The following is a 144,179-nucleotide window of genomic DNA, read 5'->3' on the forward strand; positions in this document are numbered from 1 at the left end:
AATATTAGCTGAACTCTACTCATGACTCTTCTTAGCAGAAAAGAGCTGAAAGTGAAAAAAGACAGGCATTTAAAGTGGATCAACTGAGAAATGGGGATTCATCACTTAAATGCCTAACTCTAATTCTGAGTGTCTGCTGGTCCTGAACTAGCTGTGACTTTGGTTTTTCACCCATCAGTATTTATATCTCAGCTCTAAAGGATGTAGTTCTGTGTACAAACCATCATAGACTCAAAATAAGGAGGGAGGAGTAAAAGGAAGAATATTCCAGAACTGATTTTGGGAAAATTTTGTTTGATTCCTGGCCCACACAGGGATTAAGTGGGGATAATAGTATAGGATCCCATCCTACCCACCATCTCTGACCTTGCTTGCCCTTCATTGTGAGCAGCCACATAAGTTTCTATATATACACATAGATGAATGGCCTGAAGTCCTCGACATCATATCTACTGTCCATTTGGAACAGCTGATCATTATTTAATGACCAAATTCTATCATTTAACATCAGGAGAATAGAGCCACTATATAAACTGGAGCAACAAAATGTCAAAATTAAATTAAAAAAAAAAACTTTAAAAAATTTCTGAAGTGTTTAAAATACATCAAGTATAAAATCTTATAATGTTTATAATTTTCCCTTGAAAAGAAAATACTTTGCCTCAACTTTTAATGCAGGTAAAAATATTTAAATTTTACTCATTATAGTCTATGTTGCTAAATAAAGCAAGTGATGACAATTCTATTTAGATATTATATATACTTTTCTTTTTTGCTATTATATTCCTATATCCAGGAGGAGACTGCCTTTTTCACAATACCATTGCTGGTTCCTCTAGTTACTGGTGATGGGGCACAGGACCTACTGAGTATTTTAAAGGGTGCTTTTGAGGCTCCCATAATATTCACAGATTAAATATACAGAAAAATATTTAACATTTCTCACTCTGATAATACCACCTTTTACTTCTATGATACTTTTTGTTTGTGTGTGTGTGTTTTGCATGCACTTTTATTTTATTTTTCACTTGTCTGTGAGGTAGGTCTCATTATACCAATATTAGAAGATACAAAAAGTGAACATGAAAACTCACAGTAAGTAAATTAAAAAGTGAAACTTGAACTCGAGTTTTCTGCCAAGTGGTGACTTTAAAAATAAAGTTCTTGTAAAAACACTGGCCATCCTGAAGCACATCACTGGCCAAGTCCCTCTTTGAGGAATTCCTCTAAGGTAAATATCAAAGTGGCACAGACTCTATTGCTGATCAACCTGGGTTGTCATTATTTTAGACTATGATGAAACTATTTTTTCAATTTTAATATATTCATCACAGCTAGTTTAAGGGCAGCTCCCACACGACTTCTATTTGCCCCACATTGCTTGGCCTAATGTCTTAAAATAATAGGGTTCCAAATATCCTCCTGTGCCTCTACCCTGCAATACAGGGCGCCTGCCTGAAGCAACTTCAGTCTTCCCCAGAGGCTCTTAAACACATCAACAGGGATCAAAGGGAAGCATCTTGCTCTGACTTCTTCACCCCCAACAGGGTCAAAAGGGAGCTCCAGCTACCCCCCTTTGCCAGACTCTAACATTCAAAGTCTCATCACTACTGCCTTGAATCCCCCAGAACAAATCTCATTAAGCCACATTTCTTTGTGCATGTCAATCACCCTGATAAGGCCCAGATTTCCAGGTCACCCAGAGCCTTCCTCACTCTAGCCCCTACATAGCTGTAGCCCCTACACAACCCTGTCTGCTGCTCCCCCCAACCCTTGGAACCCTTCCCACACTGCCCTCTGCAATTCAAAGTCCATCCTTTGTAAAACCCCTATATCCGCAAGCTGTCTCTGAATGTTCTTCTTCTTGCTCTACCTGTAGCCTGGTTCTCCCCTGAGGATGCTGTGTCCTCCGTAGCCTCTTAGCTGAAAGACCCTTTTTCTCTCACAGCCCTTGTATCACTTGGATGTCTCATAGGCATCTCAAGGCTGACATGTGCAAAGCAACTCTGATCTTCCTCCATAAATCTCCTCCACTACAGACTCCCCTAGTTTACTGATGGCAACCCCACCTTTCCAGTTGTTCAGGTCAAAAACCTTGATGTCCTCCTTGATTCCTTTTTCTATCACACCCCACATTCAATCTAGAGAAATCCAGTGGGATCTACTTTCAAAATATATCCAGAATCCAACCTCTTCTAGGCACTCCCAGTGATCTGCCACCATCCCTTGCTTAGATTACTTCAATAGCATCTTTAAAAGTGACCCTTCCTCCCCTCGAGTCTATACCACCTTCCTGGAGTATAGTCTCAACCCAGCAGCCAGAGAAGAAAAATCCTTTAAATATATAAATCAGATCATGCCTCCAGGTGGAAACCTACCAGAGTCTCCCTGTCTAAACCAGAGTAGCGTAAGTCAAGGTCCTTAGAATAGCCTACAAGCCCCTATAGGATTTGGCCTCCTGGCCTGTCGGATCTCTACCCTTCCTGCATTACTCTGTTCATTACTCCCCAAGGCTCCCAGGAGAAACTAGGAAACACTGTCTTAGGGCATTTGAACTATTTTCTGTGCTTGAAATCACTCTTTTCCACATATCCCCACCTCCACCCATCACTCCCAGACCTCTTACCCGGCTCTGTTTTCTCCTAGCTCTCATTCCTTCTGACATCTATATAATTCTTTCTTGTATCACACGTTTGTCTCCCACCCTCCATAAGAATGTAAGGGTAGGGCTGAAGGTTTGCTTGTTTTGTACACTGAGGGGTCCCAAGTGCCCACCTAGAGCACAGGACTGATTCCTGATCATCTCCCACAGTCTGCTTCTCCACAGACCCCTCATCTCAGTGAAGGGCAACTTCATTTCTTTGGTGGCCCAGGTTAAAAACATTGGAGGCATCCTTGACTCTTACCTATTACACCCACAACCAATCAGTCAGGAAGTCTTTTTGGCTCCACCTTCAAAATAATTGCTCACTAATTTCATGTTGAAAGAAGGACTGATTGATCTTTGTGAAATTGGCCAATAACATGACCCAATCCCAATAAAATACCGGGACCTAATCCCAATATATCTAATCCTTTCACACACCCCACACCTTGATATTCCACTATGTACATGCATATGTATGAACAGCCATTCTAAATACTGATTTTGAATTTACTTTTGTCTGGTTCCACTTCTGCTTTGTATAGACTTCATTAACTTCCTACGCGCGGGGACCATGTGCAAGATACTTTACAATCTTCTAGGTCCAGTTCAGTTCTTCTGGCGATGAGGGCAGTGGTGGTAATGAAGGGAGTGATTTCCCAATCGGCAAAGTCAGAACTCAGAGCTCTTGAGAGCCTATTCAAGAGTCAGTCCAATTCGACCGATCTCTATTGCATGACTGTACTTGGAATTCTACTGGATGCTGAAGAGAATACTTAACTCTCAAGACACACATCATCTAATGGAGAACACAGTCATTTAGACAAATCATGTTAATACAGCGTGATACAAGGAATAAGGGTACTCACGCAAGGCGAGAGTGCTGCACCCAGGCAAGCCAGAGAAGGGCCGGGCGAGTCGGGATTCATCAGGAATACAGTGCATGGCGAAGGTGCCCCAAGCAAGGAAACGTGGAATAGGACTCTTGGTTTGTTGCTTAGCTTCTGTTCCCTATTATTAGTGATGTTGCTTTTGTGCCTAACAAGGCAGGTGGGCAGGACGGACTTGATTCTTGGACCAGAACCTATGCATTAGGTAGAAAGTTGGAATTAAACTATCTTCAAAGTCCCTTGCAAAAACTTGATATATGATGACTCAAACGATAAAAAAAAAAAAAAAGTACTTTATTAATTTAGTCAAGTATTGATTCACAGAATGCTTTTGGCAAGGTTTTCATTAATAATTCTATTTCATGGGTCCAATGCCAAAGCTGAAATGTTAATAGAGTGTGTTAAGATTTAAATCTAGTCATAAACTTGTCTCCAAGATAAGATGCAGGATAATTAGGAGAAAAATCATCTGGATCTGTTTCCTTTTGTGAACCATTAGAACTGTGAACAGCTACAATATGTCTTCGAGTTTCTCTTGAAAGTAAAACCACGAAACAACAAAGAACAAAACTGACTGTACCTATACAAGCAGTATAACTCTGCTTTAAGAAATGTTGACTACTTCTTCTGGAAACATTTTCTTCTGAAAACTGTAAATTAATCTAGGCATTTTTTTCAACAGGCACGGGTAAATATGTTCACATCTTTATAAAACTAAAATTAGACAACACATCTTGTCTTTCTTTGGGAATCATACGCTTCTTTTGATATTCTTTAAGCTATTCTTGAAAATGGAACTGGACTTGTGTGCTGACTGTACTACTTAGTAGGCAATTATTTCTGAGAGCCTTTGTTTCCCTACCCTGAAGATAGAAATAGCAAGCCTTGCCTTTCTCTCACAAAGCATTTGTGAGATGCAAATCAGATCTAAAAGCTCATTATAAATACTAAAATATCATCTACAAACACAAAACTTGTATATGAATGCTTACAGCAGCATTATTCATAATAACCAAAACCTGAAAATGACTGACTCACATATCCACCGACTGGTAAATGGATAAACCAAATGTATAATAGCTATACAATGGAATATTACTTGGCCATAAAAAGGGATGAGATACTAACACACGTTACAACCTGGATGAACCTTGAAAGCTTTATACTAGCTATAGAAGCCAACACACAAAAAAGCCACATTTATATGATTCCTTTTATATGAAATGTCTAGAGTAAGCAAATCCACAAAGACAGAAGGTAGATCAGTGGCCCAGGGCTGGGAGGAAAGAAGACGAGAGAGTCACCGCTAATAGGAACAGGTGTGATAAAAATGTCTTGAAATTAAATGACGGTGATGGTTGCACAAGTCTATGAATACACTAGAAACCCCTGAGTTCTAAATTTTAAGAGGGTGAGCTTATGGTATATGAATTATATTTCAATTTTATAAATTATACAATACAAATGCAATATACAAATATCTCATTATTATTGTCATTACTCAGGAGTCTCCATTTCCAGGTTAGGGGTCCTATTGTGGAGCATGCTGTAGTTCCTCCCCTCTTCCTAAAAAATCTGTCTAAGGTACTCAGAGCTGCCCTCCCAAGCTTCTTGACGGCAACTGAGAGCGATGAGTGCTTAAAAGAAAGCAGGGGTTGGGGCAGAAACGGAGCTCAGAAACATGACCACACAGGACAAGTGCCTTAGGGCTGGATGTATTGTGACATCACTTTTTACTCAAAGTCTCAGAGTGCTTATTTTGAGCCAATAATTTCACCTGGGTAGTGTGTGTGTGTGTGTGTGTGTGTGTGTGTGTGTGTGTGTGTGTGTGTGTGTGTGTAAGGGATAAATGTGAAGACCCACACAGTCTGACCAGGGCTCTTGTCTTCCTGCCACCGAAGTTTGCCAAGTTCTTGCCCTTTCCCATGTTTTTGAAGAATTTTTTCTTAACTTCTAGGAATTTTAATTTTAAAAAATTTGTCAGTGGTAGATAAATAAGCAAAAATATAATATTAAAACTTTCAGTAAAATTATATAATATCATCACCCCAAATGTCACATAATATTCATTTTCTATCCCCAAACTACTTTCAAACCTAAGGAGATATAACTTTATTTAGTTTGGTCATTTTGTAAGAACACCAAAAAATATGCTCAGTAAGAATACAGCATGAGTTTCATAGAGGAGTCATTTCTTATTGTGCTGATTATTATTTTTTACCCCCCAAAAAATAATAGCATGGAGCAACAAATGCCAAAAGGATTTTTAAAATTCTTTAGGAGTGTACGTACAGATCCAAGAGGGAAAACATTAAAAAGCGACATAGAAGATGTTCTCGTTTCATTGTTTTTCGTGCAGAACCCTGAACCAGAGAGAACGTGGAAGGCCAGAGCAGCAGCTGTCTGCGCGGTGGATGAGGGGTGGTCCCGTCTGCTCTGTGCTCAGCTGCGTTTTCTGACCTCTCTGTAATAAAGGTGGAATGAAAGAAAATAACTTACTTGTAAATCAAAACACTGCCATTGTCTGAGTTCAGTTTTACCAAAAGATGCTCTCAAAATAGAACCAACTGCTCTATGGTTTCAGGAAGATAGATAAAAATTTCAATTTGAGAATTTTGGTCAAGAGAAACTTGGTCAGGTTAAGCAAGGGACATGCAAAGCAAGTCTCCTTTCAAAGACAGAAACTTTTTTTATTGAATTTACTGGGGTGACATTTGTTCGCAAAACCATACTGGTTTAAAGTGTACAACTCAGTAAAACATCGTCTGCGCACTGCCTCGTGCTCCTGACTCTGCAAGGAGGTCTCCCTCCGCCACCTTCCCCGCCGTGGCCCGCCTCCCCCACTCCCGCCCGCCTTCTCAAGTCATTCATATTGACTGGATTTTTCTTTTTTCAGATTTACGGTGGTCATTAAGGACTCAGCCTAAATTATAGAATATTTAGAGAAATGGTTTTTTCTCGATTTAAACTTGTATCTTAAGAATAATTTGTAATTAGACCTTGTATGCAATGTTTCAATTTTAAACATAGGTTCTTCTTGGTTCTTGAGCCCGCTGGCCTTCAGACTAGACCTACATCATTGGCTCTCCCAGGTCTCCAGCCTGCTGACCACAGACCTTGGGACTTGTCAACCTCCATAATCACTTAAGTCAATTCCTTATTTTTTAGGGGAAAAAAAAAAAAAAAAAATATATATATATATATATATATATATATATACACACACACACACACATATATATAAAATCTCCATCCATCCTTTTGGTGTTGTTTCTTTGGAAACCTCTGACTAATACATACCAGATTCAAAGAAATATGATCCCAGAGAAGCTGAGAAACCCAGATCACGCTATTTCCCAACTCTTAGAAGTGGCCTCTTCTGACAGAAAAGTGTACCAGGGCCAGGAAAATGATTTAGATGTGCACTCTAACACTTTTACTAGAAACATTACTGAGAAATCTACCTATGCTAGCTTCTTTTTTGTTTCACATATTCTTAAATGAACCTCAGATTTGTCATATAGAATGGCAGCTAGTGTTTCTCCGCTTCTTTTCATCCAGTGTATGTGGACAGATAGGAATTGTACACAAAGGTTAGCTTATAAATAGGTAGATTTGCTAAACCATGAGAAGAGGCTGATTTTCTCACACTTATCCTTCTAGCCACAGCAGATAGCTGCAACCACAACAGACAATACATACATTTTTGCAAGTGGCTTATGGATTAAAATACCAGCCAAGCAGTAGTTGAGGTAGATGTGTCAGGACTGAAAATTGTCTTTGCTCAGTTCAGTTGCAACTGACAACAGATAATAAAATCTCAGAATTTATAGACCTTCCCGGCACTGGCGTGAGGGAACATAAGGATAGTATCAAAAGGAGTTTGTCTTATCATTCATGAGGAAAGTCAAAGACGTATGAAATATCTGGTAAACAGGCAATTTTTTGAGGGTGAGATTAAGAGCCGAACTTAAGCTTTCAGCAAGAAGACTGATGTTCTCCTAACAGGATAGAGAGATCCAGGAAACATTTGCAGACAGTGACTACAGTGCAAATAAGTAGACAGTGGAAATTTTAACATAGCCATACTTTCCTATGTCTGGCCTCATTTGACGAGGACATGTCCATGGGGATATGGTAATGGTCCTGTTTTACAAATAAGAAATGTGAGGGTTGGAGGTTTCAGTCATTTGAGAATCTTGGACTCCAATTCCAGGCAACACACAGTCTTCTCATTGCATTCACCACCATCTATGCAGCTCCAGGACAATGCTCACTGAGCTCTTCCCAATAGCAGTGCATTATTATAGAACTCAGGCGGCAGACTTTTTCTCCCTCTGTGTCCCTCTGAGATATTCACAGTCTATGGAAGATTCTTCTGGAGCCCAGTAGCTCACGATGAGGGCTCTGTGTGACTAGGAGGGGAAAAGGGACCTGCCCCCACTCCCTTTTACAGTCACTGCCTCATGTACCTTGCAAGGGACTGCTGGAAGAACTAAGCCAAAGCTTGCAAACAAAACAAATGATGGGCAGAACCATTTGGTAGAAAGGGCATTTTTTCCCCCCAAAAAAATGAATCTGAGGGCACAGAGGTGAGACCCACACTCACCACAACCCCAACTCTCTTACACTTGGATGCCTCTGACATTGGAGCTGCCTCTGTGGCCCCTGAAGACATTTACACCTGAAGGTCCTGCATCAGGTCTTCAGAGCCAGGGCTCTGTACCAAATAGGGAGTGTAGGGAGGTGGAGGTGGGGTTAATCCTGGTGTCCCTCATCTAGAGGCTCAGGTTTCTTAAGCCTCCTTAAGGCTAAGATTTCATGTCTCACTTTCCTAGGCCGGGGACGCCCCATGAGGAAGCTCTCAGAGGGTGCCTTGCCTGGGTCTCCTTTGCTTCCAATCCCTCTCTTCCCCTTTAACCCCTTCCCTTCTAATATCTCATTTCCATCTTTCCCAGGACTTTTCACCCCTCTGTAAAGCATTAACCAAGTAAATGCCACAGTCCCAAGCAGTGAATGCGAGATAACAATAGTAATGAGTTAACATGATGGCTTATACTATGTCCCCAGCACTACGAGTTAAGGGCTTTAGTATTTTATATTATGCTCATGGAACTTATTAGCCCATTTCACATAGGAAGAAACTGAAGACCCAGGCAGAGAATGGCATTCCCAGTGCCACCAGGCTACGGGATTCCAATCCAGGTCGCCTATCCTGGGCTGTGGACCACACTAACTCTCTGTTTCTCCTTCCCCCCCACCACTCCCCACCCAGCATATTCTACTCTGAAGAGGAGAGAGCTGGCCGCTGACTCAAGAAATGGAGGCAAGCAATTTACCAGATACAGAGTTCAAAAAAAAAAAAAAAAAAAAAATGGCTATAAGGATGCTCAAGGAACTTAGTGAGAACTTCAAAATATAAAAATCTGTCCAAGTGAGGGAGAGGACTGGGGTGCACGGTGGAAGAGAGGAAAATGGGAGTCTCTCTTCTGGGCTGCAACAGCCCCCATATACGGCCTTCTCTGCTGAGAGGCAAAACCAACCCACCGCAAATGCAAAGACCCATTTTCCTCTGGGACTTGGTCTGAGGTCTGGAATAGAAATTCCTATTCTTCCCATTAATGTAACTTTGACTTGTTTTCCTTCCAAATTAACATCTTAGTGTTATTAGGCCAGAAAGCATTAGCCCTGACTTTTCCCCAGGTCACACCATGAGGCACCCATGTGAACCGGTGGGGGAATTATACAAAGCCCAAACCACCTTCCCCAAGGGGAAAGCAGGGAAGGGGTCAACGTTTCCTTTGGTGGCGTAATATGTGATCCATTTTGATCAAACTGTGATGCCCTTTGAATATTACGTCTTTAAAACTTGACATAAAAGGAGAAAAAAAGATACCCAGAAATTGCACATGGGCCCTGGGGATCCAAGAACACCCACATATCGCAAACCTGACTCTATCCCTGGGTATCACAAGAGTCTGTTTTTTTTTAAAGGAGGTAAGGGCTCTGTAGGCCAACAGAGAGAGACAGGCCAAGCGACCTGAGCCTCCTGTGACCTGAAAGTCATCCACGTGACAGTAACCACACAGGCTTGTAACAGTTAAATCAATGACTTAAAAAATAAATAGGGCATGCATACATTCGTACATTTGTAATGTGTTCAGGGTAAAAATCCACTCAGAGCTAGTTGCTAAGCAAATTAACAGGCTACCCGAATTGCCCTAAAATTGTTATTTAGTAGGGGTAACATAATACAGTGTGTTAAATATAAACTATCGTTGACCCTAGAGGAACTTTTATTTAAGAAAGGGGAGAAATCATGCTTAGAGCCTTCATTTTTTAAGCTCTTCGCCATCTGTTTGGGTGAAAGGCTGTGTAAATACCGGTAATCAACATGATCACTAATTGTCTGTCACTAGTGATTTTTTTTTAGTTTACCATTAGCATTACATTTGAAGCAAGAAGCAGGCTTATTAAATCCTAGAATAGATTTTTATTCTCTATAGAGATATATCATTTACAAAACACTTTTGATATTCTAATGTGGACTCTAAGTCCAAAATGTAGGATTCAAGCCAACTGAACCTCTGTGCATGGAACTGCTTGTCCGGCCCTGGGACCTGGACGGCTGCATCATCTGGGCTGTTTGGTTCTGGACTAGTTAGGTTCTAGGTGGTTAGCCAGTTCCCGGGGCGACTCTGATAACTGTCAGAGGAGGAGCAGGTAAGTGCTAGAGGAGCTTGCCCCTGGTGTGAATGGCAAAGGCCTCGCAATTTTAAGATTCAGTGATTCTAGTCCCTGAAAGAGAAAAGTCATATAGATTTACTGGATAGTGAGTAAAACTCACTTATCCTGCTCCGTTCACACAAATGCTTAACATAATTTCCGGCCCGTAGAAGAAGCTTGACAAACGTTCATTTTTATTATTGCTGTTGTTTGTAGTTGTAGTGGAACAGATCTTGGCTTCTTGGCTTGATTTTTTAATTAAATGTTTTCTAGTGATCTACTAACTTTATTTTTAAAAGTTGAGATATCAGGTCGTTTTTTTTTTGTTTTGTTTTGTTTTTACTAGCTTACTAAACAAACTCATATTCCAGTTGTCTTATATCTGATAGTTTCATTTCATGGCTTGACTTCTTTCTATACACACTATAAAATCTAAGTAATCTGCTCCTGAACTCTGGAGCCTAGGAGCCAAAAAAATATTTTCTGGAAAAACAGGACAGCTTTCTTCCATGATGTGCCCACAGAGATGACACACACCCTGGAAAGTCTAAATGCCCCAGTCTACTGCTTAAAACCCTTGGCAATCTCATACAATCCACTCACACATTAAATCTGTCTTAGATATGTTTTCAGAGATGAGTCTTACCAAACTCCCTTTCCTGAGAACTGCGGCAGTGCACCGCACCCCACTGGGGCTGCTAGAGGGATGGGTGTGGGTGGCTGTGTGTTTATCATATATTCCCATTCCTGTTCTAAGCTGAATGAATCACGTCAGGTGCAGAGCTGAGCAAAACTGGAACAATGAGATTTTTTCCTGGAAATCTGGAATGAACACCCTGAGTAAAGGTTGGAAGCTATGTAAAACCTCATCTAGGGTCTCTTCTTGAGCTAGCACCATGTCAGCCCAAAGCCATATTTGTGCAAAACAAACTGATGAAGCATCAGGGACCAAGAGTAAGCAAAGAAAGTCAGTTTGTTAAACAGAGGAGAGCACACTTGCAAAAGGATGCACAGAAGGAGAATTATACGGCCACCGAAAGGGAAAGCAACTGTGGTCCTTGGCAGCTCCCCAGTTCGCAGCTCCATTCCCAGCTGTAACTCATGCATATGAGAGCTCTATATCCTAAAAATAAACCTCCTTTTCAATTGGAATTAATTTGAGTGGGTTTCTGTCCCATACAACCATTGAGTTTGCCTTTTAAAAAATACCCCCTCTGAGATGGCAGCTCTTCTAGGATACTTTTCCGAATCACCCCAGCTGGAACAATTCCTGCCTTGCAACGCTACCTCACCATGACCTGCCTGTTCTCACTGCTTTCTGGTCATTGCACCCCTCCTGGAGGCTTAACCCCCACCATGAGCCCTAGGATAGATTTTGCTTTATCATTTGAGAAAAATGGAGAAGCCCTAGTTTAACCGACTAGCCCTGCTCTGATAGGAGTTAGCTTGTTTCTGTGACCAAGCTCCTTTTGATAACTTGGTATATGAGGTCTTCCTAAATGGAATCTGCCTTGCTGTGGCGATTGTTTTCTGAAAGTCCAGCTCTAGGGCAGGGGCTCTTGCCAGGCCTCCCTAACCTTAGGGACCTTTGGTATTAAATCAGTGGTTCTCAACTGGGGATGATTTTGCCCCTGGGGCACATTTGGCAAAGTCAGTTATCACAACCAAATGGGGGGGGTGGTGCTGCTAGGATCTAGTGGGTAGACCAGAGATGCCACTCCAAAATGTGCACTGAAGGTGACAAACCATGCTTCAGTACCAAGTAAATGACATCAAACCAGTTATTTGACAACTCTGTACTTCAGAATTTCCCTATATAAAAATTCGGAGATGTTTCTTGTAGGATTATAGCAGGGCTTAATGCAGTGCCTTTGAAGTCTGTAGTACTTGGTCAATAATTATGTTTGTACAACAAAAAAAATCTTATTAAGTAATTATGCCATTATCTAACTATTTCTCCTTTATTCTATGTGTACTTTGGGGTTGGAAAAATTCTTGGCAGTGATGAATTCCATATTTGCTCATCAAATCTCTCAGGATTCTAAAGGCTTTGATCATGTTCTTCTCTTGATTTTTCTAAGATAAGATGTTTTAATAAAATTTTTTATGGCAGTAAAATACACATAATGTAAAATTTACCATCTCAACCAGTTTTAAGGGTACAATTTGGTGGTATTAACTGCATTCATGTTATTGTGCACCATCACCGCCATCCATCTCCAGAACTCTTTTCATCTTGAAAAATTAAAACTCTGCACCTATGAAATAATAACTCCCAATTTTCTCTTTCCCCTAACCCCTGGCAATCACTGTTTCACTTTCTGTCTCTATGAACTTGAATCCTCATGTAAGTGAAGTCATAGAGTATTTGCCTTTTTGTGTCTGGCTTTTATACTTAGCATAATATCCTCAAGTTCACCCCTGCTGTAGCATGAGTCAGAATGCCCTACCTCTTTTTTCCAATCCTCACCTGAGGGTATGTTTTTATTGATTTTAGAGAGAGAAGAAGGGAGAGAGAGAGAAACATCAATGTGAGAGAGAATCACAGGTTGGTTGGTTGCTTCCCATGCCTGCCCCAAATGGGGATTGAACCCTCAACCTAGGTATGTGCCCTGACTGGGAATTGAACCCACAATCAAAACTTTTAGTGGCTCGGTTTCTCCAACCAGCTGAGCCACCCAACCAGGGAAGGATGCCCTACCTTTTTAAGGCTGAATAATATTATATTATCTGTGTACACTGCATTTTGTTTACCCATTCAGCTGTTGATAAACACTTGGGTTGCTTCCACATTTCAGCCATTGTGAATAATGCTGCTATGAACATAATTGTAAAATACCTCTTCAAGACACTGTGTCAATTCTTTTAAGTATATATCCAGAAGTGGAATTGCTGGATCATACAGAAATTCTATTTTTAATTGTTTTAGGAATTGCCATATTGTTTTCCATGGCATTACACCAGTACACCAGTTTACATTCCCACTGGCAGTGTCCAAGGGTTCCAGTCTCTCCATGCCCTCGCCAACATGGGTGGTTCTTTCATTTATAGCTGCCATCCTAATGGGTGTGAGGTGGTGTCTCATTATAGTGTTGATTTGTATTTACCTAATGATTAGGGATGTTAAGCATCTTTTCATGTGCTTGTTGGTCACTTGCATATATTCTTTGGAGAAATGACTATATGAATCTTTTGCCCATTTTCGAATTGGGTTGTTTGGGGTTTTTGCTGTTGAGTTTCAGGAGTTCTCTATGTATTCTGTGCATTACTATCTCATCAGATATATGATTTGCAATTATTTTCTCCCATTCTGTGGGATGCTTTTTTACTGTTAAGAATGTCTTTTGATGCACAGAAATTTTTATTTTCATGAGATCTAATTTGCTTATTTTTTTATTGCCTGTGTCTTTGGTATCATATCCAAAAAAAATTGCCAAATCTAATGTTGTGAAGCTTTAGTCCTATGTTTTCTTCTAAGAGTTTTGTATTTTATTCAGATTTTCCTCTTGATTTGTTCTTAGAGCTTTATTTTCCCATATAAAGTTTGCAGCCTAAGTGTGTCCTGGGTGAAACACACGAAGATGTATCACTCATCTGCAAAACTTAAAGGTAATTAGCTATCGTGCCTGTGCTTGTGTGTGTGTGTGTGTGCATGTGCACCCAGGTGCTCACATGCATGTGTTAGATTATTACTTGCTGCAAGAAATAGAAAAATTCATTTAATACCAACACAGGAAAGTATGGGATATTATATAGGGTAGACTTATGGCTAAACAAATAAACACAAAAATGTATAGTTATTCAAACAGAAACAGGGTTTTATTTTTATTTTTTGCTTATATAACATCAAAACAAATATTCCCAAATGATGGCAGGCTCTCCTTGAAGTAATGATTCAAACACCCATGCTCCTTCCTTCTTGTGCCATGTTTAACAGACCGCATCCACTTTCATGGCATCAAGCTGATGAACAGGAACAGAGAGTGGAGAAGACACACCTGCGTAACCATCTTGGTTTAAAAGTGACACACGTAGGTGTACTCCCAGGCCTTTGGCAATACTTAACCACCTGGCCTTTCCTAGGTGCAAGGGAGCGGGGAGATGAAGTCCCCGACAGCAAAGCCGTTTCCCAGTACTGCTCCATCCCTGCCCTGTCCAGCATGGCAGCTGCTAGTCACTGGGCCTTGGAAAGTGGTTCATCCAAACTGGATCGTGCCGTGAGTGGAAACTGTTCGCCTGGCTTCAATGACTTAGAGTGAAAATAAGAATGAAAATATCTCGTTGGTAATCTTTATATTGATTACTGATTGAAACGGCAATATTGTGGCTATATTGGGGTCAATAAAAGGTATATATATATTTAATGTATCTTTACTGATTTCAGAGAGAGGAAGGGAGAGGGAGAGGGAGACAGAAACATCAATGAGAGAGTCATCGATCGGCTGCCTCCTGCACTGGGGATCGAGCCCGCAACCCGGGCGTGCGCCCTGACCCGGAATCGAACCGCAATCGCCTGGATCCTAGGTCGACGCTCAACCGCTGAGCCACGCGTGGCTGGGCAAGAAGACATATTATTAAAGTTGATTTTGCCTGTTTCTTTTTACCGTGGCTACTAGAAAATGTCCAGTTATATACGTGGCTTGCACTCTGTTTCGATTGGCCAGCAGCTATGAACATCAGCCTTTGTACACAGATCACCTCCGAGAATCGAGACAAGGAGCACGTCTGGGACACCCGGGGCTCAGAAGGAGCTGGAAGCTTTCTGGAATGAAGGTGTGTGTTGTCTCTTTTGCCTGCTGTGTTCCCCCTCCCGTCTCCACGTGGCCCTGGCCTCTGCGGCCACACCCGCGGCCTTCATTCTCCCTCCCTCGGTGTCCGCAGCTCTCTGTCCTCTGTCCCCGGCCCAGTGGCTGTGGCCGGGAGGGCAGGGCCAGAAGCTTCGCTGGCCAGCCACCAGGGCAACGGAACCGCTTCTCAAGTCGGGCCGCCACAAGGTCAGGCAAGTTGACTGGCGTGTTGGCGCGGCATGCGAATGTGTAAATGTTACCCGGGCTTGGCGGCTGCCCACATTCTCCGGTTTTTACACTTACCAGGCGATCTTTGCTTTGAGGCCTTTTGTAAGAACTCTGTGCTGAATAGGTGACAAATTTAATCTCAGGGTATTACTATTTAACTCGTGTCATCACCAAAGAAAACATGTAACTAATCTTTCTTGCTGGGGCTTGTACAAGTTCCCAGAAACAGTCAACCTCACTGACATGTCTCGAATTTCCAACAGTGCATCTTGGGCTCAATGCTTATTTATAAAACACCAGATTTAGCCCAAAGGGCCAGGCTAATCAAATCATAGGCACAAATTTTATGAAGGTTCTGAGTTAATAAGTGAGAGCTATACCCCCCAAATACAAATCTTCTTTAGGGCCGGAACTTTTAAATTTTAGTCCCGTTATCTGGAGTTTAAGAAATGCCTTAAACTTCTGTTTGTATATATATATACACACATATATATACACATATATATACATATACACAGTACATATATATATAAAATATATGTGCATATACATATATACACTAAATATTATACATACAACATATATATGTATATACTATACATTATATTTACACCATATATTATATATATTATGATGACTTAGCATAAAATAAAAATATAAATATTTCATTGATAATTTTTATATTTTACATTGAAATTGCAACATTGTGGATATATGGGGGCATGTATGTGTGTGTGTGTGTGTGTGTGTGTATGTGTGTGTATATATATATGAAAGATTACTAGATGCTTTTATATTTTCTCAGGAAGCATTTGTATGTCAGATATGATCCTAAATCCATTATCACCATTAACAACAATTAATCAGGAATGGATTTTTCAGATTATCTTTCGCCCAGTCAAAAAAAAAAAAAAAAAATGGAGCACATAAAGAATGGAATACAAGGTAATAACTTTTGTTGAAAGATAAGATTTGGTTAGCTTCCGAGTACGTGCAAGGAAGATGACCTGTAGTGGGCTCTGCAGAGGAACAGCACACAGCCAGGTGTGGCTGAGGACCCTGGGCATCAGACAGGGAGGAGGGGTAAAAGACGGTGCAAGAAGAGGGGCCAGTAGTGTCTCAAATACACATTTGCCTGTTTTATCTTCCTGATGGAACTTGAGCTTTGATAACACTCTTTTTGCTAATCCAATTTCACAGCCCTGCTTTGAGGCTATGAACTTCAAAGTGAGCAGGAGTCTCCCAAGTCTCTGAGGTTCCTTTGGACTCATCTCTGTAAGTGGATGACCTTCCAGAAATGAGCTAACATTTCCTCTGGCATTTTTAGGAAGCTGAGCAGGGCTGGCTGTAAGCTGAGCTGTTGAGGATGCATTCTTTGCCCTTCTCTTGCAAAGCCTGCTCAGAGTCCAGTGGGCATGCAGGTCTGCCAGAAGCTGACCTCCACTCGGCCAGCACGCTGAGCTGGGCCTAGCGTCTCCCACTGGAATGACGACCGAGCTCAGGAGAAGCCTCGCCTTTTCCTGAGGGTAATTCACCGAGTAGAGATGGGGTGATCATGCTTCTGGCAGGTGTAATCTCTCAGCTTGGAATCTAGACAAATGCCAGAGGGGACATGTACTGGGAGTGGGATGAAGTCATGCAAGCAACTTAGGTGTCTTCCACGACTTGTGGGTGGCTTTGAGGTCTACACATACGTCTTGATGAATCACTGGACTTGTGGGTTTCTGTAACGAATAGTACCTTCTCAGGGCATGCTCTTTCTAGTACGTGTTCCTGAAATTAAACATACATCTCATACAGGTCCACCACATTTTATTAGAACTAGACTATTAGCTCTCTGAAGACAGGGAACACTTCTGCCTCACCATCTTGTTTTTCCTTGTGTCCTTGGAGCTGAACAGCGATTGAATAAATGAACAAATGAACAATGAGTGTATTTATCCCCTTGGCATTATGTTGTCTATGTTGATTGTCCATCTTTGCTGTAGTCATTCTTTTAGGGACGAATAAGATGGATTTGGCTCAATAAGACACAGATTCCATGTTTTCATTCTGAAGTTCTACTTGAACACATTATTTTTTTCTTAGAAATCATATATAATAAATCTTTCAAGTTGTGCAAAAGCAAATTCTTAGCTTTCATTAGAAACTCTGGTTGTGCATTACAATCATAGGCTTACAAATTTTAACTCTTAGATTTTTTTAAATGACATTAAAATATGTTCAGTATTATTAATGAAAGTCAAACAGTTTCAAGTCAATGAGAAAGATTGTTATTAAACGATAAAAAAATCTGTTTTGCTCTACAGGAGATAGCTATATCAAGGAACCACTCACTAAAAATTATTTGCTAATAAGCAGTTGGGTAAGAACACCCAGGCATTTTAGTCGTGGAAAATAAATAACCCTTTCCTCTAAAGCACCAACTCCTTTTTTCTACTTGCTATGTGAAAATAGACAATAATGGAGATCACATAGAGATAAAATAGTATCTGCCCAAAACGCTATGATGTGAAAAAGCCACTTTCACCTACATTACTTCATTTTATTCTTAGCACAGTCTTCTCAAAAGTCAAGCCTACATTATAATTTGTAGTTGAGGGAGAGTATCCTCGATGAAACTAGAGGGATGGGGCTCACTAATTATGATGGGGTGCTTACTTTAACTCTGAAATCTGGAAACAGCATTTTGTATAGTGAGTCTCAGGCCACAGAGTTGCAATTGCAGCTAAAACTGTATTTTATGTCTGACTCCTACATTCCCTCAAAACTCAATTCAGATGTTACTTCCTCTAGGAAGCCCTCTATCTACTCACCAGGCTGGGTTGGGTGCCTCTAGCATAGGGCCTGGTAACTTTCATATATGGTACTTGTCACAGTTGTCTCTTATAAGCCTCTGTGTGTGTGTGTGTGTGTGTGTGTGTGTGTGTGTGGCATTATTTAATTACTATCTTGACTCCTTGGCCAGAAAGCATGCTGATATTATGGTATTCCTGAGCTTAGCACACAGTAAGCATTCAATAAATACTATATAGCATTAATGAGTAGAGCAACACCTAAATATTGAATTTTTTAAATGGAGTTTAAAGCCCAAGAAGGCCTTCAAAGAAAAGGTAAGAATAGCAACTCTTTTTTTTCCAAAGGATTTGAATTTATGTTTACATTTTATAAGAATTTAGGAAAAAATGTAAAATTAAAATAAATGTAGCAGAATTTGAATTCAATCAGTTACTATTGAATAACATTATTTTTATCACTACATATAAGCACTAAAAGACTGTTTAAAACGTTTAAAACACTTCTTAGCATCCATAAATCAGTAATACAATTTGAACTTACTTTTTGAAAACTTGGTTTATTTTATTCTTTCTTTATAAAGCATAAGGTAAGTGCTGAATTTCATTACCCTAATAGCCTGAGCATCCTATGTTTAAGATAAAAACATTTGATTCACTTTATCTATAGCAATATGTTTTATTAAACTGAAGCTGAGCAAGAAAGAAAATGGTAAGGAAATATGAAGAAGTAAAAATAATGTCTTAGTACATATGGATTAAATTTATAGGCAACTTAACCCTACCCCTAACTTGAAAAAGTTTTATATGGCAATAAGACATCCAAAAAAAATTTTTTTTTAAAGCTGACTAATGGAAGCAAAGAAAGTTTATAGATATTTTTCAACTCTCCTTGATCCATAATAAAATTAAGTACCATTTAATAGAATATAAATGTAAGATACTTAAATGTGAAAGTAAGTAGCTAAATGCAAATTTGTCTTATTAAAACTGTCAAAGTTTTAATATGAAAGATTTTGGTTACTTTATAAAAATTATAATTTTCTTAACTTCTTTTCATATTCATATGTATACACATGCATGTTGCATTAAGATATCCTTAGACTTAGACAAAGAAGCTTACCTAAATAAGTAACCGCAAAAAATGAAAAGAAAAAAAAAAAGATTTGGGGGAAAATTCTTAAGACAATTTCCTTAATATAAGGATTCAGGAAATATGCAAAAGAGAAAGAGATCTTTAAGTAAGAGATTCAAATGAAGCCAAGTAGCCTGTCTGGGTAGAATAAAAGGGAATGAATGGAGGTCAGAAAAGTTACTAGAACAGGAAATAGGCAACTCCATAGACCTCTGAAGGTTTCCATAAATATGAGTCTCTTCCCTGGTAAGCTGTAATTTTCTACTCGTGTTGTTTAGCTTAATAGTAGAATTTTACCTTAATCAAGATTTAAGTAGGCTTACTAAAATTCTTGAGTGTTTGTTTTAGTGAATTCCATAGTTGCTATGATGCTGATTCACAGGAGTCTGACAAAAATGATACATAATGCTAGAAAACTGAGTTTAAAATACACTTCCCTTTTACATTCTCATTCCAGTAATAGAATAGAAAATTGAGTCTAATGCTTCTATGTTACTGACACTTCAATAAGATTTAATTAGTTTCTCTGACAAAGCAGTAAATCTTTAAATTAAAGAGTTCAGGAGTGCTTAGCCCCATAAATCCTCTAAGGAAATTTAAATAGAAATAATAAGGTTTAAACACATCTTTCTTGGTGCTTCCCATGAGGCAGCCAATGTTGGTCCTCGACAAATGGCGAGCATAAATATACCATTTCAGACATTTAGTAAAATAAAATCTCAGTGTTAAGGAATTAGAAGTCAACCTCCAGAATATCAAAAAAATGATAAAGACAAAGTGTCAACAATCAATCAATGTCATATCTTCTATAACAACAGCCAATATCTACTAAATGCTTAGGAAATGCTATAGCCTCTTTAAGTGTTTTACGTAGACTGAATTTTTCTTTACTCCTATCAACCCTACATGATTGGTGCTATTATTATTCCCATTTTACAGATGAGAAAACAAGGGTCATAAACAGGTCAAATGACTTCCTAAGAATATACTCCTAGAGAATGTCTGTGGCAAAGGCTGTGGGTGTGCCAACTATATTCTTTCGGGCCTTATCAATGTAGTGCACACCTCACTTCCAACTGCCACGGCCCACTGCAGCCAAGTTTGTGCTACACGCAAGACAGGCCAGAAAAGGCAGAGCTAGAACACTGACCCCACTCCCTAGCCCCAATCCTACCAGCAGTGATGAATGGGATTTGGTCTAAAATATCCCATGTTCCTTATCCCTCAGGTCGGATAACTCAGAGTTGCATGTTCTATATTGGCTCCTAAGATTTCCCAAACAGAACAAAACTTTTGCTACTCACATTCATAACTTACTTGGAAATTCATCATTTATTGGTTGCCTTTCCTTCCCTTTCTTATTTCCTCAATTCTTTTCAGTGATTTCTGGGATCACCTCCCAAACATCCTTATCATAGAATCTGTGTCTAGGGGAACCTAAACTAAAAGAGAGCCCTACACAGGATTAGAACCCAGACAGTTTGGTCACAGAGTCTATGTGTTTAATTACTATAATGTACTGCCCATTCTCCCAAAAAGTTGACATATATTTTGTAAAAACTGTCTCAAGACATGAGAGAAGGAAGAATCTGTGTATCCATTTTACACCCAACTTCTCAAGAACTGTGAAAGGTGTGAGATTTTACTCTCTTTGCCAGTAAACAAATTAGCCTGCCACAGTTTGATGAAGGCTGGTAGAAGACATGAGATTCCTGGGTCAGAGACAAGAGACTCTATTACAGACAGCAACAGCAGTAGATAAAGAATCAGCATCTGCACCTGTTTCCTGAGGCTCTTTTCCCACAGGGCAACACAGATGAGCCCAGATAGATAACTCACATACAGTGGATTGTGTTATAGCAGAGAAACCCTGAGGTTATGGTGTGGGGAGCCGGCGGGACTCCCCCCGGGAGGACCCGCCGGGCGAGGTGCTGCCCAGGGAGAAAGACCCGGGAGGCCCGCTTGCCCTAGTGCCATCAAGAGAGAAATCTCTGAGGCATTGACCCGAGTGGTGGGCAGCGGTGCTAGCACTCGCCCTGCTCCCCCCGCTCCCCCTCCATCCGAGGGACAGGGAACGGTTTGCATTCAGTGTCCCAGCTATCAATTTGCAGAGACCCATGCAACGGTATCAGTGGAAAATGCTTCCCCAGGGAGATGTGGATGAGTTAGTGGCCCCAGGCACAGAGGAGCTGCCTGGGTGAGCTGCAGAGGTGCCCTCCTGCTCCCTGACCCAGTCCTTGAGGCACCAAAGCAACACTAAATTCTAGAAAGGCTAATTAGGAAGCTGGCCCCGGCCGGAAGGGTTAAAGGATAGTTAAGCCACATACCAAGCCAAGGACTCTATCCTCCCCAAAAGTTCCCATTAGAAGCCGAGATAAGGATACTTTCCAAGGCCTGAGCTCCTGCAGGAGGCAGGGTGTTTACTCTGAAAAGGCATTCGTAGGACCTTGGAGTAATTACTTAGTATTGGGCTAAGGGAAGAAATGTGGGGCGGGGTGCTATTCAGCACAATCAACAGTGCCTGTATATATTGAGCGGAGAAAATAAACTCGGGGCTGGCAGCTGGCAACAGGAATGAGCTGCAGCCCTCCCGATCCCATCCTGTCTCTTGTCTTTCTTTTCCAATCCTCACCCCCTCAATCAGGTTCCCGTTCGACTGCCGGCAGGCTCCGGCATTATGGGACCCAAATCTTTTATACTGGATAGTAAGCATGCCTGATCTTTGTTCCAGAGAGAGACACTATCTCTGTTCTTTCAAAGATGTTATCTATACAAAAAATTTTGAAAAGATAGTCTGTAATAAAGGTAACCTCACTTGAAAGGTGTGCAAATATGCAAGAGAGCCATGGAGAACTATTTTGTGCATGTGTTCTGAAATCAAGAAAGATGTTCATAGTTTCATTATACAATGAAAACATAATTATGCATTACATAAAATGGCAAAAACAAAAGACAAAATTTTAAAAACTGTGTATTGTGTTGTTCTTGGTTTTTATGTTTTTGTCTTTTTGTTTTCAAAGCATCAATACGTTATCTTTTGATGCCCACAGTAATCCTATCAGGTAAATATGTCACAGCTGCTGGAAAAATAACTCAGAAGATAAAGAGCTTCACTGACATCAAGAGAGGGGTGCAGCCAAAACTTAAACCCAGGACTTCCAACTCCAAAGCTGCAGAACATTTAATGAATATCATTAGAGTAGATGACAACTACCTAGAAGTTAAAACCTAAAAAAGTCAGTGGATCTACTCATTTCTTCAATGCTGCCACATTCCCATGTCAGAATAAAACATGAGCTGGGGTGAGGTGCAAGTGGAAGAAAAGACATATAAACATGTCCTTTTTAGCTTTTTAATGCTCAACTTCCATTTTCTTTGTTAATGCTTTTTAAAGGTGGTTCGCACTGTGTAAATCAGTCACTGCTAAAATAATAATTTTTAAAAATGTCTCAGAAAAGTCACGGGTTTGGAACTGAGCTGTGAAAAAGAATTCCAGAATTATCAGAATTATAGCATTTTCACACAAATAGATGCAATAATATTTATTTCAGAATTTCATGGATTTTTTCCCCCACCAGGGAAATGTGCACAACTTGAGTGCATTCAAAAGCTCAAGCTACTGTTACACGTTTGGACATACTGTTTATAGCACCAGGGTGCCATCATTTATGACACATATTATGCCTGAAAAAAGTATATAGGTCAAATTCTACTATCTCAAATTATTGCTGAAGTGCATTATAGAAATTTGTTACTTAAAGGAACCCTATAGTGAATCCATTTTGTGAAAAACCACTACATTTAAAGAGACATTGTGATTAGCAGCAAAAGCCTTGGCCAAATAGTAGAAATTCTGGGATTCTAGTATTACTGACCCTTCTGTCATTTGTAATAAGGGGTTGGGAAATTGAACAAGACAATATCTAAATGTCTGTAATTCAGATTCCCCTTTCCTGGAGGGCAGTGATTAAGAAAGTTGGTTACAGACTCAGACAGATGTTGTTTGACTCTCAGCCGTGCCGTTTACTGGATGTGTCCCTGCTCCTTCCTGCAAGTACACAACCTTATACCTTTTCCTAACCTGTAAAATTAGGATAATAATACATACTTCAAATAATACTTGTGAGTATTAAATTAAATTAGATGATGCTTATTGTGGACTTTGTACGGTGCCTGGCACATACTCAGCACTCAATAAATTACAATTGATATCATGGTTAATTCTATGTTTTCATGTATCGAGGTCATTTACTGTGAGTCTTTCTATAATACCTGCACAATCCTAGACTCTTCCTTTAAATAAAGTCTCACTATAAGTAATTTAATCCATGCATTCACAGTTTGTTTAATATTCTATTGAAAAATTTCAAACCTATTATTAAGTTGAAAGAACTATGCAGTGAATATCTGCGTTCTCACCCCCTAAAGCCTACAATTAACATTTCACTGGATTTGTGTTATCACATATCTGTCTATTCATTTCTATGTCCATCCAACAAGCCTTCTTTGTTGATGTTCGAAATTCAGTGGAAGACATCAGTATACTTTCCTCCTAAACATATCAGCTGGCATATATTAAATAGAGCCCAGAATTTTTTTGTGGGCCTTTTTTTCCATTTGAGGTAAAACTTAACATACAACAAAATTATGCATTCACTTTTATATTGGGGGTGATTTAAATATACCAAATAGACTTTTTGTAGTGACTTAAATATTCAAAATCAAGTCACTAATTACAATTGCTATAACCTCATAACGCATTGACATGCCTTTAAAATTCTTGTGTCAAAAGGCAATCCTACCTTATAGGTCAGCTAACTCATTTCAAGTTTTTCACTGGTGGTTGTTTTATTTGGACACATGCAATTTGATCCTGATGTTGTACATACAGATCCAACTGTATATCCACACCCATAAAATAATAAACTGTAATAAAAAGACATTCCATCACACACACAAAAATTGTTACAATATGTGGTGATGGATGAAGTGAGCAAAGCCGAGTCGTGAAACAGGGTAGCCCTCCTTTCCTTTGCAAAAGTGTACCCAAGTAAAAATACCTAGAAACTGTACGTTAGATGCTTTCTTACTTTTAAGAAGTTAGTGAATGTTTAAAAAAGGGAATAAATTAAGAATAGATCTGACCTTAAATAGTATCTTCTATTCCCAAGGGAATTTTTCTTGTTACCCCAGCTCTTTACGTCTTTGGGAGATGTACACACCTTCCCTCCTGAATAGTTGAGACAGGGTCAAGAGCTTGAAAGTTTCCAGAATGGTGGACAGACATTTTTGCATCAATCAAGTATAAACATTTCTGAACCAATCATCACAATATAAAATGCTAATTTACCCATTCACTCCCTTGATGAGAGTCTAAAAGGAACCCAAGGTCTTACTTCATTCATTCTGGGGATACATCTTCGTTAATGTCCATTGTAACATGGAGAGGAGCCAGCCTCTTACCAACAAGCAGGCAGCGGAATATTGGAAATCAGGCAAACTGATAAAGTAGCTGTTTTTCCATTTTTGAAGATCCCGCCCATCTAGGGACTTTGCTTGTTTCCTGGTATACTTAGTTTCTATGATGTAATAATGAGCGACAAGGTGTGGGTGGCTTAATATAGTCCTCCCACAGCATTTACTTTGGAAAGGACCTTAGAGCCTAATGCTTTATCCAACAGTGGAGCTGCTGGCTTTTGGGCTCAGAGTGGAATACTAGGAGGTTCAGAGAATGCACAGGGCCTCTCACCCCATGTTCCATATCTACCTTGCTCACCTAAGCAAATAGCTAGTTTGGCCCCTCTGTGTTTTGGGGCATTTGGCTTGCTTTGTTCTGTTTTTAGAGTTTGGAGAGTGAAGGGGCCTCTTAATCAACAAACTGTTCTATGTGGGCAACCAACCACCTTGCCCCATTTGCCTATGGCTACCCGTGTCTATAGATCTCATCAAAGCAGGGTGAGGGGAATAAGGTTTCTTCAGTGCCTCTAGAAGAGAAGCCTGTGATCCCTAAAAGCTGTGTGCGGGTGTCTGTGTAAATGTGCAGGCCCATGGTGCCTTTTTGAAACAAGCTGCGCCTTTCTGTGTGCCCCTGGCTGTGATGTGCTCCTCTTTGATCTCCTTTTCTGTGCTCCAGAGCTATCCTTTCCATGTACTTGACACCTGAGATCATGCCCCCTTCATTAGCCAAACACCCTATTATTACACAACATACACACACATGCACATATGCACACACACACATTTCCCTTTATACTCCCTCAAACTCATTCATCTCCATGTAAAATCTCCTCAGAGATAAATGTGCTCTGTACTAGTAGGTGGTGGTAGTTGACCCACAGATCTATTTTACCCCAATTAGTATAAACGATGTCCATCCCCCCTTGCCCCTGAGAAGGTCAATAGAGACATGAACCTAGTCTTGGCCAATGAACCATGAGAGAGTCTCCTGAGACTGCTTGCGGGAATAGTTTCCTAGCTCATAAAACAGATCCATAAGAAAGAAACAGTCTGTCTCTCTTCTTCCCCTAGTCTAGACTTTGCTGTGTCTGTAAGTGATACCTTTAATGACCGGAGCCACCTTCCCACCAAGCCAAGGCCAGGGCCAAAAGAGTTGCCACGAAGCTGGGCCAGAGCCCTGATGTACCAGGGCCGGAACCCATATTAACTCTGGACTTCTTGTTATGTGAGATAATTGATTTGGTTATTGCTTATGCCAGGTTGAATTGGGTTTGCTGTTACTTGCAGCTAAAAGTAATTTAGCTGATTCAGATGCACTATTTTTACAAAAAACCTTAATTGTTAATGGTCATTTAATTTCATGTATTTCTTGAGTTTCTCATATACTTGATTGCTCTGATACAACCATATGAAAATTGCTAATATTCTTTGAGTTCAAGTTACATGCCAGGTATTGATATAAAGGAGAGTCTGCTGCCTTGTTTTAAAAAGTGATATTACTTACATTCAATTGATTTGTAACTCTTTGTATCACTGGTTAGTGTAATGTCAGGTGGTAGCCATGTAAATTCACCAAGAACTGACAGTGAATGAGTTGATCAAACCAGACCCATACGGCCCATTCCCTTTGCTTCTAAAAGTCTGAACAAAATTATGGAAAGAACTGCTTTCTTATCAGTAGATATGTAAAAAAACTTCAGGTTATATAGCATCATACATTTAATCAAAATTTTAAGGATACATTTAAATTGCCGTGCACTTAACATTGACAGTGAGACTCACCGTTTTCCAGTCACCGTAATGATGTGAGGTCCAGCTTTGCTGCCCTCTTGTGCAGGACGAAAGCGACATGGCAGTGGGGAAAGGAATGCAGGAGCACAAATGGAGCCTTGGACCACGCGTAATTTCCACAGCCCAGGTTTGTAAATTGTGTGTTCTGGAAAGAAAAGAATACACTATAAGAAAGGTCAAGAGAAGTGACAGTTGGGATACGGTGCTTTGTGTGTTTATTTTTAAAAGTCCGTTGTTTAACCTTAAAATAAGTATAATAGATTTAAAGTGTTAATCCTAGGACTGTGGTGAGAACGAATCTTAATCCACGCACAGAGAGGGTGTCTTAGTGATTTAAAGCTTGGGGAAGATTTTGACCCGGTGTGAAAGTTGAAGCAGAGTTCCCATCATTGCTACTTCTTGTCAGCTTTTAGGAGTCTTGCTGCTCCTGGGTCTCCCGAGGAAACAGATAATTTGGGATTTTCCTCCACTGATAAGAGGCAGCTAGAAAAGCAAAGGTTACGAGGAAGATGACTGCTGTTTGGTAAGTGATGTGACTGAGAGGACAGAAGTATAGACACCAGGGAGGCCACCATGTAAGGGGCGATGGGACTGGGCATTCAGAAAGAGATCAAGCAAATAGAATGCTGTGGGGGCTGCATGAACAAAAGTCAAAAATGGTATTAGAAATTAACCATAAAATAGTTGTTAATATTCCTGAAGTTCAAACTACAGGCCAGGTGTGCTCCATACCTCGCTCACATTGTTTCATTTAATTCTCACACTGGCCTTGTGATCTTGCTGCTATTATTAACCTAATTTTATGCATGAGAATAAGTGGGGCTCACTTGACACATCGCAGAGCTCAGATTAGGATTTGGGTTGTCTCGTTCCAGAGCTGGCACTCTTAAGCACAGTGCTATGTTATTTCATCGCCTAAAATATTAGTGTACTGGCAAAGCACAGCCACCCACTGCTCCTCTAGGATGGTTTGAATGCAGCCTCCCACCCAGAGGAATCCAGTCCCGTAGCTTTACAGCTTTGAGGGCAGTTGGAATCTTTGATCAAGGAAACGGGTGCTCCATCCTTCAGCAATTGGCAGCACTCATTGGACACATGATTTAGGTATCAGCCTCCCTTTACCTCCACCTTCCTACAGTGCAAAGACTCTATAATGATGGGGGAGCTTTTAGAAAATAATGTATAAGTATGTGTTGCCTTTATCAGTCAGAAGTCTTGTTCACAAGCACTCTACATGGATATTCCTTGTTTGTCTCTCTAGAACTGTTCTCCACCTTTCACTCTGCTCTGGGTCTCGGAAGGCTGACCTTGATGAGTTCCATCAAAGGGTTCCTTTGCCTCCTGGTTTCCAGTTAGTTTCATCCATAGGGAGACAGCAGCCAGAACAGAAGCCTGAGGGTAGGAGGAAGGATAGTGAGGGCAAGGTATTTTGTTCCCTGGCTGCCTCCATACTAGCCAGTAGCTTGGGCCCTCTCCTGAGACCCCAGCTTGTCAGGCAGCTATTCTCTCCCATAGCTACAGAGAGAATTCACTCTCCAGGTTCTGGTGGCCACTTCTCCTCATGGGCCTTCTAGCCTAGAAGTGCTGCAGGGCTCCCTGCTGCAGCTGGTCCTGAGATCCCTCCCTATCCCTGATCACTCCCTAACTCTGCCCACTCTTCTGTAAATAGTTCCTGCACTAAAGTCGCCCCCAACTCCGTGTTTGAGTGAGCCATCTGTTTCCTGCCAGGACCCTGACTGACACACAGCGGAAACAAACTCTATTTTAAGCAAAAAATGGAATTTGGGGAAGGCATGTTTGGAGGCCAGAAATGAGGGGAGGTGGGAGGACCAGGTTTGGGGAACAAGCAGGAATCAAAGGACTGCTGGAAAGTTGAAGAGCAGGAATGACAGCTACAGTCATTTGGTGGGAAGAGCCTAGGCCACCCACAGCCATTGCCTGCACGCTCACCAACTGTCCTGTGTTCTCCTGCCCAAGAGTTTCCAGGAGAGGGAAACTGACTGCCTGAGTCTACATTATACATCCCCAGGCCGATCATGGGAGTGGGGGGAAAGGATCAGGCCCCTTCGGCTATTGTGATAGGAAATAGACACCACTATCCATCAACACCAACCAACGGGAAAATCAGGGTGCTAATAGGAAGCAACATCCCCCCTCCTGAAGACAAATGTTGCTGTAATAATTAATGAAAGAATGTGAAGCTGCCTTCACAATCCAAGCATCTAAAGCAACTTTTCCCAAAAGATGAAGGTTTATATAGAGGCAGGCACTTCTCAACAAGGATTTCAGTAGCAGAGAAGTACCATTTCTAAAAGTCTCAGAAGTGAAAAATCTTTAAAAGGTTTTTTTAACTGGGATAGATATAAAGTTGCTGGTTTCATCCTAACAGGTGTCCATGCTGTCCCTTTCTTAGAACCGTGCATTTAGTGGGTTTTCTGCCCAATAACCAGCCACTCAAGATCTAGAAGATTCACAAACCAGTAACTACAAATAAACTTATCTCTACGAAATCATTTATTGTATGAATTTGGGGTTAGAAATTGGCTCTCAAAATTTTTTCCTGTTTGTTAGTGTCTTAATGATTATTTTAAATCTCTACCATCAATCCTTTGCTTTACTCAGATTTTGATTTTTTACTAGTTCAAGATATAAGAAGAATACAGTTTTACTGTGAACAAAAGACATATTTTATTGAAGTTTAAAGATAATGTCAAGTTATTACATTTGTTGACTATTGTATTTATAATTTATAATTTACACAATTACTAAATCATTCATAAAATTTAGACTATTTATTTACTTTTATAGCTCTTTGGAACCATGCTATATATCTCAACTCCAAAATTAACTTACTTCACAAAGACAGAGCTGATGACTTATGTCAACATATACTTTCCTCTTCATGAAAGTAATACATTATTTGTAATTGTTCCCTGGAGATTTCTTGATACAGTTACTGTTATTAATAAAGGGAAATTCTTTTATTCTTTTTCTTCAAAATAAAATTACATGGATGTAATAATTTTCAATTGAGGAATTATGTTAAGTTAGGTTATTTGGTTGTATATATTTTTATATCTAAAATATTAATATATTGGAAAAATGGGGAATAGACAGAACATTGTCCAGGCCAACTAGAAAATTTCCGGAGCTGAAAATTTCCAGAGCTGAAAGTGTATTTAACATGACATTGTGATTAAAAATTGAGATGGGTTTTTCATAAAAGACATTTTATGATTTTTCTTTAATTCAAGATGTAACTTGTTTCATATGCTCTCATGTCTTACATACTTCTTGTCTTGATGACATATACATGGGAAATAGTAAGTAGAAAAGAGGCATGGAGAAGACCTACCACCATTTTCAAATATGTACATGTCTTTGGTTATGTTTCACGTCCTCTTATACAGCACATACAAATGCTACTGCTCCATATATGTACAAATCTAATGGCCTACAATACTTGTTAGTTGCCTGGTGGAGACAAGTAAGAAAGTAGAAAATCTAGCCCTTTCACGGAAGTGATAACATCTATGAATCTTCCCCTTCTAATTTGAAAGACATACATCTTTCTCTAACAGTATTTGTCTATTCAAAACCTTTGAACAGGTTCCTTGTAAGTGAGTTGGTAGGCTGTCTGTCAGCTGTTTTAATAACCAGTATCAGCACAATCAAATCCACAGGTCTGATACAGTGATTAAAGTGGCTTGGTATCCTGGATATCTAGAAACTCATGGCCAAGAAGAGGCTATTCTCTTTCACTGGCTTCTCACAGTGCATAATGCCCAGTTCTAGACTGAGATGCAGAACAGGGGCTGGCGCACTCCGCCTCCCAGCTTTGACTGCTTCTGCTCCATACAAATCAATGGAAACAGGGCCACTGTCCTCCCGCGTCAGCACATCGTCAGTGTAAGTGTGAATACCAACTGGTAGGCACGTACCATCTAGTGAGTTCCGGTTCCAACGCTGCTTTCTCTGCTAGATGAGGTGGTGGCTGGCAGAAAAACGAGTAACATGAAAGTTAACTTGATAGTTGCCAGTCAGGGGTATCAGTGGGCATAGGAGAACAGTCTGCTGCTGCTTCAGAGAGGGTTTCACAGGCACTTTGAGGACGCCAGTTTCCTAGGAAGGAAAAAATCTCTGATTTCTGTACTGGAGTGTGTAGGCAGTTGTGGTCAAATCCAACTTGGGTCTGCAGTTTCCAAATTTTGGGATGTGAAAAAGAACTATATGTTTTGTGATGAAAGATCTCGTTTGTCTTGTTCACCTTAGCAGCCATTAAATAAATATTTCTTGAATAAATGAAGAAGTGACTGAACAAATGAATGAGCAGATTTCTTAATGGCAGTGGCAGACAAATTCATTTTATTTATTGTTTATTTATATATTTAAATATGCTTTTATTGATTTCAGAGAGAGGAAGGGAGAGGGAGAGAAAGAGAGAAACATCAATGATGAGAGTCATTGATCGGCTGCCTCCTGCACACCCCCTACTGGGGATCAAGCCCGCAACCCCAGCATGTGCCTTGACTGGGAATCGAACAGAGATCTACTGGATCATAGGTTGATGCTCAACTCTAAGCCATGCTGGCCAGGCCAGACGAATTCATTTTCAAGAGTTTTTCTGGGTCTTTGTGATGAAAAGCCTACCCGAAGACATAGTTGATAGTGATTCTTCTAAATGCAAATTTTGCTTAAACAAAATCAACATCTGAATATCTGCGTTCACAAAACAAATAAATTAAAGGGTAATGATATGCATCACAATTACATGGAAATATGCCTTAATGCAGAGGGTTCCTAATTGTTGGCCCATGATGGTTTCTCAGTTCACAGTGAAATGAGAAGTACCAGCTCAGTGTATTGTTCTTCATAAGGCTAAGTTAATCAATTTAAGAAACTGGCCTTTATTCAAAAATTGACCTTCCCCCATTTATGTGGTTAAAATACTGGGGGGGGGGGGGAGATAATGGACCTAGTTTATGCTAGTTATTCCTTTTCAATGCCCTTGCTTGCCAAAATAAAGTTGGGGAAATCTATATTCGTTCCCCAGGTTTTTGAAAACATTTTATTGGTTTGTGAAATCCAAGTGTTGAACACTGCCTCGGTTTTAAAATAAAATTCAATTTATAAAAGCATATGAGTATTTTTTTAGAAACTTAAATGTTGAATACAGGAAGATAGTACAAGCTTGGCTTTAATTATCCATGATAATAATAGGCAACAGGTGTTGAGCGACTACTCTATGTTGAGGACTGCTCTCAGGCTCTTTGGAATGCACGAAATCATTTAAATTTCACAGCAGCCCAAGAAGGAAGTACTCTTATCCTCATTTTACAGATGAGGAACTCCAGGCCCAAACAATCAAGTCCTTGCTCCAAAAGACATACAATAAAGTGGTAGACCTAAGGAAGCAAACCAATGGCTCCACAATTATATTCTTATATTAAAAGAAACTGGGCCATACGGCAGTACAATCAATATAAAACATTGGTTGTTGCAGTCTAATGGTCATACAAATGGAAGTTCAATCACCATACAGATTATAAACTCCTGTCCAAGACTCATATTATTTTATATTTAAATCAGAGCCCCTCCCATTCTTACCTTATCAACCCAGTTCTTGATGACCTATTTTTAGCTTCAGTGTTTACACAGACATTGCTTCAAGCAACATCCTCATTTCTTAAGCTCATGTTTTGATTAGCTAATAACAAAAACAAAACAAGAAAATATATTTTCAAATGGGGTATTTCAACCAAGTAAGGAATGAAAGCATACACTCAAATTTAGTCATCAGGACTAAGTTAATTTAGGGCAAATTCAACCTTATAGTAAACACATAGAAAAGTATATTTCAGTTTACCTGTTAAAATATATATATATATATATATATATATATATATATAAAACTGTAGCTTCCAAATGCTAATTTAAAGTATTAACCCCTTCTTCCAAATATACACACCCATCCCAAGGGGAGGTTCTTGTTTAAAGTGAGAAGATCACAAACTTTAGTGGGAAATCACATATTTGTCTGCAGCATCAGAAATCCACATATACCATCATTTGGGCAAAGAGGCAAATCAGAAAGTACAAGTCAAGACTGATGAATCAAACCAGACCTTTTGACTACAATGGAAAAAAGAAAGTTCCAAATTTGCAGCAAATGGAATCAAAGAATATTTTTGTCCTTTCAAAACCTACAATACTTTTGGTAGTGATAAAAATGATTGTTAGGTTAAAGAAAGGTTTCTATCGTCCTATCTGCTATTGAACACCATTTACCAAATATTGCACTACATTAAGGGAGCTGTCATTTTATGGTAAGGAACAGAAATTTTCATACTCAGAAGCCCTGGGTCCCTCAGAGAGTATCAGGGATTCAGGAGGCCCCGGAGCTTCTGCAGTTTAAGAAAATTTTGTGTCTCAGTATCTCCACCCCCCAGCCCTGGAGTTGGGGTGCGCACAGCCGATGCGAATGCCTCGTTAAGCACACAGGACCCTAATTTCTGACACTTCGGGTGACTCCTGCACAACTCTGCTTTCAACTTTCTGGCTCCCGCTCAAGTACCCATCCCTAGTCCACATGCCCTAGAAAAACACGGGAACCAGTTCTGGGACGCAGGGACCCACCTCGCCCCGCACGCTCCGCCCCGAGACTGCGCCCCGCCCCGCCCCGCCCCGCCCCGCCCCGGGAGGCCCCGCCCACCACGGGTCGGCTGAGGCGCTCCGAACCGCCCCCGCCCTCGGTCACGTGACCCGCCCCCCGCAACGCGCTCCGCGCTGCACCAATCAGCAACCACCTCCGCCCAGAACTCGGTCCCCGGCGCTCCCCTTTCAAAAAGACAATTTACGCCTCCCGCCTTCGGCCCCGCCCACTTTCCACCTCCCCGCCCCCTGGTCCCTCCCACTTCCCCCTCCCCGTGTCCCTCCTCCCCGCCCGTGGCCCCCGCCCGCCGGCTCCCGGGCTTCGACCCGCCTCACCCGGGGTAGCGCGCTAGCCCTCTTCTCGCGAGATCTGAGCGTCCCCCCCGCGGCGGCCGTGCGCCTCCTCCTCCTGTCCTCCCACCTCCCTTCCCCCAATCTCTCCACTCTCCGGCTCTCCTCCCTCCCTCCTCCCCCCTCCACCCTCTGGGCCGGATCTCGTCTCGCTGAGGCGGAGGAGGAGAAGGAGGAGGAGGAGGACGTTCGGCTTGCGCAGTGAGATGTTTGTCCGTCGCCGCCGCCGCCGCCATCGCGGAGCAGCGCGATAAAGGGAGCTGAGCCGGGCGTGAGGGGGACCCCGCGGAGCCGCCGCGCCAGCGCAGCCCCCCAGCCGAGCCCGAGCCGCCGGAGCCCGAGCCGCCGCCGCCCCCGCCGCGGCCGCCCAGGGGCCGGCCCGCTCCCCAGCCCAGCCCGGGGCCGCGCCGCCGCCCCCAGCGTCGCCCCTCGCCTGCCCGCCCGCCTTAAATGTGACACCGGCGCCTCGGAGTGCGACCCAGAGCCGCCGCCGGGGAGGGGACGAGCACCATGTCGAATCTGAGCAAAGGCACGGGCAGCCGGAAGGACACCAAGATGCGGATCCGGGCCTTTCCGGTGAGTCTCTCCTCGGCGCCCGGGACCCCTGGGCCGGGGGCCCGGCCGAGAGCCGCACGCGAGGCCCCGGCTGAACTCCCCCAACAGGCCGCAGGCCCGGCCTCCCCTCCCCCACGCCGCCGGCCGCGGGGCGCGAGCCTTCCCGGCAACGGGGCGGCGCGGGGCCCCGGCTCGGCCGCCCTCCCGGCCCGTTCCCGGCGCCCGGGCCCGGCGGCGCGCCCCCCGCCCGGAGCTGTGCCTCCAGGCGCCCCGCGGGCGGCGGCTGCGGCCCGGGCCCCTCGGCCGGTCCCGGCACCTCCCCACGTTCCCGGGGTGTAGGCCCAGCCCCTAGCACTCCTCTCCCCGCTCGGTCCCCGCGACTCCCAGACCTGCGGGGATGGGGACTGTCGAAGTGCCTGTCTGCGGCCTGTGTGTAACTTTTCACGTGTGGTTTCGCAAAACAACCCAGTCTAAACGACGGCCAGCCAGACCTTTAGGACGGCGAGGGGGACTGTCCTCTCTCTCTCTCTGTCCCCCTCCTCGGGAAGCCTGAGGCCATCGGCCCACCCTCCACGCAGTGACAGGGTTCCCCGTAGTGCTCGATAGTACTGTACTAGTAACATCAGGTGTATTTATAGCATCTTTCATCCGCAAGCTTTCCAAGCACTTTACAAACTCTCCTGTAGGAATTGCCTCCCCACCCATAGGAGGGAGGGTCGGGAGAAGCAAGCGGGAACTAGTCGGACAACTGGCTCCCCATTTCTTAGACCTGGAAGCCCAAGAGAAGGGATATCGCCCCCCTGGGTTGCTTTACTCTCTGGGTGTTAGTGACTGCAAACCTATTGGGTTTAGAAACTTTTTCTTTTTAGCATTACGTTGAGTCATACGCTTGCGGTGTTTAGAATATAGGGTAAAACTTTGGATGTCATATCTGATTCAGATAGTCAATGGCAGGCAATTAAAATGTACTGGTGTAACAGAAACTGGACATACTTGCTCGTGTCGCTACAGTAACACGTACTGTATATCTCAAGATAGATTAGCAGTTGAACAGGAGATTTAAAAACAGTACAACTAGAGAAAGATCTTAGGTTTCCTTTCTTAGAGTCATAGACACAAGTCCTGTGAGGAGGAAAAGGGGGTTTTGTACTCACTTTTTAAAGCATCATTTTTCTAAAGAGTAGTTTGCAGTGAGGAAGACTTTATTAATAATATAATTGTCTTAGTTAAGTAAGAAACTCACCCATAGAACTTGACCTCTTTGAATTCTTAAAATTTAAAACAACACACCTGATGCAGACTTATGAAATTGTAGTAACATAAACACGAATCTCAATGTGTGGAGACTTCCTGCTTTATGTAAACAAGGTGGAATATACTCAGGAGAATTAAGTACTTGGAAAGGATTTTGTAATTTGGAAGTTTTTTTCTAAGTAAATGTGAGAAACTACAAAGTGAGAAATGCTGACAGAAGAGCACTAATGAAGTCCACTAGCATATTTTCCCATGCAAAGGAACAGTGAACTGGGTTTATGAATTTGTGAGTTATGTTAGTTTTCCTACTGAATCAGTTCTGACCTTTTTTTTTTTTTAGCAGAATTTAGAATTATTTAGTTTTTAGAATAATTTTATGCAACAAGTTTTCTAGGAAAAGTTTGCTATTCTTGGAGTCTGAATTCAATTTCAGATTATTACTAAAATGTGGAATAGCTCACATTCGATATCAGCTCATGTTAATATTCTGATTAGCCAGTTGTACCTTTATGTATGTATTGTCAACACTTTGATGTCTCTTAGTTTGTTCCTACCTGTTTTCCCATTCCTTCATTCATTCAACAAGTACAGAGTACTGTGTGCCAGGCACTGTTTTAGGGACTTGGATATATCAATATAGCTTGAAAGACCAAGATCACTGCTTCTGGATCTTGTATTGTTGGGGGAGAATTTCATTATTCCTTTTAGCTGAAGAGGATAACACTATGTGATACTGAAACTGGATGTGTGTTTTTTAAGTAGCATATGGTTATGAGCTAATTTGGACCCTTTCTGTCTAACTTGTTGCCCTCTAAGTTTTTCCAAAAATCCTTTAATGAAGTTTATGACTACTATTTGATGTTCAGTAGTCAATATTTGCTAATTTTTAAAAGCATAGCATTTTTTATTATTTCATAATTATTAACATCATAAGAAGTCCCAATGGAAAGAAGCATTTAGTTTTTTAATATATAAATTTTTAAGTCATAGTTACTTGAGCCTTCAATAAGGATAGAGATATGCCTCAGTTGTATGGTATTTCACATTGGTAAATGAGTACTTGTAGACCTTCATAATTTTTCTTTTATTCCAGCTTAGTGATCTTTTGCGTAACTGTAGTCTGAGTAAATGGTAGTCAGAAGTAGTAAATACATAGTGTTCCATAAAGAAAAAATATTGTTTATGTGTGTACATGTGTACATACAAATACTGTAGTTTACATTATCATTTGGATATATAGTTACTATAATTTAAGGGAAATTATAGTTTAACCAAAGTGCTCATTTCAGATTCTGTTTTATAAAATTGATGTGTAAAACGTCTAAAAGTATGTTTGGGGATAGTTTTGTTTTCATTGCAAAAGAGTGGTTTAGTGAACTTACAGGATATTTTATAGTTGTGTTAATTCTGTTCCAGATATAATACCATCAGTAGAATCGGGGTCTTTTTAGTGTTTTGAGTGCATATTTTAAGTGTACTTTACTCATTTTTCACAAGAATGGAAGTTACACCATACCAGTTTTATGCACAATTTACATTTTAAGTAGACCTTTTCGTAAGATTTCAAGAGAAATTGGTTCCTTTTAAGAGAAAACAGTAACTTTCCCTATACACTGTTGATGGAGGAAAAGTTTATCCCAGTTTTTAAGCTTTCCTGCAGTGCACAACATATATCTATATCATTTAATGTCTTTTTTGTCTTTGAGTACCCAAAGTAGCAGCAAGGGTCACAAATCTTTTTTTAAGGAAGGAAGCTGTAAGCTGCAAAACTCCAGGAAACAATATGGATTTGGACTAGAGAATGCTGCTCCAAGACGTCCCTGCTCTTCTCTCCTTGATGTGCCGTGCGCCTCACTGCTGGGCTTTTGTTCACTATGTAGGATGAGTTGCTGTCGGATGAACCTTTTGTCTTTATCTTTGAAAAGCCCTTCCTCACCATCTGTACGTCCAGGGTTCTGTCCACCGGAGCTTGGAAAGATTGATTGGATTGAAGGGGGTGTATTTGAATGGGAGTGCTAGCCTCTCTTCTGATTTGCTTTAATTGGCTTAGTCTTCAGAGTTAAGACACATTTTGAAAGTGATTTCCTTTAGAGTGTGATCTGGAAATGGCTTCAGTTGCTAGTATAGAAGCATGCTAATCGTGGTAAAGAATCTCTGATTGTGATGTCCACTCCATAATTCTAAATGAGGTTACCAGAGCTCTACCTATGTGGTCTGGACAGGGAATGATGTGGAGGTTACCGTTAGTTGGAACCCATAAAGTGACTGACATTAGTAAGAGATTAAGTTTTAAGATTATTTTTGATGTACTTAAGGGCACAAGAAGTGAATCACATGTGGGTACAGTTAATGTTTTTGTTTTTACAATTACATATTTGCCAGATTTGGGGGAACAGCTTTGATCTACATAATAGGTTTCTCTTCCTTAGGGAAAGTAATTGTTGCCTAAAACTACCAGGACATACATACAGGAAAGCTGAATAATAGTCTTGCAAATCACACAGGGTGGGGAATCAACTGTAAGTTTATTTTTCATTCTTTAGTATTTTCTTGTAGAGATTCTGGAGCAAGGTGTAGCAAATTCATTAAAGTGTTGCTTACACTTAGACGGATTCTTCCTTTTTAATTGTTTTAAGACAGCCAGCTGTGTTGTAGCTGTTAGAGGTTGAAAAATAAAAGCATAAAGTAGGTATCTATAAAGTGTTTATTTTGCATTATCTTCCTCGGTAGCAGTTCAAAGGAACCTGGAAAATTATTAGTATCAATATTGAATTTGAAACTATTTTTGGTTGTATAGACTATAATGTGAGAATTTGGCCTTTTAAATATTGCATTAGTCACAAGGTTGATTCATTCAAGCAAAATAGAGAAAGTTTCATTTGTATATTATTCGTTCATTAAATAACATTTCTGTAGTTTAGGGAGATTATATAATTAAGACTAGAAAAAGTAGTATGCCTTCCCTTTGTATTATAAATTAGAAGACCTTAGAGATAATTTTTTCTGTTACATTGATTCAAGATCATTTTTTGATATTTAGCAATTTTGTTAGATTTCTATAAAAGCTGGACAACTTCTAGTTTTAAATAATGCAACTTTGAGAATAGTTCTTGTTTATCCATTGTAAAATCAAAAAAGTAAAGGTGTTACTAGTAAGAACAAGTCACTGAGATGAAATATGAATTACAGTTAGTGTCTACCAGTATATTGTGAAAACTGTTCAATCATAATCTGTCAAAGCAAAGAATTCATTTTAGTAGCTTTTCTCATTATAAAAGTGATGCATATTCATGGTAGAAAACTTAATAAATATCTAAATTTATAAATAAGGAAATAAAAATTATCTGTAGCCCTACCACTTGGAAATAAACAGTATAACAACATTTTGATGTGTTTCCTTTTAATCTGGCATACAGGTGTGAGCACACAGTAAAAGTGAGATACTGTATCATTTTATATACTTCCTTTAAAAATATATTATCTTACTGTATTTGTAGTTTCATGTTAAATATATTGAAAAAATGATTTTTGGTAACTGTAATACCCTATAGTACCTCCATTTGCTTAATCATTTCCTTTGCCAACTATTTTGATTAATTCCAATGAATCCATGTATTTCTATTATAAATAATGCAGCTGTGACTAGGCATATAAATATTTGAGCTCACTTATGATTACTGAATTACTGGGCTAACCATAATTGATAACTATTACTAAGTTCACAGGTAGTAATAATATCTAACACTGAATGCTCTGTTCTCTGTGCTTTGCATATATAAACTCATTTAATTTGCACAACTCTATAGAATACACTATTTTCATTTGTTATTCAAACAAGGCCTTGAGAGGTTAAGTAATTTGCTTAAGGTCACTATACTTGTAAGTGGCAGAACTAAGATTCTAACCCAGACAGTCTGGCTCTAAAGTGATGCTCATAAGAATTAATTATACCTCTCAAGGTCGTGTCATTTTAACTTCTGTGTATCCGTGTCTTAGTCAGCATATACCTTTAATGTCAGAGGTGAAAAATAGTACTTTAATTTGCATTTCTTTGACTACTTGTAAAAATAAAACTGGATAGTCTGTAGGGAATTTTAGTTTTACATTAGAGTATTCAACATACGTGTTAGGAATATGCCTAAAAAGCAAAGAGATTGAGCATATGAATGTGGGTTCTGGGCTGCCAGGGTTTGAATGTCAGCACCACGTCTTCCTAGCTGTTTTATTTTTAACAAGTTACTTAACCACTTCTAGCCTCAGTTTTCTCCTCTGTAAAATTTGACTACTAGTGGTACCTACCTTACAGGGTTGTTGTGAGGTAGAGAAAATAAAGCATTAGAACAGTACCTAGTACATAGTTAGGTATTGCTACACCAGCATGTAACCATGATTATGCCACAATTTAAATACTGAAATTGATAATACTTTTGCAAGTTGTTATGTGGGGATACTATACACTATTTTAGTGGTGCTGTCATTTTTTGGTACAGTTTTTAGAACTTATATTTTGAAAAGCCTACAGAGTCAATTTGTGAACAACACTAAGAAATTAATCTCAAAGGATATAGGTTTGGTACCACTGGGGCACTTCAGAAGAATGCTACTGGCTCTTGAGGGATAGATTCAAAAGAGAAGTTCCAATAATGAGTCTCATATAATTATTGGAGTAAGTATGTAACTTTATTGAAGGAGTAAACACTCATTTGGTATGTACATTAACTTTTTATTTAAAAATATACTTTTTTTTCCTTCCAATTTTTCCTCCCTTTCTCCCCTACCCTTTTTTTGTTTCACTTATGAACTAGGTTGTGGTCCCTGCCCAAAGCTTATACCAGACACCCTTTTCAACCACGGAGCGCTTGGCATAGTATTAGAAACACTGTGGGTGATTATTCAACAATTGATTAAATGATAAACTAGTCATCTAAGCCAAACTATAGTAATTGATTAATTTGCTAAGTCCATGCAAGTAGTACTCTGAAATCTTTGGACTCTGCAACTGTAAGTGAAGTCTTAAGATGTAAGTAGGTCATTAATTGTCCTGTGACACTCAGACAGGTAGTCAGCCTGGTCTCCTGAAACAATAATGATTTGAAAGTATAGGCAGTGTGGTGCATTGGCAGTGACCTTGGATTGAGCATCAGGAAACTCAGTCTCTGGCCCAGTGTTTTCTGTTTGTTTGCTCCCTCCATCTTGACTCCTTCCCAGTCTGTTCACAGGCACCCTCTACTCTGATCCCCCTATTTCACTCCTCCATGTCCTCAGCCCATTCTTGGAATTCTTAGCCTTTTCAGCTGAGACCTGGCTTTGCCCTGAGGATACAGGCTTATCTTTTTTAGTTGAGGTGTCTGTTTTCTTTACAATCCTTGAAACACTGTGCCCAGGTGCCATTTATTGCCACATTCATCAGGCCCTTGTGAACTGTTCTTTTGAGTGCTTCTTATTACCATGTCCTGACTTCTTACCTCCCTCAGTCACTGACTTTAATACTTTCTTTACACACATTCTCTCTAGTTTAAATCCTAACTTTATCCAATGAATGTGGGCATAGTCATTCATTTGTTCAATTTAAAATACATGTATTGTGTGTTCCTACTAGGAGTCAGGCACTAGATACGCAATGATAACCAGACAGACCTGGCCTCTTCTATACTTGTGACTTTCACCCTATCTTGGAGCTTGTTGTTCTGCTAATTTAGAAATCTTAACTCCAGTATTGCATTCTATCCTAGCTCCTCCATTTATTAGATGTAGAACTTGAGCAAATCACCAAACCTCTGCTAGTTTCCTTTTTTGTAAAAAGGCAAAGCTGTAGTACCTACCTAATGAGGTGGTTGTAAGAATAGAGTTAATACATATACAGCTCTTACAGTAGTGCCTGGCACATAGTAAGCATCATAAATAAATGCATGCTGTGATTATTATTTAATTATTCTTTTGTGCTTGTTTCCTTCTCACATTAATGTCTTGGATCTCAAGAAGACTACATTCTTTCAAGCTGGGGTGCCTGTTACTACTTGCCCCTTCTCTCCTGCTACCTCCTCAGAGCAAAAAGTATCTTAGGCTCAGCGAGGCGTGGCTCAGCTGTTGAGCATCGACCTAGGATCCAGGAGATCACGGTTTGATTCCCGGTCATGGCACATGCCCAGATTGCGGGCTTGATCTCTAGTCGGGGGTGGGGGGGTGCAGGAGGCAGCCAATCAGTGACTCTCATCATTGATATTTCTATCTCTATCCCTCTCCCTTCCTCTCTCTGAAATCAATAGACATATTAAAATATAAATTAATTAAAATTTTTTCAAAAGCATCTTGGATCATTCCACCTGTCTGCCTTCAACTGCTTATATTTTTTAAGCTATTTTGCATTCCTAGTGAAAATTGCAAGACATGATGGTCTCTAACTTAGCTGGACTCTCACTGCCTGTGGGCAATTTTTTTGTGTCCCTCCTAAGCTCCCTCTCCCATTTCCTGTGTAGCTCGAGCTATTCCAGACTTGAATCACTGCTCTTTAGTGAAAATTCTCTTAAAATTCTCGCTTCTTCAAAAAATTTAATGCTTCACTGTGAAAACTAATGTTAACTTGTGTAAGTTCTTTCAGTTTTCTTCCCTTTCAGTTGTATTCTTTAATCTGTATCTTTACTCATTCTCAACTTGTCTCCGAGAAGGAAGGTGTTTCTTTTCCTATCTTCCCTATCCTGGTGACTACCATACTATCTTTTTTCATAGCCAAGAGCCATCAGATAGCCTATATGTCCTTTATTAGAACTCTATCTTCTTTGTCAGTGCAGCATAATAGTAACCCCCAACAGTGCCGAATGAATGAACTGATAGACTCTCTAGCTTTTCTCATCTTTAAGATGGGCATTGTAGCAATCTTTCTCACAGATTAATTTTGAGAATTAAAAGAAATAGTATCAGAAAGTGCTTTCTAATGATGGCATCACTGAGACATTTAAAAGAATTTTCTAATCATAAAGTCAGAATTTTCAACTAAAAGTAATTTTTCTTGTGGGACAGTTATTTTCAAATTCATACAGTCTCCAGGACCCAGGAAGAGTCAAGTAGATATCTTCAGAAGTCTCCTCTCTGGTAATTTAGAGCAGCTCCTATGTTGCCATTTGTATAAGTTGTTTAACCATTGCTTTAAAATCACCAGTCATTAATCCAGCTTTTTTAAAGTTGAGGAGAATCCTACTCGCCTAGGTTGACAAAGTTAATAGGAAATTGAGAACAGAGCTAGTAGTTGCCTTAACCCCTAATCCAGAACTTTTCCTACTAGAAAGTATTACTTCTTTTTAAGTCAGTTTTAAAGTTGCAAATGTAATTGAGTAAAACTTCCTAATTTGACTTCCATTCATTTATTACTTGTAATCATTGAGAAAGGAATGGACCCAAATTTGCTCTTTAAATGAGAAAGTCCATCTGTTAAGCAAAAGAATAAAGACTTCAAAGGGACATCTTTACCTACTTAAGAAAAATACAGCATTCTTTAGAGATGCTTTTCTCTAAAAGTAGGCCATCCTTGCCAAGAGGAGTACTTTAACATACTGACTGCAAAGTCATTCTTACCTAAAGCGGCCCTTGCTTAACTGAGCAACACTTAGCCTCTTCATTTGCTCTGTCCATTTGAAAGTAATCATGAAAAATTCTTTTTCCATTTTCCTTTCCCATTAATAGTATGAGAAGTTTCTTTATAAGATTAGTAACTACAACTTGTTGAATGTCTACCTTGTGTTAGGCTCTGTTTCAGGTACTTTGAACTATAATTATCTCAAATCCTCACAACAATCTTTAAATGTTGTTACTCCTGTTTTAAATCTTTCTTGGGCTCAGAGACATAGTGAAATACATTTACACCTAGTGAAATACATTTACATGTAGGAAAGGGCAGAGCTGGGATTCAGATTCCGGGCATGTCTGATTCAAAAATTCATGTTCTTTCAACTACACCACACTGCCTAATTATTTCTGTTAGGAATTTGCTAGATTCTGAAATATTTTTTTTCTTAATAGGAATGTATTGGAAAATTCTAAGGTTTCCATTTAAATTATTAGCCAGGGGCAGATTTGGGGTGCCCTGAAGCTTATATAAGGTAGTACTCTTTAAGAAAAGAATTCAGAATTAACTCTGGGCATTGGAAGGAGCTTTTTTTGCAAGCCTAGACCTCACTACATTAAAGGTAAATGCACCACTCATAAGAGTTGTTATATTTATGAGTTAACACTTTCCTTTTTGGCTGGTAGCACACATTTCTTAACTTCCTTTTTTTTGGTTAATAGAAACTTATCTTAAGTATATGTTTAGAAAAAAGTGATTTCTTAAAGTTATTAATGTGTAAATACTTTAATATAATCTTTAAAATTTTGTCCTTGAGAATATACTAAGAAGTAGGTTAAACAGTAAAATGAATTTGGAAGCATGAAGATCAGATATTTTAAAATATTTCACTTTTCCTCATGGTATATGCAAATGAGATATGAAAAAGGTATATATTTTGGATGAACCCTTTCACTGGCCAAATAAGCAAGTGACTTATTTGCTGCTATTTGTATTCATATTTTAACTTTAAAAGGGTGTAAAGTATTTTAGAGAGAATCTGTTCTAATATTACTTACTAGATGAGGAAACGGAACCAGGGAAGACTTTAACTTATGGAAGACCATGACTTAGAATCCTGATTTCCATTTGAAAGCTTTTTTCCCCTACACCAAACTGAAATAGGTATTTGGCTATAGTGATTCATTGTTAACAGCCTATTCAATTATAAAATGATTTTTCTTTTTTTCTTTAAAAAAAATTATTGAATTTATTGGGTGACATTGGTTAATAAAATTATACAGGTTTCGAGTATACAATTCTATAATATATCATCAGTGTATATATATATATATATATATATATATATATATATATATATTTATTCAAAATACTACAGACGTCCCTTTTTCTCCCCATTGACCCCTTCTACCCTGCCCCACCCACCTTCCCAGTCCCTGACTGCACCATTGTCTGTGTCCTTGGGTTATGCATATATGCATATAAATTCTTTGGTTAATCTCTCCCCCCCACCCTCCTGCCCCCCTACTTCCTTCTGAGATTTGTCATTGTGATCCATGCTTCCGTGTCACTGAATATGTTCTGTTCATCAGTTTATTAAGTTGCTAATCATCAGAGAGATGCAAATTAAAACCACAATGAGGTATCATTTCACACCTGTCAGAATGGCTACCATCAGCAAATCAACAAATGACATGTGCTAGCAAGGATGTGGAGAAAGGGGAACCCGGGTACACTGCTAGTGGGAATGCAGACTGGTGTAGCCACTATGGGAAGCAGTATGGAGGTTCCTCAAAAAAATTAAAAATGGAACTGCCTTTTGACCCAGTGATCCCACTTCTAGGAATATATCCTAAGAATCCTGAAACACTAATCAAAATGTATGCACCCCGATGTTCATAGCAGCTCAATTTACAATAGCTAAGATCTGGAAACAGCCCAAGTGCCCATCAGTAGATGAGTGGACAAAAAAGCTGTGGGACATTTACACCATGGAATACTATGCAGCTGTAAAGAAGGACCTCGTACCCTTTGGGACAGTATGGAGGGACCTAGAGAAGTGAAATAAGCCAGGCAGAGAGGGAGAAACATGTGATCTCATATGTGGAATCTAAAGAACTTAAGAACATGATTTAATATTGAGCACCCAGGTGATTTGAGTTGACGTGGTATAAGGGAAACTTAAACTTAGCTCAGGACACTTGGATCCCTTCATTGTTTTAACTAGCTGTGTGATCTTGGATAAGCCTCTTAACCATAGTTTCCTCAATTGTAAAATGAAGAGATTTTAACTTGGGGTTTAGGCCCATTCCAACTCAAAAAATTTTCGTAAAGGCATTGCATACATACATAAATGGTGGAACTGAATGCTGGTGTGGTCTGTGTCCTAAAACATTTTCTGTGATGTTGCAAAAGTCACCTAGCTTTTCAGCCTTAGAATTTTCTTTAAAATAAGAATGGTATATTTCAGTGATGATGGTTAAATCTTAATATGAAGTAGTGGGAAAGTTAGCTATGTTCTACATCTTTCTGTGTGAGTTGTAATTTTAGAGAAATTTTGAGTAGATTTGATAGATTTTAGTAGTAGTAATTTTATATGGTAGGCCTTTTGCCGTGATACCACATTTGGTTACAGTTAGGTTCATTCAATTAAAAGACAAAGCTAATCATGGCACTTTAGACTATTTTATGTGTTTTTAATCTCTTCCTTTGGATTGTGTGTAGCTGATTTGAGTGTAAACTAATTTGTTATTGCCTTACAGTTTATAGAGCTTTTACACATTATATCATAGTTTTAGAAAACCTGTTTTACCCATTAACAAAAAAACTTAGTGGCCCTGGCAGGGTCGCTCAGTTGGTTACAGTGTCTTCCCAGTAAGCCAAGGCTGCGGGTTCGCTGTCCTGTCAGGGGCACATATGGGAAACAACCATTGAATTCATAAATAAGGGTAACAACAAATCATTGTTTCTCTTTTCTGTCTGCCTTCCTCTTTCTCTGAAATTAATCAATACATTAAAAAAAACACACTTAGTGACTGAAGCTAAAGAGGTGAGTATTGTCACTTCTGATTAAAATCAATAATTTTAGATTATAGGATAGAAATATGAGACTCAAGCATGCATTTAGATATAAAGTACTTTTTCCTGTAACGTTACTACTGCTACTTTCAAATTTCATCCCAAATATGAATCCTGCATTTCTATTATTTCTGTTTTCCAGGTGAATGTTTAAAGAGCAGTTTTATGTACAGACTCCTTAACAGTGTTTGGTGTTTAATAGTATATTGGAAAACACAGTAAATGTTTCTATCATTTTAAAGTGCTGATCTTACAGATATATTAACTTTAATTGTCTAAATAGGGAGGATCTCTTAATTATAATGTCTGAAGAGTTTCAGTCGAGGTGAACATGGTGTATTCTCTAGGTAAAATGTGTTTCAGGGTGCCAAGTAACATCTCTTTAACGCCAATGTAGGATAGTGACAAACTTCTTGTCTCAGTGAGAACACTTAGGATTGCATCTTATTTGTTATGGTCATCAGATAGAAATGTTACACATTTTTTTCATAAATGCAGAAGTCATTCACAGATACAGTTGAAATAATACTGTATTGTTTGAACTCTTAAATCAGTTGTGATTTAAGTGAGTTTTAATAGGTTAATCTAGAAGCTTGACTTGTGTCTTTGGAAAAATTTCAAAATTTTCAAATTGATTTTTGAACAGCTTACTCATGTTGAGATCTGAAATGCAGATTGTAATTGAACTTTCTGTTGATGATTTAGCTTTTTCATTATGTTACTGTTCTATAATTTAATGATATTGGAGGCAAACTGAGTGTAGATGAGACTTAGTTTATGATTTCAAAGAATTGTCCCAGGCTACTGTGCTTTTCCAACTGATAATCTTTTTCTCTCTTTCCTTGACATCAATTATTACTTTTGGCAGCCAGTTCCACTCCCATTGGGTCTCAGCTGGAACCAAAGAGAAACCAGTTAATCAAACATTAGTAGTCTTAACTTTACATTCAGGCTTAAGTCATTAAGACTATATATGTCTCTTCTGTGTAGTGAAGAAAGAAACAAATTTATTGAGCAAGTGCTGTGTGCCAGAAGCTTTCACAAACTTATTTAATTGCCACACAAGAAACCATCTTCTCCCATTTCTTTTTTCTCAGGCAGATGAGGAAAGTGAAATTTGGAAAGTTAAGTAACTTGTCCAGAGTCTGAGTGTTTCCCACTGGGCTGTTTTCCTCAAAGCTTGGGTTTTTGACTGTATTTTTGCTGGTTGAGGTTGCTTAAAGATTAACTGATGGATAAATAGGATTATTGCAGATGTCATAAATCATTACGTAGTTGGTCGTCAAATAAGATTAATCATCATTGGCAGTAACTGGACTGCATTTAAATCATAGTTTTGAATGTTATATAGGCATTGTGCCATGCGTTAGAAAGGATACAATAAAATGAAGGAAGAGAGACTCTGTATTACTGAGGTGCTTAAAATCTGGGAGGGAACTTTCTTTCATAATTTATAGCATAGTCATGTCCGACTAGAACACTGCCATTCCTCAGATATTTTACCAAAGCAACTTTTTTGAGGCTGAAGCTTAAAATAAGATCAAGCATTTTTCCTTGTTTATTTTTTTCTAGCTGTGTCATTCTGAATTGCTTGGAATTTCAAATTCTCACCCTTTCCTCCCACCCACCCTGTTCTAAATTTCTTGTAGAAAATTATTCATAGGGGACTAAAGACTTGTCCTTTGTATATAGTGAATGTGCAGAATACATTCTTTTCATTTTAGTTCTAATTGGCTCATGCTGTAGTTCTCTCCCAACTCTTGGTGATTACCTGACCTTCAAGATGTGTAAGTATATAATAGACTTATATCCTTTCAAACTTACACATTTTGAAGGTTATGTTTTTGTATCATTTGAAGTAATATAGATGAAAAATCAGAGATGTTTGTGAAAGAAAATAAAGATTGTTAGTGTTATTTTTGTTATTGGCACTTTCTAATGAGGGAATTTTAATCTTGGATTGGGGAAAGGTAAAGGGGAGAAGGTCACTTTTAAAAATTAAAGTCTTGATTTCATTTTTAAAAGTCTTACTAAACCTTAAGAATTTAAGAATACTTAATTGTATCTTCCCTTTAAAAAAGAGCTTTTGCCTCTTTTCTTGCTAAATGAATTTACTTTGCTGGCTGATAACTTTGTAACTTGAGCTTCTTGGGGATAGATACTGTATACACCTAAGAATTAGCAAACATTAAATATTTGTGTGTGTGGGTGCGCATTTTATTTTACCATTTTATTGTTTTGCTCAAGTATTGTTACCAAGTCCCTTCCTGAGTATATTTGCAGTTATTGCAACCTAAGTGAATCAGTTTCATCAAATGAAATGACATCCTGCTCACATAAATACTCCTTTAAGGTAATGTTATAACTTTTTTTCAGTGTACATAAAACTAGGGCCTTTAAATTTTGTGGCAGCTAATGTTTGCTGTATCAAAGATGGGTGAGTGAGAAATTAAAGTTTATCATTAATGTAATTATTTTGCTACTGTTGTTGACATGTTCACTTGACACCAAGACCGAAGCATGTATGTGTAGGAATTTCTACTTGAAGCTAGTTTCCTTTAGCGTATTGTTTTTGGACTTTAATTTCAGGAAAGATTGTAGCTTATGGATGTTCTCCATAATGGCCTTTTCCGTTCTCTAGTTTCCTCCCAGTTAACACTTACTGATAAAATTCATGATTTAGTAGCCCTGTGAGGAGGTATTTAGTTAGGTGAGTGGAAAATTTGAAAACACTACTTAATATCTGAAATTCGAGTTTGTTGCTTGCACGTTATTGTACTTAATTTCTATTTGAAAAAGACATTGGATTACTTAAAAATTACATTAATTGCTGTGGTTAAGCACATTAAAATATTCTTCCATGTTATTGTGCTTAGTAATTCAAATGTTCATGTCTTCAAAATCGCATGGGTGTAACATAGGTAAAACAGTACTCATTCACCAAACATTTGTTTATGGCCTTCTAAGTGGCATTGAAGAAAAAGTTACAGTTCTTTAAGTATCTCATGGTCGAGTAAGAAAAACAAAAACGATGCACAAACAGACTATGAAGCATTATGATAATGTTGTGATAGATATAACCTAAGTATTATGAACCAGCTGAGAAGGAGTCATTAGCTTTGCTTCAGGTCAGAGAAGGATCCCTGCAGAATATGACACCTGAGCTATGTTCAGGGGCTGTGTGAAGAATCATGTAAAGAAGACATGGGAGGGTGGTGAGTGGGTGGGGAGGAGTGACAGTGTTCCACTTTTACCATTGGTTTAATTTTGTTAGGGAGTAAATGTAAAATAGGTAGTGGTGAGTGAAAAATGAAGTTAAAGTAGGCATAGACTTTGGCTATATTTTTGCTGGTTAAGGTTGCTTAGACTAGATCTTAAAGAGTGTTTTGTTCCCTTTTAAAACACCCCCTTTCCCCCCCAGCCCTGTCATTAATGAGAGCTGGATTTTGAGCAGGGACATAATGCTCATATGTTTATTTTGATGGTGATTTTGAGGAAGATCGATTGCAAGAAGATACTAGAGTTGCTGACGGTTGGAAGACTCTTGGGGTGATCTAGATGGGAGTTTTAAGGCAGTAGTATTCAGGATGAAAGAATGGGGGCATATTTGGCCTAATGTTAGTAGCACTTGATGAATGGATGAGAAGAGTTTGAAAGAGGAAAAAAGAAAGGGTTTATACATCTGTCTTGTTGTAACTAGGTGGTTATGCTGCTGCAGAATCTGAGAATACAGGGGTGGATGTGGAGAGTGAGTTTACCAGGGGTTTTGGATATGCTCAATTTGATCCTTGTCTGGAGCATTTGATTGGAAAGTCTAACAGATAATTGAATAACAGTTTTAGCTTCAGGGGGAACATCTGGGCTGGCAGTATAGATTTGGGAGCAATTAACATATAGGCCAATCATTGATCTTTGAGATGTGGGCCAGACTTCTTGAGAATCTGAGCTGAGGCTCTACCACCCCGAAAAGAAGTATACAAACATTATATTTGCAAAATTTTGTATACAGTTCTAGGAGTCTCCTTGCTAATCTAGTCTTGTAAATTTTAGAACCCTAGATGTGTAGGCAGTAGTTGTAACCATGAATGAAAATGCTTAGGGACCCAGTGTAGAGCGAGAAGAGCCCAGCACAGAACTCTCCAGATTAAAGTGATTTAAATGGCACTGGATGAACAGTAGACATGAAGCAGAGGAATACTGTTTCTTGAAAGAAGGCTACAATACACTGATTTGCATTTATTTAGCATAATTGTACTCTTTTTTTTTTTTTTCCCCCCCTCTTTTTTTTAAATCCTCACCCCGAGGTGTTTTTATTGATTTTTGAGAGAGAAACGTGGATTAGTGGCCTCCTGCACTTGCTCCACCCAGGGATCAAGCCTGCAACCTTTTGGTGTATGGGACGACACTCCAGCCAACTGAGCCATCCAGCCAGGGCAGCTTAGTTGTGCTCTTAAGATACTTTTGTTTTAGCTCATTACTGTTTATTTGCTAAGCTTGAAAAGCTGTATTTTAGCCCGGCTGGGCGTGGCTCAGCAGTTGAGCTTCGACCTGGGATCCAGGTGATCAGGGTTTGATTCCCTGTCAGGGCACATTCCTGGGTTGCGGGCTCTATCAATGACTCTCATCATTGATGTTTTTGTCTCTCCCTTGCCTTTCCTCTCTCTGAAATCAATAAATATATATTTTAAAAAAAAAGAAAAAGAAAAGCTGTATTTTCTTCTGACATTTGATGCCCATAGATGAGAATTCAAGAGATTCTATCATTGGGCACTTTTGTTAGTCAGCATGAGAGGAATTTAGTTCTGGGCTGGGCTAAATTCTGACATTCTTGTTAGGACTATCTTCATGATAGTCCTTAGTGCTAAGATGCTGTTATTAAACCCACTTTGCACGTGAAGAAATAAAGGCTTAAAGGAGTTAAGTAATTTGCCCAAGGCCACAATGCTTGTGAATTTAAAACAGCTATGACACAAATCCAGGCCATTCAGACAGCAAAACCTGTATTCTCGACTAGTATGTCATTCTGTATTTGCCAAGATCCTCAGTGACTAGCACTGTGATACTACTTTACCATGTTAGCACAGTGGAATGTGAGGTGAGTCCAATAGTACGGACTAGATTTGGGGATGTATGAGTTCTAATCCTAGCTCTGCGATTTGGTAAATCATTTAATCTCTATTTTCTTTTCCTTTGTTGGAAAGTTTTTATACCTGAGCAATCACCAGAAGAAACATTGTCGTCTTGTTGCTCCATCTGCGCTCCATACGACATGAATACTGAGGCAAATACTGTTAGGCAACTTTTATTTGTATTTGAAAAGATTTCATTATAATGTGAGAGTACTTACACATTAGTTGAAGTCTTTTGGTTTATATTTTTAAAATTCTTTAGTCCCTAATAGAAAATTTAGTAATGCATGCTGGGTAGAGGCGTTTTTGTACAGTTTCTAGTTTTCATGGAATCTTATGTTACAGAGCTTGAAAAGATTGTGTGAAGTTTTCCCAACTATTGGCAGTATAGTTATTGCTGGAGTTTATAGTCCATATACACTCAGCTCTTGTTTGAAATTGTTCCAAATATTCATTCTGCTTTAGGTGTTCGTTATTTAATATTAAGGGACGGCATCTTAGTCTGCTTTATTATAACCTCTGCATGTGCTGTCAACAGTTATAACAATATAATGTAATAAAAGTTATGTGAATGTGGTCATTTGTTTGAGGGGACTTGTTGCTACAGTCTTCATACAGGCTTAGTGCTTTCTTGCTGCTGTCATTTGGAACGCAGTTTTTGTCGTGTCTTCTACCCACAAATGTGTCATGCCTTTCCATCCTAACTAAGCCCTTACGCACTGTGGCTGTAACTTTCGCAGTTTGAGGTGTGATAGCTAAACTAGTACAAATTTTCTTTTCCTTCCTCAGAATGTCATGGATAGAAGAGTCATTCTTACTGTAGATCTTCACAACCTCAGCATATTAATTTTTTTTTATTAAATTGAGAACTTTAACCTTTTCCCTTAAAGGAAGGCTTTTGTAACTTCTCTTTGGCATATCCAAATTGCTGGCATGACTATTCTTGCACTTTGAGGCCATTATTAAATAAAATAACGGTTACTTGAACACAAGCACTGTGAAACAGCGATGGTCGATCTGATAACCAGGATAGTTGCCAAGTGGACAAAGGGGTGATTTGAGTCCTTGGGCTGGGCACAGCAGGATGGTGTGAGATTTCATCATGCTATTCAAATGGCTCTTAATTTTAAAATCATGAGTTGTTTATTTCTGGAATTTTTCATTTAGTATTTTTGGACCATGGTTGACTGTGGGTAACTGAAACTGCAGAAGGCAAAATTGCAGATAAGGGGGACTACTGTACATGGAGTGAGTACTAAGGCCATTATCACATGGGCTTATATCTTCATTTGTGAAAAGTTATAAATAGCTATATCTTATTTATATTTTATATGGATGGCACCCTATGTGTCGGATATCTGACCAAAAAATAGTAGTTTAGGTATAGGGGTAAACTCAGTTAAGGCTATTTCAGAAAAGTCCAGTAGACCAGGGATTTGGATAATATTTGAATAACAGGAAAGAAGCCGTTCTCTTAAAGAATTCCTTTTTAAGCTCTCCAGAAAATATTAGAATAATAAGACTCAGTTTGAGTCATCTGCTTAAGAACCCTCTTGATTTATAGTTGAGCTGATATTTTATTGGTAGAATGAATAAAAGAACTATTTTACCTACCTGCTCCTTTCTCTTTCACATTCGTACCCATTAGGCTTAGAGAGGATTTTTTTAAACCACTTTTTTGAGGTATGACTGACATACAAAAAACTGTATGTATTTAATGTATGCAGCTTGATAAGTTTGGAGGTAAGAATTCACCTGTGATACCATCACCACAATCTATACAGTAAGCGTATCCTTTACTTCCAAAAGCGTTGTCTTTTTTCCTGCCCTCTTTGGAGTGAATTCTACTAGCTCAGTAATTTCTATTCAGTTCAGGTCAGAAGTATGTGTGAAGCTGATAATTGTTGCAGAGTTTCCCAGATTGTGAATGCAGAATTTACAAGTTTTATGTGACATAAAAAGGAATCCTTAGCCAGAGATTAGCAAGAAATCATTCAATCAACAAGTGTAAGTGCCTGTTACATGCTAGGTCTCATTTTAGTGGCTGAGGGATTCCTTCAGCAGTGAAAAAAATCCCTGCCTTCATGGAGCTGACATTTGCCTGGGAGGAGGAAGGCCAGGAAAGGAAATAAGGACCGTGTGGTTGGAGGCCGCTGCTATTTTTAAAACCTTCATTATAAGGTGGCAGTTGAGCAGTTTTGAGGTCGATGAGTGAATGAGCCATGAAGGTATCTGGGGGAAGAACACTTCAGAGACTAGCAGATACAGATACCTTGAAGGGAACTTGTTGACATATTCCAAGGAGTAGCAAGGAGACTGGTGCAGCTGGAGCAGAGTAAGCAGGGAAGGACGACTGGCTGACGTCAGAGAGATTATCAGATCGAAGTAGGCTTTGTAGCATAGTGTCAGGACTTTGACTTCAGCTCCAAACAAAATGAGAAGTCACTTGGGGGTAGTGAATAGATGAGTGACATGATTTGATCTATGTTTTCAGAAGGTTGATCTGGTTGCTCTGTGATAATAGGCCAAGAGCAGAAACAGAGACCAGTTAGGGGGCTGTTGCAATAATCTGAGAGACGGTAGTGATTAGGGGAAGATAGTAGCAATGGAAGTGGTGAGGAAGACTTAGATTCTGGGTACATTTTGAAGATAGAGACAACAGAATTTCCAGTTGGCCTACAAGTGAGGTAAGGGTGTAAAGAGGATTACAAGCTTTTGGCATTAGCAAATGTAAGAATGGATTGGACATTTACTCATTCAGAGAAGACTGCATGAGAAGCAGACTTAGGGGAAAAGTTAGGGTTTCTGTTCGAGACTTGATAGTAGGCATTCAAGTAGAAACAATTGAGTAGGAAGCTGAAAATATGACTGATGTTAGGAGAGGACCAAATAGAATATATACATTTTGAGGTTAACTTAAAGCCATGAGAATAGATGAGATCAGCTTCAGCTTTTAAAAACAATGTGGATAGACAAAAGGTTTAGAAGCTGAGCCTTTAGAGTTGGAGATGGTGATGAATAAGAACAGGTAAGCAGACTAGCAAATACAAACCAGTAGAACAGAAAGAAAAACGAGATTGTAGTGCTTGGAAGGCAAGTGAAAAATCTGTTTTGAGTGGGAATGATCTGCTCTTTGAATTGCTGCCAGATAGGTCAAGTAAAATAAGAACTGAGACTTTGACCATTACATTTTGCAATGTGGAAGTCACTGGTGACCTTTTCAAGAGTAATTTGAGTGAAATGGTAGAGATGGAAGCCTTATTAGAGGGGCTTTAAAATGTAATGGGAAAAATAGGACTTGGATACAGTCAACATAGAGTTGTTCTCCCCTACCCTGTGATTTTGCTGTAAATGGAAAAGAGAAATTAGGTGATGCTAGAGAAATATGTGGGGTTGTGAGGATTTGTTTGTTTGTTTTTAAGATGGGAAACTGATTATTTTGAATGTGGATGGAAATTATGTAGAAGAGAAGAGAAAAAAATTGATGATGCTAGGAAGGGAGATTGCTTAAGTGGGGGAGGGGGGGAGTCCTTGAATGGACGAGTTGTCATGGAACTAGAGCAGTACTTGTTAAACTTCATTCTGTATATGAATCACCTGAGGTTCTTGTTAAAATGCAAGTTATGGTTCTATAGGTCTAGGTTGGGGTCTGAAATTCTCCATTTCTAACAAGTTCCTAGAATTTGCCTGTGTTTTTGGTCCCTGGGCTATAATTTGAATATAAGAACTGGGCACATTGAGCATAAGAACTGGCAGATTGTATTGGTATGCAGTCAACTAGGTTAGGGGATATGGTGTTTGTACAGTTTCTTTTCAGGTTTTCCCTTTTCTTGGAACAGGAGACAGGTCACTATCTGAAGAGATGATATAAAATCATCTAGGATAGTTGGGTCAATAGACTAGTAAAGTAGGATTGTGGGGTTGCAGTAAGGGCCCACTTGTGATTAGTGGTCATGAATTTAAACTGAGATGAACTGGACATGGGTGTATGTGTTACTCTTCATTTACTTTCAACTACATGGTTGCAGGTGCAGTCTAGGCGGGCAGTTGAGGCTTAGAATGGCATGTTTTGGGAGGGAGGAAGAGAAGGACAAGTGACTTACAAATGTTATATAAAAGGTAGTTTACAAATGATGGACCATGGAGTCTAAGCTGGAAAAGGAGGAAAATGAGAGAATGCTAGGTTAAACAGAGAATGTGGTGGGTTTTATTTTTGTTTTGTTTTTAATTGCAGGCCTTTTTCTAATCTTTAATTTGCTAAGGAGCTCTGTAAATTTTCAGGAGAGGAAATCTCTTTGCTTGTGTTTTACTAAATAAACTTAGGGGAAAGACATTTTACACTTTCTGCTAAAGCAAGTATTAACATCAAGGATTGTGATTTTTATTTAAAGTGGAGGGGTTCTGCTGCAGATGAGGGAGGGAGGTCTTAAAGGATTTTTAAAAAAATTGTTTCAACTCTAAAAACTATTTTAAAATGTATTTATTTCTGCTAAAACAGATTGTTAACATTCTTATAAGTCATACAGCTGTATCATCATAGCCATATAATGAAATATTTACTATATGGACAAATACAGACAAATTTTCAACCATTGGTTTTTTGTTTTTTTTTTGTCTCTTTTTCTCTTTTGGATATTACAGATGACCATGGATGAAAAATATGTAAACAGCATTTGGGACCTTCTGAAAAATGCAATTCAAGAAATCCAGCGTAAGAATAACAGTGGTCTTAGTTTTGAGGAGCTCTATAGAAATGCATATACAATGGTTTTGCATAAACATGGAGAAAAGCTCTACACTGGACTAAGAGAAGTTGTTACCGAACATCTCATAAATAAGGTATCCAATTTTAAAGGACTGTTGCTAATTATATTGAATCTAGAAAATCCTTTATACCATATTTTACTATGACCAGAAGTATTTTTAAAGACTCCAGGAAGCCTATAGAAATAACAATGGCTGTATTACAAACCTTACTAAAACTTATAATCAGCTAAATCAGAATTTTTGATAATTGAAGATGAAATTTGTGATCAATATTCTCTATAATCATAATTAAGGAAGCAAACTTTCAGTAATTTACAAATGCTTATTTATTAATATGTTAATTATAGATTATCATTATTTTCCTTAAAATGCTTAATCAACCAATATTAGATTTCTCCACTTTCTCTGTCTGGTTGAAAATACTAAAACTACATTGTTATATTGTCTAAGACTTTTCACCATTTGAAATTGACTTTATTCATTTTAACTGAGTTTTACTATAGAAATGTGACTTAAAAAAAAAAAATAGTGGTGGGCTGTTAACATTATAAAATAGTTCTTTGGTTCCAAAAAGATGTATCTTATTTTTAGAACGTATGTTTTTTATAGAGCAAGCTCACTGCAAGTATGTCTTGCTTTAAGATTGTCAGATGAAAGGTAAATACCACAGATAAATAAAAACTTCACAAAGTTTTTGTGTGGTATTAGGGTATTTTTTAAATTTTATTTTTGAAAAAATGGAAAAGTTGCATCAATAGTACAATGATCTCTTTTATTGTAGATTCACCAGTGTTAACATTTTGCCACATTTTTGCCAATCTTGTTGTTATTACAATTATTGATATTATTACTGAACAATTAGAGAATAAGTTTTAGATTTATTTACCCTCAAATACTTGGGAATGTTTCTCTTAAGAACAAGGAAATTCTCTTATTTAACCAAAGAACAATGTTCAGTGTCAGGTAGCTTAACATTAATATAATACTGTTATCTGATACAGTCCACATATAAATTCACCCTTGTCCTGTGTAGCAGTGATGTCCTTTATAGCAGTTCTCTGATCCAGGATCCAATCCAGGATCACATACACAGTTCCTCAGCCTTTCTTTGTCTTTCAACACATTGACATTTTTGAAGAGTATAGGTCAGTTGTTTTATAGATTGTCCCTCAGTTTTTGGTTTGTCTGATTGTTTCCTCATGACTAGTTTCAGGTTATGCATTTTTGGCAGGAATAATACATAAGTGATGTTGTGTCCTCAGTGCATCACATCAGGAGGCACATGATGTCAGTTTATCCCATTATTGGTGATGTTAACTTTGATCACTTGGTGTCCGCCAGATTTCTCCACTGTAAAGGTACCTTTTTTCCCTTTGTAATTCATAAGTAATTTGTTCAGATATATTTTGAGACTGTATAAATATCCTGTTCCCCAAGAAACTTTTATGTGATGGTTTTAGCATCCATTGATGATTCTTGCATGAATCATTATTACTCTAGTGGTTACAAAATAGTCACTTTTTATTTCTACTCTTCCTTCTGCAAGTCTTTAAGTGGGATTACATGAGCAATAGCTAGTATCTCATAAAGCAGATGATTGTGTTCTTCATTCAATTCAGCAGTTTTTTAAGTGCCTACTATACACAACGTTCTAGGAAAGTACAGTGGATGCAAAGAGATATATGATACTATTCTTTCCTAAGTTTGTTTTTACTCTGATGTGAGATGTGATATACACATTAGGTAACAGTGTGAGGTATTATATAATTAAGTGGTAAATTAGTTACCCTGGGCTGTAAGATTTCATGAGAAAGGATCAAACTGAATTCAGCCATGACAAATTTGGGATATAAGTCAACAAGGTGGAAGGTATTCCAAGGATTGCAGATGTCACATGATTATACAGAAATGTTCACTTAGGAGGTAAATAGAGTTTGATTGAGGTATATAATAATTTTATGGGGATTAGTGGATCATCGTGTTGCAAAAATGGTTTGGGAACAGATTGGAAAAAAACTTGATTGCCAAGTTAAGGGATTTGGACTTAATAGTGGCAGTTTATTGTACTTTTTTAAGTGGATGATAATGTGACATAATATTTTAGGAAGATTAAGATGGAATTGGTAGATACGTAGAATTGGGAGATTATTTGCTAGAAGCAAGAGAAAACCCGGAGAAATCTGAGTAAAGTGATAGGCTAGATATGAATGGATGATGTCAGAAATTCTAAAGTAAGATACTAAGATAGAATTTGGTTACTGGGAGAATTAATGGTGTCACCAATAGAAATATTGTGAAGTAATAGTGGAAAACTGATTTGGAATAAGTAGAGGAAATGACAGATTTGTTTTAGATTATACTGGAAATTTTTATAGTTGGCAGTCACCTTAGAAATTATTTTACATTTGAGGAAAATTGAACGTGAGATAGTAATAAGATGCTCAAGTAGAAATAACATGTTTGGAGATACACAGGTTTAGAGCTTGGGGAGGAGCTCAACACTGAAGAGCAAGATTTGGCGTTTGGTAGTAGCATATCTTGAGGAATAAGTATTGGGAGTTTAAAGAACACGAAAATCCCAGATCCAAGGGATGAATCTTCAAGAGCAAACCGTGGTTAAATAGGTATGGGAAAATAAAGACGACTAACTTAAGAAGCTTGGCATCAAACGAAAGAAGGAAAAGAGTGGAAGCGTTTTGCTTGAAGCTGTTGAAGGAGGAAGAGATTGGAGCAATTGAGTTCTTGGATGTGGGAAGAGTTGGGAATAATAGGGAAGTAAAGGTAGAAGAGAGAGGCACGCTATATTTGCCAGAGTCCTGTAGGAAATGATTATAACAATCACAACTGACTCTTAATTACTATGTGCCAGGTCCAGTTCTAATGCATTTTACAAGTATTAACGTAGTTAACGGTCACAATCCAGTGATCCAGATAGTACTATTATTGCTATTTTACGAGTGAAAAAACAGGCACAGAGAATTAGTGATTTGTCCAGATGCACACAGCTAGTAAATGGCCTAAGTGAAACATAGTGTTGCTTCAGGCTCAGTTCTTGACTTCTCCGTAAGTTGGCTCCTGAGTCATACATAGAGAATGGATCGAAGTGCAATAAATATGCTGGCCTTGAGGGTGCATCTGGGGCTTCAAGTAAATTGGCTCAGTGTTTGTAAAGCTATAGTCCTTTCAACTCCAGGTCTTAGTTTATGTAACTAAAATGAAGGAATTGGCAGTAGTATCTCTAAGTCTTTAGTTCTAAAACTATTATGAATCTAATAAGTAAGCCATGCATCTTCTGAAAATGAGAAGAAGAGTCTTGGAGTAGTCCTTGTGGAGAATATACTAAGGAAAGAGCTCAGTAGGAAATGAACTGAATGTGTGGTTTATTTTTTATTTTTTAAGCATTGCTTTGCAGCTTGGGCACAGATACAGAAAAAACATCTGTAGTTATTGTGCTGTGATTGAGAATTGGCTTATCCAAAAAGTGGAGAGAGGAGGCCAGAGTGTGAGGTCAGTGTTTAAATGATTGATTTTTGGACTCTCCAACATGGTTAGGTAGAAATTGAAGTCATGTGAACAAATAATTTCATAGTAACTGAGAGCTTTAGTATACTTTCAGTTCTTTAAAGTGATCCTATATCTAAGGTTAACTGTTATTTCAAAATATGGGCAGTTCCCCAGTATATTCCAGAGAACATGCAATTCAAGTTAAAGATGCTAAAGAAATTAAAAATGTATATGCTAAATTCTTCATTTTTTTTACACAGGCAATAATCATGTGTCACCAGCATCTGAAAATGTTCTTTAATTTTTTTCATTCAAACACTCATTTAACCAGCTTAAGCTAGGAAATGTACCAATTTCAGCATACCTTAATTCTTTATTTCAATTGAATTAACTTTTTGAAACTCTGCTGGTATCTGTGCTTACATTTTTATGTTTTCCGTTTATCTTATTTGATTTTACGAAAAATTTACTCCTATGAAACTATAAATACTACTGTATGGAGACACTGCCAAAAGAAGTCTATTAACTGAAAAGCAGGGTCATCATACAGTAGCCCAAAATGTTTGTCCCCTGATACAGGAAGTCTTAACACTTATTCTACCAGATGGGACTTTTAGAAATGTTTCTGCTAAGTGTAGTTGCATGAAAACGAGTATCAGTGTTCTCAACATTGCACCTTCTGACTGTAAGATGAAGGAGTGGTTTAGGGTTCTGTGGTGTCAGTGTAACTATCTTCAGTCTTACAGACTATATTATCCCTTTGTGTTTTGAAAGCATTACTACATGATCTCTTCATCAGTTTTTGTTCTCTGGTTTTAGCAGTTAGCTTGAACTGCCTGATGCATGTGTGTACAATTTTACTTAAGCAAAGTGAATCTTTGCTTAAAGGTTGTACTGTAGTGAACCTTTTAGTGTTTTAGTGCTGTGGCGTAGATAGCCAGAACCTATCTTTTCATTTTGACAAACTCAAAGGAAGTAGAATTTTTACATGGAATCAATGGAATCGGGGTTGGTTTATTATAGTTTATTGGTACTCTGATTTCAGGATGAGAATAGTGAACATTCTGAGAACCACTTTTGGTAAAGCAGAGTGGTGCAGACTACTAAAGGGCATCTGAAGGGAGAACATTTCTTTGGAATGAAAGTATCTGACTATTGGACTTTAGAAACGAGTTCACAGATTTTAAGCAGGCATAGAAAAGCAAAATGCTAATTTCTCTTTCTTGGTAGTGTTTTCTTTGTAGAAGAATATTCCCTTTAAGGAAACTGAGACCCAACGGAATTCAGTGAATTTCTCAAGACCACAAAGCAAAAATGAGGGCCTTTGTGTCTTGCCATAAGAAAAATCTTGTCTTATTTTAGTAAATATAAAAACATTTCAGAATTCACAGGGATTATTTTTTCTTTAACCTTTTTTCTAAATAAAATAACTTTAAAAGCATGGTTATATTGGGGGGGGAAGTTCTACTTTCCAGTTTTAAGAATTTTTAATTTATAGATCATTTTGTCAAATGTATCCTTGTAAGACTTCTCACAGAATTCAATATTCAAAGGTATTTATTATTTGCCAGGTTCTGACTTAGGTATAAGAAATATGTTGGTAAATAGAATGCATCTGATCGCCCATGTTATCATGGAACAGATAACCAAGTATTCAGTTATACAATATAATGAAGAAAACAGGGTACAAAGATAGAGAAAAATGATGAGGGCAACTACATAGGCCAAGAAAGGGCTCTTTGAGGAAGTGGTGATGTTTAAACTGGGACTTGAAGCATGAAAAAGGTGCTCATGAGACAAGTGGGCTGAAGAGCATTCCAAGCAAAAAGAGTGCCTGTAAAACTTTTTCTTTTTTTGGCCCTGTAAAGGACCTGTCAGTCAATATTTTCAGCTTTCTGAGCCATATGTTCTTTGTCAAGGTATTTCAAGAAAACTTTGTTTTAAAAAGACAGCAGGCCATCTTTTGCGCATTTCTGGACTGGAGAAATTGGGGGTGGGGGAAGCCTGTTGTGAATAGCAAATTAAGAATTGGTAGTGAGGAAGAGTAGGACAAGATGAGATTGGAGAGAGAAGCAGAAGCCAGATGGTGGCAGGCCTTGAAGGTTGGGTATAAGGGCTTTAAACTTACATGTACATACTTCATATGTACAATAGGAAGCCCTGAAAGGATTTTAAGCAAGACAATGACATGATCTGATGTAGGTTTTTTAAATATTACTCTGTTTGCTGTGTGGTAAATAAGTCAAAGAGCTCAAAAATGGAGGGCTCAAGAGTTGAAATGAGGGGAACAGAGGAATAATTTAATAGCTTCAGGTGCCAATGGGGATAAATAAAAGTTTTCAGTTTCAAGAAAAATTTCAGATGTAGAAAGACTGTTGCCTATGGATTGATTATACAGAATGAAGAAGAGGGAAGAATCCAAGATGATTTCTAGGTTTGGGGCTCTTGGACAATTCAACAATTCCATTTCTTGATACACATTTGGGGTAAAACAAAATTGGCTCCATTTGGACAGTTACTTTTAAGATGCTGATGAAATTGGGTATGCAGATTAGTGCTCAGAAGTTTGGATTGGGAATGTAAATTTAGGAATTAAGAGCATATAGATGATATTTAAAGCCCTGGAAGTGGATGAAATCACACAGGAAAAAGAAATGAGGGATGCAGATTGAACTCTGATGAACTGAAACATTTCAGGTAGTTTGAGGATTGCTATGGAGACTGAAAAATGGCCAAAGTGTTTAGTGTGTGTTTTATGTTAAAAGACAATTTTCAATTCAGAAATGGGGTAGTCAGTTTTGTTAGTTGTGGACAGGGTTAGGTAAGAGTTGAGTTGTCTTTGTAAAAATTTTTCTACAGATTTATTGATAATTGAAAGCAAAAATTACAAAATATTTAAGGTGTTCTGTTTTGGGGCGATTACCTCCTTTTAGAAGATTCCTATTTGGGGTTTAAACTTGACAGTCTTTAAGCTCACAGTACATTAATCTAGGACTTGCCTTTTCTTGTACTCGCTGCTGAGCATTCCATGTTTAATAAGAAATAACTTAGAAGCAGCTCTAGCAGAAAAGTACTGGGTAGAAAGTAGGAAGAACTGGACTTTTGGGCTAATTCCACCACCAACAGTCTTGAACAAATTACTAGACTTTTCTGAACTTCAGATCATTAATTTATAAAATGAGATTGGGATTGGTTTTGTTAGCCTGAATGAGTTTTAAAATTATATAATGAGTATGTGTCTGGACAACTTTGGGTTTTTGAGATTTAGGAGGATCATAATTCCTGTGCCATAATATGTGTTTAGAATAAAAACATTTCCATTTTTAATTGTTTCTTAAAGTCATGGGAGAAACTTTCTTTTGTTTTAATGTGTCAAGAATTTTATCTCAATTTTGTGATGCTTAACAGGTTTCTTAGATTTGTTTTATGCTTCATTTCCCATTCTCTTTCAAATATTACTCTATAGTAATTTAATAATATGGAAGCCTCATAAATGAGCTTATAAAAGCTAATTCTTTTAAAGTAATTTTTTTTTTTTTAACATATCTTTATTGATTTCAGAGAGAGGAAAGGAGGGCGAGAGAGATAGAAACATCAATGCTGAGAGAGACATTGATTGGCTGCCTAGCCTGCAACCCGGGCATGTGCCCTGACCGGAAATCGAACCCCGATCTCCTGGATCCTAGGTTGATGCTCAACCGCTGAGCCATGCCCGGCTGGGCTAAAAGCTAATTCTTAATACTTTGAAGGTTTGTTGTCCTCTTAGAAAAGTAACTGAACAAAAAAAGATGTTGACTTTTTAACTCTGCTAGAAGAAACAGCTTCTTATTGCTAAAAAGAACATTTATTTCAGTGGCTTTCAAAATCTTTCCATATGTCCTATTTTTCAAATAATATCTTAACTTTGATTGGATGGGGAGGAAGGCAAAATAAGAGGAGCTGCATCCTGCTCACTTTTCATTCCTTCTGAAAACTGCCTATTGAGGACCTACTGCATGCCAGGTACTGGTCTACTGAGTATTTGCGGTATATTGAAGATCCCCGCTTTTGCAGAACTGGCTTTGGACCTACATACTTGAATCTGTGCCTTGTAATCCTGCTTAGTTCTAAGTTCTTTGTTTTATAGATAGAAAAACTGAAGCCTTGAGGAGGGATAGTTTCAATATTTACGTGACTGACTTTTTGGAATTTTTTTTTTTTTTTTTGGTAAACTGATTTCTTTGTAGAATAATACCCTACTGTTTATTTTTTGTACGTAGGGTCTCACATGCTGAAAATGTTGTCTCTGTGTAAACTACTGTTTTAATATATTAATTTTTTCCCCAGTTTTAGAGGGAAAACGAGACTAGCCAGAGTTTTAGATACTGTGTTTATTTGTAGGTAAATTAAGATGTTTATGTGAGGATATTTTAATTGCATATGGAAATTAAGTTGGTAATTTTATGGTAAGCTCTAGACTATTTCGTACGCCAATTAAACAGATTCAGCTTCTATAATAAAGCTTTTTTAGTGCTTTTTCTTCCCTTTAAACAAATGTGAATGAGTGTAGAGAGCTTTTTAATGGCATTTCTATATAAAATATGTTATAAATATAATGATCACAGTGAATTATGAAGGACGCTGATAAAGACACTCGAAAATAATATTTTCATTAATTAATACAGATTCAGAGGCCCACAGATCCTCTCTCTGGTGTTTCAGCCACCAAAAAATTAATTAAGATCATGCTTGTCATCAGGTATTGAGGTAATCAGATTTGAAGGGGAATTGTTGTGCCCAAGGAATGCAGAGCAAGGCAGAAAGAAAAGGTCACTTAATGAGCTTTAAAGGATCATTAAAGACTCACCATTTGAATAAACAAAGGCCAAAAATAGTCTCAGTAGGAAAAATGGCAGGTAGGTATGAGCCTTGTTCAGGTAGATCAGTGTAGACCAACGATTTTCAACCAGCATTCCATAAGAATTTTTAAAACATGTAATACCTGACTATTTAATCAAGACCACTGACGTCTTTTCCCTTAGATTGCCAGATTTTAAAAATGACAACAGCCAACACAACAATAGCCATTCAGTGTGAATGCCCCATCTTGAACCGTAAATATATAGGTCATATAATGGAGTTGAATCTTAGTGGTCACATTGCATAATAAGGTTGCATCTGATTTCTTGGTACCAGAAATCCTTATGTATAAGTATTCCCCTGATTTAAAAAAAAAAAAAAAAGTCACCTTGGAGCACAAAGGGTAGGTAACCTTTTTTTTTTTAAATTAAAAAAAAAAAGTTTAGTAAATTAAATTTTAACTCTTTTTTTTTTTTTTTGTAATTAGTTTATGTGTTCCATGAGATGAAGAATGTTGAAAATTGCTGGTGTAGATGGAACATAAAGGACTTCAAGTGCACGTGTGGGAAATGATAATGAGAGTTACTTGGACAAAGTTTTGAAAGACATTGTAGGGGTGCAGCTTTTATTCTGTGAGTGGTAGGGGCCTTTAGTTCCTAATCCTCTAAGAGAGACTGGAGAAGACAGAGTAAACGTTTAGGTGGAGTGCCGTTTTCAGTGCTTTGTTGCGACTTCTCTTTCATCCTGCCATCTTTACTTCAAGTTGCCCGAGAAACTGAGAATCCGTCACATTGAATGTTGGAGGAATTTAGGGTGATGGCAGGAGTCAGAAGAGGGCTGTGAGCTACATGTAGACCCTTAATGAATAAAATGTGGCAGAGTCACTGGAATGTGAATGGGGTCATCCCCACAGAGGAAGAAATTGCTGGGGAAAGGGTGGGGAATAGGAGTTAGCAACCTTGGGATATGGGGCGTAGGAAGTTGAGTAGCTTCTACTGTGAAAGGATTAGTAGGAAAAGATGTTGGATTAGAACCACATTTAAAGTGTTACTTAGCAAGTTTGCCTGTATTAAACTCCAGTTATTTCTCCTTACATCGTTGAGTAGACTATAATCACCGCTTTCTGTTGTATTCTCTAGTGGCATTCTTAGTATTTATTAAACAGGTGAATAAACAAGCTAGGACCTGTTTTTCATTAATGTTTGTGTCTTCAGCTCCTTCATATAGTTGGCACTCAGAATTGTCTTTGAAATGAATCTCTAAGAATGTTACTAGCATTCAAGTGGAATCCATCTTCTTGGTTTATATCTGTGAACTGCCTTCCATGAACTGCCTTCTATATGTGGGATAATACTTCTACCTACCCAAATTAATTACTGAATCTAACCACTGTTTAAGCAGAGTGTGTTTAACCATTTAAAAGCGCAGTATAATTTTGGGGCTGTATACCTCTAGTTTTTTAGACTGGAGTTTTTCAGTCTACTGTGATCTTGTGAAGCTATGGTTCCCCCCCCCCCCCCCCCGTGGTACTCGAGAACAAAAAGACTCATTGCCATATTGCCATACTACTTATTCTGCCAGTGTCTCCATTGTTTAGAGTACCTATGCTATAATGGCTTTTAATGTACATCTTATTGTCTTAACCATTGGAAATGGAGTACTTTACAAATGATAATTCATGTTGTCCTGTGGTATCTACTATTTTCTTTTTGTTTCCTCTTTAAACGAGTAGATTAAAAGTTTCCATTTTTTAATGGCATTACTTTGTACTCATAGAGAAATTCTGATTTTCTAGGGTGTGTTATTTTTTAAAAAACAGTATTTGCACTAAGAATGAGTTTTTTAAAAAACAATACCAAATTTAGATGATTATTTGCTTAAACATGTAGCAGATTTTCTTTATGTTTGAAATTATGAAAATGTGCTGTCCTAATTCTCACTGTGTGCTCTCCTTTGAACCTCAGGACTTCTCTATTGCTAGTCATTGTATTTACTTTGTATTGAAGTCACATGAATGCTACTATTAGGCTCCTCTTTTCTCCTTTTCCCCATAGAGATTATAAAGTGGCTGAGCGTATTTTTTATCCACCACAGGTGCCTAGCATCCTGCTTTGCTTGTTGGAAGTAATCATTAAGTATTTGAGTTGTTAGTTTGGGGAAAAATTTATGTGTTGTTTTGAATTAATTTTTTGAAATTGCAAGTAGTGTGCTCTTTGCGAAATGCTTAAACTGATATTACTAACTCTTTAAACATTAGTAAGTTGCTTAGAGAAGAATCTTCCCACAGCAAGAAGAAACGTTTTCCCTGCAGTGGTATCTTGTTTTGTTAATGATATTGTTATGATTCCTCTGGTCAAGATTTGCCACCTTTATTCTAAAAATTTAGTGACAATGAGAACAATCCTGTCATTCTAGAAAATATCAAGAGGGCAGTGAATTTTATGTCATTCAGGAATCACTTGCCATTAATGAATTCTTAGAAAGTTACCTTAGTAGAAGCTTGTTTTGAAATACAGAAATCTTAAGGTATTATATGTGTTATGAGAGATAGCAACATCTATTCACCAAACTTATATTGAATATAACTTATGTAAGTAAGAGATTGGCTACATTATAAGCTCCTCGAAGTATGGAATAAAATGATTCTTTCTAGTTATGGATGAATATCTGTCATACAGAGGAAAGGAAAGCAAGAATCAAGTGGAAATTGAGAGTTTAGAAAATACTGTATAAAATATGTGAACATGTGTGTGTGAATAAGTGTCTTGTGTCACTTGTTTCTCAAAATTTAAGGCACTTACGAACTTCCTGGTCACTTTGTTAAAATGTAGATTCTGAGTGTGCATTTCTAACAGGCTTCCAAATGCTGTTGATGATCTTGACCATAACACGCTTTGAGTTAAGATTCAAATACGTATTTGAATATATTACGAATATGTAATACAATAAATAATAGTAGAAAATGCTTATATGGCATTTACTGTACGCCAGACACTGTTCTAAGCATTTTGTGTTTGTTAACTCATTTTATCTACAAATACCTCCTTGAAGTAGGTGAGATGTTATTCCTATTTTATAAAAACTGGTACACAAAGTAATTATGTTGCTCAAGGGCACACATGCTAAATGTTGGATCTGTGATTTGAATCAGGCAGAGGTGTTTTTCAGCATCTGTACTCCTGTGTTGCCTCTATTCACTGTATGTGGCAATTATATAATAATAGCAACACATTGCCCTACCTCCTTTTAATCTTTAAGATCAGGAATTCTTGGGGTAGGACAGAGAGAAATGTCCTTTATATTCCATGACTTAGCTTCTGTACTAAGACACTTATTGACAGGTTTATGTCACTTCACTCTGGTGGGATGAAGTGAAACGTTTTTGAGATCTTTAAGAATAATTCTTTAATGGCATTTCTTGAAAAATTAGATTTATATAACTGGTAAAATTTGCAAAGTAACAAGCCCCCAAATCACATATGGAGGACCCTGAAAAAATTCAAATGTTATAAATGGTAACTTAAATTCTTTTTTTTAAATTATGGTAAATGTTGCATATTTATGTAAATATTCTGGTTTCATCAGAAGAAACAAGCAGTATATTTCAGAATTTAGAGCCAAAAAGGTACATAGCAGAAATTCAGTGGCTCTCTGTTATTTTAAAACAGTCGGAAACCAACAACACTTCTAAAATCATATACAACCAATAGAAGTCATGTTCAGTCAGAGGAAATGGAGCCTGTCCTGCAGTGGCACTAAAGCATCTTAATGGAGCTTGGTGTGTTATTGATCTAATCAACCCCAGTCATATTACAAGTAAGAGGAGCTACAGACCAGATAAGTTGAGTAACTAGTTAGTAGCTGCCCTGGGCAATTGCTTACAAATACCCATTTCATTGTTTTAGCTCCTGGGTGAATGTTAAAATACTACAGATTCCTAGGAGGTCATACCTGCTAAAATTATAGTATCCCTATGATACTTTTTAATGCTCTTTGTATAATTAGCATGTGCTCCTGGTATTCTTGCCACATTTAAAATTTTTAATACCTGATGTCTATTTTGATGCAAAATAATGCTAAATACAAATATCTGTACTTCAGAGAATTAATTAATATTTGAATTAAATATTGTCTTGGGTTTTGAGACTTTTAAAGAAGAAAGACCTTAAGTTTCAGTAATCCCTACCATCATTAATTATATGGCTCAGTTCTAATTTCAGCAAACTTTAGAACTAAAATCTTTATAATTGGTTTTAGCTGATGAATTTCTTTGTGTTACCTAGACATTCTATTAAGATTGGCTGCCTGGGATTTTGCCTCAGGCATTGAAATTTAGAGGGTGAAAAAATTTTAATTAATGATCAAAAATAATTGTGTGTGTGTGTGTTAGGTGGGGGTACTATGTGGATTATTAATGTCCTTCACTCTCCAACCAGCCAAGAGCTGCTGGCCCAGGGTCCCCCTTCCTTGCCAATAGGAAGACCCTTGGGTGTGAAGACTCAAGGGCAGGTCCATGCCTGCTGGCCTTTCCTGTTGCCCTTTCCATACATCTCCCTTTCCCTGGGCCAGTAATTTGATTGATTTGAAGATGTGTTTTTTGCAACTTGGGCATTAATTTTCAGTAAACATGTTTTATTACGTCAAAAAATAAAGATTTCCTTTTGACTTGGTAATTCCACTTTAATCTTTGCTAAGGGTGTAAGAAAAAAAACAGGAAAAACTATATTCACAGAAATGAAGAATGTAGCATGCCAGTTTGAATTAGTGCAGGGTCATTTATAAAAATAATTCGCATTTCTTTCATTGCTTATCATTCAAGTTGCTTTTATGAGTAAAGATTGTGGTATCATAGCTTATGTTTATGGTATAGTAATAAAATAGGACCCAACTTGGGAATCACAATTGCAAGTTTTAAAAAATCAATGTACAATAAAATTAGCCTTTTATTTTCATGTACATTTCTGTGAATTTTATTCCATGTGTAGATTCGCGTAACACCTATCACAATCAATATAAAACGTTCCCTCACACCAGAAAACTCCATTTTCCCTTTACAGTCACACCTTCCTCCCATCTCTAACACTTGGCAACCACTCTGTTCTGTCACTGTAGTTTTTTCTCAAGAATGTGATTTAAATGGAATCATACAGTTTGTAACCTTTTGAGACTAACTTCTTTCATTCATCAGCACAATTATTTTGAGATTGATCCAAGCTGTTTTATGTATCAATAGTTTTTCTTTTTATTGCTGAGTAATATTTCATTATATGAATGTACCATAGTTTGCTTATCCATTTACCTATTTACTAGCTGAAAGACCTTTACATTGTATACAGTTTCTTGTTTTGAATAGAGCTGCTTGGAACATGCAGGTACAGGTGTTTTGAATGTAAATTTTCATTTCTCTAGGATAACTACCTAGGAGTGGGATTGCTGGGTCATATGCTAAGTGTATATTTAACTTCATAAGATACTGCCAAACTGTTTTCCTCTGGGGCTGTACCATTTTGTGTTCCCTTACTACTTTTGTGATGTATAAGAGTTCTAGTTGCTGGGAATCTTTTCAGCACTTGGCATTGTCAGTATATTTTATGTTAGCCATTCTATTGGATGTGTGGTTATATCTCATTATGATCTTTTTTTTCTTTTAATCCTCACTCAAGGATATGTGTGTTATTGTTTTTTCACTGATTTTGAGAAAGAGATGAAGGGGGGGGAGAGCGAGAAAGCAGGAAACATCCATGTGAGAGAAACATCAGTTGTTCGCTCCTGGAGTACACAGATGTGCCCTGACTTGGGATCAAACCTGCAACCTTTTTTGGTGTACAGGGAGGCTTCAACCAACTGAGCCACCCCTCCAGGGCTGATGGTTTTAATTTGCAGTCCCTTCATAGCTAATGTTGAATATTTTTTCATGTGCAGAATTGCCTATTTATATATGTCTTTTTTGATGAAGTGTTTGTTCAAGTCTTTTGCCCATTTTTTAATTGTTTGCTTTTTTTACTTGTAAGAGGGTTTTTTAAAATATATATTCTAGATACAAGGTATTTGATATTTTTTCCTAATCTATAGCTTGTCTTTTTATTGTTTTCATAGTATGTGCAGAACAAGCTTTTAATTTTGATAGAGCACAGTTTATTTTTTCTTTTATAGGTCATGTTTTTGGTGTTATGTAGAAGTTGCTTTAAATCTTAGATGACATTTTTTTCTTGTATTTGTTTCTAATAGACCTTTTCTTTGGATTACTATGGTGTTTTGGAAATGATTTGCTTGAACTAGATATTTTTCTCCTAAAGCAAAGATTAATGTTTGTTAATGTTACTTAATGACTTAAAAAAATCAGGACTCAGAATTGTATGAATATTATTATTTTAACTATATAAAAACATGTTCATGTTGAAGAAATTCTGCAAAGGGAAGGAACAGAAATGGCTAATGTGGTTCTTCTAAGCCAGTAGTTGGCTAATCTTGGCTGTTATATCAGAGTCACCTGGGTAACTTTTTTTTTTTAACAAAACAAAACAGATTCTCTTTCTTTGGATCTTAGGTAGACCCTTCCACCCACCCCAAACTTTTTTTAAAATAGACTTTATTTTTTAGAGCAGTTTTATGTTCACAAGTAAAATTGAGCAGAAGGTACAGAGATTTTTCATGTACTTCCTGCCTATACACACACACACACACACACACACACACACACACACACACACACACACACAGCCTCCCCTACTTTCTGCATCTCACACTGGAGTAGTACATTTGTCACCCAGCCTGTAGTTTACATTAGGGGTCACTCTTGGTGTACATGGTGTGGGTTTTAACAAAAGAATAATGAAATGTATCTCTTATAGTACCAAACAGAATAGCCTCACTGCCTTTTCATTGCTCCCTACACCCTAACCCCTGGCAACAGGTGATTTTACAGTCCCCATAGTTCTGCCTTTTCCAGAATGTTATATAGCAGCTGGAATCATGGTATGTAGCCTTTTCAGATTGTCGTTTTTCAGTTGATAATATGCACTTAATGTTCCTTCATGTCTTTTCCTTGCTTGATAGCTCATTTCTTTTTAGTGCTAAATAATATTCTGTTGTCTGGATGTAACTATTCATCTACTGAAGGGCATCTTGGTTGTTTTGAAGTTTTGGGAATTATGAATAAACCTGCTATAAATATCTGTGTGGGAGGTTTTGTGTGGATATATAAGTTGTCAACTCCTTTGGTATTTATACCGAGGAGCAGAGTTGCTGGATTATTATGGTAAGAATATGTCTGTTTTTTTAAGAAACTGCCAAACTGTCTTCCAGAATGATTGGTCCTATTTTTGCATTTCCACCAACAGTGAATGAGAGTGCCTGTTATCTACATCGTTGCCAACATTTGGTGTTGTCAGTGTTTGGGATTTTATCCATCCTAATTGATATGTAGTAGTATCTCGTTTTAATTTGCATTTCCTTAGTGATCAGATATTGAACATCTTTTCATATGCTTATTTGCCATCTGGATTTTTTGGTGCGGCATCCAGGTCTTTTACATTTTTTTTTTTTTTTTTTAAATCCTCACCTGAGGATATTTTTTCCATTGCTTTTTCGGAGAGAGTGGAAGCAGGGGGTGGGGAGAGAAACATTGATGTGAGAGAGACACATCGATTGGTCTCCTTCACACCTACCAGAGCCAGGGATCAAGCTTGCAACCAAGGTACATGCCCTTGGCCAGAATCAAACCCAGGACCCTTCATTTTGCAGGCCGACGCTCTTAACTATTGAGCCTAACCAGCCAGGGCCTTTAGCTATTTTTTTAAACTGTGTCATTTGTTTTCTCGTTGAGTTTTATGAATTCTTTGTACACAGTAAGTCCTCAGTGTATACTTAACATCCTCAATAGGCTAAGAAACAAGGTTTAACAGTCCTTTATCAGATAATATCTTGCAAATATTTTCTCCTGGTCTGTGTCTTGCCTTCTCATTCTCTTGATCAAAATCTATTGCTCTTCAAATGATACATTGTTTTGAACTATTGTCTATATATTGCTTAATTCTTTGCAAGGCTTAAGTGCCATGCACAGCCCTCAGTTTTCAACTGCTCATTTTAGACTCTTTGTCACAGTTGACCTCACCTTCTATGGCTGTGTTACTTGTTCTTGCTTGTCTCACCCTTCAAATTCCAGCTCTCCATCTGGGTAGCTTTCTTGGAGGTTTTCTTAAGTAATAATGCTGCTCATACTTGTCTGTGGGCCCCTTTGATTCTGGGGTCACCTCTACAGCAGGGTTTACTTCCCATTGGCCTTTGCTGGTGCAGAAATTAACGGTTATGTTGAGTTGTGAGACTAAACGTTACTTACACACACTGCCTCCACTTTCTCTTTTTGAAAATTTCTGTTTTGTTACGTTAATAATTCATAAAATGAAGTCAATTTTTTTCATTTAATATATATTTTTCATTTATATTCTAACTTTTCTGTTTAAAAGCCTGTTTTAATTTTCATAAAGGTTGAATTTTCATCTGAATCCTACCATTTTATTCTACATATTTGAACAAATATCCATTCATTGCTCATAGAGTGATTTGAATAATTAAGAGATTACAGCGCTTGGCCAGCGTGACTCAGTGGTTGAGCGTTGACGTATGAACCAGGAAGTCAGGGTTCGATTCCCTATCAGGGCACATCAGGGTGTGGGCTCCATCCCCAATAGGGGACATGCAGGAGGCAGCCGATCAATGACTCTCTCTCTCATTGATGTTTCTATCTCTCTCACTTTCACTCTCTGAATTCAGTAAAAACTTTTTTTTTTTCTTAAAGGGGGAGATTACACCAAGTGTTGTATCTAAGGTATTTATTTTATGTCTTAGGCGTGTGTGTGTGCATATAGTCATTAAAAATATAACAAAATTAACTCTGACTAGCTATTTTTGCTAAGTAATATGCAAGATCATTGATTTGTGAGGATAATTTTTGAAGTTCAATGTAAATAAAGTTTTATTTATGACACATGATAGTTGGTCACATTCTTATTTTGCAGAAAGTCAAGTATAAATATAAATACTTGTTGATATATTTTATTTTAGAGTATATTAATGATTCTGAAAAACATGTTTTATAACTTTTTAATTTGGTCACTTTTTCATTTACCCAAACAAATAAACCAAGCACGTTTCTGTGTTCCAAAATCAGGGTGACTTTAGTGTAGGTAACACAGAACTTGATTTTTATCATAAAGGGGTATACAGAGTTTAAGTTTCTTAAGAATAATTGCTAGGTATTCTGGTGTTTGGAGTATATAATTTTGTTTTTGTTACGTAGTACAGTTTCTCTGATATTGTCATGATCTTAATTTAATTGACACTTAAAATTTAGTGGTTCAGTGAAAGGATATGAATTTTTGGTGAAGAATTTTGTAAATAGCTACATTTTCAACTTGCTATGTTTGGGGGGGGGGGTTTAGTGTTAGCTACTTTGGGAATTTGTATCTGCCAAGTGGTAGACTTAATGAGTTGAAATAAATGATTTATCCACTTCGCATTTATCACTTTTGATACAGTCAACATATTTATGGAAGAATTTCTGGGTGATGTATTTTGAAGTCCAGAAGCTTTGAAATACATCTTGTGTACAAGACAAAATACAATTGTAAACAAAAGATTAAATATATAATAAAATTCTAAATTATGTGGTATAGGCTAGTGGTTTTTATACTATGTGTTTAGTAGAATAGATGTATTGTCCCATCACTAGAACCTCTGTTCCTGTAATATATAAGAAAAAATAAATTAGGTACAGTTTTCTCAATTTGAACTTACTCTCCTATGTGTTGGGAATAGTGTGTTATTTGTATTTTCTTTCAGTGTTTGCTACTTCCAACCACTTGTTTATACTAGTTATAATATGCAATGACATTTTATTTACTGTGTTTAGAATTCAGGTTTATAGGTATCTGTATATTTCTCAATACATGTATTATATAATTTGTTTCTCAAAAAAACACCATGACTTCAGATTCTCCCCAACCTGAAAAAATGTTTACTACTGCAGATTATTTATGATAAAAGATGTTTGGAGATAAAGCTGTCTGGTTAGGCTAGAGTTAATGAGAATTGAGCTAGACCAAGGAGGGTTCGTTGGGTTTGAATAACTGGAGAGTTTGGCAATATAGTCCAACGAAAGAATTATAGGAACTTAAAAGACAAACACATTACTTCTAGAAGCAGAGTCTAAATTCTGTTTCCTAATTAAATACTCTTTCCATCAGACTGATAGCATAGCGGGAAGAAGTAGTGGCCAGTAACCTCTTCCTGGAGAAGGTGGCAGCATGCTTCTGGACGATGTGAAGGAACTCTTGAAAATCTGCATAGTCAGGACTTCATTTAGGAAGGCATTTCAGACTTGGGAACTTTATATGCAAAGACAGATACCCTGGAAGAGTATACCGTGTTGGAAGTGGATCATGGTATTGGAGGATGGGGATGAAATAAGGGTCTTACATATGCCAGGCACTGCTGAAGGTGTGGGAGGCACACATGGAAAAGACAATCCCTGCTGCTCTGGAGCTTACATTTTGGTGGGAGAAGCAATAAACTAGTAATATAGTAACTAGTGATGAGTACTGGGAGAAAAATAAACTGTAGGGTAAAGGAGTAAAGATAGGGGTGGTGTTTTGAAATAGGAAGGTTCAGGGGAAGCATGTCTGGAGGTGAAACTTGAGTAGAAAAAAATGAGGGAGTGAGCTGTGATTGAAGGTAGAAGAAATGGCAGAGCACATTTGCTGTATGCAGCTCCATTGTAGGTAGAGTGTACTAAATTAATCGTTCATGTTCACTGAGTATTTAATGAGTGCCAGGCACTGTTCTAAGTGTTAATTCAGTCCTTACAACAATCCTACAAAATGGACACTATCCCACATATGTGGAAACTGAAGCATAGAGAATAATTTATCCAAAATCACACAGCTAGTCAGGGAGCTGGGATTCCAGCCCAGGTAATTTGACTCCAGAATCAGTGGTCTCAGCATTCTCCAAAGATGGGACAGGGAAGGAGTTTAAGCAATAGCCCAGGGCCAGTTCTGTAGAGCTTTTTAGTTCCTTATAAGTATTCAGGATTTTTTTCTGACTGTGATGTTTAGAAATGCCCAGGAGATTGCTTTATGATTCTGGAGGTGAAGGGAAGGATCTGGACTGTACAAAACCCACTTGTTAGTCATCTGTATATAGCTTATATTATAACTTAAAACATTTCTACCGGTCTGTAACACATTTCTTTAATTTAAAATTGAGTCCACTTCATTGTTTTATTGAACAGATAAGTGCATGTAAACGTATAAGCGCGCGCACATATGTGTGTATAAACAAACTGTAATGAACTCTTCTGTTAATAGGTGCGAGAGGATGTACTTAATTCATTGAATAACAACTTTCTTCAAACGCTAAATCAAGCTTGGAATGATCATCAAACAGCTATGGTGATGATTAGAGACATACTAATGTATATGGTAAGTAGAGCTTTTTTATTGTTTTTCCTTTAAGAAGTTAGACATTTCAAAACAATGTTTTCTTTGTTACATTTAGTGGAATAGTATATGTCAGAGTGGAGGTGCTTTTTAAAAAATAAACAATATTTCCTTTGCAAGAGTCACCTTAATATGTAAAAGTTTTAGTTTTTCATATACTTACTGATTAGAATGAAAGACTGAAAGGGGAAGATGTAATTTTTTCCCTCAGTATCTAGCATTTTTGCTTCAAAATGGGATATATTGAAAAGCTTTATTAACATCTCTTCTTGACTAAAGGTGGTTAAATGACAACATGATAGATGAAAGGTGAATATTCTGTTACAAAATTTTTAAACCTAATGTCCTTACATCTTTACTGATAGGGGATGCCATTAATACGAGTACTTTTGTAATAATTATACTCTAATAGCTGCCATCTATCTTTCCTAATAGTAAATCCTGGCGCTATATATATCCTTCAGATATATATTCCATGTTTCACCAATTATTACTGTTTTTTGTTTCTGTCAGTCAAAAATATCTTGTTCAGCATGACAGTTTGGAAAACATTGACTTTTGAGCTAAGGTGCCTACTTACTTTTAAGGAGGTTAAACTATCTTTTTTTTAACTTTAGTATGATGATAGAATGAAACTAATTCATCAATGTCTTGTTACGTCAGTTTTGGTATTTGGGAATTGGAAAGATTGATTTTCTTCTAAGCTTTTGCTCTTTGCTTTTTAAATTTATATTTTGCTTTCTTTAGTTGTAATACAGAGGTGAGAGCTTTCCTAGTTTCTTTTGCTTGATAGAATAAAGCAACATTCGGAAAGACTTTTCAATGAGAGCAAACAGCTGTAACGTTTTTTATTCTGCTGATGAATTCAGTTAGGCCTGTTTGTTACCCACGGTTTTGTAGGGCCTAGTGACAAGGAGGTGAGGGATAGGATACTTCATTTTTCAGGGATTTAATAAAAGGTGTAACAAATTGTTTAGTCTTTTTTGAGCCTCATTTTCAATCTCTTCAGGATATAGATTCATGTTATGTTGACATTTTGAGGAAATGAGAAAGCACATGAAAACATATCATAATGTCTGAGATATAAATGTGAAATAAGTTAGCTTATTGCTGTTCTCTAAGTTCTGGACTTGGTGAGTCTTCACATTCTAGCACTGTCTAACACTAAAACTAAGAGAAAACCACTTGTAATTTCATGGTTCATTGTTCTGATACAAGGAATATTTTAAAATTATACACACACACGATCTTATATCATGTTATTTTTAAAATTTGTTTTATTTCAGTTTTGTTTTGTTTTTTGTCTCATGAAATCTCAGACCTTGAATGCTACCTGTCAGGTGACCATTGTCAAGTTCATTCCTCAGCTTCTTCATTTATAAAATGAAAATTATATTGTACCAACTGGGTAGAGTAGCCATGAGGCTTAAAGGAGCCATTCATGTAAAGCACTTGCAGGGCGCTGGACCATATGTACTCAGTAAAAATTAACTAGTGTTAATATTTCTTGTCCCTTCAACCTTTCATCAAACCCATCTGGTAGTGCTACAACATTGGATAAATCCAGCAACTTAAACCTTTCCTGAGCCTCTGCTGGAGGAAACCCCACACAGAGTAGATGAGCGCCTGTATTTGTACAGTGTAACAAACCTCCAGTCAGCCCTCCACACTGCGGGCAGTCTCACTCTTTCTCTAGTCAGCTCATTCCACCACTGTGAAGTAGTTGTTTCTTTTCAAACCTCCATCTCTCCTGCTGGTCCCCTTGCTTCCTTTGCTGACCTATTTCAAGCCAGAACTCTCCAGTGCAGCCGGCTACTTTGGTCAGCAAGGTGTTTAAAATTACTTAAATTAATGTAAGTGCAGACATGAGCTATCTCGTGACCAGTCAGCAACATTCAGATGTGGAAACATGAGTGTATTAGTGACCGGTCAGCAAGGTGTTTTAATCAGTGGTCTTGCCTTCTACCTTTCAGAGAAAAGAGAAAGCATCAGGTGAAAGCTGTTTGTGCCTTGCCACTGAATCTACAATTTTACTTGTATTTTCTCTTCTTTTGTGTTTTTCTTTTTCCTTCCTGTTTTAATAGAGGGTAGTGTCTCTGGCAAAAGCCAGTTTTCCACCTGTGCTAAGGATCACATCCCTTTCTAGCTTGTGAAAAACCTGAAGTATTTTCAGGTTCTGCCTTTTTTTCAGGCCTACTCAACAGCTCTAGATATGTTTGGGCCATTCACATCCTCAGAGTCCTACCACATTTTCTTTGGGCCTCTGCATTGACACTCACAGCTAGATGTCTCATAAGAACTGTTGGCACTTGTTACCTGCCTTTTCTCATCTTTCGTTCACTTGAATATGTTCCAGTTAAGCTTCTCTCTCAACTATTATGTTCAGTCTTGCCCTCAGGATCATTGGATCTGCACATTGACGAAGGCAAAGATCACTGCTAGTTATCATGCTACTGGATTTTTTTTTTAAGCGGTATTTGACACAGTTGACCAGTCTTGTCTTTTAACATGTTGCGTCCTTAATTTCTGTGACGAAGCACTCCCTTGGTATGCACCTACCTTGGTATGCACCTACCTTTCTGACCTTTCCTTCTCGGCCATTCTTCCTCCTTTGCCCCTTAAACAGAGGTGTTCTCGGGGCTTCGTCCTAGGTTGCCTTCTCCTGGTACTACACCTTTTCTATGATAGCTTCACTTAGTGCCTCTGTGCAGATGATTCCCAAATTACATCTCCAGCCTCTTTCTCTGAAATTCAGACTCATTCATTTGTCTAGCTGATGGTTCCCTTCATTGTCTGAGAGGTATTTCAAACTTGGCATTTCCAAGTGAGCTCATAATCAGTGTCATTTCATTTGTTTATGCCAGAAACCTGGGACATATTCTTGTCAATTTCTTCTCTTTCTCTCTCTCCATCATGTATTTCTAGAATTTTCAATTTCTCTGTTTTTTTATACCTACTACCCTTCATTTCCCTTCATTTGGTAACTAGTCTTAGAACATTCATTGCGCTCCTAGTCTTCTTTCCTTATTGCTCCTAGAGTTACTGTTTTAAAGCACGTGATCATGTTACTTCCCTGCTGAGATCCTTCTCTCTCATCTTGGAGTCTTCACACATGTCTTCTGTCTGGAAATGTTTATAGAACGTTTCTCTTTATGTGATTTGATCCTACTTATCCTTTAGAACTTAGCTTAAATTTTCTGGAAAGCTTTCCCTGACCCATGCTGTATATTCTGCCTGCTGGCCACAGTTGCTCTGATCATACCCAGTACTGTTTCTTTGCAGTATTTATCACATTCATTAACAGCTGCTTAGTGCCTTGTTTCCCGATTAGACTGAACTTTATGAGGGTCCAGTGTCTCTGTCACCACACTGTCTCCAGCACCTAGCAGAGTTCCTTGCACAAAGTAGGCACTTACATATACCTCTGATGAATTAATATACATAGATTTTTAAATAAATTTTGCTTTTTAAAAAGCATTTAAAAAGAAAATGCTTATTAAAAATATGTTTTTTTAGATTCCAAAATTAAAGTATTAATGAGATATCTTCATGCTTCACAAAGTAGAATTCTTTCTCTTTATTTTTACTTTTTATCTGCAGTATTCTGGGCTTAATTGAATGAGTGCTTTTATTTAGTATTTTATTTTTTAACTTTATTTTTATTGTTGATACTATTACACATGTTCCCATTTTCTCCCCCTTTGCCTGCTTCCACCCTGTCCCTGCCATCCTTTCCGTCTGGCCATCACCACACTGTTGTCTGTGTCTATATGTCATGCATATATATTCTTTGGCTAATCCCTTCACCTTCTTTCCCATTCCCACCTTCTCCCTACCTACCTACCAACCACCTACTCGGCTAGCTGACTTTACTTTAGTAAAGAGATGTGTGTAACTAAAATATTATGCACAAGCTTCAATGTGTAGATACCATGGGACACTAACTCCTGAAAATGAAAATGTATTCACCGGTTACATGGAAGCAGTCATTCGTCAAAATTTGTCCCATATAACTTTGTTGTTTGGCAGGTTTAAGTGTTTCAAAAAGAAAAGTTTATGATGCCTTCACATGGGACACATGACCTCTAGTTTCTGCCACTCCAGCCAGCTCTTCCTAATGTTTGAGACTTACATTACCTATTTAGCCCCTGAAGGCAATAAATTGAGTTTATAATCTCTGTTTTACTTAAATTAGTTATTTTTAATTCATTCTTTTTTTAAAGAACAGTTAAGATGTTGAACTTTTAAGATTGGTTTGGAGTTGCTCAGTATAAGCTTTATTTTCAGTTTTAATTGTTTAAAAGATTAATGATTGGGGAAAATTGTAAGTATTTTACGGAGAAAGTTGTTGAATATAGGTTATTTAATAGCTTTAATTATTGGTATAATCCATAAGTATAAATTACTATTCACTTTATTTTTCCCCATTAAACATTGTACAACATCAGGGTGAAATTAAATTTTGGATAGTATTCTGTTAGGCTACTTTGAGCAATTAGAATTAATGCTAAAGGAAAGAGGAAAGCATTTTCTATCATGATATATATAGGTTAATAGAAAGTTAATACAGAAATTTTCTGCCTAAAACTATGGTGAGTTTCAAAGGCACTTCCATGTTTTTACTCAAATTTGTCTGTATTTCTAATCATTTTTACAAACAGCAAAGATACAGTAGTATTGCTGGTTAGTCTTAAAGATTAGAGGCTATAAATTAAAAATCATGGGAAAGTTAACCGGGGAAAGGAGGACCAGTGCTTCTTTGAGGTATTTGCAATGTCATTAAGGATGGATAGAGGTGAGGTGGAATGTACAGCAACATGGAGAGGACCTGAGCAACTCTTCTGGCCTTCCTACTAAAGTAGAAAGTGGGACTGTCAGTTTAGTGCAGCGATTTTCAACTGGTCCACGTGGTATTTTAAAACATACGATACCTATTTAGTCAGGAGCACTGACCTCTTTTCCCTTAGATTGTCAAATTTAAAAATGACAACAGCCAACCCAACAATAGCCATCTGGTGTGAATTAATCAAAATTATACTTTTTTTTGGTCAGATTGGCAAAAAATACATTTCTTGGTGTGCTGCAGAATTTTAGTAATTAGTTTGCGTGTGCCATGAGATAAAGGTTGAAGATCGCTGGTTTAGGGTGGCAGGAATGTGAGGTGTTGAGGAATGTGGTAAGCTGAATAATGTTCCCCCAGATGTGTCCGTGACTAACCTCTGGAACCCAAAGATTGTTACCTTAAAAGGCAAAGGGCACTCACTTTGCAGCTGTGATTAGGTTAAAGATCTTGAGATGAGGAGATTGTCCTAGATTATCCTGGTGGGCCCAAAGGGATCACAGGGTTCTTATCAGAGGGTTGCAGGAGGGTCAGAGACATAGGAGAAGGTGGTGTGCTGACAGGCAGAGATGGGATTGATATGCTTCAGGGATGGAGGAAGGCCACAGCCAAGGAATGCTCATGGCCACTAGAAGCTGAAAAAGGCAAGGAAGTGCCACCCCTGCCGCCGCGCCCCCCCCCCCCCCCCCCCCCCGGCACTCAGAACTTCCAGAAGGAACCAGCCGGGCAGACATCTTGACTTTAGCCCAGTGAAACTGATTTTTGTCTAGAACTGTAAGAGGTAATTTGTTCAGCAAGGAGGAAACTAATACAAGGGAAAAGTTTGGAGTAACTCCTGTGCTGGGATCAGCCATCTGCAAATAAATTGATCATCTCTAGTTGTGAGGGGATAGTTTAGGTGAGTTGGTACAAATTTTGTATAGTGGAGGCAGTCAGCAGGGTTTGTGCTTCTTCCAAGGGGTTCTCAGCAGTCTCAGAGAAAACTGTTCAAAACCAGGAAAGCCACTAATAGGATTTGCCTTAATGGGTGTGGGGGAGATTTCTAAGGTCATTCATTAGTAACCTTAATGAAATGGCTGATCATGGACTGTTTTAATAATTAGGCAGGTGAATCATAAGGTCCTAGGAAATAGAAGTATTAGATATTAGGGATCAGTAGAGGGATCAAAAGATCCAGTGAGAGTGAGGAGCAGATTCATTAAAGTGTATAACAAAGTAAGGAAAGGTGGGAGGAAAAACTTTCGTGCCTATGAGTCTACCCAGTACTCTTCCTTATAATAGCAGGTAGCACTGTCACCTCCCTTGGTGTGTACCAGGCACTGTTTTAAGCTCCTTAAGTATATTAATGTATTTAATCCTTACAGTATTTTTTATTGTAGTTTGGGAAAACAGTTAAATTTCTATTTATTCAAAAAAGGAAAAATACTTTTCTGAATACATAGCAACAGGTACCATTTATTACATGGCTATATTTCTGTGCAAAAAGTTTTAAATACCTGAACTTCCAGGTAAGTATCGTATTCTCCCTTTTGCAAATGAATAAACTGAAGTTAAAGAGATTAACCTGCTAAGAGCACACAGTTACTACATTCCTGGAGTAGTGAAGTCTTTGTTATATTCCAAAGCTCATGGTCTCCATCTCATTGCAAAAGAATTATAATGACTCTGCTTAATAGAATTTATAGTAATTTACTGGGTTGAGCTAACATTCATCCACCTTTGTGCTTATGAGAATAAATTCATTCATTCAGCAAATATACATCAAGTGTGTATTATGTATCAAGCCCTGTTCTAAGAAACTGCATTTCCTTTTTCCAAGTTCTTCTATCACTGGGAAACTTCATGATATGGACATTTGTTTGGGCAGATAACCCTGGTTGCTTCCCTCACCTAACTTAAGAACAGTGACTTCATCTCTGATCTAAGCCAGCAATTTTCAACCTTTTTCATCTCATGGCACACGTAAACTCATTACTAAAATTCTACGGCACACCAAAAAATACATATTTTGCCAATCTGACCAAAAAAAAGATAATTTTGATTCATTCACACTGGATAGCTAATGTTGTGTTGGCTGTTGTCATTTTTTATTTAAAAATCTAAGGCAAAAGAGGTCATGGCCCCTGACTAAATAGGTATTGCATGTTTTAAAACTTCTTGCGGCACACTGCTTGAAAATCACTGATATAAGCTATCAAAGCATATTGGAAATCTTTTGTATTCTGTATTTTTTTCCTCATTTTTAAAATTTTGAATCTAATATTAAAATTTTCATTGAAAAGATTTAGATTCCTAATTGTCATTAGAAGTTATTTAAAACTATTAGTATCGTAATACTTAGAAACTCACCTAAAAATCAGGTGCCCTAGCAGTTAATCTATCCACTTGATGGAACACTAGCCCTACATTAATTTGAAAGTCTTCTAATTTTTGAAAATATTTTTGTTGATATATAAAATAAAGGTACACAAGTTTTTTTCCCCCATTTTTTAAAAAGGTGAGTTTCCTGGGGGGTTTTTGTTTGTCTTTTTGGTTTTTTTTTAAATAATTTGTAGAAGTTCATTGTATATTCTGGATAGATGTTCTTTGTCAAATATATGTATCTGAAATATTGTCTTCTATTCTGGGCTTGCCTTTCTCTATGAATGCTATCTTTGGTGAAAAGTTTTAAATTTCAGTTAATTCCAGTTTTTCAGTCTGCAATTGTTAGATAGTGTTGCAAACATAACAGTTTGGTCAAATCTATTTACCATGTTCGGGTCTTTCACATCTTAACTAAATTTTTTTGTCTGCTTGTCCTCTCAGCTATTGAGAAATGTCATTTATTATAAATGTAGATTTCACTATTTCTCCTTTTAGTTTGTATATTTAGAGGTTTTGTTACAAAGTGAATATAAATTTAAGATCGTTTTGTCTTTCTGTTATATTTTTATGAAATATTCTTCTTTCTCTCTCTAGTAATGCTTCTTGCCTTAAAGTCTACTTTGTATTGTATTACTTAATGAGCTTTGTTTTGATTAATGGTTGTATGGCAAATTTCTTTCCATCTTTTCCTTTTTGCCTTTCTGTGTCTTTATATTTAGGGTGTGTCACTTGTAAGCACCACACAGTAACATGCCTTTAACCCCGTCTGATAATCTTTGTTTTTAAATTGAAGCATATAATTCATTTACATTAATGTAATTATTGATACATTTGGGTTTAAATCTGCCATCCCACTATTTTTTCCTACTTGTGTCGTGTTTTTTATTGATTTTCCCAGCTTTCTTGCCTTCTTTGGGTGCATCAAGTATGTTTTATTGTCCCATTCTCCTTCTCCTTAGCTGTTATTTATATATTCTTTTAAAATTATTTTAGTGGTTATCTTAGGGATTACAACATAGATCCTTGATTTATAGTTTACTTTATATTAGGTTTTTTTTGTTTTCAGCTGCTTCGTGCATAGTATGAGTCTTAGAATACTTTTGACTTCCTCGGTCTTTTTCCCCTTGATTTTCAGACATTTGATCCTGGGATGTTTTACTTTGGTGGGGGAACAAACCTGGTAATTTTGCCAACACTGTACATGAAGAATGTGGAGACTATCTTTCTTAAAGGAAATACAATTGTCTTTTGGCAAGCTGGCACGGTATGGGCAGATCATTATGATTTCATTGAAGCTAGCTTTTAGGCTATGTTAAAAGTGGTCTGTTTTTAGTTTACCTCCATTTCCAGGGCATATTTCTGTTCACAGGGAATAGCCTTTCTGGGGTCTCAGCTAAAAGCCTGAGGTGTTTAGCGATTTGCTCTCCACATTACTATGCCTTGAATTCTAACTTTTGTCTCCTCACCGCTGCGAGTCTGCCGAGAGTCTCTGTTCAGCTCTCTTACCTCCCAGTGCTGCCGTTTGGTGTTTCGGTGTCTCATCCATGCTTAGGTAATGTGTCAGTGAACCTCTTGATGAAAATTGTTTGCAGAATTTCTGGTTCTTATTTGAATTTCTCTCCTCTTCAGCCTTTGGCCCTTCCTGAGTCCTAGCTGTTTGATAGCCAGCCCACCTGTGACTTTCTGCTGGTCCTGCTATTTCCAGTCCTCCAAAGACAACAAATGACCCAAGGGAACGAATGAAGGGGCATGTGGGGCTCTTCTCAGTGTACTTGCTTTTTCTCCAGAATCTTGACCCCACAATTCCAGGTTGCCTTTGTTGCTCTTTGATGCTTTTACATAGTTGGTTTTTAAAAAATTATTATCAAATAAACGTAACAAAATTATCTTAACTATTTCTGAGTGAACAGCTCATTGATACTAAGTGCATTCGTACTGTCATGCAACTGTCGCTTCCCTCCATCTCCAGAACTTCATCATGCCTCCCCATTCACCCTCCCTTTCAGACCCTGGTCACCACCAGTGTGTTTCGTGTCTCTCTAAATGTGACCGCTCTAGATACCATTAAGTAGAATTAGAGTATTTGTCCTTTTGTGACTCAAAGTTCATCTGTGTTATAGCATGTGTCAGAATTCCCTTCCTTTTTAAGGCTGAATAATAATTCTGTTGTATGTACGTTCCACATTTTGCTTATCCGTTCATCTGTCCATGGACGCTTGGGTAGTTTTACCCTTTGGTTATTTTGAATAGTGCTGCTAAAACACAGATATGCAAATATTTCTTTAAGACCCTGCTTTGCTTAGGAGCTTCAGTTTCTCTGTATCCTGCCCAACACTTGTTATTTTCTGTGGTGGTGTTTTGTTTTGTTTTGTTTTTTGGTAGTAGCCATCTTGATGGGTGTGCGGTGATAGCTTTTTATTTTCATCCAGCTTTTATAGTTGTTCTTGACAGAGGAGTTGGTCTTAAGAAAGCGATTCTTTCACGTTTAGAAGTGGAAATGCGTGAACTGCATCTGGAGTAAATGTTATTTCACAGATGGGAGGCTGACATGTTTAAGGTCACATCTAGTAAACGGCAGAGAGGATTGAAACAGCCTGTCTGGCCCTTAACTTTATGCTCTTAACCACTGAATTATATCACTTCTCTAATACACATCTTGTTTTCCTAGACATCTTATAATCAGTCTTATTGATCCAGGACTTCGAGAGTGATTATTCCATGGTTCTCTTTCCTGGTGTTCTGGAATTTTTCTACCATCAGACTATTAAGTTGTAATACTCTGATGGCAGGAAACAATGCTTTTATGATTTCCTGCGATTTATACAGCTTTAGAGAAACATGACCGTTTTGATTTGTCAAACATTCTAGGAGACAGTTCTTAAAATAAACCTAAATTATTTTTAAATAGAATTTCTTATAACTACATTATTTTTAAAATTTTCACAAGCTGGAGAGAAGGATTTGTGACCCATTTTACAGTGATGGGAACTTGGAGCTTTAGTTGCAAAGCTGTTTTCAAGCCAGGTTTTCGACACCATGTTCTCTCTCTTTCATTCACTTTACAGTGAAATTCAGTCCAGAAATGTTCCTGTTCCTGTTCCTGTGCAGTTTACTATTTCATACCTTGCTGGTGCCCTTTCAGCAGTATAGTCAACCACTGTCATAGGAGAAAATACTGAGGCAGTTCTTTACATTTTGAGCTAATTAGACTTGTTTCTACTGCAAAATTATACTATGGGTTTTTTGTGGTTGTTTTTAAATTTTCTGTTTCTTTATTGTGTTAAGCCTTCTTAAGTCATGTTTAGAAAGGGAACTCTGAAAACACTTTATTACTTGTTGATTGATGATTGCCTCATGATTAGGCTTAGGAAAGCAAGTTCAAAAATGTTCTAACAGACAGTAGCCACTTGCTACAGAGAATTATTTGCTTATTTGTTTTTTTAAGTAAGTTTAACTTCCTAGGGTTTATCTCTAGTGTATGAGCAGTATGGATGTTCAGTATTTATAAAGATTTTTAATGCTGTTTACATTCATCTTTTCCTATCCTCTTTTTAAAAAATAAATGAAAACTTAAGAGTTTGATTAGCCAGCTCTAAGGTTGCTGGATAAACCAACTTTCACAGCTATTGGCTACAATTTTAACAGTGGCCTTTGCCTAAATAAATAGCTACCACTGACCGACCACACGTGGGGCCAGGCAGGGAAGAATAGATGAATGCAGACTACTCCGTAACTGCCCTTGGTTCATTAGTGTTGTTTTGAAAGTACTGAATTACTTGTATTTGAAGCAAAAATTTTATGAAGAGCTCCCTTAAACTTTAAGACAGAGGACTATTGTATTTATATTTGTAGTACTAACTTTCAGAATTGAATGTGACCCATAGATTAGTTTTAGAATTTGCTTCCCAAATACTTGTTTAATTTTGCAAGAAAACATTGTCCAATGAGGCACTAGATATGAGTGGATACTGTGAAAGGCTTATAATTTTTTTTTTATTGGGAGTACCATTGCCCACTGTGCCTAATATTCATTTATCCTACTTTGCTTTTCTATCATATAATGACTGTTGATTAAAAATATTTGCTGAACCATTTCTTGCAGGTAAATTAAGTAGTAAAGACTTAAGTTACTTTTTGAACTTCCGTAACAATTTTTTTTGTTTTGTGTTGTATTTAATACCATTCCCTGAGTAATGAAGCTGATTAGCCCACTTACAAAGTCACTCCTCGACTTTGCACAGGTTTATCTTTCATAAAATTTATATTTTTACATAGTGCATCTTGACGCTTTTAAGAATACTTTTGCATGCTTGCATCTGTCAGACATTAAATATTTAGGTGTCTTGATGGATTAGTTTTCCTGGTAAAGCATTAGTTAAGAGGAAAAGGTAAATCTTTTCCAAGATGGTATTAGTAGTAATATCTGTGATCTTTAAGGCCCAGCACTTTGTAGGCTGATGTCCTCCTGTCCACTGAGGACAGAGCCCTAGTTCATGAGTAGGTATTTGCCAAAGGGGTTTACGTTGACATCAGCTGGTGGAGGTTCCCTTTTACATGGACATCTGCTGGCGGAGGTTTCCTTTTCTTGTAGCAGAGGAGGAAAGACTGTAGCTCTCTCTACCTCAGCTCCTAGACACCTACCTGCCTGCCCTAGTTCATGCTTTTAAACAAGTGGTACTTCTTAATTTCTTATCTAGCTTTTATAGTTGTTTTTGGCAGGGAAGTTGGTCTTATAAGAGCTATTCTATCAAGGATAGAAGTGGAAATAAATGGAATAAGATTGTGAGGTGGATGTTGCATTACAAATAAGTACTTCGAGGTTGGTTTATCAAGCTAACTGTACAGATGAAATCAGATGCAGAAGTCTGACTTTTTCCCAGTCTGTGAAAACAGGAACAGTGAAGTGGTTCTGTCACTGATTACTCCTTCTCAGCACCCCCACCTCTCCCCAGGACCTCCCCACCCCTCCGGTCCATCTAGCTTGTGAAGGTTCTTGCCCACTTCAGGTTAGCAACCCCTGAGAGAGAACCATACATTTAAAGATTTAAAATGTAGCTTATCTCTGTGGTGATGAAACTCACATCTCTTTAGTGAATCTGATATTTGACTCAGACATTCGGCTTTCAAACATGTTTTTTCAGAACATTTTATATTTAAAATGCCTACATTTTGACTTAAAAAGGCAAAAAGAAGCAGCCACCAACTTTCTATCTTTGCTGAGCCCTCTTCAATAGGTAAATGACTAATAGTGGATTCATACAGACTACATTTTGGTTAAAAAGCCTGAGATTAAAATACTATTTTTAGGTTATTGTTTAATATTTTTTTCTTGGGATGATTTTACCTTATCTGTACTTTGAGTTTGTGTTTTAACAGAGGTTCCTGTTAGAATCTATTATGAATGCTATTGGTTACCCACAGGCTGAATTTCTTCTGATAGTGCTAATAAACAGTAAACAGAGATTTAGCGTGTTCATTTAGCAAAGCTTTTCCTATATATCATGCGCAGATCATAAGTTTATTGTGAGTATGTTGTGAATATGCATATCAGTTTAAATTATGCACACATAAACACACAGGTGTACTCATGTGTAGCTTTTTATTTTGCTTGATGGTAATTAATCATACATACTAGACATTTAATGTAAATGACTATTTGGTATTACTAATTTAAACAGCCACACTCAAGTTTGTGGGATTTCCCTTCTCTATTTTATTGTTTCTGGTATGTATCTATAATAAAAATTCAGGGTTAATATTATATGTCATTTCATTATAATCGTCATGACACCTTGACAGTCTCACATTAAAGGACAAAGATGTAGCTTTTATGCTACATCATTTGTATCTCCCTCATCCACAGTCACCTCCCATGGACTTAAGTGTTCTATGATTTACTCAAAACACTTTAACCGTCATACAGCCAGTTAATGGTAAAGCCAGAGGGCATATGAAGAATTCCTAACTTTACATCTAGTGCTTTCGTATTCAAAAATTTATAATAATTGATACTTCACTTTAGGAAAAACAGGCATTTTTCATATGACTCAGTACTTCCACTCCTAGAATTCTATCCAAGAAAAATGAAAGTGTATGTCCACAAAAAGGTCTACCTAATGTTCATAGCACTATTAGTCATAGTAGACAGAAACTAGAAGGGGCTCAAAATATCCCTCAGCTGATTAAAGAATAAGTTAAATGTGGCATATTCATAAAATGGAATACTATTCAGCACTAACAAGGAATGAAATACTGACATGTTATAGCATTGATGAACCTCAGCAACTTTATGCTTAGTGAAAAATCAGACACCAAAGATCACGTTATATGGTTTCAATTAATGAAATGTCTAAGAAAAGAAACTTATAGAAAGAGAAAGGGGGTGCTGGAAGTGTGGATTGACTGTAAACAGCTTGAAAGATTTGGCGGGGAGGGGTAATGGAAATAGTGTAGGACTGGATTGTGGCAATGATTACACAGCTATAGAAATTTACTATAAATTACTGAGCTGTAGTCTTAAATGGAGTGAATTTTATAGCATATAAATTATACTGCAATAAAACCAAAAAAGGGGGACAACTAAAAAAAACCACTCTAGCACTCTTAATTTACTCTGAAGATTACATTATATGTGCCTTTTGTCTTGTAATTCTTATAGGTAGTATCCTTTCTTCAAAAACAATAAAATCTGGCCTAATTTTTGACATTTTTCTTAGTCTAAATTAAAAATGAGTTTATTACTTAACAATATAAATATTAGTAAGTTTATATTTATATGTATATATCTCCCCTACAAGATTTGCATCATGTCCTATAGCTGTAGTACAGTTGAAACTTACAGTACTTGCCAGGTTACTAGTACTTTCTATTTTAGCTGAGAAGTAGCCTGACTGACAAAAAGTTTTTTCACTGCACCTCACTTCCCAGTATATCTTCTCTATTTGCTCTTGACCAGTTGAGCTTTGTGCTTACTGAGAGTCAGTGGTACTTGTTTTCAAACCTGTTTATGCCAGTTGTACTTCTTGTTGCTATTACATAATTTAATATGTATAAGCCAGTAAAATCTGTTCTTTGGCAAACCAGATCAAATGTTTTGGAAAGACTTCACAAAGGCAAATAGCTAAATATTGGCTTGAATTAGGTGTGGGTAATATAAAAGACTGGTATGGAAATTGTAAAAATCTAGGAGAATTTTATATTCAGATTGCTCACTCATATTCCATCTTAATGAAACTTAAAAGAGAAATGTTAGGCAATAAATATGTGTGAGTGTGTGTAAGAAAGACAACATTGAACTCTAATTACAGGACTCATTCAAAGAAAGTCTTGATATCTCAATGTATATTTTTTAACATTTTATTATTTTTTAAATATATCTTTACTGATTTCAGAGAGAGGAAGGGAGAGAGAGAGATAGAAACATCAGTAATGAGAGAGATTCATCGATTGGCTGTCTCCTGCATTCCCCCAACTGGGAGTCAAGCCCTCAACCTGGGCATGTGCCCTGACCTGGAATCAAACCCCAATCTCCTGGATCCTAGGTCGATGCTCAGCTGCTGAGCCACACCTGACTGGGCTATACATTTTAAATTAAAATGTTTAAGATGCAGGTGTGTGTGTATGCATATTTAATAGTTTCTCTATTTTACCATGTCTTCAATCTATATATGGTACTTTTCTCTACCACAGAAAATTTCTATTCAGAGGTGTAAAAATCAAATTTATAAATAATTTATTCTGTAATTGGAGTGATTATTTTCATAATGAAAAGGATTAACATTGCTTTTTAAATTACTAGATTCATGCCAGTTTTTAAGTGTAACTTGTTTTATACTGAAAAGTGAGCCAAAATCTGGATTGCAGTAGGGGAGGTTTGACGTGAAGGCATGCGTGTAAAGAGTAGCTTCAGTACATAGGAAACAGAGCCATCAAAAGGGAGGAGACATGTTCAGGAGGAATCTTGGAATTTAAGATCTTGAGGATGGTAGTGTGAAGCCTGAGAACTTGTCCGAGAAGTCAGAAGTCATCAGTGAAAATTTTGAACTCACTCAAGTTGATGTAAGGACTTCAAAAATGTGAGCACCAATGATGCTAATAAAAGAGCAGCTTTCCTTGTATCCATTAGGTATTTACCATTTTGTAAGATAAATGAAAGAAGATTGGAGGAATGATATCATATGAAGAGAGTGCTACTCATAGAGAATTTAGTAAAAATTGGTTGGAAGGTTAATATCATTGTAATTGCATTGCTAATATGGTAGAATTTCTGTTCGTGTTCAGCTTGTAGTTTTGTTTGATGTTGCTTGTAATGGCAATGCTCCTTTTAAAAGAAATGATACAAATTATCTGTTTGTTTTTGCTTTACAGCCTCTAAAATTTACTAAATTTAAGTACTATAGTACTTCAACAAATAAAAGCCATCTAAAATGTTTTTAAAAAGTTAAAATACCACAGTTTGAAGTGAGCCTTGACTATTTTTGGATTACAGATGCCTTTAAGAGTCTGGTGAAAGCTCAGGGCTTTGTTTCCAAAGTACTTGTGTGTGAACAAACACAATAATTTTATAATTTTAGGAAGTCCACAGACCCACCAAAGCCTGGGGTGATCGTGTTTAAGAACAAGAATGAATTCTATTACTAATCCTTCTGTGAATTAAAAACAGTAGTTATTTCTATGTATTTTGCTGTAAAGACTGATTTTCAAATACTGCCCAAAATAGGACTTTTATAGCCAATAATTCTGGATTACTTGTGCTCCATAAAGTGAGACACCTGTAATCAATGTTGGTAAGAAATTGAAAAGGTAACTACTGGTAAGTCATCTGTTTGAAATGACAGTAACTGCGGAGGTGTTTTAATTATGTAATATTTGATGCTGCTCCATTATTATAAGCCTTAGAGCCTTTTTTAGTATTTACCACTAAGTAATCACATCATTTGGATCTGTATTTCATTCAGCTCTCAATTTTCATTCATAGAATATGATCTTCAAGTAGAATAGTTAATAAAGTGAGACCCATGTTTGGGCATGGAATGGCTTTGGAGAGAAAGAAACATCTGGCTCTCTTTCTCCTCTGCTTTCTGCTTCCTTGCCCCTCCCTGGGTGTGTGTTTCCTTCTTTTCTCCTTTTTTCTTGGGGTAAATGGGCATTGTTTGTTTCAGTAACAACTATAAATTGGAAAGTCTTTTATATAACTTAGGAGGTAATAGAAAATTCTATGTTGCTTATGGTAGTTAGAAGTGTTTCTCACCTAAAAAATTGATTGCTTTTGGAATTTTATTTCCTTTACTGTTGTAGCTTACAATGGTTATTATGTCTCAAGAGTTGTACTCATGTTTATATGATTTTGTTTTCACTGCAGGACCGTGTATATGTACAACAAAATAATGTGGAGAATGTCTACAATTTGGGATTAATTATTTTTCGAGATCAAGTTGTACGTTATGGGTGTATTAGGGATCACCTACGACAAACGTTATTGGATATGATTGCAAGAGAGCGGAAAGGAGAAGTTGTAGATCGGTATTCATCTTTTAACTCATTGGGTTTTGGTTTTTAGCAGTTATATCCTGAGAACCAATTCACTGTCAGATTTTTATTAGATAAAATTTTGATTGTCTAGCACATTATGAAAATTTTCAAAAACATCACAGTTAACAAAATTACATAGATATTAACTTAAAGACACACTTCTGTTTTTAGAAGAGACCATCTTAAGCTTTTATTTGATATACTTTTTTAAAGCACAAATCAGCCATTAGTCTTCCCATTTGATTTTTTTTTTTTTTTTTTTTTACTACATTTCACTGAAAATATTTTATTAGCCTTTTGGATAGAAACGGGAATTTATTTGCCAGGAAGGGTGATCCCATCATACTTCTGCTGGAACCAGCGCATGGCCGCCGCCTCTTTGCTGATTCTGTGATGGGCCCCAATGTAGCCTGTCCTGTGTTTCTTTCTGCGATGCTAAAACCTAGCCTGCCCAGCATATAGAACTCCATGCCAGAGATACCAGTGCTTAGGGCATATTTGATGCCCAGATCGATGTGTTCCTGGATCCCCAAACCAAAGTTTCCAGTATCTAAGAAGTTATTTTTTCGTAATTTGTACTCTCGCACCTTTAGACCTTTCTCCAAGATTTCTTCTGCCTTGGCCCCAGGGACTGTACAGTGAGCAGTAATCTTCCTTTGATTTTTCATGTATTTTTTATGCTGGCATTTTGTTCTTTTTCTGGCTGTGTGATAACATTTTTTTTCTTTGTCTTTTTCTTTAGTGCCCTCTTACTAGCCTTCATTCTTAACATATTTAAAGAAAAACGTTGAACAAGTCTAAAAAGACGACGAACTGCTGTACTGTTGTGTTCTCATGTTCCTTCTGACACGATATTAGTGCCATTTTTGTGACACCAGCTATAGTGGCTTAACACATGCAAGGTTGATTTCTCTGTTTCCCGATCCAAAGCAGCTATTAGTTGAAGACTTGTAAAGTTCTTTTTATGTCCGCTTTGGTGCTTGGTCAGGATTGCCCAAAAGCCATTTGGTACCAAAATTTATATGTTCAAACAGCACAGCCTCCTTTCCTCTTCCCTGCTTTCTGATAAGCAGCCTTTTTATTCTCTCTGTGTATTTAAATACACAGGAATATTTAGGCACCTTAAACATAATTCTTTCAAATGTTTACGTTATCACTGCCTGAGAACAACTTGAGTTACATACCTGTGCAGTCAAGATATGCTTTCTAATTAAAAGTACTTTAAAACCTCATGTTACAACGATGCTGCTTCTGGGAGATTGGTCACTTTGATTAAAAAAAGCGTTCGGAAATTCTAGCTATTTCTGTTGTATTTTTTGTATGAATCTTTGATACGATTTAATATTCAAGTGGTTTAACTTCTTTTGACAGAGGCGCAATAAGAAATGCGTGCCAGATGTTAATGATTTTAGGTCTTGAAGGACGGTCAGTCTATGAAGAGGATTTTGAGGCTCCTTTTTTGGAAATGTCTGCAGAATTTTTTCAGGTAATCAGTGGAGATATAAATAAGTGCTCTTTTAAGATGTTCATGAAGTTATTGAGTGTGGTTACTAATTTGAACATTTTGACCTTTTTTTGCTGAAGCCCTTTGGGGGATAGCATGCAAACAATATCCTTCAGCGTACCTACCCCACACTCTCACATTCCAGTGAAGGAATTTACTGAAAACAAATCAGACAGTTTGGACTTACATACATTGTTTTTTAAATTGTATATTATAAAACATACTCAGAAATAGCTGTAACATTTTATTATATTTATATGTTCCAAATTATTTACTACAAATTAATAGGCAGTGCATCACCAGTGAAATTTCACTATTCAGGCTTTTGGTAATATAAATAAATAGTGAAATAAATGTAGAAATACGCATGATCCACGTAGTGCATATATGTCTTGAAGACTGTTGATTGGGAAATCATAGGTCAGTAAGTACAACCTTGATAGAAATGTGCAGCAGTATATACAACCCAAAACCAACTGCATTGCTGAAAGTGAAGCTAAACTAGTACTAATTTATATGTTGAATGATGATAACAATAACCGAGTACCATGGCGAATGTAAGACAGCATTTAAAAGGTAATAATGGTAACCAGGGTTTATCAAGATGGTCTCGCCAAGGTTTTTGTTTGGTGTGTTAATGTCTGCTCTCAGAAATTTGATTATTTTCAAGGACTAAAACTATTTTTTGTTAGGAAAGTAGGAAGTGGTGGTAAATTTGTATATAGTTCATCAACATGTCTTTTATTATGTAATTCTTAGATATATTCATTAATCCTACTTTCAGATAGGTTTAAATCATTTGGGTTAACATTTATAATGTAGTGGAACTTCTATAAGGCTGGTGTTAGCAGACATGATTAATAGTTGTTTAAAAGCTCTATTTTTCCAAATTCAATCTGTATACTCCTTTGAGACTGGGAGTGGGGGTGGCAGGACGACTTTAGTAACTAGCAGTATGCCAGCAAAACTATATGCTAAACATGATGACTCTTTCTAGGCATAATTTTACATTAAAACAGATCAAAGAAGAATTTGCCACTCTCACTTGGAGTCAGATGCTTGATGCTGGCATATGTTTACTTTTTCTGCTCTTGGGAGTACATCGGCAGTATTTGAAAAACTGCTCAAGGATAATGTATGAATTTAGCCTTCTGTAAGGGATGCTTTAAAGGGTGTAACTCAAACTGTATGAATGTGCAATAAACTATATAAAATGTTAATAGTGCTTATGAGACTTAGTTCGCTTTATGATAAACACTATAGAAACCTACTTAGAAGCAGAAACACATTTTGCTTCTGTGTTTTTAAAGAATCATGTTTCCTATTTGCAGATGGAAAGTCAGAAATTTTTAGCAGAGAACAGTGCTTCAGTATACATAAAGAAAGTAGAAGCTAGAATTAATGAAGAAATAGAACGGGTGATGCACTGCCTTGACAAATCAACTGAAGAGCCAATTGTAAAGGTGGTGGAGAGGGAACTTATTTCCAAGCACATGAAAACTATAGTAGAAATGGAGAATTCTGGGCTAGTACATATGTTGAAAAATGGAAAGACAGAAGGTAAGTCTTAGCAGCTGGAAAAAAACAATTCAACCAAGTTCTCAATAATATTTTAAAGTTTTCCTATAATCAAAATAGATTACGAATGTCAGTTTTCAAGAAGTTGTGTGTGTCATTAATTTATTTGTTATTTTGATAGGATTTAATGGTAAAGCTTTGCATTTATTGAGGACTTTAGATGTTTCTAATGAATTTAGTGGCTTTTTTTCTAGCTTTCGTCTCACTTTAACCCAAAAGATAAATTTAATATTGATGAGGCCAAAAAGCTCATCTATTCCTGTACTTTTGTGTTATAAGCTGGAGGGTTTGGACTATTCCCACATACTGTCCTATAGTTTTTGTGATTCGTTTAAAATTTGAAGTTCCAATCTTAAAATTTTTGTAGGCTTTCCTATGGGAGATAATTGTGTACAGTGGCAAAATTGAATAGCAATAGAGACCATGTGTGCCTCACAAATCTAAAATATTTACTATTCTGGCACTTGACAGAAAAAAAAAAAAATCTCATCCTTTGATCTAGAAGCTGCTGTTTTAACTCCATTTTTTTCAAAAGTTCTTGATTATAAAACTTATATCATTCTGACACTATGGTCTCCCTATACAGTGTTCAAAGAAACACTAGACATACGGAAAAGCAGTATTTCAACTCTACATTTAATTTTGTGATGAAAATGATATAGCCCGGCCGGGCGTGGCTCAGCAGTTGAGCATCGACCTAGGATCCAGGCTATCAGGGTTCGATTCCTGGTCAGGGCACATGCCCGGGTTGCGGGCTGCAGCCCATCAATGACTCTCTCATCATTGATGTTTCTATCTCTCCCTCCCTCTCCCTTCCTTTCTCTGAAATCAATAAAGATATATTTTAAAAAAAAAAGAAATACTTAAGAAAAAAGAAAATGATATAAAAAATGGACAGTGTCTAAAGTTTCATTCTAAATAAAAACAAGATAGTGAGATAAACCAACTTCTAAAATACAGGTACTGGCTTTAATACATCACCTGGGAAATCTGGAGTCTGCTCTGAGGAAAATATTAAAGAATAGGAATTTATGCTATAAATTTCATGAACTTTACCATGATATGTAATGAAATAATACTAGCATGTTTCTTTTTATTTGTTTTCATGCTTATCATTTGAACTTTTGGAATAGACATGTTTAAAAATGTTTGTAAGACTTGAATTGGTTTAAAAAATTTTTTTCTTTATTTCATTGACTAAAAATTACACCATAATTAAAGTTGTCCTTTTGATATACAATTTGTAGTAATATACTAGGTTCTAGATTAGAATTATTTAGAATAAATAATGCAGAAACTAAAAATTGTAGTTTTCATTTTTATGGCTTTGTTGTGCTGTTTGTGCATCTTCTCTTCCATGTAAACTAAAATTGCTGAGACATTTTACTGCTGCTTTCAAAGCATCTCATCTGGAACCCATATCATAAATTTTAATAATAACCATTAACTAGCCTGTTTTTTCCTTTTTTTCTGTTTTGCTGGGGTGGTTTTTAGTAGTTTTTCATGTCCTTAAATGATTGTAATGGCAAAATAAGTTTAAGTATCACAAATAAGCATGAACAGAGATTCGCGGTTTTTTCTTAATCTTAAATGTAGCTGATTTGTGTTTGCTTTCTGATTGCAGACCTTGCTTGCATGTACAAGTTGTTTAGTCGTGTGCCAAATGGTTTGAAAACAATGTGTGAGTGTATGAGCTCCTATTTGAGAGAGCAGGGGAAAGCCCTTGTTTCTGAGGAAGGTGAAGGAAAGAATCCCGTTGATTATATCCAGGTAAGTAAATACAGAAGATTCTCTTTAAGTTTATAATAAACTAATGTTAACAAGCGCTAAAAAGGTCACTTTTACTATGCTATGTATTATGTATTTTTGACATAATTATCCCCGTGGTAAACTAATATATATAATTATCCTAAATATTTGAGTTTTGCAAAGTTTGTATGTACCAGGGAGCCAGATTCAGCTGCTGCTTTTCATTTACTCTGTCTGGTAAAGACCTTATGTAAATAGTCTTAAGAATGAAAGTTATTCCTTTCTGCTTTTTTATATGCCTAAGTGTTAATATGTTTTAGTGTGTTAAAAAGACGTGTTAAATACTTTTTGTTTCAAAATAGTAGGAATAAATTAGACTCTTAAGTTTTCATGTTTCCTACACTTTCAAGCAATAGTAGGAATAAATTACACTCTAAGTTTTTCATGTTTTAATGTAAATAATGGGCTGTTGTGGTACATCTTTAAAGCTAGTTTTCTCGGGCTTGCCCATTAGTAAAGACAGAGGATGGCGAGAAACAAGTGAGGAGGTTCTTTGATTCACCCTCAGTAGAGTAATACATAAATGGAAAATAGAATACGTCTGTCATCAGTGGCATTTTTAATATAGGCTTAGGTATAGGCTTGAAAATAATACAGAATCTGTAAGTTTAACACTGAACTCAGTGCACACATTTATATTACCAACAAAGTTAAAAATAAACATACATGTTTGTACGTATATTGCTTCTAGAAACATTATTATAATGTATCTTAAATTCCTTTGTTTTTATTTGGAAGGGCTTATTGGATCTGAAGAGTAGGTTTGATCGCTTCCTGCAGGAATCATTTAATAATGACCGGCTCTTTAAACAAACTATTGCGGGTGACTTTGAGTATTTTCTCAACCTTAACTCCAGGTCCCCTGAATACCTCTCATTATTTATTGATGATAAGTTGAAAAAGGGAGTCAAAGGGGTAAGTATAATATATTTTAAAATACATTTAAATTTTACTTGTAGATAAAAAATTGTATATAAACTTACGAAATCAGATATAAAATTAGGAAATTTTGTAGGTATAAAAGTAAGCATAGCCCTTTGCTGTGGTTAAATGTAAAAGGATTGTTTACGGTATTTGAAACGGCCAGAGGTACTTTGACATTTCACTTAACGTGAAAAACAACACAACCATAGCTGTTAGTGTTCAGACTGCGAGGGTTCAGTATGCTATATAGATAATAAGGAACTAGAAAACAACTATCCATGGCACAGAATGTTGTTGTTCTCATCTGGTTCTTGGGGTTATGTATAAAATAATAACTTGGATGCCAAGAATTTGAAGGCATAGACTGGAATCACTTTCAGAAAATAGTTCGAAGGCATATGGTGAAGCTCAGTTTTAAGCTTTTATTGTATATCTGGGACCTTGGGAGCTCACTATAGCATAGAAAATCAAATTAAGCATATTGTGATCGCATAGAAATTGGTCTTTGTTACTTCATCTTAGAATTTGTGAGACAAAAGGGAAAAGCAACAAATGACCACAGGTTTTACAGCTGCTATAACAGAAACAAACGGAAGATCAAGACACAGAATAAAACCAGACACATTTGTTTGATCTTCCGTATTTTTTAATATAAGCTTAATACAGCCTGCCACAGTGTCACCTTCTCTATTTAAAAAATAAGGGGTAAGGGGCCTTTTTACTCTTCAAATTATAACAAATTACTATGCTTCTGTTTGCACAGTTTAGGTTTTGAATGATTTTATATGCAAATACCTGTCTTGGCTCTGTAAGTTCCTACGTAAATATTATTCAGAGGCATTGTAAAATATTCTTGTTTTGCAATCACAATTTTATTTCATCTGTTCTTCGTATCTTTTAATCCAGCCATGTACCATTTCAGTGGTAGCTCTAGGGAATGGAACTCCACCCTCATCCACCCCTGACTGATGCTGCACTAGGACAGGGTGTAGAATTGTGCTGTGCTGCTGTATGAAGTAGGAGGCACCTTCTCTAACGAGATCCCTCCTGTCATAGCTCAACCAGATATTTGTTTGTTCTCATGGTATTGTGCTATTTTTGTACAACTAAAATTTTGGAATTACTAAGTAGTCTTTTAATTGATTTTGCAGCTAACAGAACAAGAAGTAGAAACAATATTGGATAAGGCAATGGTCCTTTTTAGGTTTATGCAAGAAAAAGATGTATTTGAACGTTATTATAAACAACACTTGGCAAGGAGACTTCTCACAAATAAAAGTGTTTCTGATGACTCTGAAAAAAATATGATATCTAAGTTAAAGGTAAGGTATATATAAATAAGATGGAGTGTACCTAGCTAATGTTTGTCACATGATTAACACCAACATTTGATTGGAAAATATTTAATTGATTTAAAATACTATTTTTATAAGTTAAGAAAGCTGTACTTATATTTGTTCAAGTTCTCAGACATTCAATTTGTCGGCATTTCTCTTGATGTGACAGGATACATTCATGGAAATCTGGGTAGGATTATGCAAGGGAGACAAAGGGAATATTACTGTGCAGTCTATCATAAAGGTGTGGTCCATAGATCACCTGTACTACCTGTATCACTTGTGCTTGTTAACAGAATTCTGGGCCCCTGCCTTTCAGAATATCCAAAAGTGACTTGGAATCTGCATTTTAAAATAAAGTCTGTGGGTTATTCTTAAACACACCAAAGTTTGGTTCTTGTAGTCCTAGAGCAACTATTGGAAAGATTGAGAAATGGTGACAGTAACATGGAATAGTTTGTTTCTTTGTATGTTTTCTCATAGAAAAAGCCTTAGTTTATTTGTGTATGTTTGTTGTTTTTTCCACAGACTGAGTGTGGATGTCAATTCACATCAAAACTGGAAGGAATGTTTAGGGATATGAGCATCTCAAACACAACTATGGATGAATTCAGGCAACATCTGCAGGCAACTGGGGTAAAATCTTCTATTAATTTCTACTTACACATATGTGTTTCTGTGTAAAAAGTCTTTTGTAATGGGCACTTTCACCCATACATCAAATAACTGCTGTTGTCATTTTTTAAAATGTCATTAGTGACAACATATTGTCTGAGTGCTTAAAAATATTTTCCCCCATATAACCTCTTTTTTAACTATTAATGCTAAATTACTTTTCGTATTCTTCTAAAACTTAGTTTACCCTCCACTTGAAAATGTGCTGAAAGTAAGTAGAATGGTTCTGCCGTTACGTCACTATAGACTGTGGGAAGAACCTTGGGCTCACGCCAGCTTACTGAGTTACAGTTCTCTTCCTTTCGCTTGACCCCAGGATTGTGCTGTCGGCTACCTCATATTTAATTGATACGAGATGGGCCCAGTGTCCTCACTGTTGGGAGGAGAGGTTGAGCCTGGGTATAAAAACTCTGACACTAGCATTTTATAGGTGTGGTTTTGTATTGTGACTCCCAGAAGGCAGCGAGCTGCAGTTTGTATGGCTTTGGTGTCCAGTGGGGTTTTGTGAGGATTTAATAAAGTTCAAAATTTTGTTTCTTTAACTCTTTTTCAACTTTCTCTTGTTTAGAGAACGTTTCTCAAGTGACTGTATATCACTTTGTAATTAAGACATGTCACAACCATTTTTTAAAAATAGGAGGTCTTTCCTTTGATATTTAAATATTAGATTATCACTTCTATGGTTTCACAGTCTCATAAGAAACAAAATATGCAAAAATAGCTACTTTTGTAGAAATGGACAAGTACTTAAGTCATTCTGACCCTAAAGAATTTGTGGTCCCTCTTCATTGTAAGTAGTTATGTAATGATTTTCCTCAAGATGTTTGCAGTGGAGAAGGGCTGAGAGCAGGAAAGACACAAGTCTGTGATGTATAGGATTTGGGTGTGCAGGAACTGAATAATGTGATTATCTTAGATAGTATTTTTTTTAGATTGTTAGGGATTTGTATTTCAATTTGTCTGATATATTGGTATGATTGTATTTTCATATGGTACAATTTTTTTCTGTTTATTTTTTCTTCCACTGAACTTGCACATATTCAGAGATACAGGGAAAGTAACCTGGTCTAAATAAAGACTCTTAAAAGCACCTGTAAGGGACTGTTCCTGATGTCTAATTACTTGTCTATGATAGTTAAAGGCCTTTTGATATGAAAATTATGTTCTTTACTTTTGATCACTTTGTTGCAGTTGTTTCATTTAAAAAAGGAGGGGTGACTTTTCAACATAATGATTTCATCAGGTTTTTTGCCTTTGTTATTTTTTATTGTTACAAAGTTTGTGAATTTTCTAATCTTCCATTTTGATTATTCAGCTATATCCTTCATGGTGTGGTAGAATACTTGTTTAATAATTTGTTAACCACAATAAGTAGAGTACTTATCAAGATGCTTAGAGTTATATATCTGCTAATTCAGTCGCAGTTTCTATTTACTGTAAGGTCATTATTTGCATGCAGTTATTAGCTTTTTATAATTGTCTATGCTAAGACCTTAAGCCTTAAGTGTCCTAAGCCTTAACCTACATTAGAAAGATTTGACAAAAAGTGGCAGAGTAATCAAATAAATTCTGAGCTTTCTGAAATTTTTGAGCACTTTTAAAATCCTCAAGCAGGTGATTCTCTAGCCATTTCGGCCTGTTGAAATATACTAAGAAAGTGACTCTTCCATATAGAGAAGAGATAAAAGACTACTGTTTTGGGTGGATTGAACCAAGTTGTGAGCTCCACTCCCCACCCCATCCCCCCAATTTGCAAAGTACCAACAGTTCTCAGCCCTCCTTCATTCACCATCTGATTCTCTGCTATGGTCCTTTCCTGTGCATCATCTAGGATTTCTAGTTTTAGTTTCTTTAAAACAGAGTAATCATTTAGTAGGTATTTGTGAAGAAATCTCAGTATGGAATACTTCATGATATTCTTGTAAGTTCATCTCTTCCTTTTAGGAATCGATGTCACTAAATCATTCTGGTTATATAAAAATGCAGTAATGGTATAGAACAAGCTATGAATATCAATAAAGATACGATTTCATCTTTAAGAGTTTTTGATGTCCATTTTTGTTTTCGTAAAAATTTAATTTGTTTAAAAAGAAGAAAATATCTAATGTGACAGTGATGCTAGCATCTATTTTGTAGAGGTATAGTCATGCACTATTCAAATACTCAGAGCACCCACTACGTAGAATTGGATCTAGTGTCTGTGAAAGGTTGGTAGAATGTGAAATATATCAAAAACATGATCAGTATGTTTCAAATGTGAATGGAATAGACATATTTTATTTGCGTGTTAAGATGGTAAAAATACTTTAAAAGCTGAGGTGAGAGATATCCTAGAATTTTCTTTAAAATGACACAGATATGACCACTCAACATTTTATCTAAAAAGGTTTCTCAATGACACCAGTAATCCATTGTTCACATGCTAACAGCTGTCCTTTGGTCAGTGCTTTAAAGTCAACATCTTAAGCAGTAATTATAAGTAACTCATCAGGAGAGTTAAAATTTGAAAAACACGGTTAATCTAACCTTTTAGAAGATAATGTTTTATTTGCTTACTATCAGACATGGGGCTTTGATAACTAACCGTTTCTATACAGAGCTGATAACAAGTCCTAGTTAATGGTTGGGGAACGTCTCTCTCTTCTCTGCACAGGTATCTTTAGGTGGTGTTGACCTCACAGTTCGGGTGCTCACAACAGGCTACTGGCCTACTCAGTCAGCCACACCGAAGTGCAACATCCCGCCAGCGCCACGGCATGCTTTCGAGATATTCAGAAGGTAAGTAGATGAAGCTTCACATTGCTAAGGCAGAGAGCCATCCAGAATTGAAATAAATGTGAGCGTTTGTGGTGTCCCTGATTTGAAGAGGAATATGCTCCTTGTTTTAACTTCATGTTCAAATGGGGAATTCTCCTGGATGCTTTCAGTATGCATTGCATAAACTCTTCAGAAGAATATCTTACTGATGTCCTTCAGCGTGAGTGCATGATTAGGAGTAGAGTTTGGATTGATGATGTCTGCCACTGGTTTAGGGCATATTGATCACTGGGTTACTGTGGAGAAAGGTGGTCTTACGAACAGCAGTGGCTGAACAGCAGGCCAGGGGCAAAGGGTCCAGTAGAAATTATTTAGTGTACTACTTTTCTCCTGTAATATACAGCTAACTTAAGTCTGTCTTTTTCTCTTTGTGCCTCTCTTCACCCCCTTTCCCCTCTCACTTGTTTGTTCCCTCTTATATAAAAAATTAGAACTGAACTTGATTCTTAAGGTTTCCTTTGTCTTTATCTTACATATGTGTTTCTTTAAGGGTTGTTATCCTGTAGTTCATAATTTCAGATATGTAAATTGTGTGATTCTCTAAAACCTGGTTTGATTTGCTGAAGGTTTTACTTAGCGAAACACAGTGGTCGACAGCTCACACTCCAGCATCATATGGGTTCTGCAGATCTCAATGCCACCTTTTATGGACCAGTTAAAAAGGTAAATATTGATAGTTTGAACATATTTAAATTAAGTAACTTGAAATTAGTCTATAGAACTGATTTGTGGTTTTTGTTGACTTGTGTTGAGTATTTCTCATTTCCCTACTTGTTTGAAATATTTAAAAGGGGGATCTTTGGCTTTGATTTATTTACCTCTGTTCCCTCAGTTGCTAAATAAAACTGAGTTGATTCGAGGGCATACAAAGCTGTAAATCCCTTTTCAAAATTCTTAGTCTCCTATAATCCTTACTAGTTTTCAACAATCAAAACTCAGAACATTAACGCTTGAGATTTTTAGATGCACGAGATGTTACTAAAGTGATTATTTTAAAGTGAGCACTAGTGAATTGCCTTAATTTAAAAAAAGTAGTCATGCCCAGCTGGGCATGGCTCAGCGGTTGGGCATCGACCTGGGATCCAGGCGATTGAGGTTCGATTCCCAGTCAGGGCACATGCCCAGGTTGCGGGCTCGATCCCCAGTTGGGGGCGTGCGGGAGGCAGCCGATAGGTGACTCATCATTGATGTTTCTATCTCTCTCTCCTCCCTTCCTGTCTCTGAAATCAATAAAGACATATTTAAAAAAAAAAAAAAAAAAAAAAGTAATCACTTATTTATATCTAAAATTGTGAGGTTTAGAGTATTTTCATTGCTTGATATAACTCAACTCAGGTTTGTTTTTTTTAAGTAGAAAAGTAATAAGCTTCTAGTATTCTAACATTAAAGAATGATACCTAAGTTGTCATCTAGGCAGCAAATAACTGTTTGATTCTATATTGTAATTCAAATTTCAGTGGTTTTATATGATATCACTATAACACCAAAGTTTTTTTAATTTTGGAAATGGCTACATGTATTCTAATTTTTATATTTAATTGAAATGGGAAATACTCCTTATAATTCATTTAGTTGAATAATGTTAGAAACTGTTTTATACAGGGTGGGGCAACTGTAGGTATACAGCTGTTTGCATGGAAAATAATACAAGAATAAACTTTATTTCCCATACTCACCCTGTGCACTTACTTTCACCTCGCCCTGTATTTTAGTGTAAATGGGAAGGTCAAGGATACTGAAAAACTCAGCTTTTAATTATTGTTTATTTTTATTTTAAAGGAGAGGTTTTTTCCTAAGTAATCATTTTGTCTTTTGAAGTTTTATGAAACAGATCAGGTTTTTAAAACAATTTATATGTTAATTATTGAAGACTTACAGTTCTCCTTTGTACTTAAATCATAGAGCAGGAACAGGCTGTATGGGTGGCGGAGGATTCCCCCACATCCTATGTTATCATTTGATATCTTACTGTGATCAGGCCACACAGAAAGAAACTAACCATAGTACTTTTGGTAGCGGTGTAATGGACTGATGTCTTACAAGTCCTTTATTATCCTATTGTGTACTATAAAAATAACTTTAGTTATAAAATAAAATTGTTCCTACACGCACACAGAAAGACAATACTAAATAAAGACTTTGTGTATCTGTACATGCACACACATATACACACACAGAGATGTTTTTGAATATTATTTTCTTATAGGAATAAGTTAATGTGTTTTGTAAAGGAGGGGGGAGGGTTGGTCATTACAGGGATTATTTCTCAAGCATACTGTTCGAATTACCATGAGGTGATTATATCTTTTTTATGCTTTTTAAAAAATGAAACAGGAAGATGGATCTGAAGTTGGTGTTGGAGGGGCACAAGTCACTGGCTCTAATACACGGAAGCACATATTGCAAGTCTCCACTTTCCAGATGACCATATTAATGCTCTTTAATAACAGAGAAAAATATACGTTTGAGGTATGCATTGGTTACATAGAATTATTATTTGAGGATTATTATTATTATTATTATTATTACTGTTTGAGTAACCTTTGAGTACCATTAGAGAAAACAACATAAAATTGGGCTTATGGAACTATATGAACATCTTACATTTGTTGGGTTGCGTTTTATTTGGCTTTTTAAAATCACCTTTATTGGTGTATGTTTTATATAATAAACATACCCCATATAAGTGCACAGTTTGATGCGTTTTAACACATTAAGTGCACAGTTTGATGCGTTTTAACACATGTACGTACCTGTGTAACTGCCATCACAGTCTATAGACTATTACCCCCTCAAATTTTTATACTTTCTTGCAGTCAGTTTCCTCCCACTGTCCCCATACACAGGTGGCCAGTGATCTGCTTTATATCACCGTAGATTAGCTTTGCCTCTCTAGCATTTCCTGTAAATGGAATCATACAATGCATATTGCTTTTGTGGCGCTTCTTTTACATAGCACAGTTTCAAGTAATCTGTGTTGTTGCATGTGTAGTTTCAGTAGTTTATTTTGTATTACTGAGTGATACTCCATTATATGGATGTACTATTTGAGTATGCATCTTTCTGTTGATGACCATAGGAGTTGTTATCAGATTGAGGTTATTATGATAAGGCTACATGTTTAACTTTAAGAAACTGCCAAACTGTGTCCCACACTGCCATTTTACATTCCCACCATCAGTGTAGGAGACTTCCAGTTGCCCCACACACTTTCCAAAATTTAGTATCATCAGTCTTTTTAATATTAGCCAATTTAACTGATGTGTAATTATAATTCATTGTGGATTTAATTTGCTTTTCCTTGATGACTAATGATGAGCATCTTTTATGTGCTCATATGCCACTTATGTGTCTTGTTTATATCTTTGAGTTTTTTGAAAGGTCTTTATAAATTCTGTATATAAACCCTTGTCAGATCTATGTCCTATGAATGTTTTCTCACAGTCTGTTGATTGCCTTTTCAGTTTCTTAGTGGTATGTTTTCTTTTTCCTTTTTTAAAATATTTTTGACACTATTACAGATGTCCCCCATTTTCCCTTTTTGCCCCACTCTAACCCTGTGCTCCGCCACAGGCCTTCATCACATTATTGTCTATGTCCATGGGCTATGCATATATGCAGTGAATCAAAGTATTATAGCCTAGTGTGCAGACTTGTAGCATACATCCCTCTACTTGTGTAGAGACTAAATCGTATCCATGTACAATTCTCTTACTGTTCCCATTGATGTAGGATTATAATGAATTTAAAAATTATACAGTTGAGCCCAGGCCATTGTGGCTCAGTTGGTTGAAGGTTGTCCCATGCACTGAATGGTTCCCATTGCCCGTTCAATTCCCAGTCAGGGCACATGCCGGGGTTGCAGGCTTGATCCCCAGTAGGGGGCGTGCAGGAGGCAGCTAATCGTTTCTCTCTCATTGAAATTTCTCCCTTTTTCTTCCTCTCTCTCTCAAATAAAATAAAACATTTTAAAAAATTATACAGTTGACCCTTAAACAAGATGAAGCTTAGAGGCCTGACACCTGCCCACCCCCCAGTTGAAAATCCACATAAAACTTTTGACTCTACAGTGGTTGGCCCTTCTCATTCCCAGATTCAACCACGATTGTAAAACTGTTGCTGGGAATGTAAAAATACTGTTTTCCATCCAAGGTTGTTTGAATCCATGGGTGTAAAACCCAGAGATGTGTAGGGTTGAATGTATTCATTGACAAACATCCACAGTGTACCCACGCAGTTCAAACCCATGTTGTTCAAGGGTCAACTATATATACATTTTTTCCTGAACTGCTTTTATTATATTTTATCTCATAATACATAGCAACAGTTATCACCTACACCTCAAAACGATTTATTGCTTTTCATATTTAGTATTAATTACCAGGTACTTGATATTTTTTTAATTTGGTCCTACAGACTAATACATATTTTCAGCTTGGACTATAAATTTTGATTGTCTGATAGAAGGCCTTAGTTCAAGCTTACTTTGTTTCTCTCTACAAAAGAAGTTGCTAAGCAAAAGAAGTGTGGGGATAAACTTGGAAGGAAGATTGTAGCGTATTTCTAAAAGTAGCAATTACATGTTGGTTAACACTTTATTTTTACCTAAATATTAAAAAGTACATACATTTTCAATACTTTGAAATTTGAATCCCTTTTTCTCTGTTGTGCATTTTTCCCCCAAATTAGTGAGATTTTAGTGAGTATAATGGGGAATTCTTCAATGGAATTACCTCTCTAACCACTGCTTGGTCAATTTTATGTACTAATTAATTTTCTTTTAATCTGTCAGAAAGTCTATGTATAATTATGTCAATCTGATAAAATTTCAGGAAATTCAACAAGAAACGGATATCCCTGAAAGGGAACTTGTTAGAGCCCTGCAGTCCCTCGCCTGTGGTAAACCAACACAGCGGGTTCTCACAAAGGAACCCAAGTCAAAGGAAATAGAAAATGGTCACATATTCACAGTTAATGATCAGTTCACATCCAAACTACACAGAGTCAAGATTCAAACAGGTATTATATTGTTCCTCTTAAAAGCAAATTGTATTTTTTCTCACTAAAAGTTCTTATCTGTTTGATTTTTATCTTTTAAAAACGTAATTCTTTTCTGGTGCTGCATGACACACAGGCTTAGGAAGTAGAGCAGCTTTTTATTGCTCTGTGTTCCTGTCACAGTGCAGTTGGATCCAAGTACAGTCAACGTTTTAAAAAGTAATTCATAGTGGTGAACATGATGAATTTTTCCCATAGGTTTTTGATGCATGAAGTACAATTTTATAAGCATATTACTGCTTACAAAGTTACTGTTTTTAACTGGATAAATAATAGTGGATGTCAGCTTTTAAAAATGATTTACAGATTTCTCATCATTGGGAGTTATCTAAGTCTGGTCTTTAGATGCAGCTACTTACATTTTTGTGAGTATTTTAAATTTTGAAAACCTTAAAATTTATATCCTCACTCTAACTTAACATAGAAGTGACCTTGCTGTGAGCACTTTTTAGTATAGCCTTATTTTTAAGTTGATAGTGAACATTCTATTTATTGTATATTTAACATAATATAAGGTGTGTTTTCGTTGCATTAAAGGGAAAAAGGCATTCCACCTTTGTTGACATTTAAACTCTAATGTAGTATTCTACTTGGTCTTAAAACTAGTATTAGAAAGTTTCCCTGTACTAATTCATTTATTACAGCTAATACATCTTGTGGTAAAACTATTTTTAAAATAAGAAAAAAATTTTAAATGACTAGAGTTTTTTATTTTTTTAAAATTGTATTTACATTGTATGTTAGTAAAAGACAGTCTTTTAAAAATTACTTTAATGCTAAACACATTATTGCCAGACTACGGTGACTCAGTAACTTACACACACTTTCGTTTCCCTTTTGCCTCTAATCAGATCTGTGTGCTTTGCGAAGCAGGGTGGTGTGTCTGTGTCCAAGCCTTGACTATTTTGTCCCATGGTTCAGAAACATACCACTGTATCTTCATCGCCAAAATTGACCCCATAGCTTTGGGGCACAGTTGTAGATTAAAAGTAAAACAGAACTGTCCAGCAAGTCATGGAATAAAATGTCTTTTTTCTCCCAGTGCAAGACATACGAATTTATAATTTTGGACAGATACAGGTTTCGGGTTTCAGGACTTATTTGTATCCCAGATTTGAAGGAAAATGTATGATGATGTATTTTAAAGTTCTTTTCAGCTATAAAATTCTGTGAAGAAATATTTTTCATCTTGGAATGGTACTTAGGTTACCTTTGCTCTTACAGGTATTTTGTGTAAGTTAAAATTTTCTTTCTGGTTATAAGTACTGTGATCATACAGGTGTTCTTAAGTGGTCCAAGTACCTATTTGCCTTTTGGAGAAAGAACTTAGAATCGTAATCAAATGCTCAGAGACTCTGACCATACCTATTTATACTGCTTTTTACTGTAGTTGGCAATGGAAATTCAAGCAGAGGATTACATTATTGCCTAATGTAATCTTTGGAAAGAACTAGATTCTTTGTAATTTACAGCAGTTTCCATAGTTGACAGTCTTTCCCAGTACCACCATTTACCTTCTTCCTCGGTTCCCCCCAATACCTCTGCATACACAGGTAGCCACTTACACACGCGAACACCTCTGCTGTGCTCTTAAGTGCAGAGTATTGTGCTAGGCTCTAGGAGTGAGCTCCTGCACTTAAATTTTTAAAAAATCGTAATTCAGCCTGTTTCACCACAGTCTTCACATTTATTTTAGAATATACCTATTAAGGTGACCAAATCCAGATGAAACAGATAGGTTTAAAATATCGTTTCTTTTTCCCTCCAACTTATTTTAAGTATTTTAAAATCTGCAGAAAAGGTGAAAAACACAATAATGGACATGAGTATGGCCATCACATACAATTTACAAGTCATTAAAAATTTGTCACATTTACCCCTCTCCCTCCATGTAGGTATATATTTGCTACAGCATTTTTAAATTAATTTGCAAACATCCTAACACTTCCCTCCAAATACTTCAGCGCATATATATACACACACACACACACACACACACACACACACACACACACACTCTTAGAGTAAGATATTTTCTTCCATAATTGTAACAACATATCACACCCAAGAAAATTAATAATGCCATACTGTGTGTCACCTGTATTAGTATGTCCGCAAGTTGTCTCAAAAATGCCTTTCGTACCTTTTTGGATCCAGGAGTCAATCAAGGTTTTCACATTAATTTGATTTTTTATGTCTCTTTTATTTTTATTGTATTTAAAGCAATACCTATCTTTTAAGAATGACATTGACTTTTCTTTTAAAGAAAAGCATTATTCTTTCTTAGTATACCACTTTAATCTAATTTTACTTTTTTATTAAGATTATCTTTAATTTGGGAAGGCACTGAAAGCAGAATTCTCAAGCAAGGGATTCTGGTTAGAAGCAGTTAGATGGATGTGCACACCGGAACGATCTGAATTGTGCAGTCTGCTGGCGTGTGGGCGTGCCCATGCCTACTCAGCAGTGTTCCATGTGGTTCTTTGTAATTTCTCAGTTTCTACTGCCAGAATCTTCACATCTGTCTCCTGCTGAGCACCAGTAAACCAAAACTTAGTTATCACTTTTCTTTCTCTGCTACTTCATTAGAGCAATGTTGTGGGAGAAAGGAAGTAGATGTAATCCTTGGCAGTTGCCTTGGAGCCTGTAGGGAATGAGAGTAAGATTTCTCCTAGAGACTGGAATAAGTGTGCTTGGTGACAGGGGGACTGTGAAATGAAAGTTAGTGAGGTACAGGACAGGGAGTTGTTAGGTCATTGGTGAGAGCTACAAATGAGTGAATTGATTGGTAAGGCATTTCTTTTCTAGTGACACCTTTTAATTATTTATTGGCTAACTAAATCTTGGCAATACATGTTCTTTCCCCCTCTTTAAGTGTTAGAGGTTACAGCCACAGGTATTATCTTACCTGAGATACTTTTGGTGAGGTTTAACTTGGAGTGAAGGTGGTAAAATACTAGATGATCTCTGGAAGTCACAAGCAATGAAAATGACTGAAAAGTTAACTACTAAAGATAACCGACTACCTTTTTTCTTCCAGGAAAGGAATCATATTCTATAAAATAAAATTCTGTTTTCTTATCCCTGTAAAAGTAAATCCCTACTACTAAAAAGGAATAATTTGGGATTATAGGATTTTTCTATCACTACTTGTTTAAATATTTAGTAAACACTGAATTAGGCACTCTTTGGGTGTTTACTAGGAATAATGAGTGTGTGTGTATACTCCAAGTTGAAATTAGTTTTTCTCAGTGGATATTAATTTATACTGTTCATAAACCACATTTTTTCATTACATTTGAAATTACATGATTGTCACATAAATGCCTTTATTTCTCTTTTAGTTGCTGCCAAACAAGGTGAATCTGACCCAGAAAGGAAAGAGACGAGGCAGAAAGTAGACGACGACAGGAAACACGAGATCGAAGCTGCTATCGTGCGGATAATGAAGTCTAGAAAGAAGATGCAGCACAACGTGCTCGTGGCAGAGGTGAGGGCCCTGAGGCTGGGGAGGACAGAAAAGCAAAGCCGGCACAGCCGGGATTTAGGAAAGTACCTTGTTCAGTCGATTTAAAAGATGATTTTAAAGTGAGGAAACGGTAATCAATCAGGTAATACTATTAAAAGCATGACACTTGATATTTAAACGCAGCCATCCACTGAAATACGTGCACACTGTCAGAACTAACGTTCGTTATGAAAACATAGAATGTTGCCACATGAGGAATAAACAAATTTTCACTGCTATTCAGTGTTTGTGTAAACAAACTATATTTCTAACAGTCATTGCCATTGGTTGAATGCTTCCATGTTACAGATTTCAGAAAATCATGGAAAAAGCAAACCAAATCAACAGTTAAGACAAATTGGCAACCAGGTGACTGGTTAGTTTTCCCAGCATTGTCAGTGGACTGCTAAGAGAGGGTATTTGATGGCAGTGCCTTGAGAAGTAAATGGAGGTGTAACCATAAGAGAGTGAGTGGCTTGTCCTTGGAGGTGTTGGCTCATGGGGAAAGGCAGAGAGCAATGCAGGATTGAGTGTTGAGTTGAGGGGTTCTGGGTTTTCGCTTTTCTAGATGGGAGGATATTGAGCATATTTATGTACTGAGGATAAAAATAAAAAAGGAATGGTTAAAAACAAAAGGAAAAACATGAAATGAGATCATTGAGGTACCAAATTCAGAGGAAAGGCAAAAGGATTGTACAGAGCACAGGTGGGTGGTAGGTGTGTTATCAGGGATGTTACTGAATAGTTCTCTTCCTGAGCATGCAGGGCGCAGGGGTGTGTTCATAAAAAGGATGGGCACAAGCATAGCTAAGTGTTTATGTACGAGGTGGGAGTAACAACAGGCAGGGGGTTGTGTTAGGCCTGTGGGCTGCAGTTTGCTGCCTCTTGGTCTACACACAAGGTGGTATAAACTACAACTTTACTCAGCAGGCAGCTGAGTAGTAGATTTTGAATGATGTAGTAAAAGTAGGAAGGGTGTTTGGAATCAAACCAAAGGAATCAGGGACTTGAGGGTGCTGGTGAGTGTGTTGCTGAAATGATCTTGTGTGCAGTCTAAACCCCATCAGCAATGCAATAAGGTCAAAAGAAGTTATTACTGGCTTAGAACGGGTGAGAGGATTAAGTTCTCTCGGGGATGAGAACTAGTTTGTTGATATTAGAATGATAATACTGGAAGAATGATAGATTTTAGCTGGAAAGTGAAAAGCTGAAGTTTTAGATTTCAGAGGATTATCAGTCTGCCGTTGCCTTGGGAAGTGAACCAATCCAGCAGGAGTATAAGGAAAGCTGGCTCATGGGTGGATGCTCTACAGGAGTGGCGGGTGGACTTGGGGGTGGAACGGTGTGGATTCCCTTCTCTCACTACTGGTTCTGTTTACTACTTGTTGATGTCAGTTTTCCTCTCTGGCTTATTTTCTTCATTTGAAAAAGTTAGACAACCTCCTTACTGGGGCTAAGAGCATTAAATAAATATGTACAAAATGACTGATACATAGTGCACAGTCAGACTTTCGCTGCTGCTGTAGTTACTGTTATTACTATAACTGATGTCACAGTAGTTATAATTCTGACAGCAGCTGGAGAAAAGAATGACAACAGCAGCACTTACTGTGGACTGGGCATTCCTCTAAAGCATCGTGTCTGTTAACCCATTTAATATACACAGCAACTCCATGGGGTTAGGTAACTTTCCCAGGGTCCCACTTACTAAGTGGGAGAGCTGGGATTTGAGTCCAGGCAGTTTGTGCTCTTACACACCTGCTGCCCACATTCTGTGAAGTGGGAGGGTATCCCAGAAGTCAGAATGGTTACATAGTAGGTGGTGTACATTCATTCTAACCTACTTTAGTATTCACATCCTGATAGGAGGAAAGATGTTTTAACCATTAAGTTTTCAAATAAAACCACTTTAAACTTTAGGTATTTTTAACTTTTGTAATCAAATTACTAAAGTTTGATCTGAATCTTAAAGTGGCACATCAGTTCTGTTCAAAGATAAGACTTGTGTTAATATGGAAGTGTTACATATGTTTTAAATTTTCTGGTGAGAAATAGTTTTTTTACCTTCTGTTTTAGGTAACTCAGCAATTGAAGGCTCGATTCTTACCAAGTCCAGTTGTTATTAAGAAACGTATTGAAGGACTTATTGAGAGAGAATACTTGGCACGAACACCTGAGGATCGAAAAGTATACACATATGTCGCATAAAATGCGTCAGGAATGTGATCTATTCTTGGACTGTACTGTTCGCATGGACTGGGAAGTTCTTTTAAATCATTAACTATTAAGGCGACCATCTCTTCTATTAAATTACAGCACATGTTCTAGACCATTCAGATCAAGCCTTTACTCCCTTTGAGAGTTTTCAACATCAGTTGATTGAGCTTCAGGCTTTACAACGTTTATCCCTGTAGAGATCATCTTTACAGTTCCTCGGGAAAATGTGAATGTGCCGCGTTTTGTTTTCAATACTGTATGAAAACAGGAAAAAATAAAACAGAAATTTAGAAAATACAGCTCATTAAAATAAAATTGTTGGATTTCATTTCCCCAGGTCTTCAGTGTTGATGTAAATGTGTTTTTGTAGTGTTGCTTAGCACTTTGCGCATTGTATAAGTTGGGTAACAAAAATGGTAAAAAGAAATGACACAATTCCCAATTATCTTGCTCTGCTTAAGGCATTTCTTTAGCTAGTCTTGTTTAATTTAAAGGTTTGATAAATATACAAAGACCCAAGCATACAATTTGAGCAGCATGTTTTATTCTGCCACTTGCACTTACTAATCTTATAGCCTTATGACCAGGAATCTTTGTTTTGGGCTCAGTACACCCTGATTTGGTTTTCCCTATTGTAATTTGAGATTTCCCAAATTAAGTCTTATAATGATTAGGTTTTGTTCTGCATTATCTCTAGAGAAAGAAAATATTTTAGTATGTATAAATTGTACAATAATTTTTTGCTGTTGTACTCACGGCTAATAGTCGATTGTATAGGGCAGTGTTTTTATTTCATTTATTGTTGGCGAAAATAAATGAATTTAGCATACACATACCCACTAATTCAAGTATGTCAGAGCACAACGTTGGCAGCTGGTTATATTTAATTCAGCCCCTTTGAAAAGCACATATAGTCTACTCTTTGTTTATAAAGTATCGTAGGTTCCCCTCTCAAATATATATATTTTGGTGAAGCTGAGGTGCATGTTAATTTTCTGTTCCAAAATGCATTCTAAAGATGCAATAAATATGATTACCTTGGTATTTTGTAACAAGATCTTCAGTTCTTGCAGCTAGCTGTGTTTTGGAAAGTGATTAAGCAATATTTTTCAGACCTGATGATTCTTGGATATTTAGCTCTTGTCCTCCAAAGAGTCATCGTTTCATGTTTTTAAAGATGTGCTTTGTGCTGAAGATTCGTGTCGGTTATCCTGTGCTTCCAACTTTCACCAATGTTTTTTACCTGATGGATCTGCCAAGGATTATAGTTTGCTTTATTTTTAATAACTTCAGAGTATTTTTATCTTCCATTTTATTTAATTTTGTCTCATTTTGTTTTCATAAGACATTGTTTCAGATATGTAATTGGGGCAAACCACTATAGATTCTGTTGGATAGAAAATGAAATGTTATTAATAAGCTCAAATAACCGACCCTTCATTGACTATCAGTACTGTTGATACATATATTAGAATGTATGTCTCAGAAGATGGTTTCTGTTTAAATTTATGGTCAAGTTACAACAACTGAATTCTAATATGGATTAAAAACTCCACGTAAATCTTTTTCCCCATGCGTCTTGGGTTATACTTTTCCTTGTAGACTTGCAGATACGTTCTTACTGCATTTAATTTTGCCTTCATTTGTACTGTAGAATTATAAACCTTATGCTCTTAATCTCTACATTTTCCACTTTTACATGATGCAATTAAGATACAAATGAAAACTTTCATGAACATTTATTCTCAGGATACTTTCACCATACTTGAGCGATATAGTAGGTCAGATGTAGCATGGAAAGCTGAAGGGTTTCACTTCTGATTTTTACCTATTTGGAATTTCTGTAACAGAAATCCAGAGGAAGATACTGGTATTTCAGGTTTCGGAATATTATTATTGCTCTCAATTCCCAATTAAATGATCTGTAACACCTTGGGGATTAGAATAACTCAGATTGTCATGCTAATAAATGAAGGATGTAAAAACTTCATTTGAAATATAAGTGAGACATTAAAAAATCTTAAGTGCTAGTTTAAAGTATTAAAAGTAAAGTTAAATGTGTGTTATTGTCTCAAGTGTGGACATACCAATCAAATCTAGAGTTTAGAGACATACTCATCAGTTTGGGGGCACAGGTTTGATATTTATGCTTCTGAATACAACACACTTGTGAATTGCAGTTGAGTTGCATGGTTGGAGAATGCAACCATTTGCAGCCAGTTGCATTTCAGTCTTTTGCAGCTTAGTTGAATGGTGGGAGAATGATGCAGCATGGGAAACAGAATTGGGTCACCTAACGCTGTTTTAGTTCATACGTATTATTTAAGTTCATAATGATGCGTTTTGACGTTGCTTTCTTTTCAGCAAGAAGTCATTCATGTTACTTTTCTCAGTTTTTTAATGTCTTAATTTCAAAGACTAATGCATCCTAACCATTTATTTAATCCTGTTGATGTGAATAAATTTTGGTGACTTATACTTGAAGAATTTTAAGGAGGGTGGATACGTAGTTTTCCAACTGCAAAAATGATGTAATCTTTGTTCACTTGTTTAATTGTAATTCTCTGATATCCTCAAATCCAGGACAGTGTTTACTTTGAATTGTTATATAGTTTATATTATTTAAAGATTGAAAATTCATTGCAATTAGGGAACAGCCTCAAAATAAAATGTGGTTGTCATTGCAAGGATTCTCTATGTCGGTGAATTTTAAAAGGGGGTGGGGAAGGATGTACTAGAATCACTGTGCAGCATTGTAAACCTAGGTTCCACTCCCAAACCCCCAAGATGCTGGTGCGCCTTCTCAGTACAAATTCTTGTCATGGTAAAGAACCGTGGATGTTCTGTTTCCCTGGTAACTTAATGAAACTCAAGTTTCAATACTGAGATAAGAACATACAGTCCAAATAATACCTAAAACTAAGAATTCTTGCACTGTGGGGATAATTAAAATTGCTAACTCAAAATTCTTTCTGCAATTGTGATACTTAAAGAGATGCCTCCACACAGTGTCTGGCATGTGGTGGGCGTCTGTGCTCAGTAAAGCTCAGATGAATGCCTAACGATCACTAAATGTCTTGGGAGAAAGTCTTACAAGAATTGAACTTGATAAATTAAAATTTGTACTGCATTTTGGGGGCTATGACAAATAATATTTGATGGTATAAGGAGTATATTTTTACTTTTATAACTGGAAATTATTTGATCTTTGGTTTTCAACTAGCTAAAAAGTGGAAAATGTAGACCAACTACTGGGTTGTTCCAGATGGTATTAAATGCTGATTTTAGAGCACTCTGAGTCACAACATCCTGTGACAACATTCAGACTTAGTGATAGAACAAATCATTCCAGATCTCCTAGTTAATGGCGTGCAGGAATTTGGGCCTAATTCTGTCTGATTTCAAAATCTGTGCTTTTTTAATGTGTCCCCAGTTTTGGCAGATTCTGGACAGAACTTTACCAATTGAATTTGGATCTGAAAGTAAATTTTCTTGGTGAGTATTTTGGTGAAAGTTTGTTTTGATTGATTAGAAAGTATTCCTTGGAGGGTTTGATATTGTGGAACTTTTTTTAGATCCTGGACAAGAGAAAATTTTGTGATATTACCTGTGCATATTGGTGTATGTGGTGTGTGGGAATTATTTTGTTTACGTGTTTACAGAACTGGTGTTAGATATCAATATCTCTAGAATTAAGTTTAATCTTTATATCCTATATGATGCTGCTCTCTGTATTAGAAAGTAACCACTAGACTGATTTCTTAAATGGAGCAGAATTGTACGTCAGAAGAGACAGAAAACTTACCCAAAGGACACGACATCAGGTGGGGGCGGACAAAGTGCATTTTGTTCCAGTGCAGCCTTAGCAGCGGGCGACCAGTATGTGTAAGTACAAAGTAGTGAGCTGCTGCCAAAACCATTGCAACTTCTCCATCCAAGTGAAGGGTGTGCAAAGAAGGGAGTGCCCTTTCAAAGTAAGGAAGACCACACATACTGCATTCTTCATGCTAAAAACTGCTCTCTAAATTTGCCTGCAATTTTGCAATAATAAGGAAAACATGCATACTTTTTTATCCAAATTAATATCTAAATTCCTAATAAGGCATTTATATTCACTAAACTGACTTGAACTGATTAAGAAATAATGCAGCCCATTCTCAGAGAAATGAAGGGTTGTACTTATTAAGTTACATTGTACAAGAATCCCCTACAGACTAAAGGGCTATTCTCGAGGAGGGCACCAGTTCCCAGGGAAGCTTCCAAACAAACTGATGCCTCCTGTAGATTTGACTTTGTAGGTTTGAGCTGATCTTTTGTGCAGCTGGGTCTGGGAACCATTGCTTTAGATTATAAATTACATAATAAAGCACATAAACTCCCAATTTTACTAATTAGGAGAGAACGTTTATATGATGTAGGCTGTGAGATCTTTAACATCTTACATGCATGTAATTACTGTGCACCATGTTGGTCAAGTCGAGGTTTGATTAAAAGCAGGGCAGTAATTTTATGCTGCTCATGGTCACAGGTCAGAGTGACACTCAAACCCAGCCAATTGGTCCTCCCAGTTGGGGGAGAACCGGTAGCAGCATCCTCAGAGTGGAAGGGCAGCCCGGGGTCTGTTTTCTTAGGCTCTCCCACTGGGAGAAACAATTGAGAAACCAAGTGATCGCAGCTCAGTGGCCTATCCTGTTGGTATGAGTTTAGCTAACAACACAAAGTGATTCTAAGGAAAAAATTACTGAACAGTTTAGTGAGATCTGGGGGACAAAAATTAGTCTGTTAGTGCGGCCAACTTTGTGAGGTCATAACCATAACTATAGTGTAGGAGCCAGGTGTTTCCAGTGGAGTTCAGTCCTTGGTGTCATGGTCATCTACCTAATCTGACAAGAAGTGACTCCCTTGGACCATGATACAACTCCCTAATACTCAAACGTGACTGAGCTTTCATGAAATCACCCGTATTCTCTTCTACCAGTAATTAAGCAAAATACATGTTTTTAATTGTTTCCTCTTGAAGACAAAATTGAGTCATAAAAAGAGCTCCTCCTTCAAATTGGTGCATAGATTAAGATTTAAGTGCATAAGGGAACCCGTAGCTCCTCGACAGGGAAACATTCTCAAGGTTGGTGAAGCAGGGAGGGCCCCCTTCCCGCCTGGACTTCGGAGCTGGCTCATCAGTTACCAGTTCTCCCGACCCTGGCCATAACTGCCGCTGCAGCCGGAGCGTGGGTACGTAGCCTCTTCGTGTTTCCTTCTCTTTATAACTTACTTGTCCAGGCTCAGCTGTGAATCCAGTGGTAGATCTGGGTGACAAAGGCCATTACTGCTTCTGAGGGACGTACTTCCCTCTGTAGCTTCTAGAAGATTTGGAGCTTGGGCTCGCCAAAGGAGCAGTGGGCAGCGTGCTCTCCCTGTACCAGTTCTTAGCATACCTGTCAGCAAGTTCTCCAGCAGTGAGAACTTCCATCTTGTTAATAGCATTCATTTACGAGACAACATAGATCCACCCTTCTGTGTAGCGAATAGCCCTGCACGTGAACTGGAGCTGTTGATTAGCCTTGTCGTGTGCTCACCAACTGAACTTACTGCCCCAAAACTGGCCTGTACACCAAGCCAGTGCATGCTGTTTTCGGTATGAGCTAGTGTAATGTAACATCTTGAAATAGACTGCTTAATTTCTGTTACGACCTTCCTGTGGTCCTTGCTTAAATGTTCCGTTTTTCCTACTAAATTTTTGCAATCAACATGACCAAAAAGTGAGTTAGAAGTTACAATAAATGCCAATGTTGAAATCACTTGTGTATGTTTTGCACACATATGTATATGTGTGTGTGCAAATTTGCATAAGCGTGAGGAGTGATGTTCTTAAAAGTAGTGGATAGCTGATGCATAGGTTGGTGATTTCTGCTATAAATTACAAGATACAGTCTATCAAGTGACAAACCACATAATAAAATTAGCCCAGCCAGCATGGCTCAGCGGTTGAGCATTGACGTATGATCCAGGAGATCGCGGGTTCAATTCCTGGTCAGGGCACATGCCCGGGTTTCAAGCTCAATCCCCAACAGGGGCCATTCGGAAGGCAGCAGATCAATGACTCATCATTGATGTTTCTATCCCTCTCCTCTGAAATCAATAAAAATATATTTTAAAAAAAAAGTTTAAGCCCTTTTTATTACACTACACTAAGAAACAGTATATTAAGTATCAGTAAAATTCTATGATAGGCAAAAAGTATACACACATGCAGGCCTACATAGGCAGAACCCTAGGAAATGTGCAAGAAACTAAAGGATAGGTTAATTTCCCCTGGTTATCAGTTATTACGATGTAAGTAACTCCTTTGGTAAAAAAAAAAAAATGTGTGAACATATAGATGTCTACATATAGTATACAAAAATGTTTCATTTATCTAAAGCAACCAAATATATGATTTATATTCTTTTAATAATTCCTGATGTCATTTTTCTGTAACCGTGTTACCCACGTTGCATCTTTTTGAAAGGTGTTGAGTGGATATGTCGCCTGATGAGTCTCTGAGGCCTGGTAGATGGCCATCAAGTGCAGTGGTTCAAGTTCATTGTGCACCTTCTGAGGGTCCACGCCTCCCTCCCGGTCGGCTGAGCGATGCCTCAGTGAGCTCGCCTGACAGCCTCCTTGCTTCTCTGCTAGAGACGGAAACAAAACAACCGCAGGGGCACGGTGGGGGAAGGGAGGGATGCAGGGCCTAGCTTTGCGTCTATGTAGGGGAAATCTCGCCTCCACAGTAACGACGTGTACCTGTATAGATCACGTTGCCTCTCTCCATTGACTTTTTCTTAATTGAATTTATTGGAGTGACATTGGTTAATAAAATTATGTAGGTTTCAGATGTACAGTTTTATTTTTTCATAAAAAATATTAGGGTTGTATTGAATCTACAGATAAACTTGGAGAAAATGGACATCTGTCTTAGGTTGGGCTCTCTGTGATATGGGCTCTGAAACTGATATTCCCACCCACAAATTTTATTGGTGAGTGCTCTTCAGAACAATTCTTCAGGGATAGAGAAGTAGGTCTGGGCAACGAAATAAGTTGGCCCACGATGCATCTTCAACAGAGGCCTCAATCTCCGGGGCGATTTGGAACAGCATTGGATATTCAGAATTTTCCTGTGATAGGCTGCATCATACTAGGTCTACATTGTTGCCAAACATGATGAAGTTGTCAGAATAGTAAATATAAAATGACATAATGCAAATTAGAGCTAATAAATACTGAGTATATGTTTGTTTTTTAATGTTTATTGTTGAGACCATTACAGATGCCCCCCTTTTAACCCCACTTATCCCCTCCACCCCACATCCATCCCACCTCCAGGCCCTCCCCACACCAATGTCCACGTCCACGGGCCATGCCCATAAACATACAAGTTCCCTGATTAATCTCTCCCCACCCACACCCCCCTCCCTGCCTTCCCTCTGAGATCCCTCAGTTTGCTCCAAGCTTCTATGTTACTGGATCCACTGTGTCCATTAGTTTATTATATTCCACATATAAGCGAGATCATTTGGGACTTGTCCTCCGACTGGCTCACTTCACTTAGCATGATACTCTCTAGTTCCCTCCATGCTGTGCCAACGGCCAAAAGGTCCTCTTCACAGCCGCATAGTGCTCCATGGTGTGAATGTCCCACAGCTGTTTTATCGACTCAGTTAGTGACGGGCACTCGGGCTGTTTCCAGACCTTAGCTATAGGGAATTGCGCGGCTATGAACATAGGGGTGCATAAGTTCTTTGCAATTGGTGTTTGGGGTTCCTTAGGGTATATTCCTAGGAGTGGGATCACTGGGTCAAATGGCAGGTCAATTTTGAATCTTTTGAGGAACCTCCATACTGCTTTCCACAGTGGCTGCCCCAGTCTGCATTCCCCCCAGCAGTGCACTGGGGCTCCCCTTTCCCCACACCCTCGCCAGCACTTGCAGTTCGTTGGCTTGTTGATGGAGCCACTCTGACAGGTGTGAAGTGGTACCTCACTGTGGTTTTAATTGGCATCTCTGATGATTAGCAACGCTGAGCATTTTCTCATATGTCTCTCAGCCGTTTGTATGTCCTCTGGAGCAGTGTCTATTTAGGTCCACTGACCATTTTTTAATTAGATTGTCGTCCTTTTATCAAGTTGTATAAGTTCCTTATATACTTTGGATATTAACCCTTTATCCGATGTGTCATTGGCAAATATGTTCTCCCATACAGTGGGCCCCCTTTTCGTTCTGTTGATGGTTTCCTTTGCTGTGCAGAAGCTTTTTATTTTGATTTAGTCCCATGTGTTTATTTTCTCCTTAGTTCCTCTTGCCCTAGGAGATGTGTCAGCACACATATTGCTACGAGAGATGTCTGAGATTGTGCTGCCTGTTTTCCTCTAGGATTTTTATGGTTTCATGTCTTACATTTAAGTCTTTTATCCATTTTGAATTTACTTTTGTGTATGGTGTAAGTTGGTGGTCCAGTTTCATTTTTTTGCGTGTATCTGTCCAATTTTCCCAACACCATTTATTGAAGAGACTGTCTTTACTCCATTGTATGTTCTTGCCTTCTTTGTTAAATGTTAATTGACCATAATGGCCTGGGTCAATTTCTGGGCTCTCTGTTCTGCTCCACTGATCAATATGTCTGTTCCTGTGCCAGTACCAGGCTGTTTTGATTACAGTGGCTTTGTAGTATAACTTGATATCTGGTATTGTGATCCCTCCAACTTTGTTCTTCTTTCTCAGGAATGCTGTGGCTATTGGGGGGGGGGGTTGGTTCCAAATAAATTTTTGAAGTGTTTCTTCTAAATCTGTGAAATATGCTGTTGGTATTTTAATAGGGATTGCATTGAATTTATACATTGCTTTGGGTAATACGGACATTTTAATGATGTTAATTCTTCCATGCTGTTGAGCATCCTTACAATCAGTATTCTGAACTCTATATCTGAGAGGTTGCTTATCTCTGTTTCATTTGGCTCTCTTTCTGGAGACTTCTCTTGTTCTTTCATTTGGGGCTTGTTTTTTGGTCTCCCCGTTTTGGCTAAATGTTAGGTAGATCTTCTAGGATTCTCAGTCTTTTGGGAGAGTCTCAGTACAGGCCAATGTCAGGCGCAGTTTGTGACTGGCCCTGAGTACCCTGTTTGGGGCTATCAACAACCCCAGGCTTGAGCTCTCCACTGCTGGGGCTGGATGCGTTTGGACAGGACCAAGATGCACACCAAAGTCTGCTTTTCTAAGGCCGGGGTCCCAAAACAGATCAGGCAAAAACTCAAAGCACCCAGAGGTCTGCCTCACTCTGCAGACTTGTTAATCTGATTCTCTTAATGAGCCTCAGGCTGTAGAAGCCCCACAGGGTGGGATAGCTGGTTGTAATCAGGCTCTTAACAAGCCTCAGGCTGTAGAAACTCCTCTGGGCAGGGCGAGAGGCTCTGCAGCAGGGGGGGCAATTGCTTCCCCCCTCAGGCAAAAGCCGAAAGTTCGCCTCTTAAGAAAGACGTCCCCCATAGCCTGGGGGAAGGACTCTCCGCAGACTCTCCCACACAGCTCCAGTCCACTCCTCTCCCTCCGCCGGAGCCCGAGGTGAGTGGCTGCAGATGAAACGTTGTGCGTTGGCTCTGTAAGAGGCGCCTCATTTCCAGCCGTCTCTCCCTGGCAGACAGAAACCCGGCTGCTATGTGGGCTGGTGCTCTGGGCTGGGGAGCCCAGCCTGGGGTTTAGGCCCTGAGTCCTCAGTGGGACCCCCGTCAGCTGAGATCTCCCTCCGGGCCTTCGGCTGCTGCCTGTGGGAGCCCGGCCAGCCCTCCCGCGTCCGCACTTCCAGTCTGTGCGGTCCCCCCTTTTCCTCCTGGGCTATGAGGGTGCTCCCCAGCTCGTCTGCAGTTGGTTTTCAGGATGGTTTTTCTATGTTTTAGTTGTAAACCCAGATTAGTCCCGGGAGAGTGTCAGTGTAGCTTCTACTCAGTCTGCCGCCATCTGGGATCCCCCAGATGTAGTTTTTCTGTGTTGCACGGTGTTCACCACCCCAAGTCAAGTCTCGTTCCGTGGCCACGTCTCCCACTTTACCCTCTTCTACTTACCCTCGCCCCCCTTTCCCTCTGACAGTCACCATACTGTTGCTATGCGTTTGACTTTTGGGGTTTTTTTGCTTAATCCCTTCACATTTTTCACCGAGCCCTCAACCTCCCTCCCCTCTGACAGCTGTCAGTCTGTTCTCTATGAGTCTCTTTCTGTTTTGTGTTTGTCTGCTTTGTTCATTAGATTCCACATACGAGTGAAATCATACGGCATTTATCTTTCTCTGACTGGCTTATTTCACTTAGCATAATGCTCTCCAGGTCCATCCCTGCTGTGCCACAGGGTAACATTTCTTTTTTAAGGCCGAGAAGCAGTTCCTTGTGTAAATGCCCACAGCTGCTTTAGCCACTCATCTATCTGCTGATAGGCACTGGGCTGCTTCCAAATCTTGGCTCTTGTACGTAACACTACAATGAACACAGGGGTGCATATATTTTTTCGAAATTGTTTCAGGCTGCTTCTGATCTATTCCCAGAAGTAGAGTTGCTGGGTCGTAAAGCAGTTCCTTTTTTAATTTTTTGAGAACTCCATAGTGCTTTCCACGGTGTCTGCACCAATCTGCATTCCCACCAGCAGTGCAGGAATCTTCAAACAAGATTCCCAGGTGAGAGGCTCTGCCTTTAAAACAGTTCTCAACCCACCTGCTGAGTGATGGGAAAATTGTTCAATTTTGGTCCAATTTGGATTGATTCCAATTTGGTTTAAAGCAATAATTTATACAACTTCTCGGCTTAAAGCAATAATTTATACAATTTCTCCTCAGTTGATGGAGGGCTAACTTCGGTCTTGCGGTTTCTACCCCCTTGTTCCTTTCTCCATGGTATCTGGAACCCGCAAGGAGTGGGGCCAATACAGTGCCACGTCATTGGGGGTGTCAAGTTGATCCTTGCACGTGAACTTGGGACTGCTGAGCGGTGGGCGGTCCCTTCCTACTCCAGGTGTCTTGCGGGTGTCTGCCTGGGGCCTCTGAAGGTGGCGACTTCTTCCGTGACTCCAGGCTTTGTCAGGGCCCAGCTGCCCCTCCCTCTTGCCTCGCCACCCTCCCTTCGATTTGCACGGAAGCTGAGACCCTCCCCACCGGCTCCGTCCCAGCTTTAGCTCCACAATCCACGCGGAGCCTTTGCCCATCCGGCCGGTCAGCTCAGCACCCTCCACCTCGGGACTCGAACAAGGATGGATGGGGCCACCTGCTGGGCGCCTGCACTGCCCCCGGGTCACACAGGGCCGCCCTGCACCCCAGGCGCCCCCACAGCCCCAGTGGGAACAGGCCTCATCATCACCTTAGCGCCAGTTCCCGCCACCAAGCCAAGGCTCGCAGAGAAATGGACACACGTTTGGCTCCCTCCCACCCTGTTCAGTGTCCCCTGGCCTGTGCCTCTCGCCCTTCCAGCCACCCCAGGGCCAGGACGGCCGAACTCTCCTCCTCCCTCTGGAGTTAGTATCTTCCCCCTTCTCGATCCCACCCTCTTGGCTAAACCCTACAGGCAGACAACATTATTTTTTAATGAGCTTTGGGAGCATTACTGCTCCCCCCCCAGCATTTGATGTATTAAGTAGAAGGGAAGGAATTTCTTAGACATTTGTCTTCAACTGTCTTTCACATATATTTGCCTATTGTCTTCCTGCAAAATGCCATTTAAATGTCAGAAACGGAAAACTCTTTGCTCATCACTGCAGTCCTTTCCCTATAAATGAACTTTAATAATTCTCATTTTCCAACATCTCTTGGTGGCAGATAAACACCTTGGACTCACATATTTGGAAAGGCAAAAGAGAAAAGCATATAAATTTCTTTAGAACCATTTTCTCCATTATGCTACAGAAACTTTATGGTGATGTCAAGTTTTCACAAGGTAGTCATGAAGTTTACAGGTGGTAGAAAATAATTTTTGAAATAGTGGCATAATATGAAAAAGGAAACAAATTTTAGAGAAATTTTTACAGTGTACTTTCACTGTTGGTCAGTAAAGCAAGATACAAGATTAATAAATAAAAAGATTTTTAAAATCCCATTTGGAAACTTAAGACTGCTCTTCTAAATACCTCCTGTCACAGAGGAAATCAAGATTCGAATTACAAGGTCCTTAGAATTGAATGGCAATGGGAATATTAGATATCAATATGGAATTTGGCCGCAGTCATATGCTAAGGAAAATTCAGGATTCAGTACTCTTATTAATAAAAGATTAAGCATTCAGTTCAAGCACATAATAAAAATAACCACAAGACAAATCAAAAGAAAGGAAAAATATAAACGTAAAAAAATTAATTGATAAGAGAACATAGAAATCATGGCTCAAACCAAGAGTCTGACCTTGGGTAGGAGTGAATTAATCACAGATACATTTTTAGCAAAACAAACTGGTTCTCAGGTTCATCTGAAAGAATAAATAGACACCACCCATTAAAGATATCAAGTTGGACACATTTGCTTAACTCCACTTCCTCCTGAAATCCTACAAAAATGAGAGTAAGAGTGGGTTTTATTGTTTGGTTTTTGCATAAATCTTCCTGGTCAGACAGGGCAGGAAACGTTAGGATCTGCAGAGCAGATGGGTAATGACCACTGGCTTGGCGATTCGTAGAAAGCTGAGCCCTAACCTGGCCAGGGAGATGCACCCTCCACATGAGAGGCTGCGATTTTCTCCGGTGGTGCAGTGGTTAAAATGGAGGGAATGATGGTGGGGGCTGGAAATTTGCGACTGAACTTGGTAGCCACTGATATTTCAAAGGGAGACATCAGAAGCTGGGGGAAAATTAGAAATAATTTTAAATAAAAGATTAAATGCCCTTTAACAATTACAAATAAATTAATTAAAATGTCCTTGGTAGAAATGTAACTTGGATTTTTCCAAAGAATTTGGACAAAGTATTTGGTCTAGAACATCACCGCCCTCCTACTCTTATGTAATTCACTCTGACTCTCTTTAATTATGCTTTTCAGTTAAAAATATAGTATACTGAGGTTAGTTTCTGAGTTTAAATTCTTAAACTTTAAGATGACTGCGTAAAAAAGCAGAGAAAAAAATTTAAAAGTTGTATCCCATTTAATGTTTCAACTCAGTGTTTCAAATAATATCTAGGACAAATGTTTTTTATATAAAACACAGAAGTAATACATGAATTCACTTCAAGATTAATATTTTTCTTACATTGGGCTTTGTCAACAAATGTGTCACTTTAATTTACAAAAGTAGCCCATTCTAGCATTATTGAGTTTTTGCTACATTTCTGGAAAGAGTGAATCATGGAAAGAGCATTTATTATTCATTTACAAATTACACTTTGGGTGTGACCTCGGGACAGACAGAGGCTAAACTTTTCTGTTTGTGACAAGTGTAGAAAGGCCTCGCTGATGGGCCCAATCCAGCGCCCACCCTAGGTTTCACCCGTGTGTGTTCCACCAACATTTCTTTTTTTAAACATTGAGTTGACAGGCCTTTGCTGGAGCCTGCATGCCCCGGCTGTATCCTGATTGGCACCGTGATCTACTGTCACCGACACATTTACATAACCTGTCTGGCCTCTGGAGGCATTTGAGCCTGTGACTCATGGGATAAGATCTATTCCAACTCCAAAAATTGTAATAAAGAAGCACTTGCTGAATCCACCAGGGGTCAGCACACCAAGCGCTACCACTCCGACAGCAACGAGAGTGGAACCGAGGGAAAAATTAGATCGCTTAGGGGGAAAAGCCTGTTGAGGCTCGTGTGCCCCATAATTGATTTTCCCTCCCGGGCACACGGCCACACGTGCTTGCCCTGGACGGCTTTGATCTTTCCCTCCAGGCCCAGGACTCGCTAACCATTAACTCTGACTTGCAGTCAAGATGCCTCCATTAGCTAACTTTTAACTCAGCCCCTGGCTCCAAACCCACAGCCAAAACAGATAAGCCGTAAAGAGGGAAAACCATTAAGAAGGAGTCTGCGTCAAAAAAGAAATTATTTCATGGACTGGAAGGGAGCAGAAATGCAGGCTGTGAACAGAGCCAGAGCCACACAAAGACCCTCACGAAAATCATCATTAAAGAATATATTTCACGAGGCAGGAAAAGCAGCCCAGAGGAAAGGTAGCAAATGCAAAAGCGGGGAGTGGGGAGCAGGGAAATTGATAAAGTGTAAGCAAATATTTATAGCGATTGGCTGTACAAAAATCCTCAGTGTTTTGTTTTGAGAAATACAAAGCTAAAACTGTAGATAAACTGAAGAGAAAATTCAATGGGCAGTTAAAAGTGTGCTAAAGGCTTTTTTTGCTGTTTTTCAGAACAAAAATTACTGAGCATTTTGGATTGTTTAGAAAAATGTATGGTCTAATATGTACAGTAAAAACCAAAGATAAGCAGTCGAAAAATAAAAAACACTATCAATAGTTTCTTAGCCATAAAGGGGGGGAAAAAAAAGTTTTCCAAGTTTAATGGAGCAGGAAAGGCAGAGGCAGAGAAAGAAAGACAAACGAAAGTGAACAAAAAATCAAAACTAAAAGAGTAAAAATAATTTTAAATACATGAAAAACCCAAAAAATCAAAAATGGAGTAAACTCACTATAAAAATAAGAGATTATATGATTAAATCAAATTTTAAAAATCTAGGCAGAGTCTTCTTCCAGAGCTGTATATAAAATAAAGCCACCCTCGATAGGCTGAATCGATGGCGTTGGTCAAACTTGCCCCACACAAATTAGTCAAACATTCAAAGAATAGCAGTATTTCTACTCATAATATATGGTGAAAACATTTTAGGGATAAATAAAGAAGAAACTTAGTAATAAAGGAATATATAGTAATCATGAACATGTATATACCTAAAAAATAGTCTTGAAATTTGGAAAGCAAAAATTAACTTACATAGGGAAATCGGACAAACCTATATCACATATGAGGATTTTTAAAACATTTCTACAAAATACTGATTGGTTACATAGTTTTTATTTAAAAATAAGCGTATAAAAATAAAAAATTAAATTAAATTTTATGTAATGGATTATTTTCAAAAATATAGTCAAAAATTAACAACATACTAAGTAGTAGAGTCTACCAAATTAAAAAAATACATAACACAGACCACATTCATTCTCAGGCTACACTGAAATTAGATGAAAATGCAAGAAAAAAATGGCTAAGTAGACAAATAATGAAAGTACTAATAAAATAATAAATGGGCACACACATTTATAAACCATAATGCTCTCCTCAATAATTTGTGAATTTAAAAAGAGATCACAATAAAATTGCATCATTTAAGACCAGAATAATAAATGTATTACACACCAAAATTTGTGGGGTGCAGCAAAAAGTCATTAGAAACACATTCTGTAGGCGTAAATGTAGTTTTGAAGAAGAAATTTTGAAAAATGCATAAAGCACTAGACTCTCTCAAGTTATCCAGAGAACAGAATGAGTAGCAGGAAGGAATTTTAAAGACTAGGAGAGAGTAATAAAGCATAAAAGAAACAATATCAACGAAATAAGAAACCAATTTTTTTGGCTAAACTGAGAAGGCAGAAAACAATAAAAGAGGGTAAAGACACATGCCTACACCCAAGCAATGTTAGGAATAAAGAAAGAATATATCTATAGATTTAGTGGAGATTTTTAAAAGCACATACAAACATTAAAAACTTGGATAAAATATTGTTTTCTAAAAAAAAGTGCACTTCAAAATTGACCCAAGAGGACAACGAAATTCTGAACAAACCGATAGCTATGGCAGAAATTAAATCAGTGCTCAGAAGGTTTTCCAAACACCACCAGGCAACATGGGTTTATAGTGGGAGGAGGTGGGGCTTCAACAAGCTTTCAAGGAGCTTAAAGTTTATTCTAAAACTGTTTCAGGGCGGGGGAAGCAGAGCCGTTAATCACCCAAGCTGATATAACCTTGGTACCGGCAAGACGAGGGCTGCACCAGGACAGAAAGTCACAGGCCAACTGCACATGATTTAGACGCAAAACCCTCATTAAAATACAAGCAAATTGAAGTCAGAGTTACATATATATTGAAGAGGCCCAAGTGGAAACTTGCGGCCTTCTTGGCCCGGCCTCCGAAGTCACACACCACTGTTTGCTCCTCCTGGCCACTCACTCACACCCGGTCCCATTGTGCTGACACCTGGGCACCTTAGAGCAGGAGGCACCGCCGTGGGGGGCGGTGGGGGGCCACTGAGGGTTGGCTGCCACATCCAAGTTCCCCCTTTCGGAAAGTAAAGAACAACATAGCCCATAACCTCCTCTAAGACATGTTGCTGTAAAGTGTTTACGCTTTTCCAGGTCCGCATTTATGGCCACAGGACCCCTTTATACACCTGATGCCGGCTGATTCCTAATGCGCTTTGGAAATGCCGTGTTCAGCTGTTTAGCTGAAGGGAGCTCTGAGGAGCCCCCTGTTGAAAGCACCTCAGAAATCAGACGCCCCTTTGGAGAATTACCTTCCTTTTGAACGTGTTGAGTGCGGGGAGTGCGGGGGACACCTGACCCGCTTCCTGGGGCTCAGTGCTCAGAGTGGTCCAGCCTCCCTCCCTGCTCAGGTGTAGGACTGGCCTCTGACGGGCAAGGCCGACCCTCCCAGGCCCAGCCCAGCCCCCTGGTCGGACTGCCAGGGGCGCCTGCCAGGGCTGCTGGGGCTGGGTGGAGGGTCCAGTGGGACACTGCGGAATCCAGTTCCACCTTTATGAATCCAAGACTCGGACTTCACTTAGTGCTTTGGGGGCTAAACAGCACCCCTTCCCACCCCTCCTCGTGGACAGCTCTTTGGAAGACAGCCTGGGTGGTCCTTCCTTCACCACTTGATGTCACTCTGAGAAAGTTAATAGCCCCATGAGCCTGGCGGCTCCTGGCATAGGCTGAGACCCCCAAGACCTGTCCTCAGGAAATCGGCCGTCTGGAGTTGCTGCACCCTTGACTTGAGGTCACCGCAGGGATCACAGCTTCCAGGCTCTCACTGGAAAGACTTCCAGAAGGGGCGGGCAGGGTTTGGGGGGGCAGTCTCAGGGTAAGGGGGTATCTCTGCGTCCAACCTGCGAAAGCAAATGGAAGGCGGGGCTGAAAACCTGACCTTCAAAAGTAGGCTTTACACATCACCTTCCGCGATTTAAAAAAAATTCTGAAGTCACTTTTCTTTGGGAGCCCCCCGGCCTGCCCGAGCTCCAGGGGAAGCAGGGGGTGCCCGCGCCGTACCCGGCGGGCGTGGGGGGGCAGGGCGGGAGGCGGGAGCCCGGCCCGCGCGTCGGCTGGGGCGGACCCTGCGCGGGGAGGGCAGGGCGCCGGGAGGGGGGACCAGCCGGCCCGTCGAGTCTGCGCCCTGGGCGGACCCTGCGCGGGGAGGGCGGGGCGCCGGGAGGGGGGACCTGCCGGCCCATCGAGTCTGCGCCCTGGGGCGGACCCTGCGCGGGGAGGGCGGGGCGCCGGGAGGGGGGACCTGCCGGCCCGTCGAGTCTGCGCCCTGGGGCGGACCCTGCGCGGGGAGGGCAGGGCGCCGGGAGGGGGGGACCAGCCGGCCCGTCGAGTCTGCGCCCTGGGCGGACCCTGCGCGGGGAGGGCAGGGCGCCGGGAGGGGGGGACCTGCAGGCCCGTCGAGTCTGCGCCCTGGGCGGACCCTGCGCGGGGAGGGCAGGGCGCCGGGAGGGGGGGACCTGCCGGCCCGTCGAGTCTGTGCCCTGGGGCGGACCCTGCGCAGGGAGGGCAGGGCGTCGGGATCGCGGGACCAGCCGGCCCGTCGAGTCTGTGCCCTGGGGCGGGGCCGCGCCGCCCGCGCGCTCGGGGTGAGCGGTTGCGCGGCGGGCAGCGAGCGCCCCTGCGGACCGCGGACGCTCGGGGACTGGGGGGGGCACTGAGGACTGGGGGGGGGCACTGAGGACTGGGGGGGGGGCATGGCGGGGCAGGACGCAGGCGGGAGAGGCGAGCCTGGAGCCCGCCGTGCGCCGTGGGCCTGCTTTGCAGCGGGGAGGCCGGTGCCCGGACAGCACCGTTCCCGGCAGCGGGTTCGCCACGACGGGGTACCGGGCGCGGGCAATCCGGACGCTTCTCGAAGGAGAACGGCCGGCGGGAGGCCGAGACTGAGCTCCACCTGGAAGGGGCGCGGGCTTCGTTCTTCCTGCCCCGCGCCTCCGGGAAGCCTTCCGGGATGGCGCCCCCGCCCCGGCAGCCTGGACTCCGGTGGCCCTGGCTCCGGGTGCTGCTGGGGGCGCGGGCCCGGGGCCCGGGGCGCACAGCCGGCGAGGGGCCGGCAGCCTCGGGGAGGCCAAGGCCGGGCGCGGGGACCCGGGCGCGGCCGAGGGGCGCGGGCTCCAGTCCCCAGCGGACCCGCCGGGCACAGCTCGCGGAGACCCAGGGGGCGCAGGGCGACCGCGGCGACGGCCCGCGAGCCGGTGGAGAGCACCCCGCGGGTCCTTGGGTTCGCGTGGCCCGGGCGGGGCCGCGGGGGGCGGGAGTCGGTTCCCCTGTCGTCCCCCCCCCCCCCCCCCCGCTGCTCTGGGCCCGGGGCTCCTGCCTCGTTTCGTTGCCCACGTTACTCTGGTTCCTGAGTCCCGACACCCTGACTCTCTGGCTTCCCATTTTGAATTCCTCTGAAATCCATCTCCCCCGAGCTAAATCCCCCTTGCCCGCCCCCATCTTTCACAGCACATTGGGGTCACTTTGCACTATACCCCCCCCCCCCCCAGCCCGAGCCCCGCCCGGCCCCCTTGGCCAGCCCAACCTGCCGAGCCCCAGCAGCAGCCTTGGGGACCAGCTGGGCCCCTGGCCTCGGGCTCCAGCCACCTCTGGGTGGGAGTCTGCGAAACCGCTCTGTGGCCCATCCTCACTCTCCCCCTGGGGTTGTGAGCGTTTTCTCCTGGATACTGAAAAGCTTTTTATGCTCCAGCTCGATTGTTGGAGGCCAGGGTGGTGGCCGGGGTGAGGACCCCCAATACCTGAATGAAAGGCCTGCAGGCTGGAAAAACTACCTGAGCTGGGATAGACCCCGCCCTCAAGTAAGTGCCCTCTGCAGGGTGGCATTCCTCCTGTCCCTTTCGGGATCAGGCCCTGGGCTGGTGGCCCTTGCCTTAGAAAGGCCACATTTATTACAGGTTACTTCTGTAAAGCTGACCCAATGAAATGAAAAATGCAAGTGGTGACTTTGCCGTTTCCTTGACAAATTTATACCTTGGAGAATTATGGCCCAAGTTAGGGGGACCTGCCGCCGGATACCCTCACTAACTTTGGGGAGTAGGCAGCAAACTGTAGGAGTGAGAAATAGCTTCATGAATCAGCAGCGTTCAAAAGAGTGGTACAGTGGCTCGGGAATGTCAAACAGAGCAGGCCCCCAGCGAGCAAACGGTGCAGTCTTAGGGCACAGCTTTAAGCTGGAGAGTATTGGGCACAAGAAAAGGAGAAACACGGGGAGGAAACCCAAAGCACCCGGTTGAGCAGGGGAGTGAAAAAAGGCAGTGATCGGGAAACCCAATGCAAGAATTATCACTTTGATGGACTGGAGAGTGCTTGCAAACCAAAGATGGGAAATGTGGATGGCTTTAACTTTAATCATGAATCATGCAGAATATTTTCTAGACTGAGGATATTTTAATCCCATCTCTCTGCTTTGCAATAAGGCCTCCTAGGCGAACAGGGCAGTTGGGACCAGGAGAAATCCATGTGAATCCTAGCTCAGGCCCCTCCCGGTGCATGAGCTGCAGGATGGTGGTGGTGGGAAGGAGAGCGACTGACCCTCAGAGCCTCTGATCCTGCGTTGGCCCCGTAGGATTGTGTGAGTTAAGTGATACATGGTGCCTACCTGCACCCCGCAGCTGCTGTCAACAAATGTAACTGCCATTACTAAAATAAAATGTAAACTATTTTTGTAGGACTCATGCTATAGCTTTGATAGGCATTAAGTAAATGTTTTTTAAAAATAAACGAATGGACCCTAATTCATAAGTAATGCTGTGTATGTCTCGGATTTAGTCACAGACTTCCTGTTTTATCCCAAAGACAATATCATGCGAACTAAAGCGTTGGCATTGTCTTAGTTTTGATTTGTTTTACTTAAGAATACTAAAAAAGTTGCAGCCTATGGCATAAAGAAGCTGCTAAAACTCTGTAGTCAAATTTATCATCGATTAAACCAAAGAATCAGAAAGGGGCGCGTAGTCAGGACTTCACAGAGCCACAGCTCCCATTCTGATCTTGGGTGTTTCTCCATTTTTCTTGTCACTCCCAAGGTCAGTATCTCGCTTTCTCAGGGTCCAGAGGTGCTTTGAAATGTGAGAAAGAAGTGGAAAATATTCTTCCTGCTCCTAGGAATCCTTACAGTCTCCGGAGGGTGTTGGGGAGAAGGAATAATAATAAAATAGTAAGTACATTAATACTGATCTCATTTCGTACACAGGGCCATACCATGGGATTTACATTACAAAGGTTGAATTTACATTATAAAATCCTTTAAGTACTTTATAACTAAATCCTCTTAGGCACAGGCTTGTAAAGACTTGCCTTGACTCGCTTTATACAGCACCCCAATCCCACATAAATCCGAAAGGACCTGGTAGGTGGGAGGGCGTGCTGGTGGCAGGGGCACAGCTGGGTGGAGTGTAGGGACAAAAGCTTCCGGGGGTGTGACGGTGGGGAGAGGTGTGCCGTGGTCAACAGTGACTTCTGCATCTAGGGGACTGGCGGGTCCTCGTGCTGGTGTGGAGGCAGCGGAGTGGCCAGTCTGTGCTGGGGGTAGGAATTATTAACGTGGGCAGCTAGAAGTTAACAAAAGAGACAGGAGCTCCACTGGCTGAGCCTCACTGAGTCGAGAAGTTACACTTAATCAGCCTTCAGTATGGCAGCTACAGCTTCAGGCGCCCGGGGGACAGCCACGGCCCAGTCTCTGCCGGTGGGACGGAGACTGGGCTGGACCAAGCTTTGGCATGGACTGAACTGAACTAAAAAAGCCTCGGAGGCCCTGCCAATGCCGGGCAGTGGCACAGAACCTTTGAACCCCGGCCCTTCTTCTGGGCTTGGCGAGGACAGGGCTGGACCTCAGTGGGATGGAGCTGAGTCACCTGGTCGTGAATGAGGCACTGGACACCTGGGGACTGTCCTTTATTTCCACTCGGATAAATCTTACCACTGCACCTCATCCCTCTGTCCTACCCCGACATGCTTTCCTTGCAACTCCATGGAGGAACCCCGTTTCCACTGGCAAGAGAATTAGCTCACAAATCAAAAGAGGGCAGGGTTGGGGGAGGGGAGGAATGGGCCGCTTTGAACGACCCTTAAAGCCTAGGGCCTAAGGTACTAACTTGGCTTAGAGCGCACGTGTATTTAGAGTGGCTCGCTCCAGATTAAAGAGACGGGAGCTGCTGAAGCACTGCCCCTTCCCAACAACCTCTTGTTTTTAGATAGCTTTGATTGCAAAAAATGATAATCACAAAAAATGACATTTGCTCCCCTTTCGAGGGCGGTGATCTGAGCTTAGTGCCTTTAAGCTTTCCTACCGTGTGCCTTCCCCGTTTGTTGCAGAACACAGCCTGCCTGCGGAGCGGCACGAAGGCTGACCCACCAGAATGCTTCGCAGCAGGCCCTGGAGAGCACGTTTTTCTGGTTAACAGAATATTTAGCTCTAGTCGTTTCTGCTCCTATTGGAAAATGTTAGAAAATGCATTTATTTCATTTCCTGCTTTTGTAATTGTAGTATATGAAACACATCTGAATTTTGGCTTGTGAGTGAAAACCTCTAGGCTCAGTGTCAGCTTTCTGGACATTTTTTTCTGAGGTAGCTATAGCAGGGCCACGTGCCTGAGCTGAAAAATAAGGAGTCCCCAGGAAGTGTGTCTGTTGACAAAGTTTGATGATTTTAGTATAACTGTCTCTCTTTTTTCTGACCAAATTAAAGGCAGCTCTTCTTTTCAAAAATTACTACCTACTTGGAGATTTTACTATAAACCTAAGTACTTTCAACCAAATGAAGGGAAATCATGTTGCCATTTACTCACGGTGAGTTCCTCTTGCTTTATCTGACTCTTCGAGAGGAAACCGGTAATTACCTTGGGATTGGTCTGCATCAGCACTGAGTCCCGCTTCTTCCTCAGGGGAAGGCCTGAACAATGGGGGATATGAACTTTGATTGGACTATTGTTATAATAAATCGGCATGTCTGTCCAGACACATTCTTTTCTGAACTTCCGTTTCTGTTAAGCCTGTAATCGCTCACACATTTCCTCAGCAGGCTGTGATGCCCTTTGAAAGATAAGATTTGCATATATAACCATAAAAGTAGTTCTAGAGCTGGATGACATTTGTATTTGCCTGGATAAGGCTTAGCTTGAAGAAGAGTTATTTGATTTGTAGTTTAAGAAGAAACCCCTCCCAAAACAGTGACATTATTTGTCCAACCAAGTATAATTTACAGAGTAGAGTTCCAGTGTAGCCCACTGCATCTCTGCTAAGGGTGCTCAGGGCCGAAAATCAGTTTGAGCAGTTAGCAGAGGAACCCTGGGCGGGAGGGGACCATGGCAAGGTCATAACTGATCATCGGTGTTGGACACCTGATGATGAGTAGCATGGATCCCATGTCTGTGACCTTCGGAGGTGGCAAGCCTGAGATGACCCTGGGAGGGAGGGAGGGAGGGAGGGAGGGAGGGAGGGAGGGAGGGAGGGAGGGAGGGGAATAATATCCTGTCTTCACCGTCCTGCAGTGTTCAGACCCTCTCACTGGCCAAATAATGAGATGACCTAGGGCAAGTGCTTCGTCTTGGGGCACAGAGTGGGGTGGAGAAGGGTGGAGGATCGGAGTAGCAAATGGAAGCTTCTGGCATGGTCAGGTCAAGGGAGCTGGACTGAGAAGCTGAGCAGCAAGGCCGGGCTGGGCTCGGGGACGGGCAGGCTGGAGGAGTGGCGTACGCGACACAAGGACCATCCCGGGAAATCCAGCCCAGGGCATATCTGTGGCCCCTTGAGCACGGCAGGACTCAGTTTTAGGGCTCAGAGGATGGGCATTAAGAACAAACCCCACACTTGGCAGATCAACGGGGCTCCCTGTCACAGAGCCTCAGCCTGCACGGCTGGGCTTCTCCCAGAGCGGGAGGGAGCTGAGCCATCTCCTGGATGAGCCACCAGACACCTGGGGACAGTCCTTTGTGTTTGTTCCAGCTTCAATAAATCTAACCGCTGCGCCTCATCCTCCCGTGTGGGTCCTGACATGCTTTTCTGGCCACTCCGTGGAAGAACCCCGTTTCCGCCTGCAACAGTCCCATCCACTTATTTGTGAAAATGAAAATTAACATGAGATGAGGGTTTATCTTTACCTTGCAATGAACAGGAAGCTACGTTAGATGGAAGTGGAAATCACTACAGACTTTGTGTGTGGGGGGGGGATTTGTGGTGACTCTTTCATTTGCTGACCACCAGTTACGACCTTGCTGGCCTGCTCCCATCAGATGACATACAGAGCCTGTACCCCAAGTTGGATCTGGATGGTAAACAGGGTTTCTGGTTTCCTTGAGCTTTGCTCTGGCCGCAAGGAAGCTCAACAGCAATTCCTATGTTCTTTCTCCTGAAATAAGTTTCTTCCTTTAAAGGATTTGGTTTCTCCTTTTACTCTAATGTTGTCATTATTTCAGTTTATGTCTCTTATAGTAAAGGCACTCAAAACTTGTATTGATGGAGAATAAATACATATAAATAGAGTAAGACAGAGCATTTAATCTGACATGTAAATAACATACTGAATTTTTTTTTTCTTCAAATCAGGCTTGGTTGCTATAATATTACCTGTCAAATAAAGTCAGAAAACTAAATCATCAGAGAGTGTTTATCAGGATCATTGTAGCGAGTCATGGTGCCGGCTGATCAGACTGGTCCCACTCGGCATGGGATGTGCTCTCACTCTGGTCTTCAGCACCATCATGACTGTATATGTCTTTCCCGCTTGCAGATTTAATTCCTGAATTCCTCCATAAGATGTATTTTGTTTGTTTTCGGACAGCCTCACTAGAATGGGGCAGGGGGGATAAGAATTTCCCCTCTGTTTTATTCATGTTTACATACTTGTCACCTAGATGCCTGGCACATAGTAGGTGCCCGATAAACACTCTCTGGATGATTGAGTGGTGGTACCCCGAAAGGTGTGTCTCCCACCCAAAGTCCTCGCGTGCATCTCACACGCACAGGTTCAAAGTGGCCCTGCCCCAACCTGCTCCCCGCCAGGTGACTGGCATCACTGTCCACTTGGCTGTTCAACCAGAAGCCTGTTTCTGCCCCACCCGCATCCCCTTCATCCCGCTTCCCCCAGGCCTTGTCGGTCTTCTGCCTCCCAAACAATTCCATTTCATTTTCACCACCGCTGACCCCAACCCATTTTTCTCGTAGCAGTTGGTGTCAAAAACATAAATCAGGTTATCTCACTCATTTAAAAGCCTTCACTGGCATCTGAACATGGGCTACAGCTGAAGGGAATGACACATGCGTACAAATGAGTGTGTGTGGAAGTCGGTGAAGCTGAGGAGGTCTGTGGTCCCGTTACCAGGGTTGTGCCAATGCCAGTCTCTGATCCCGATACTGTAGATGCTCCTACAAGATGCCACCATTGTTGGAAGTTGGGTTAAGGGACACGGGAATCTAGGTGCTATTTTTTCAACTTGCTGTGAGTTAATAATTAGTTAAAAATAAAGTTTAAAAAAAAAAACTTGCTTAAGAGTAAACAAAATCATTGTTTTCCACTGCAGCAAATCCACAGCCCGGCTGCAGAAATCATTGCCTGCTGTCATTCTTGCCACCCCCCTTCCAATCCCACCCATGTCATTTTCCGTCGGTTATTCCTCAGCTGCGCTGGATTTCTGGCGGATCTTAAGGCACAGCCAACACCTTTCTGCTCAGGACATTTGCACGGGATGCCCCATCTGCCTGGATGCTGCCTAGATGGAGGTTCGTCCTCAGCCTTCAGAGAAGCCTTTCCTGACACCCCACACCTATTTGGGCCCCCAGTTGGCTCCTTTCCTTACTAGAACTGCTTGTGGTCTAGTAGCAGTATTGTTTGTAATGAGTGTTTGCCTAGTATTTATTGGAACATGCAGCCTGGTGAGAGAACACAAACAGATCATGTCTCTTTTATTTATTATTGTATCCTTGGTCCCTAGGCATGGTCCTTGGCCTATAATTGGTGTTCAAGAAACATTTATTGATAAAAATAAAGAGCAAAGAAACATGCTTTAGGATCCCAGAAAATAGGGATGTCAGAGTCAAAAAGAGCTTGAAGAAAAATTTCATACAAGATCTTATTAAAATGTGAATTAACAAAGGGTACCTAGTTTGGTAAAGGTTGTTGTTGTTATTGTTATGTGTGTGTGTGTACACGATTAAGATTCAGTTTTCAAAATATAAATGTATATCATGGATAAGCACAATTCCATTTTGTTTTATGGACTTTGAGATTTTACACTTTATTTTAAAACCAATTGAAGGAACTACTGGAAGGTCTAATATTTTAAGTCTCCCCCAATAAGGTTTGATTTATTTTGACTCATTTTACCTAATATTTTTGTGCAGGATAAAGGAAGGAGGTGCTACATTTAAGTTACTTGCTAAAAATATACAATATTTATTGTTTTCTTCTAATTAAAGTTCTAATTAGGTAATTTGGAAAATACAGAAAGATAAACATGGAAAGAAATACCACAGTTATCCCATGATCCAGAGATCACACTGTTCACACTTGTGTTTTCTTACTGTTCTTTTTTATGAATATTTCTTTATGAAGATCAGAAACATACTATGTATGAAATATTAGATGCCGGCTTTTAAAATTTAACACAAACAGAAGCAGTTTTACATCAGTAGGCATTATTTGAAAGAAGCTTTTCGGAGGCTAGTGCCATGATTTATTTCACTATGCTCTATTATTTAGATGCATTTCAACTTATTTTTATCTTATTCGAAATGTAGGCCACTTTTCCCCACTTTCGCAAATTTGCAGAGTGATGAATCTCTTTGTCCACAAATGTTTGCCAGAGTTTCTAATAATATTTGCTTAGAATAGCTTTTCTGAAGCAGAATCACTGAGTGAAAAGGGATTCACGTTTTTAAAGCTCTTGATAATCTGCGGCCCAACTGTTTTCCAGAAAGCCTGTGTTCCCGTGGCAGTTCCTTCATTTCCAAGCCACTTTGGCACTTCACTCTGCAGAAACTGGTATAACGCAGGCCTGCACTGGATGGCTTCCAAGAGATGTATTACCCAGGCACCAGAATGGCCTCGCTCCGGGGTGGTCTCGCATCAAAAATGACCTCAATGCACGGGGACCCGCAGACAGCATTACCCCAAGCATCCTGCTCATTTGCTTCCTTTATCCTAGGGAGAAATATTCGCATTCGGGTCTGCTTTCCTGAGCTTTAAGTCGGAGAGAAAAGTGGAAGAGGCGGGTTAAATTCCCGGAGCATCCCTGCGCATCAGTGATGCTACAATGTTTGAATAGATACCTGTATTTCAGCTGGCCCCGGGTGCCTGAAGGACTCAGGGCGTGACTAGAAGAGCTGAGAGGAAGCCGTGTCAAAGGACCCAGAGAGTCGAGTGTGTGGAGACCGAAACGGGACCGCAGGCTTTGAATTCCGCCAAGTCACTGCCGGCCGCTCGTCCTGCCAGATTTGGGCCGGCGGGTACACATCGCTGGAAGAAAGCATCTGACATGGACGGTCAAATTGTTTCCGAAGCTGAAGGATCGTGAACAACTGCAACGACAATGGGCTGACGGGTTTTCTGGAAAATAATTATTTGTATTCTCTGGGAGGTGGCCCATGACTGCTCTGAGTAAAATGAGTATTTGGGCCTCTTGCATGTGCTTCTCAAGGATTTAGGTTCCAAATTGTGTTGACTGAAGACAATGGGGAGTTTTTCACAGTTTGATTGTGGTGATTAATGACACAATCAAATAAGTCGGCAATGCGTGTGCGTGCGTGTGTGTGTGTATGCACATAGAGAGCACACTGATGTAGAATTACGTATTCCATAGATCACGGAATGCAGTATGTCCCAGGAGCTCCACAACAGCAAAGCTTGGCACGGCCCTGCCTGGCTTCAAAGCAGCCGCTCGGCTGACGCTGGATTCCGCCAGCTCTGTATTTCCTGTTGTTCCGGAGCTCAGGCTGCTGGCGCAGATGTGAATCCCTGTGCGTGTGTCACGGTCGCCTTTGAAGTTATGCTAGGGTGTTAACTAATTACTGGGCAAATGGACAATTATTTCCAAGAGGTTTTTTTAAGCATGTTTGTTGATACCATGATTAGGCTATTTGTCTTTTTAAGCAGTTTCTGGGCCTTTCTCTGTGAAAGCCAACATACAGTTAATAGAGATGGTGCAGCAGGGTTCAGGGATGTTAGCTCGTTTGGTGCTAATGAGGGAACGATCCCCCGAAGATCAGAAAAACAATTGCATTGGCACCAACAGGGAATTCTCACCTTCACCAGCTATCTCCAACGTGGGGCCGTTTATCACGAGAGGCACCGTGTCAATGGGAGAAAATGTTCAGTACAAACTTATTGCCACCTGTAGTTCCCCTCCTGGAGATGAGAAGTCATCACTGCCACCCTTGGGTATGGTGGCTTTTTTCTTAGTGAATAAGACTGTTGAAAATATGCTTCATGATCCATGCCCGGCTTTCCTGTGCAAAAGTAGGCGTCAACTGCCAAAGCTAATACGTGTGAGGGCATCGGCTGTGCTCCCAGGAGGCGGGGAGTGCAGGGTGCCTGGGAGCCAGCAGGAAGCCCTGGCCCTGCCAGTTTCAACACGCCTCCCGTGCCAGCCAGGGGCTTGCGCTGGGCATGGCTCTCCCCACATCACAAACACCCAGCAGATAATCACTGATGAAATCAAGAGCAACGAAGCCTGCCCTTTCCAAACCACATCAGATCGTCCCTCTCCTTGCATCCCACCCGGAGCATCATTCATACCGGGCCAAACCTACGAGTGGAATGAAAGGGTTTAACAAGGGATTTCTCTGATCATTTCTTTAACACTTTAAAAATATATCTTCTGATTTATCAGGAGAACTTCACTACAGCTATTTCCTCCACCCTTGTTTTCCATCGTGTGTATTGTAACTGCTTAGAACTCCACGGTCACAGAGGGTCATGCAGTCAAAACCAAGAGCTGTTAAAGACATTGTAAGGTTAAAAATATTATTATAAAATTATGTCTTTAGAAAGTTAGTAATATTCACTTCCAAAGGAGCCTAACTAACACCTAAATGTAGTGTTCCACTTCCTTTAAGAAATATAAAATAAATGCAGCTTCCACGGTTCTAGGCAGAAGTAGATGAACATGATAAATAAAGGGATGCCATACCGAATGGCCCAAAAGTCTTGCCAGGTGATAAAACCAAGGATCTTCATTCCATGATTGATATTTTTAGTCTGGAGTTTACTGATACTTAACCTCAAGAGCAAAGAAACCAAAAAAACCCAAACCAAACCAGGACTTTGACTTGCCTATGACTGTACATGTAGTAAATCTGTGGCACCATCCCTGTGACTCAGTTCCATGGATCTCTGAGCCAATGGCTGCGTTTCACTGATTTGGTGCCGTTACTGTGAACGTCCACTGTGATTTCCTTCTACCTCCCCTTGATTCTCAAGCTAATTTTCAGCCAGCCAGCCAGCCAGCCTTCCAGCCAGCCAGCCACCTTTACCTGTGGGTTGCCTTCCAGTGTAATCCCCTACCAGCTCTATAAAGTATCTCCCTGGTAAGAAGACTATATTAAGTGGAAAGATGTTTACTGAATTTCCCTTTCTCTGGTTACACCTGGCCTTCATCTCTACCCTTTTCTCATACAAAAAAAGAAAGCCCTGGAGACAGAATGGCATTCTGTACTAGCATTCCTTCCAGTAACCAGTAACCTAAATCTTATGGTACAGCACATGAGTTAGAGCTATGGGGAAAGGGTCCTTTACTCATGATGAAAAAAAATTGCCACTTAAAAATGTGACTCCTACAGGAAGTATTTAGAAAATGGTATCTACTGGTTAACTTGTATGGGATAGAAGTTATCTTTTCTTAAGCGGGGTTTCTTGAAACTTGACTCTTCTTTTGATGGACCAAAGTGCATCCATCAGACCATGTTCTAGTTCTGGTTGAACCATGTTAAACTGGGAGACCTGAGGCCACCCACCCATCTTCCTTCATTCCATATTCTCTATCTAAAGAGCCAGGAGATGGGACTAGATGTCTAAGGTCCCATCTAGTTATTGAGCTCGATGACTTAACCATGTTAATAGCCACTCCAATGTTCTCATTTTGACTCTCGTCTCATCCATAGGTAACCTTGTCCAACAGGCACTTGCCTTGGTGTGTGCTGAGAGCCTCCATTATGGTCTGGGAGCCGTGAGTCAAGAGGTCCTTGTTCTTAACCTGCAAGTATGACTTTGCTAAACAGGTAATTTCATGTCTAGCTTTATGTGCTGTAGGTTTCCCACAAATAGACGCTACTCCCCTTTTTAATTAAGACCAGGGAGCCCAAATCCATTTACGTTAAAATGAGTGCTATCATAGGGTTGTGTGGAACTGGTGCGATAGAAAAAAATAGGAAACAAGCAAATATGCCAGTACTGAACAGAAGGGCAGAAATGCAATGCACATTACACTAAGAAAGAAAGACAGAAAGGAAGAAAAGAATGCTTTATGGGGCCTGTACTTTGTACAAGGCACACGCAGGCTCATTTTCTCCCTGATCCCCACAGCAACCGAGGATGGAGCCAGCCTGTTTGGGAAACGAGCAAAAATACTTAGCTCTGTGCATTATTTTAACCTGGTCTTCCCCTTCCTCAGACTGAGGCTCTTCCAATGCTGGACCTCAGCTTTTTATGTTGCATATTTGAGCAATATTATTGTTTATACTTAGACCTGATTCAGGAGCTGTTCTTTTTCACATCTCATCCTGAGGAACAGATCCCACAGACACATTTAAAAGACTTTTCAGAAGAATCCATATTTGGGGAAAAATTCAGCCACCAGATATTTGTACTTGGTAGCCATAGAAACTGCAACCTCAACTGGGGCCTCATAAGAAAAGTTCTTTTTATGAAGTCCAATAGACCAAAATTCCGGTTTCGTGTTTTAAAACCAGGGTGGTTATTAATGTGCATATTTATATCTTCTATTTGTAGTCTGGTCAGCTTAGCCTGCCTTTGACAGCAGCCGGGGGTAGGTGCCAAGTGGGCCTGGAGGCCTGTTAGGGGTGGGGAACCGCTGACGGAGCCCGGCCAGGCCCAGCTCCGCGGAGACCGGCCAGCCCGGGCACGTCGGTTTCGGTCCGGTTGGCCTGTCGGGTTCTGCTGAGCGAGCTTTCACGATGTAA

At 39.0% G+C, this 144,179-nt stretch overlaps 1 protein-coding gene across 3 annotated transcripts; it reads left to right on the top strand.

Moving 5' to 3' along the window:
• Positions 1-33,840: 33,840 nt before the first annotated feature.
• CUL3 (cullin 3) lies at positions 33,841-116,486 on the top strand. Of its 3 annotated transcripts, none has more exons than XM_087819560.1 (16): positions 33,841-34,031; positions 55,671-55,868; positions 75,506-75,619; positions 92,203-92,363; positions 93,744-93,858; positions 95,208-95,436; positions 97,079-97,224; positions 98,002-98,178; positions 99,339-99,509; positions 100,053-100,160; positions 102,853-102,977; positions 103,583-103,679; positions 105,351-105,485; positions 107,849-108,035; positions 111,419-111,564; positions 113,659-116,486. In XM_087819560.1, exons 1-16 carry the CDS (start codon positions 33,966-33,968, stop codon positions 113,788-113,790), a joined length of 2,307 nt encoding a protein of 768 aa, XP_087675686.1. In that variant the 5' UTR covers positions 33,841-33,965; the 3' UTR covers positions 113,791-116,486. The 3 variants fall into 3 exon arrangements, with proteins under 3 accessions (XP_087675686.1, XP_087675687.1, XP_016053193.1); XM_016197707.2 differs by lacking the exon at positions 33,841-34,031 and adding an exon at positions 57,004-57,154 and having other exon boundaries at positions 55,804-55,868; XM_087819561.1 differs by lacking the exon at positions 55,671-55,868 and having other exon boundaries at positions 33,842-34,031.
• The last annotated feature ends 27,693 nt before the right edge of the window (positions 116,487-144,179 follow it).

The sequence above is a fragment of the Miniopterus natalensis genome, chromosome 8 (genome assembly GCF_054644295.1).
Source record: "Miniopterus natalensis isolate mMinNat1 chromosome 8, mMinNat1.hap1, whole genome shotgun sequence".
In the NCBI taxonomy this organism is placed as follows: Eukaryota; Metazoa; Chordata; class Mammalia; order Chiroptera; family Miniopteridae; genus Miniopterus; species Miniopterus natalensis.

Excerpts from the sequence above, each read along its gene's own strand:
- CUL3 (XM_087819560.1), top strand. The coding sequence starts at position 33,966 with ATGTCGAATCTGAGCAAAGGCACGGGCAGCCGGAAGGACACCAAGATG. Across the intron at positions 55,869-75,505 it reads CCGAACATCTCATAAATAAG|GTGCGAGAGGATGTACTTAA; the intron begins GTATCCAATTTT and ends TTCTGTTAATAG. Across the intron at positions 95,437-97,078 it reads GAAAAATGGAAAGACAGAAG|ACCTTGCTTGCATGTACAAG; the intron begins GTAAGTCTTAGC and ends TTCTGATTGCAG.